We start from the raw sequence: 144,019 nt of genomic DNA on the forward strand, positions 1-144,019 counted from the left end.
CACTACCAGTGCGACTATAAACAAGCACTGGGAGAATACATCATTAACTTCTTCATCTGAAGCTTTTGTCGAAAGCAGGGAGCTAGAGGACGCAGTGTCTCGTTCCCTACTGAGGGAACCATGGTTACATTCGTAACCTGAAATGCTCCTTTTAAAGGGAACTTCAAATTGCGTCCTCTAGAGGGCGCTATGGGGAACAGTATACCCACGCCGCCATGCTGAGGGGAGTGCAGGCCAGAATCATGGCGAGCACTAAGTACCAGCTCTACCATTTCCACGGGAGTTGCCCCTGGGACGTTTAGTCGACTGTCTGTGACACCTTGTCTTGTGTACCCATTATGGCCAAAGGCCTAAGCTATATACCCAACTTAATTGTTAGGGCCTCGGCCCAGGGTAGAGTTGAAGGCTTGGAAACAAGAAAGATTCCTTTGAAGTGATACGGCTAAGAACCTATCATTTTACACCTAGTCCTTTTTTTTCAGACATTTCAAATGAGCCCCTTCCATAAAGTTATCAGGTCTGAAATGAACGCTAGGGCTGTAGTACTCGAGTCCGGTCTTGGACTCGAGTCCGGACTCGAGACATTTTTCTGTCGTCTCGGACTTGTCTCGGACTCGTTGAATTTGCACTCGGACTTGTCTCGGACTTGGCCATTGGACTCGCCAAGTCTTCTAGTTGGTCTCGACCGAGTCCAGCAAAAAAAAAAAAAAAAAACAAAAAAAAAATCTCCTTCAAAACAAAACCACATTTGCATGATGTCGTGACTGAAAACGTGTGGAAAACGCTAGGTGCGCTGCTCTCCTTATTTCCAAAGCACTCTGTAGCCTGCGCTTGGGCTCCAGTGGCGTCTGCTGTTGCTGGGCAACCATGACTCGCTCTTCATGATGACGCAGAAGTTTCAGCAAAGAATAAATGGATTTCCAGCACTAAACATCCCTTGTAGTAGCTCTGCTAATATATTCATTTACAAAATGGCTATCCTTGTACAGCTATGATCTTCTGTTTCTCCATCTTAGCTTTCAGTATTGTTCCGGGAAAGGATGTGCATGACAAACGGTGCACTTGCTGCGACCTGAAAAGTTTAGATGTTTCTAATTTAATCTTCTACCTGTTAGATTGTGTTTTATTTACGTCTACACCCAGATAGCCTTAAACGTACCCTTTACAATAATGAAATACTCATTATTGTTGTACAGTATAGGGGTTGCAAGACTACTGATTTCTACTAGTAGATTTTTTTAAGAAAAAAATGCTTGAGTTACTGGACTACTCGTGGTTCATGCTATTGTAAATGAAAACACATTAAGTAGTTTTTTTTATCAATCAACACATATTCATGTATAGCCTTATGCAACAATTACATATGTACATTTTAAAAACTTTACAATTATGACATTACATATTTAATTTTTCATGTAACAGCCAGTTTTTGTATCTTACAATCACAACACTTCGCTTATCTAGCGGGGTCAAGTTGGTTTTGTTTTCGATATTCGTGACACATTCAGCGGTAAACGCCAATAATTCCAAAACGAATTGCCCTAAAGAAATCTAAGCAGTGTGACCGCCAAAAGGGCAAAGCTGATCATGTTTCACATCCTTCTTTTTCTATATTTTCCCTCGATATAATAAGCACGGCCCCGTGCAAGCCGTGGCAATGTGCAAAAAGCCGGGAGAGAACGCTCTCAGCAGAGCCGTCAGTTAGGGACCGTGGGGAAAGTGCAAACTTTCTTCGTTTTTTGCTATAGCTCAGTAGGTGTTTTTGTAATAGCTTTTTAGATAAAGGGCATATAGACATGAAACCAGTGTCAATCAATAGTGGGGGACAGTGGACATTTTTAACAACCTTTCTTTTTAACACTACTGGTAGAAAAGGGAATTGCATGTCCAAAATTAACCTTCTTTTTGTAATAACTTTCTACAGAAGGAAGATAGAGAGATGAAACCAGTGTCAATCAATAGAGGGAAAGAGTGGACATTTTTCACATCCTTTCATTTTACCCCAAGTGGCTGATAAGGGAATTGCATGTCCAAATTTAACCAACTTTTTGTAATAACTTTCTACAGCAGGGACACAGAGACATGAAACCAGTGTCAATGAATAGAGGGCGACAGTTGTCATTTTTCACAACCTTTCATTTTACCCCTACTGGTAAAAACGGTAATTGCATGTCCAAAATTAACCTTCGTTTTGTAATAACTTTCTACAGCAAAGAGACAGATACATGAAACCAGTTTCAATCAATAGTGGGAGACAGTGGACATTTTTCACAACCTTTCTTTTTACCCCTACTGGTAAAAAAGGGAATTGCATGTCCAAAATGAACCTTCTTTTTGTAATAACTTTCTACAGCAGGGATACAGAGACATGAAACCAGTGTCAATCAATAGAGGGAGAGGGTGGACATTTTTCACAACCTTTAATTTTACCCCAAGTGGCTGATTAGGGAACTGCATGTCCAAAATTAACTTTCTATTTGTAATAACTTTCTACAGCAGTGAGACAGAGACATGAAACCAGTGTCAATCAATAGAGGGGGACAGTGGACATTTTTCACAACCTTTCTTTTTACCCCTACTGTTAGAAAAGGGAATTGCATGTCCAAAATTGACATTCTTTTTGTAATAACTTTCTACAGCGGGGAGATATAGACACGAAACCAGTGTCAATCAATAGAGGGGGAGAGTGGACATTTTTCACAACCTTTCGTTTTACCCCAAGTGGCTTATTAGGGAATTGCATGTCCAAAATTATTCTTATTTTTGTAATAACTTTCTACAGCAGGGAGACAGAGACATGAAACCACTGTCAATCAATAGAGGGAGAGAGTGGACATTTTTCACAACCTTTAATTTTACCCCTAGTGGCTGATTAAGGAATTGTATGTCCAAAATTAACCTTCTTTTTGTAATAACTTTCTACAGCAGTGAGACAGATACATAAAACCAGTGTCAATCAGAAGAGAGAGAGAGTGGACATTTTTCACAACCTTTCATTTTACCCCAAGTGGCTGATTAGGGAACTGCATGTCTAAAATTTACCTTTTTCTAATAACTTTCTAAAGCAGTGAGACAGAGACATGAAACCAGTGTCAATCAATAGAGAGGGACAGTGGACATCTTTCACAACCTTTCTTTTTACCCCTACTGGTAGAAAAGGGAATTGCATGTCCAAAATTGACTTTCTTTTTGTAATAACTTTCTACAGCAGCGAGACAGAGACATGAAACCAGTGTCAATCAGTAGAGAGAGAGAGTGGACATTTTTCAAAACCTTTCTTTTTACCCCTACTGGTAAAAAAGGGAATTGCATGTCCAAATTTAGCCTCCTTTTTGTAATAACTTTCTACAGCAGGGAGACAGAGACATGAAACCAGTGTCAATCAGTAGAGAGACAGAGTGGACATTTTTCACAACCTTTCATTTTACCCCAAGTGGCTGATTAGGGAACTGCATGTCTAAAATTTACCTTTTTCTAATAACTTTCTAAAGCAGTGAGACAGAGACATGAAACCATTGTCAATCAATATAGGGGGACAGTGGACATTTTTCACAACCTTTCTTTTTACCCCTACTGGTAAAAAAAGGAATTGCATGTCCGAAATGAACCTTCTTTTTGTAATAACTTTCTACAGCAGGGGGTCAGAGACATGAAACCACTGCCAATCAATAGAGGGTGAAAGTGGACATTTTTCACAACCTTTCTTTTTACCCCTACTGGTAAAAAAAAGGAATTGCATGTCCAAAATGAACCTTCTTTTTGTAATAACTTTCTACAGCAGGGAGACATAGACATGAAACCAGTGTCAATCAATAGAGGGAGAGAGTGGACATTTTTCACAACCTTTAATTTTACCCCTAGTGGCTGATTAGGGAATTGTATGTCCAAAATTTACCTTCTTTTTGTAATAACTTTCTAAAGCAGTGAGACAGATACACGAAACCAGTGTCAATCAGTAGAGAGAGAGAGTGGACATTTTTCACAACCTTTAATTTTACCCCTAGTGGCTGATTAGGGAATTGTATGTCCAAAATTTACCTTCTTTTTGTAATAACTTTCTACAGCAGTGAGACAGATACACGAAACCAGTGTCAATCAGTAGAGAGAGAGAGTGGACATTTTTCACAACCTTTAATTTTACCCCTACTGGTAGAAAAGGGAATTGCATGTCCAAAATTAACCTTCTATTTGTAATAACTTTCTACAGCAGGGAGACAGAGACATGAAACCAGTGTCAATCAGTAGAGAGAGAGAGTGGACATTTTTCACAACCTTTCTTTTTACCCCTACTGGTAAAAAAGGGAATTGCATGTCCAAAATTAGCCTCCTTTTTGTAATAACTTTCTACAGAAGTGAGACAGAGACATGAAACCAGTGTCAATCAATAGAGGGGGACAGTGGACATTTTTCACAACCTTTCTTTTTACCCCTACTGGTAGAAAAGGGAATTGCATGTCCAAAATTGACATTCTTTTTGTAATAACTTTCTACAGCAGGGAGACATAGACATGAAACCAGTGTCAATCAATAGAGGGAGAGGGTGGACATTTTTCACAACCTTTAATTTTACCCCAAGTGGCTGATTAGGGAACTGCATGTCCAAAATTAACCTTCTATTTGTAATAACTTTCTACAGCAGTGAGACAGAGACATGAAACCATTGTCAATCAATAGAGGGGGACAGTGGACATTTTTCACAACCTTTCTTTTTACCCCTACTGGTAGAAAAGGGAATTGCATGTCCAAAATTCACATTCTTTTTGTAATAACTTTCTACAGCGGGGAGATATAGACACGAAACCAGTGTCAATCAATAGAGGGGGAGAGTGGACATTTTTCACAACCTTTCGTTTTACCCCAAGTGGCTTATTAGGGAATTGCATGTCCAAAATTATTCTTATTTTTGTAATAACTTTCTACAGCAGGGAGACAGAGACATGAAACCACTGTCAATCAATAGAGGGAGAGAGTGGACATTTTTCACAACCTTTAATTTTACCCCTAGTGGCTGATTAGGGAATTGTATGTCCAAAATTAACCTTCTTTTTGTAATAACTTTCTACAGCAGTGAGACAGATACATGAAACCAGTGTCAATCAGTAGAGAGAGAGAGTGGACATTTTTCACAACCTTTCATTTTACCCCAAGTGGCTGATTAGGGAACTGCATGTCTAAAATTTACCTTTTTCTAATAACTTTCTAAAGCAGTGAGACAGAGACATGAAACCAGTGTCAATCAATAGAGAGGGACAGTGGACATCTTTCACAACCTTTCTTTTTACCCCTACTGGTAGAAAAGGGAATTGCATGTCCAAAATTGACTTTCTTTTTGTAATAACTTTCTACAGCAGCGAGACAGAGACATGAAACCAGTGTCAATCAGTAGAGAGAGAGAGTGTACATTTTTCAAAACCTTTCTTTTTACCCCTACTGGTAAAAAAGGGAATTGCATGTCCAAATTTAGCCTCCTTTTTGTAATAACTTTCTACAGCAGGGAGACAGAGACATGAAACCAGTGTCAATCAGTAGAGAGACCGAGTGGACATTTTTCACAACCTTTCATTTTACCCCAAGTGGCTGATTAGGGAACTGCATGTCTAAAATTTACCTTTTTCTAATAACTTTCTAAAGCAGTGAGACAGAGACATGAAACCATTGTCAATCAATATAGGGGGACAGTGGACATTTTTCACAACCTTTCTTTTTACCCCTACTGGTAAAAAAAGGAATTGCATGTCCGAAATGAACCTTCTTTTTGTAATAACTTTCTACAGCAGGGAGTCAGAGACATGAAACCACTGTCAATCAATAGAGTGGGAAAGTGGACATTTTTCACAACCTTTCTTTTTACCCCTACTGGTAAAAAAGGGAATTGCATGTCCAAAATAAACCTTCTTTTTGTAATAACTTTCTACAGCAGGGAGACATAGACATGAAACCAGTGTCAATCAATAGAGGGAGAGAGTGGACATTTTTCACAACCTTTAATTTTACCCCTAGTGGCTGATTAGGGAATTGTATGTCCAAAATTTACCTTCTTTTTGTAATAACTTTCTACAGCAGTGAGACAGATACACGAAACCAGTGTCAATCAGTAGAGAGAGAGAGTGGACATTTTTCACAACCTTTAATTTTACCCCTACTGGTAGAAAAGGGAATTGCATGTCCAAAATTAACCTTCTATTTGTAATAACTTTCTACAGCAGGGAGACAGAGACATGAAACCAGTGTCAATCAGTAGAGAGAGAGAGTGGACATTTTTCACAACCTTTCTTTTTACCCCTACTGGTAAAAAAGGGAATTGCATGTCCAAAATTAGCCTCCTTTTTGTAATAACTTTCTACAGAAGTGAGACAGAGACATGAAACCAGTGTCAATCAATAGAGGGGGACAGTGGACATTTTTCACAACCTTTCTTTTTACCCCTACTGGTAGAAAAGGGAATTGCATGTCCAAAATTGACATTCTTTTTGTAATAACTTTCTACAGCAGGGAGACATAGACATGAAACCAGTGTCAATCAATAGAGGGAGAGGGTGGACATTTTTCACAACCTTTAATTTTACCCCAAGTGGCTGATTAGGGAACTGCATGTCCAAAATTAACCTTCTATTTGTAATAACTTTCTACAGCAGTGAGACAGAGACATGAAACCATTGTCAATCAATAGAGGGGGACAGTGGACATTTTTCACAACCTTTCTTTTTACCCCTACTGGTAGAAAAGGGAATTGCATGTCCAAAATTCACATTCTTTTTGTAATAACTTTCTACAGCGGGGAGATATAGACACGAAACCAGTGTCAATCAATAGAGGGGGAGAGTGGACATTTTTCACAACCTTTCGTTTTACCCCAAGTGGCTTATTAGGGAATTGCATGTCCAAAATTATTCTTATTTTTGTAATAACTTTCTACAGCAGGGAGACAGAGACATGAAACCACTGTCAATCAATAGAGGGAGAGAGTGGACATTTTTCACAACCTTTAATTTTACCCCTAGTGGCTGATTAGGGAATTGTATGTCCAAAATTAACCTTCTTTTTGTAATAACTTTCTACAGCAGTGAGACAGATACATGAAACCAGTGTCAATCAGTAGAGAGAGAGAGTGGACATTTTTCACAACCTTTCATTTTACCCCAAGTGGCTGATTAGGGAACTGCATGTCTAAAATTTACCTTTTTCTAATAACTTTCTAAAGCAGTGAGACAGAGACATGAAACCAGTGTCAATCAATAGAGAGGGACAGTGGACATCTTTCACAACCTTTCTTTTTACCCCTACTGGTAGAAAAGGGAATTGCATGTCCAAAATTGACTTTCTTTTTGTAATAACTTTCTACAGCAGCGAGACAGAGACATGAAACCAGTGTCAATCAGTAGAGAGAGAGAGTGTACATTTTTCAAAACCTTTCTTTTTACCCCTACTGGTAAAAAAGGGAATTGCATGTCCAAATTTAGCCTCCTTTTTGTAATAACTTTCTACAGCAGGGAGACAGAGACATGAAACCAGTGTCAATCAGTAGAGAGACCGAGTGGACATTTTTCACAACCTTTCATTTTACCCCAAGTGGCTGATTAGGGAACTGCATGTCTAAAATTTACCTTTTTCTAATAACTTTCTAAAGCAGTGAGACAGAGACATGAAACCATTGTCAATCAATATAGGGGGACAGTGGACATTTTTCACAACCTTTCTTTTTACCCCTACTGGTAAAAAAAGGAATTGCATGTCCGAAATGAACCTTCTTTTTGTAATAACTTTCTACAGCAGGGAGTCAGAGACATGAAACCACTGTCAATCAATAGAGTGGGAAAGTGGACATTTTTCACAACCTTTCTTTTTACCCCTACTGGTAAAAAAGGGAATTGCATGTCCAAAATAAACCTTCTTTTTGTAATAACTTTCTACAGCAGGGAGACATAGACATGAAACCAGTGTCAATCAATAGAGGGAGAGAGTGGACATTTTTCACAACCTTTAATTTTACCCCTAGTGGCTGATTAGGGAATTGTATGTCCAAAATTTACCTTCTTTTTGTAATAACTTTCTACAGCAGTGAGACAGATACACGAAACCAGTGTCAATCAGTAGAGAGAGAGAGAGTGGACATTTTTCACAACCTTTAATTTTACCCCTAGTGGCTGATTAGGGAATTGTATGTCCAAAATTTACCTTCTTTTTGTAATAACTTTCTACAGCAGTGAGACAGATACACGAAACCAGTGTCAATCAGTAGAGAGAGAGAGTGGACATTTTTCACAACCTTTAATTTTACCCCTACTGGTAGAAAAGGGAATTGCATGTCCAAAATTAACCTTCTATTTGTATTAACTTTCTACAGCAGGGAGACAGAGACATGAAACCAGTGTCAATCAGTAGAGAGAGAGAGTGGACATTTTTCACAACCTTTCTTTTTACCCCTACTGGTAAAAAAGGGAATTGCATGTCCAAAATTAGCCTCCTTTTTGTAATAACTTTCTACAGCAGTGAGACAGAGACATGAAACCAGTGTCAATCAATAGAGGGGGACAGTGGACATTTTTCACAACCTTTCTTTTTACCCCTACTGGTAGAAAAGGGAATTGCATGTCCAAAATTGACATTCTTTTTGTAATAACTTTCTACAGCAGGGAGACATAGACATGAAACCAGTGTCAATCAATAGAGGGAGAGGGTGGACATTTTTCACAACCTTTAATTTTACCCCAAGTGGCTTATTAGGGAATTGCATGTCCAAAATTAACCTTCTTTTTGTAATAACTTTCTACAGCAGGGAGACATAGACACGAAACCAGTGTCAATCAATAGAGGGGGAGAGTGGACATTTTTCACAACCTTTCGTTTTACCCCAAGTGGCTTATTAGGGAATTGCATGTCCAAAATTAAACTTCTTTTTGTAATAACTTTCTACAGCAGGGAGACAGAGACATGAAACCAGTGTCAATCAATAGAAGGGGACAGTGGACATTTTTCACAACCTTTCGTTTTACCCCGAGTGGCTTATTAGGGAATTGCATGTCCAAAATTAACCTTCTTTTTGTAATAACTTTCTACAGCAGGGAGACATAGACACGAAACCAGTGTCAATCAATAGAGGGAGAGGGTGGACATTTTTCACAACCTTTAATTTTACCCCAAGTGGCTTATTAGGGAATTGCATGTCCAAAATTAACCTTCTTTTTGTAATAACTTTCTACAGCAGGGAGACATAGACACGAAACCAGTGTCAATCAATAGAGGGGGAGAGTGGACATTTTTCACAACCTTTCGTTTTACCCCAAGTGGCTTATTAGGGAATTGCATGTCCAAAATTAAACTTCTTTTTGTAATAACTTTCTACAGCAGGGAGACAGAGACATGAAACCAGTGTCAATCAATAGAAGGGGACAGTGGACATTTTTCACAACCTTTCGTTTTACCCCGAGTGGCTTATTAGGGAATTGCATGTCCAAAATTAACCTTCTTTTTGTAATAACTTTCTACAGCAGGGAGACATAGACACGAAACCAGTGTCAATCAATAGAGGGGGAGAGTGGACATTTTTCACAACCTTTCGTTTTACCCCAAGTGGCTTATTAGGGAATTGCATGTCCAAAATTAAACTTCTTTTTGTAATAACTTTCTACAGCACTGAGACAGATACATGAAACCAGTGTCAATTAGTAGAGAGAGAGAGTGGACATTTTTCACAACCTTTAATTTTACCCCAAGTGGCTGATTAGGGAACTGCATGTCCAAAATGAACCTTCTTTTTGTAATAACTTTATACAGCAGTGAGACAGAGACATGAAACCAGTGTCAAGCAATAGAGGGGGAGAGTGGACATTTTTCACAACCTTTCTTTTTACCCCTACTGGTAAAAAAGGGAATTGCATGTCCAAAATTAAACTTCTTTTTGTAATAACTTTCTCCAGCTGGGAGACAGAGACATGAAACCAGTGTCAATCAGTAGAGGGAGAGAGTGGACATTTTTCACAACCCTGAATTTTACCCCTACTGGTAGAAAAGGGAATTGCGTGTCCAAAATTATCATTCTTTTTGTAATAACTTTCTACAGCAGGGAGACAGAGACATGAAACCACTGTCAATCAATAGAGGGGGACAGTGGACATTTTTCACAACCTTTCTTTTTACCCCTACTGGTAGAAAAGGGAATTGCATGTCCAAAATTGACATTCTTTTTGTAATAACTTTCTACAGCAGGGAGACATAGACACGAAACCAGTGTCAATCAATAGAGGGGGAGAGTGGACATTTTTCACAACCTTTCATTTTACCCCAAGTGGCTAATTAGGGAATTGCATGTCCAAAATTATCCTTATTTTTGTAATAACTTTCTACAGCAGGGAGACAGGTACATGAAACCACTGTCAATCAATAGAGGGGGAGAGTGGACATTTTTCACAACCTTTCTTTTTACCCCTACTGGTAAAAAAGGAATTGCATGTCCAAAATAAACCTTCTTTTTGTAATAACTTTCTACAGCAGGGAGACAGAGACATGAAACCAGTATCAATCAATAGAGGGGGACAGTGGACATTTTTCACAACCTTTATTTTTACCCCTTAATGACTTTTCAACATACTGGTTGATCAAAACATACTTTAACATTACGACAGAAATTTTTATTTAGTTATATTCATTAACTTTCAGTAGTTTTTTTTTTTTTTTTTTTTTGCAACACATTATTTGCATTTATTAATTTATTATCTGGAAAATTGAATTTGTGTGTATGTGTGTGTGTGTGTGTGTATGTATATGATAAGATTTTTTTATGTATATGTTTTAAGATTTTCAAATCATGTGCCTCAAACTTATGGGACATATCTAATCAAAATGTAGCTATGTAAGAGAGAGGGACACATTAATATTTCCTGTTCATAAATGTAGGGGTGTAGTTCAAATCAATCTCGGCCAATACAGCAAAAATTTTGCAAATTTACAAATAAAATATAAAAGATAAACACACACGCACACACATGTTTATATATATTTGAACATCACTATTAAAAGAAAAAAATACACAATTTGTTTTTAAAATAAAACATTAATTAACATTTAACATTTATTTTATCACATGAAATTTAGAGGTAACGGTTCGGGGTAGCCACCAGCCATTGGAAAGTAACCAAAAAATTATAATTATGATACAGTTTTAAGCTTACTAATATTTTACATTTTATGGGGGGTTTAAATAAATAACACAAGGATCTTGGTAAATATCTAATGTTTGAATACTTAAATGCATTTTTCAATAGTTTTTTGGTTGTGGGACATTACTTGGCACCAATTCTGTACTGCTCATATTCATATCAGACATTTTAGTTGACAGATGAAGGCTGTGATACTGTAGGTGTTCACTAGATGGATAGGATAAGAAATGTGAGCAAGGTCCTGCTAAATTCAAGAAGATACAATGACCAACAAATACATAAATTATGTTAGTATGTACTGTAAGTATATTATTATTTCTGCACTACTAGATCATTAAATTAATTTAATAATGTTTTTACATAATTACAAGTTTTGGTAGTATTTTAAAAATAGGTCTAATTTGTTAACACTATTTAATGCATTACTATACATTAACTGAACATGAACAATATATATTTTTAGAGCATTTATCAATCTTTTAATGTTTTAATGTTACTTGATTTATTTTTGTTCATGTTGATTCACGGTACATTAACTTATGTTAACAGATACACAAATGAAAATTAATAATGTATTTTTAGTATGTAATTATATAATTAATACTATAAAACATATTGTTCAAGTTAACATGCCCAGTTAAGTACTGTTAACAATTTTTTGGTACTGTCCACTTTTTTGGAAATAGGCTTATTCTCAAACTCCCAGTTTATACCATTTTTGAATCCATTCAGCCAGTATCAGGTTTTGAGCATATTTCCAAAAAAGGGGAGTGTTCCTATAAACCTTATTGTAAACCATTATCAAAGGTTTATATTTTGTTGTCTGTGTGCATGGTGTTTAACCATTTCATTGTTGTAACCCTTAAAACCAGACTGCCAAACGTTTAATATCAATGCATGCACACCTCTTTCCCAATGACACTAGAGGATGGTGGTTGCACTAGTGACTTGGGCTCGTCATTGCAGCTTGAAGCATTTTGTACTTTAATTTAGTAATGGCATTTTCCACCAGGGAGATGTAAAAGCAGTGTCAGTTAATAGAGGGAGACAGTGATCAACTTACACAACCTCACATTTAATCCTTACTGTTGCACAAGGTAGTTGCATTTACAAATTGTACCTTATTTACATCCTGACAATTACGAAATTTATGTAATGCAGAATGATCCTGTTAATACTGTAAACTAATTTGAAACGACAACAGCCAACAGTACAATAGCCTTTTTGACTGAACTGGTATTTATACACTGATCAGAAATTTATACTGATTTTAAAATTCACTGATTTTAACATTTATAAGGAGCTGATCAAAACAAAAAACAACAACAACAAAAAAAAACATTCAAGAGTAAACAATATATTTTAACACCTACACTTGTAAAGTACTTTTTACTTATAGAAAACACACAATCACTTTCTCGTCTTCCATTTTTGTACCTCTTTTTTAATCATTCCGAGACAGACAGAGTGGTACCATTTTTCACAGTTGCTGCACTGAATCTAGTGGAAATAAAAATTGTCACAAGTAAACTTAATTTTTAATTATATTGAACATATGTTACGTTTGGGAACCCAGGGAAACACAGGAGACGAGAGATCCAAACGCACTGTGAGTTTAATGGGTAATCCAAATTCAGAATCCAACAAGCAGGGGTCAAAACCAAAAATCCATCCAAACAAACAAACAGGAATAGGAATAGGAACAGGAATAGAACTTGAAACTCGTAAGGCGAGGAAACTGGGTGACGGAAAGAAAGGACTCCATGAAAACAAACAGAAACAGACCGGTTAATATAGGCAGGGTAATGACTATCAAGTGAAGACACCTGAGTGCAATTAACAGGAGTGCAATTACTGTGATGAAGGGACAAGGCTTTGTGGGAATTGTAGAGCCTGCGGTGAGGTGCCTATGGGGAAGTGAGACCACTAGTGGAGACTCAAGGAAACAGAGACCAGACAGCCTGACAACATATTAAGTTAAAAATAAACTGTAATTCATTCTTTTATTACTCCATTATTAAGATATTAATAGTAATTTCAGCTTAAAATCATCAAATTGAAATATAGACAATTGGACAAACAGTAAAAAAAAATAAAACCTTTTGATCTGTATTGACCTAATACAAAATACTACTTAATATTTGATGTAAAGTCATTTCTGTATTAACTGCATACTAATTATCGGCATAATAATTATCTATTTAGTTGAAATAATTTAACATTTCAGCTCTACAGATTGTATAATACCTCATCTTCATGGGGAAGTTGTGGCCTAGTCCCAACTGCTCCCCGGGCGCTGCAGCATAAATGGCTGCCCACTGCTCCGGTGTGTGTTCATGGTTTGTGTGTGTGCACCTTGGATGGGTTAAATGCAGAGCACAAATTCTGAGTATGGGTCACCATACTTGGCTGAATGTCATGTCACTTTACTAATTACTAATTTCTCAATGAAGGAGCCATGCTTACAACTGGACACTCTTTTCCACACAGGGAGCAATGCTGTTCGGGTTGAATACTGAAAATACAATATCACAAATCAAAGTTTTATTTTAACCATTTGGTCAGACAGACAGACAGACCGACCAGTGTATCGACAAACAGATAGACAGACAGACAGACACTAACCTAAAGGATTATTAGGAACACCATACTAATAATGTGTTTGACCCCCTTTCATCTTCAGAACTGCCTTAATTCTATGTGGCATTGATTCAATAAGGTGCTGAAAGCTGAAATTCTGACTCTACCATCTGAATGTCTCAACAGAAATCGAGACTCATTAGATCAGGCAACATTTTTCCAGTCTTCAACTGTTTAATTTTGGTGAGCTCGTGCAAATTGTAGCCTATTTTTTCTATTTGTAGTGAACGTGAAAATCCCAGTAACTGAGCAGATTGTGAAATACTCAGACTGGCCCGTCTGACACCAACAACCATGCCACGCTCAAAATTGCTTAAATCACCATTCTTTCCCATTCTGACATTCAGTTTGGAGTTCAGGAGATTGTCTTGACCAGGACCACACCCCTAAATGCATTGAAGCAACTGCCATGTGTTTGGTGATTGGATTGTACGCTGAAATTTTCTACTGACAGCTACAGATAAAGACATACTGTAGATTACTGTCTTTAAACAATTTAAAGCTTCTGACAATTATAGTGTTCTAATAATTTTTTCCACCACTGTATAGATGAGCGTATGATTACAGTAAGAGAGGTAGATGGATAGGTTTACTAGCAGGAAGATCATAATTCATAAAAAAATGTGCACAGACAGTCAGGTGCAAAAATACATCTTTGATCTCAGACAAATACTTTTTTTTAGGTTCTTATAGACCGTTCATTCATTAATCTGTCATGAGAAAATAATTATTAAAACAATGTAGAATTTTAAGCATCAGGAAGTTGCTAGTTAATCAAATGGCGATGCGGGATTGCAAGTTGACCTATATGTGCGGAATGCAAAATCCAGGCTTTTAAACATACACCAAAAAACACCACAGTTCTGCCAAAAAGGGAGTGCTAAAAAAATAAATAAATAAATCACTGTAATTTTGCTTCAGTATGATCCATGAACTTTGCAATTATGTCCGCATGAATGCATCTTTTCATCAAACTGAAATGGCCATTAATGACAAGAATACAAAATTGTCATATCATGATCAAAATAATATCAATAATAAGCTATTTCTTGTCATATATTCTATACCCAGTACTTGAGGAAATAAAATTTAGTAAATAATTGTAATAAGACAATACAGTAATATAGTGATTCGAAATCAATTGCAATATTTAATTTATGATAAAATAGTATCTTAACTGTTTATACGTTAAAAGTGTTCATACAAATAGTGCACAGCAAATCAAAATAGTTCAATTAGGTGATATGTAAAGACAAAAACAATGTTTTGTTTACTTTAACAACTTTTATAATTACACATTTCCCTGTACATTAGGTCATGGAGAACTATAGAAATTACTTATAGTTTATATATATATATATATATATATATATATAAGTAGATATATCTTGACATACAGCACGATCTAAGTTAGGTTATGGTTAAGTAGTACTGTTATTTTTAATCTCTACATTGTTAATACATCAAATAAATGTATGCATATATACTTACAGTACAGACCAAAAGTTTGGACACACCTTCTCATTAGAAGAGTTTTCTTTATTTTCATGACTATGAAAATTGTAGAGTCACACTGAAGGCATCAAGGGCTATTTGACCAAGAAGGAGAGTGATGGGGTGCTGCTCCAGATGACCTGGCCCCCACAGTCACCGGACCTGAACCCAATCCAGATGGTTTAGGGGTGAGCTGGACCGCAGACAGAAGGCAAAAGGCCAACAAGTGCTAAGCATCTATCGGGGAACTCCTTCAAGACTGTTGGAAGACCATTTCAGGTGACTACCTCTTGAAGCTCATCAAGAGAATGCCAAGAGTGTGCAAAGCAGTAATCAAAGCAAAAGGTGGCTACTTTGAAGAACCTACAATATGACATATTTTCAGTTTTTTCACAATATTTTGTTATGTATATAATTCCATATATAATTCCACATTTGTTAATTCATAGTTTTGATGCCTTCAATGTAAATCTTCAATTATCATGAAAATAAAGAAAACTCTTTGAATGAGAAGGTGTGTCCAAACTTTTGGTCTGTACTGTACATTAAATAGATATAAAAATAAATATAAAATAGGTAAATATAAATAGTGTTCTTTATAAGTGGATAGCATGTTCTATCCACTAAATCAGAAAGACGTATTTTAATGTTGTCTCATAACATTTTTTTTTTCAGGTACCTTTATTTGTAATTGCATAGACATAAAACCATACATTGTTGACAAGGATTGTGCTATATGTAGTGAAGTGAAGTAAAGCAACATGATGGTGAAGTATAATAATAACAAATACTTGGAATTTGTGGAGTTTATCCCATCCACATGCACCTGGCATATACTTTGTATATTTACACATTACTCCTGTCATTGGGTCAACAGTGTATGGTTTATGTCTATCCTTTATGTTTTTGTAAGCATAATGAACTCTTAACTCTACTTATCACAATTTTGTTAGTTTGGACTTAGTCTGTCTTTCATACTTTGTCATTTGACCTATATTTTGTCTCACATTTTGATTACATAAGTTCACCTGTGGTGTTGCTAATTATTTCATTTGTTCTGTCTACGTTACGTTCTTGTCCTTTTAGTTTGACTTTGTCGGGAAATGTTTTAGACCTCATGACTGCTATCTGTGGATACCCTTTTCCTATTTCATGTGGAATAAATACCTTCTGAATCTTCTCCTATGTGCACCTTTTTCTACAACCTAGCTTCAGTGTGAAACTACAAAATATAAGGTTCTTTAAAAGTTTAAGATCTTAAGAACTACCATCACCATGTTTCAAGTAAAACACTTTATTAGTAATATGTAGTAACCAAACCACAATAAAATAAAATAACTATTCACTCATGCAAATTAAATACATGTAATTAATTAAAATAATTAGTAACACTATATTTCAGAGTCTATTAATTAACTAGTTGCTTATAAGTATGCATATTTATAGAATATTAGCCATTTATTAGTAGTAAGCACATATTAACAGAGGTGTAAAATACTTGAGTAATTTTACTTGAGGCAGCAAAAGTTGCGTTTCCCCCGCAAAAAAAAAAAAAAAGTTTATTCATTATTTTTTCTGTTTTGATAGAGCCATTAGCTATGATAAACTGAATGCACAAAATAGTGCAAATAAAATCTGTGATTAAAATTTAAATACTATTAATATTTTTGTGGGACTTTTTTCTCATGAATGTAATTAGTCACAAATAACAATTTATCAATATTTGCTAGGAAAAAACTATAAATGCCCAAAATAAAAATTGAAAAGATTAATTGTCCTTTTAGACAGTGACGCTGAATAGACAACACAAATAAAATGGACTTTAAAAACGTTAACATTGTTTGTATTAATTCTATGACTCTACTCATTAATTGAACACATTCTAGTATTCTGTTTCGAATATATTTCTAGCCTCTCCATCACATCTTGCTCATCTGTCACAGTCTTATGTCTTTCTGTCACTTTCTTCTGTGAGTGTTGTGTTTGTTTGGTGCCATGTGCTCTCTCCTGTCTTTTTCTGATCCCACCCACCTTGTTACCTCATTATTGTTTAGTTGCTCCACCTGTGTTTCTCAATTGCTCCCGGACTCATTACCTTCACTCCGCACAGCTGTTTCATCCACTCACACACTTACACACGCCCTGACATCTTCAAAGGGATAGTTCATCCATAAATGAAAATTCTATCACCATTTACTGACCTCTGTCATCCCAGATGCTTATGACTTTCTTTCTTCACATGAACACAAGCAAATCATTTTTATTTTTATTTTGGACATGCAATTCCCTAATAAGCCACTTGGGGTAAAACGAAAGGTTGTGAAAAATGTCCACTGTCCCCTTCTATTGATTGACAGTGGTTTCATGTCTCTGTCTCCCTGCTGTAGAAAGTTATTACAAAAAGAAGGTTTATTTTGGACATGCAATTCCCTTTTCTACCAGTAGGGATAAAAAGAAAGGTTGTGAAAAATGTCCACTGTCCCCTTCTATTGATTGACAGTGGTTTCATGTCTCTGTCTCCCTGCTGTAGAAAGTTATTACAAAAAGAAGGTTAATTTTGGACATGCAATTCCCTTTTCTACCAGTAGGGGTAAAATTCAGGGTTGTGAAAAATGTCCACTCTCTCCCTCTACTGATTGACAGTGGTTTCATGTCTCTGTCTCCCTGCTGTAGAAAGTTATTACAAAAAGAAGGTTAATTTTGGACATGCAATTCCCTTTTTTACCAGTAGGGGTAAAAAGAAAGGATGTGAAAAATGTCCACTGTCCCCCTCTATTGCTTGACACTGGTTTCATGTCTCTGTCTCACTGCTGTATAAAGTTATCACAAAAAGAAGGTTCATTTTGGACATGCAGTTCCCTAATCAGCCACTTGGGGTAAAATTAAAGCTTGTGAAAAATGTCCACTCTCTCTCTCTACTAATTGACACTGGTTTCATGTATCTGTCTCAGTGCTGTAGAAAGTTATTACAAAAAGAATGTCAATTTTGGACATGCAATTCCCTTTTCTACCAGTAGGGGTAAAAAGAAAGGTTGTGAAAAATGTCCACTGTCCCCTTCTATTGATTGACACTGGTTTCATGTCTCTGTCTCACTGCTGTAGAAAGTTATTACAAAAAGAATGATAATTTTGGACATGCAGTTCCCTAATCAGCCACTTGGGGTAAAATTAAAGGTTGTGAAAAATGTCCACTCTCTCCCTCTATTGATTGACACTGGTTTCATGTCTATGTCTCCCTGCTGTAGAAAGTTATTACAAAAAGAATGTCAATTTTGGACATGCAATTCCCTTTTCTACCAGTAGGGGTAAAAAGAAAGGTTGTGAAAAATGTCCACTCTCTCCCGCTATTGATTGACACTGGTTTCATGTCTCTGTCTCCCTGCTGTAGAAAGTTATTACAAAAATAAGGATAATTTTGGACATGCAATTCCCTAATAAGCCACTTGGGGTAAAACGAAAGGTTGTGAAAAATGTCCACTCTCCCCTCTATTGATTGACACTGGTTTCGTGTCTATGTCTCCCTGCTGTAGAAAGTTATTACAAAAAGAATGTCAATTTTGGACATGCAATTCCCTTTTCTACCAGTAGGGGTAAAAAGAAAGGTTGTGAAAAATGTCCACTGTCCCCCTCTATTGATTGACACTGGTTTCATGTCTCTGTCTCACTGCTGTAGAAAGTTATTACAAATACAAGGTTAATTTTGGACATGCAGTTCCCTAATCAGCCACTTGGGGTACAATTAAAGGTTGTGAAAAATGTCCACTCTCTCCCTCTATTGATTGACACTGGTTTCATGTGTCTGTCTCACTGCTGTAGAAAGTTATTACAAAAAGAAGGTTTATTTTGGACATGCAATTCCCTTTTTTACCAGTAGGGGTAAAAAGAAAGGTTGTGAAAAATGTCAACTCTCCCCCTCTATTGATTGACAGTGGTTTTATGTCTCTGTCTCCCAGCTGTAGAAAGTTATTACAAAAAGAATGATAATTTTGGACATGCAGTTCCCTAATCAGCCACTTGGGGTAAAATTAAAGGTTGTGAAAAATGTCCACTCTCTCCCTCTATTGATTGACAGTGGTGTCATGTCTCTGTCTCCCTGCTGTAGAAAGTTATTACAAAAAGAATGTCAATTTTGGACATGCAATTCCCTTTTCTACCAGTAGGGGTAAAAAGAAAGGTTGTGAAAAATGTCCACTCTCTCCCGCTATTGATTGACACTGGTTTCATGTCTCTGTCTCCCTGCTGTAGAAAGTTATTACAAAAATAAGGATAATTTTGGACATGCAATTCCCTAATAAGCCACTTGGGGTAAAACGAAAGGTTGTGAAAAATGTCCACTCTCCCCCTCTATTGATTGACACTGGTTTCGTGTCTATGTCTCCCTGCTGTAGAAAGTTATTACAAAAAGAATGTCAATTTTGGACATGCAATTCCCTTTTCTACCAGTAGGGGTAAAAAGAAAGGTTGTGAAAAATGTCCACTGTCCCCCTCTATTGATTGACACTGGTTTCATGTCTCTGTCTCACTGCTGTAGAAAGTTATTACAAATACAAGGTTAATTTTGGACATGCAGTTCCCTAATCAGCCACTTGGGGTAAAATTAAAGGTTGTGAAAAATGTCCACCATCTCCCTCTATTGATTGACACTGGTTTCATGTCTATGTCTCCCTGTTGTAGAAAGTTATTACAAAAAGAATGTCAATTTTGGACATGCAATTCCCTTTTCTACCAGTAGGGGTAAAAAGAAAGGTTGTGAAAAATGTCCACTGTCCCCTTCTATTGATTGACACTGGTTTCATGTCTCTGTCTCACTGCTGTAGAAAGTTATTACAAAAAGAATGATAATTTTGGACATGCAGTTCCCTAATCAGCCACTTGGGGTAAAATTAAAGGTTGTGAAAAATGTCCACTCTCTCCCTCTATTGATTGACACTGGTTTCATGTCTATGTCTCCCTGCTGTAGAAAGTTATTACAAAAAGAATGTCAATTTTGGACATGCAATTCCCTTTTCTACCAGTAGGGGTAAAAAGAAAGTTTGTGAAAAATGTCCACTCTCTCCCGCTATTGATTGACACTGGTTTCATGTCTCTGTCTCCCTGCTGTAGAAAGTTATTACAAAAATAAGGATAATTTTGGACATGCAATTCCCTAATAAGCCACTTGGGGTAAAACGAAAGGTTGTGAAAAATGTCCACTCTCCCCCTCTATTGATTGACACTGGTTTCGTGTCTATGTCTCCCTGCTGTAGAAAGTTATTACAAAAAGAATGTCAATTTTGGACATGCAATTCCCTTTTCTACCAGTAGGGGTAAAAAGAAAGGTTGTGAAAAATGTCCACTGTCCCCCTCTATTGATTGACACTGGTTTCATGTCTCTGTCTCACTGCTGTAGAAAGTTATTACAAATACAAGGTTAATTTTGGACATGCAGTTCCCTAATCAGCCACTTGGGGTAAAATTAAAGGTTGTGAAAAATGTCCACTCTCTCCCTCTATTGATTGACACTGGTTTCATGTGTCTGTCTCACTGCTGTAGAAAGTTATTACAAAAAGAAGGTTTATTTTGGACATGCAATTCCCTTTTTTACCAGTAGAGGTAAAAAGAAAGGTTGTGAAAAATGTCAACTCTCCCCCTCTATTGATTGACAGTGGTTTTATGTCTCTGTCTCCCAGCTGTAGAAAGTTATTACAAAAAGAATGATAATTTTGGACATGCAGTTCCCTAATCAGCCACTTGGGGTAAAATTAAAGGTTGTGAAAAATGTCCACTCTCTCCCTCTATTGATTGACACTGGTTTCATGTCTATGTCTCCCTGCTGTAGAAAGTTATTACAAAAAGAATGTCAATTTTGGACATGCAATTCCCTTTTTTACCAGTAGGGGGTAAAAGAAAAGGATGTGAAAAATGTCCACTGTCCCCCTCTATGGATAGACAGTGGTTTCATGTCTCTGTCTCCCTGCTGTAGAAAGTTATTACAAAAAGAAGGTTCGTTTTGGACATGCAATTCCCTTTTTTTACCAGTAGGGGTAAAAAGAAAGGTTGTGAAAAATGTCCACTGTCTCCCACTATTGATTGACACTGGTTTCATGTATCTGTCTCTTTGCTGTAGAAAGTTATTACAAAACGAAGGTTAATTTTGGACATGCAATTACCTTTTTTACCAGTAGGGGTAAAATGAAAGGTTGTGAAAAATGACAACTGTCGCCCTCTATTCATTGACACTGGTTTCATGTCTCTGTGTCCCTGCTGTAGAAAGTTATTACAAAAAGGTGGTTAAATTTGGACATGCAATTCCCTTATCAGCCACTTGGGGTAAAATGAAAGGATGTGAATAATGTCCACTCTCTCCCTCTATTGATTGACACTGGTTTCATCTCTCTATCTTCCTTCTGTAGAAAGTTATTACAAAAAGAAGGTACATTTTGGACATGCAATTCCCTTGTTTACCAGTAGGGGTAAAAAGAAAGGTTGTGAAAAGTGTCCACTCTCCCCCTCTATTGATTGACAGTGGTTTCATGTCTCTGTCTCCCTGCTGTAGAAAGTTATTACAAAAATAAGGTTAATTTTGGACATGCAGTTCCCTAATCAGCCACTTGGAGTCAAATGAAAGGTTTTGAAAAATCTCCACTCTCTCCCTCTATTGATTGACACTGATTTCATGTATCTGTCTCACTGCTGTAGAAAGTTATTACAAAAAGAAGGTTAATTTTGGACATGCAATTCCCTAATAAGCCACTTGGGGTAAAACGAAAGCTTGTGAAAAATGTCCACTGTCCCCCTCTATTGATTGACAGTGGTTTCATGTCTCTGTCTCCCTGCTGTAGAAAGTTATTACAAAAAGAAGGTTAATTTTGGACATGCAATTGCCTTTTTTACCAGTAGGGTAAAATGAAAGGTGAAAAATGTCCACTCTCCCCCTCTATTGATTGACACTGGTTTCATGTCTCTGTCTCCCTGCTGGAGAAAGTTATTACAAAAAGAAGGATAATTTTGGACATGCCGTTCCTTAATCAGCCACTTGGAGTAAAATGAAAGGTTGTGAAAAATGTCCACTCTCTCCCTCTGTTGATTGACACTGGTTTCATGTCTCTGTCTCCCTGCTGTAGAAAGTTATTACAAAAAGAAGGATAATTTTGGACATGCAGTTCCCTTATCAGCCACTTGGAGTATAATGAAAAGTTGTGAAAAATGTCCACTCTCTCCCTCTATTGATTGACACTGGTTTCATGTCTCTGTCTCCCTGCTGTAGAAAGTTATTACAAAAACAAGGTTCATTTTGGACATCCAATTCCCTTTTTTACCAGTAGGGGTAAATAGAAAGGTTGTGAAAAATGTCCACTGTCTCCCACTATTGATTGACACTAGTTTCATGTATCTGTCTCTTTGCTGTAGAAGTTATTACAAAACGAAGGTTAATTGTGGACATGCAAATACCTTTTCTACCAGTAGGGGTAAAAAGAAAGGTTGTGAAAAATGACAACTGTCGCCCTCTATTGATTGACACTGGTTTCATGTCTCTGTGTCCCTGCTGGAGAAAGTTATTACAAAAAGAAGGTTAAATTTGGACATGCAATTCCCTTATCAGCCACTTGGGGTAAAATGAAAGGATGTGAAAAATGTCCACTGTCCGCCATTATTGATTGACACTCGTTTCATGTCTCACTGCTGTATAAAGTTATTACAAAAAGAAGGTTAAATTTGGACATGCAATTCCCTCGTCAGCCACTTGGGGTAAAATGAAAGGATGTGAAAAATATCCACTCTCTCCCTCTATTGATTGAAATTGGTTTCATCTCTCTATCTTCCTTCTGTAGAAAGTTATTACAAAAAGAAGGTAAATTTTGGACATGCAATTCCCTTTTCTACCAGTAGTGGTAAAAAGAAAGGTTGTTAAAAATGTCCACTGTCGCCCACTATTGATTGACACTGGTTTCATGTGTATATGCCCTTTATCTAAAAAGCTATTACAAAAACACCTACTGAGCTATAGCAAAAAACGAAGAAAGTTTGCACTTTCCCCACGGTCCCTAACTGAAGGCTCTGCTGAGAGCGTTCTCACCCGGCTTTTTGCACATTGCGACGGCTTGCACGGGGCCGTGCTTATTATATCGAGGGAAAATATAGAAAAAGAAGGATGTGAAACATTATCAGCTTTGCCCTTTTGGCGGTCACACTGCTTAGATTTTTTTAGGGCAATTCGTTTTGGAGTTATTGGCGTTTACCGCTGAATGTGTCACGAATATCGAAAACAAAACCAACTTTACCCCGCTTCGTATCTGCATTCGGATACAACATTGTACAGTTACTTGATAAGACCCTTATGACTTTCTATATTTTTTTTCGTAGTTATCACTGAACAAGTATGTCGTGTTAAACTAAAATAATTATTAATTTCTAAAATAATATTTATCATGCAAGCAGAGAGATGTCATGACAAACGTTTAGTGATCATTTGAACACGACTGAATCCATTTAATGCACACATTTTCATTACGCAGAACACTTTAAGCGAGTCTTAATGTTAATGAACTTCACTAAACAGATGTGTGTGCCGCGCAAATCAGCAAAAGGTAAGATGCAATCATGTAGGACAAGTAGACAATGTATCAGTCTCTAAGCTGATTATTAACCTACTCTTGAACTGAATGGTTTTTGAGAGACTGAGACGCGCAACGCTGCTGTTTGATTGGTGAGCGCGCTGTGCTTATTCATTCGTTTCACATCGTAGCCTAAGCTTTAAATCATTGCCTTTTAAATATATACAAATACTATAATGTGTGTGATGTATTATTATAGTTAAAATTACTCTTGCAACGCTCTGATTTCTGAGAGATGCACAGAGAGGCGACAACAATACGGTGTTTGATTTGCGCTCTTTTCACTCATAAAGTTTACATTCATTCACTTCTGGCACTGATCCCCTGGCTCACCTGTTATCTAGCAAACACCAGACTGTGTCAGCTTCAGCCGAGTATTCAGGCAGAATTATTCCTGGTCCGTTTTTCGTTTTTTAAGCCATTAACCTTGCCATTCCGAATAAGGTATTCGGCTTCAGGCACAACCCTAATTATTACATTACATATTTTATTTTTACATGCAACATAGATAAGGTCATATAGTAACAGCTCCATGCAATATTGTAATTCTAAAATTCACGTCGTACTTGCAAACACTTTGTATGCATTATGGTTAATGCCTGCTGGAGTAGTTGATTGTTTCCAACAGCGCCGAGAAGTTTATGCAAGCACTAGTACAGTAAGACTGTACTATCCTAAAAATTCGCTGTATTTATGTTCGCATGCCCAGTATAGCCAAACGTATGCCTTCTAGCTTTACTGTGCGCATTTTTCATCCCCTGAGCTTTGCGTGTGTCTGTGCACTGTGCCAAGGCATCAGTCATATACATTTTTGACCACAGACATGTCACCAAATGCAGCATTATAAAGTAAATAAAATGAAAATAAAGTACATACAAATTATTTGACCTTACAGCTCCAAACTCTGTTCTAGAGGGCCAGTGTCCTTTATAGTTTAGCTCCCAGGGTCGGACTGGGGGTAAAACCAGTACTCATTACCAGGGCCCCAAAGGAAGAGAGGGCCCTTGAAAAGTATGAATCTGAAATATATTTTGTTTTACCTGGATATTTTCATGGGTGGGGGGCATGGGGGCCCATCAGGACTGCCTATGAATAGGGCCAGAGATCTTGTGTAACGCCCCTGTTAGCTTTAACCCTCATTATACACACTTGAACCATCTAATCAAGCTCTTACTAGACACACTAATCTTCCAGGTGTGTTAAGGCCAGTTGGAGCTAAACTTTTCAGGACATTGGCCCTCCAGGATGTAGTTTGGAGACCCATGTCCTACAGAGTTGTTACTTTGCACATGCTTTTTGATCATTACAAATAATAATGTCAAATTATTTTCTTAGAATAGGAGATATGCTGTCTCTCGCATCACAAACATTATCAGTAGTTAAGTATGTGGTCTTGAAGAGGACCCTTTCTACTCTTATTTGGACTCGGTCTTGACTTGGACTCGAAAATTTTGGACTTGACTTGGACTCGACCTCTTTGGACTCGGTCTTGACTCGGTCTCGACTAGTCCTGGACTTGGACTTGACTTGGACTCGACAAAGCTGGACTTGACTACAGCTCTAAACGCTACACAACTTTGTGTTTTTGTTGACTTAAAAGTCATCTCTCCTGATCTGAACAATCCACTTTTTTTCTGAGATCCTCTTCCACTGGAAATGAATGGAAACTCACAGTAAAGTTGTATCTTGCTGACACTATGTACAACAGCACACAACAATGTTCCGATCTAGGTCGCATTAGCTTTTGGGATCGGAAAACCTTTTTCTCTATGGTTAAGCTGCCAAAAACTAGATATAAGAACAACCAGAAATGTTTGTCGCTGTTAAGTTTCGCGCCAATCACAAGGTTATCGCATGGGTTAGCGTCAGATGTAAATACGGAACCGCAAACTGTTAGCCCAGTAGAGAGTGTAGTCAGAAACACGTCACAACCCCAACTGCATAGAGTATATATACACCCTATAACGTACACAAAAGATAGATAACACTTACGTTTTAAGATACTTGTATTTCTTCTCGTTTTTATTTACCCTCATGAGAGCCAAATAAAGTTTTGTAATTTTTTTTTATGTCGTTACATCGGTTGGAGCATATAAAAAATATAGAAAATGATTCATATTTTTTTCTATGTCCTTTGTAGAGGATGTCAATAAATAAATATATAGACATGAAAAGGCATGTATGGGCAAAAATAATGATTTATTTTTTTCATTCACCAATCAGTTTTTAATTTTCAGACTATTTTGAACCAAATTTTGTACAAAGATGATTCTCAACTATGTTATGAATGATATAACAGAATGATCTGATGTGCTATTTTAATTTATTTATTTATATGTGTGTGTAAAATATCCATAAACTGATATTCACATTTTATTCAATGTATCTATATACTGCACCTTATTTGCATATTAATGTATTCATGGGGCAAACCATAGTGGAAAAGAGAAGTGTTATAAAGGGAGTAATACCTTGGCAACATTTTCATAAGAATATCTCATATTTCAAAAAAGACAAAAGTCTATGGACTGGGCCTGAGTGGTTTCAAAAAAGCATTTAAAAATACATGTCAAATATGCAGGTTTAAAATAAAACTGAAATGAGTAAAATATTAACTTAATTTAAAATAATTTATAAAAAAAATATTTTCCAATCTGAATGTAAGTGGTGTGACATGTGCGTAACATGAAGTGTGATGGGTTTCATTTTTCACTGTCCCATAAACGCATGTCAACTCAAGTGACGTTAGTTCTGTTCTTCTCATGAACCCCATCACTCATCACTCCAGACGTGAAAATCCTCAAAATCACATTTTAAAGTGGATTAACAAATACCAAATCTCTTTTGGAGAGCTCAATAAATATTTAGGTTTTATTTGTTTTTGTTTTTCACAAGGGCGAACAAAATGTCCAAACAAAAGATTGACACCTGAAAAAATGTGAAAATTTGTATTCAGACTCTTAACATTTTTAAAGACAAAACACACATTATTCTCAACAAAAAAAGTGAAAAAGAAACTTCATTTGAATATTTGTGCTCATCTGCTGTCCTATAGTATCCCTGAGCTCAGATTAAGACTGTCCAGTCGGTCTGATCCATGCGGCTGGTACCCACTGCGGTTCATCCTGACCTCTCCTCACAGCGGTCAGCAGCTGCACACATGCAGCCTGCAGGCCATCGTTTACTATCACATGATCAAAGAACTGACAGTAATGCTGTTCCATATCGCATCCCGCATCCTCTATCTCCTGAAAATCTTCATCCTGATGCAAATATAGAGATTGATGGAAAAAAATGTACCTTTAAGACACAAATCATACCTTGAAAGGTGAAAAATTAATTGAGTGGACAGAGATAAAGATGCTAGCTCACCTTAAAACATCGGCTGGTGTAGTAATTTGTGATGATATGTGAGTTCATCCGTGTGCTTTTCATCTGCTCAACACTGGGAGGCTTTATAAAGATGACATAAGCCCTCAGCTCTGCAGTCCTCACAGACTCTAATGCCTGGAGGTCAAGAACATAGAAAGCAAAGTAAAGCATCAGAACAAGTCAAGCATAATCCAGATCAGACAACCATTTTTGCTTTACAGTAGCATAATAATAGCACACTCCTATTCCAGGGATATTATCAATGAAACTTTATAGATTAAAAATATTATAGATAAAAAAAATTATAAATATTATATATGAAATGTATATATATGAAATAAATATGTAATGTTATAATAATACAATAATAAAAAATAATACAATAACACAAAAATCCAAAAAAGTAACTAAAATTAAAATAAAAACTTAGAATATAAAAATAAAATAAATTAATAAAAACTATAATAGTATAGTTTAGTTTACTAATCATATATCTAAGCATAATTTATTTGTTAATATCTAGTATTTTTTCGGTTTTAGTTTTTATTTATTACTGGAAATAAATGAAAACTAAAACTGAAAAAAAAAAATAAACCTAAATAGTAAAACTATAAATAATAAAACCTAAATATTAACAAATAAATTAAGCCTAAAAATAAAAAAAAGTGCTACAGTTGTCATGGCAGGATTTCTAATTGCTGTTTAGTTTACATATTTTATTTTAGCTCTAGTTAACAATAATAACCCTAATAGTATATTAACAATACTAAAATAACACTGTTCCCTTCAACAGATCTGAACACGAGTTAATCGCCCACAGTAAGTTTAATATGCAAGTTAAAGTGTTGTTCACTTTCCTAACTTGAAAGATTTATAAGATTTATCACGAACACCACTTTTAACAACACAAAGCAATATATTCCCAAGAGAAACTCACATATGGCTCGATGTCAATCACACAGATCTTTCCACTGGCCAAGACATCTTTAACCGCATCTACACTAGTGCCATAGAGATGACCTCTCAACTCCCCAAACTCAATAAACCTGAGGAGGAAAGAGAGAAAAAGTCACTGGCCTATCTAGGGTTAATAAAAACATTTTGTTTGATTATACATTGCCTCTCTGAGTATAGCTGAGTATATTTGGGCCACCTGTGATTGCTGACCATGGTGTCAAACTGCTCTCGACTGATAAAGTGATATTCTCTGCCAGACTCCTCATGGCATTTGGGTGGCCGTGTGGTATCTGAATGGAAATGAAAGTCAACTTCAAAATTAGCACACGTGTCCACTTTTACATATGCATAGTTATATCACACAAAGTCATATCTATAATATGAAACTCACGGGGAACGGCTCCTTGGTAGACCTTTGGATTGATCTCAATTAGCTTCCTGCGTAATTCATTTACCCCGACCCCGGACGGACCTGATGGCAGAATTTCGGTTCAGGACACACATGATAATGTGCAGGCAGGGTTGGTTGTACAAGGTGGTATACAGGTGATTCTCAATAAATTAGAATGTCGAGGAAAAGTTCATTTATTTCAGTGATACAACTCAAATTGTGAAACTCATGTATTTAAAAAATTCAATGCACACTGACTGAAGTAGTGTAGTATTTGGTTCTTTTAATTGTGATGATTTTGGCTCACATTTAACAAAAACCCACCAATACACGATCTCAACAATTAGAAAATGTGGAATAAAAAGACCAACTGAGAGAACCCCAGCCTTATGAGGATTGTCAAGCAAACTGGATTAAAGAATTTTAGAGAACTTCACAAGGAAGGAATGGACTGAGGCTGGAGTCAAGGCATACAGATGTGAGAAGGAATTTGGCTACAGTTGTCATATTCCTATTGTTAAGCTCCTGAACCACAGACAACGTCAGAGGCGTCTTACCTGGGCTAAGGAGAAGAAGAACTGGACTGTTGCTCAGTGGTCCAAATCCTCTTTTCAGATGAGAGAAAGTTTTGTATTTCATTTGGAAACCAAGGTCATGGAGTCTGAAGGAAGGGTGGAGAAGCTCATAGCCCAAGTTGCTTGAAGTCCAGTGTTAAGTTTCCACAGTCTGTGATAATTTGGGGTGTAATAACATCTGCTGGTGTTGGTCCAATGTGTCTTTTGAAAACTAAAGTCACTGCACCTGTTCACCAAGAAATTTGGAGCACTTCGTGCTTCCTTGTGCTGACCAGCTTTTTGAAGCCCACACTGTCAAAAGCACCAAAAGTTGTTAAATGACCATGGTGTTGGTGTGCTTGACTGTCCAGCAAACTCACCAGACCTGAACCCCATAGAGAATCTGTGGGGTATTGTCAAGAGGAAAATGAGAAACAAGAGACCAAACAATCCAAATGAGCTGAAAGCCAATGTCAAATAAACCTGGGCTTTCATACTACATCAGCAGTGCCACAATCTGATCACCTCCATGCCACACCGAAGTGAGGCAGTAATTAAACCAAAAGGAGCCCCTATCAAGTATTGGACATTTACAGTAAACGAACATACTTTCCAGAAGGCCAACAATTCACTAAATGTTTTCTTTTCATTGTTTTCATGAAGTATTCTTATTTAATACTTTTTTTTTACTTTTTTGGGTTTTTGTTAAATGTGACCCAAAATCATCACAATCAAAAGAACCAAAGACTTAAACTACTTCCGTCTGTGTGCATTGAATTTATTAAATACATGAGTTTCACAATTTGAGTTGAATTAATGAAATAGATGAACTTTTCCTCGACACTCTAATTTATTGAGAAGCACCTGTAGGTGTATTTTTCTGGCTGATTGTAGCCCACTCAGACACACTCACCCAGCAGTGCTATGAGGCGGTGTGGGTGCTCTGGATGGTGCTGGTAACGCACCACCTCCTCATATGGGTTGTCTAGTGAACTGTAACAGCTCGCGGGGCAGCGTACGGTGCAGAACTGGGATGATCCAAAAGCCTGACCTCTCCGTTGGCGACAGAGACGCAGACTTCGTCGAAAACCAGCTGACATACACAGAGAATAAAAACACGATCAATAATGCACACAGTCATATGATGCTACAGAATAAGGAAACAGACAGTTAATGAATCGTATGCGTTGTATTGTTATTAATCTACTATAAACAATACACTTAATATTTTCCACCTGACTAGTCAATATGAAAAATTGTGACCTGCACTCCTTTGAATCACCAGTATGTGCAAAATGTTAGTTGCAGATAAACCTAAGTTTCCTTCATCTAGTATTTTTCAGTTGTCCTCATCTAGTGTTTGAATAAGCTATAATAAATATAAACCAGTAAATCTTGTAATATCTGAGAGTCACTCACTCAAATAAATCCCCTCAATGTTGGTGCTGAATTCACTCTCCTCTGAAAAATGACACAAGACACAGTTAATGCATCTACTGACGAATGCAGAATAATTATCAGTGACTTGAATAAAGTATATCATATTAGCACAAGCAGCTGCAATTAATATAAAATTGTATGATTTCTACACTTACCATCCTTTAGCTCTTCTGAAGAATCATCATGAAGGACACAGGAACATACGTTTTAAGAGACAATCATTTTAAAGTGTTTAAAGCTGCACTTTTCTCACAAATCTAGTTGTTGCTGTAGTTGTAAGAATGGCCCTAAATCTGAATTCACTACAGTTTACTCCTGATATATTCAGGACTTACCCACCAGATTCAAACGCCTCCTCATCTGTGCATGAAGAAGCAAAAACAAGTATAAAACACGTTACATAGATAAGGTTTTAATACTCATTTAAATCAGACAAGAAAACGTACCTGCTTCTACACATTTTTCATCAATGGCAATCAGTTCATCTTCTGTAAGAATAAAAAAGAGGAAAAAAGAAAGAGATCAGAGACGAGCCTAAGGTGTGTTACACACTGCACACACAAGCAGTGTTCACACAAAAATATTAAGCAGCACTACTTTTCTCAACCAATGTTTCTTGAGCAGCAAATCAGCATATTAGAATGATTAAAAGGATCATGTGATACTGAAGACTGGAGTAATGATGATCAAAATTCAGCTTGACCATCACAGGAACAAATCACAAATAAAATATAATAAAAAAGGAAGCAGTTATTTTAAAATGTAAAAATATTTCACAATTTTACTGTACTGCAGTTTGATCAAATAAATGCAGCCTTGGTGAGCATAATAGTCTTTATTCAAAACAATTACTTCTTTTAAAAACAAATCTTACTGGAATTAGAAATTCTAATAATTCTAATAACCTACAGGCTTGTGTTTTTCTAGACTCTTGACTGAATGCTCACCTTCGTCCACAGTGCTCACTGCAGGTTGGCATGAAAACAAAAAACAGCCAATAGATAATAGTTGAATTAAACACATATTGAGTAAATGCACATATAAAACAATAGCAGCATATGCTGTTTACTTACAAGTTTTGACACAAGTGTGAGGATGATAAGGCTGAGAACACCATAACTCTTTCTGCTTCCTACAAAGGGACACACAGTCACATTTTGGTTTTAAAAACGGGCCCGGCAATGATTATCAACATATTCGTATTCAAGTCAGCTGCCAAATCTCATCACATCATCACACAGTCTATGTGTGCAGATGTGTAATTATTCTGTCACTGACCTTTAACCCTTGACTACTTAGAACTGACCTTTTCAGCAAGCTGGTGGAAGGAATGAGGCCAGCGCAGGCAGAGATACTGGGTAGTTTTACAGCCTGCCACCAGAGAGTGTCTGACTGATCCACAATCTCCAGGATATCTCCCTTCTTGAACGCCATGCCAGCATCTGGGCAGGGAATGGAAGGGTCCACTTGGGGATTGTAGTCCACCATGGCACGCACATACAGCTTGTGAAGAGAGCAAAGCCATTAAAAACATCATACACATTCGCAGTTGATAGGCATACCGATAAATGCAATAAAACTTCCTTCACCTATTATAAAAAATAAAAAAAACTTAAACAATCAGCAACATTAATAAATATGTCAAGGAGTAGTATACCAGTTGTCACATGACCTCATTATTACATGCATAATAATTCTGAAAGTGGAATCTAACAATGTCCTTTGTTATTTTGTATTCCAATTTTGTATAAAATGTTTTCATTCTTCTTAGTCTTTCCAAATAATTATTGAAGATAAAGATGTTCTGGAATATTCATCATACTACAAATTGAAGGTCATGGCAAGTGCAATGCATTCTGGGATACAGTATACTGCACAGTGTGCTTTGTTTTGGGAAAATTAAGTAGTGTGTGTCACTGTTTCACTGGTTGTTGTGATACATGTGGTTGAATAAAAAGAGTAATATATAAGTAATATAAGTAAAATAGTAATATATAAGTAGCTAATTTGGGTATTCCATACTATAGACAAGTTATGATCTTGAGATAGATCTAGAATAGTATAGATTATAGACTAGTATAGATCTAGGGTTGATGTTTGGTAACGCACCATGGTTTGGTTGTTGACTGGCCTGTCAGTGTTGGGAACCACCTTAAACATTATGGTTCCATGGGAGTGGGCCTGTGGTAGGAAAAGAAGACACAAAACTTAAAACTGAATATGGTTGATTTATTATTATTTTCTTGTTGAAATAGAAGAATAGTCAGAATAGTTATTGTTTGGTACAGTAGAGCCTTGGTTTGTGATACAAAAAAGAGTCATTTATTCTACTTTGCTGTAGAATAAATAATGGCACTATAATTTTCTATAGAGCTGCTGTACAGCTGAATTGCATATTGCAACATTGACATTGGTATTGAACTGAATTGAATCGACACTGAACTAACTCAAAGTGAATAATGACATTTCTGCCTTTTATAGAACTGCTTATAGCTGAACTAAACTCATTTCAAATGGATGAACTTTACATTGTTATTGATCAACTGATCCAACACTGAACTAACTTGAGCTAAATAATGACACTTTGTCTCCATAGTTGAGTTTCCATAATTGATTCTAATAATTTCCTGTTTATTTCTTTGAAACTACTTTGGCACAGTGTGTATCAAGTTCTAAAGAAATAAAGGGCACTTGACTTTATCTGACATTGGTGCCGTGACCCGGATGGAAATGTGGGACATAAGTGTAACAGAATCCCATTTTGTGGACCAACATATAATAGGCGAGTAAATGTGTACTAACCAGAATTTGTATAATCTGTTTTGGTTCCAGTCCAAACACGGGTTGACCGTTTACCTCCACCAGCCTATCTCCAGCATGCAAGAGACCTTCAACAATCAACACACAGACAGGAGACAAGACTCCATGAGAAGTAATTCTGACATAGAGAGTACCGTATAAAATACGTGAGCATGGTATATCAGACACACATACAAAAACGAAGGATTCAGAAAAACAGTACAGCCAGGCAACCCTCACCACTGTGGTCAACCAGTCCTCCATGTATAACCCGAGCAATGTATATTTCCCCTGTCACATCATCTCTCCTGATTGTTGCTCCCTATACGTTAGAAGACAGCAGATATCAATCTAAATATCTACAAGGCTTCATTTTATATGAATCAAGCACAAAACATGCATTCATCAAACATCTGATGGAAGTGGTATGCCAGGAACAATATTTAATGAAAAACTGAACTGCAATGTTACATGATGATATGAGAACGGACAGTCATGGGGATCTTGAACCAATGAGAATGACCAATAAAATACCAAACAAAACAAAACATCACTTCCAAAAAGGTTAGACAGCCATTAATGTGACAATGGTAACATCAAGGACTGGTGGTAACAAATTAGATGAATACACATATATCAAAGATTTGAAGACCTGCATGCTTGAGACAACAAGAATATGAAAGGATGTTCATAAGCATGGAAACGTGTAATTGGCCTTATTCCTTTTTCTTGTTTTCTTTTTCTTCTGGCTTAAGAAACATCTAAATGCGCTGCTTTTCACTTTGTGGTTTTGGGCCGGGCTGGACGTCAAGGAGCCATTGGTCATCTGGTGCTGGACATCGAGCTGTCTCCGTTGAAGAGATTGTGATGGCTTTGTTTTGGGATTAAAGGATTTCCCCTTTGATAGCACTGGCTGCTCCAGAAAAGTGATGGCAGATGACGAAGAAGAGGAGGAGGAGCTGGAAGGACAATGAGATGTGCGAGAGGATGAGGCAATAGCTGGACTGGTGGGAACTCTGAGCAATCTGCTACCCATCCGGTTAACCACTATACTTGTAGTCTCTGTGCCATGTGGTGATTCCAAAATTGTGTTGCTTGTGGAGACTAACTCTTGAAGCTTCTCCACTACATGTGTTAAAATCACCAAAGCCTGAGAATTCTCTTGCACACTCTCAGATATGCGTTCAGTAGCAGCAGCCATCCTCTCTCCAAGCAGGCGGACGCATTCTGAACTGCGCTCCATGCAGCTGGTGGCTTGCTGCAATGTATTCCGCAATTCATTCAGATCTTCCTCCTTTGCCAGCCTTGTATGAGAGCATGTGATGGTCTCCCTTACCCGATGACATTGCCATGGGCTTGGGGGGGCAGTTCGGGAATGAGGGGGGGGGGGTGTTTTGGAGGAGGATTTGAAGAATGAAAGCAACAAGATGTTGATGAAATCCATGGGGATGTTTGGGGAAATTTATGTAGCATAGAACTGCCATCACTCTCATCCCCGCTGTCTAAATTCTCAATAAAATGTTCTTCAGTGAAAAAAATGAGAAATGAATGGTGAAATGGTTGAAGACAAGAAGACAAAGAACACTAATTACATAATGCTTTCAGCAGAGGCATTCAAGTCACAAATCTTGATGAATGTAATAATAGGAACCTCCAAATCTAGTTTTGGTCCTTACCAATCAAAACAGAGCTACAGACAGAAGGGGTGGAGGAACTGAGGCTCTGTTTCCATAATATACTGTTATGGCGGCAACTTCCCAAAGTGGTGCAGTGGTATATAGGGGTGGGAGCAATAACGCTTGGTGATGGTGATGTTGAACCACCCACCCAGGGACGCTTGGGGACAACGCTTGGGGACAACGTTTGGGGATGCAGGGTTGTTGCTGGAAGTTGAACCACCATCCCTGGGACCTTCCGACATGGCATCTATGCCTCCAGCCAGCTGTCCCCCAGCTGAGAAGGGTCCACAGGGGATTGCTTGCCTTAAAGTGACCCGGTGGCTTTGAAACTCTTTACCAGCTCCCGTCTATCCATGACAACACACACTTCATAATTACCAGAAACACTTTTACTAGATAAAAAAAATGAATGAACAAACATCTAAATGTAAATCTATTATTTAAGAAAATTAAGAAGAAAGAACCACATGGCTAAAACGCTTCCAAAGCAACAAGGTTTATAACCATTTTTTATCACTAAACCTTGTTGCTATGCTGATCTGAAAGATGGGCTCCAGTAAAGTACATTGAAAGAGTCAAAATAAATCACAGGTTAGTAAAAGCAAGCCTTAGATTTGCCTGCCACTCCTTTTTCTGGTCATGCTCACCAGAGGCTGATTGTTTTTGACCAAACAAACAATCCTCATGGCTTCTTCATCTTCAGGCAGGTCTTTAGGCAATGGTGGCAGATCTGGCTCATAGTCTCTTAAACTTACTGTGTCATGAGCAGAAAGGAGAGCCTGAAAAACACATGTGGTTTCTGTTATTTCTGTGGTTGACAACACATCCCACACAACTAATAGAATAATGGAAATGGTCAACTTGAAAACCTTCTAATTAACACAAATGTAATGCAACAGTCTCTACAATCATCTTCTGGTCCATAAAGTCTACCCCACATCACTGCAAAAATGTCTGGGATGAGACTTTAGAAAGGTTCATTCAAAAAGAGGGTAATCGCCGAGAAACTATGCCCCTCAAAACACCATGCTGTTTAAAAAACATGTATTTATATCCTTATATCCTTAGATTGCTCACCTGTACATGGGGATGGCTTAGGAGGGCATATAGTTCTCGAACTTCATTTGAGGGTTTTGGGACTGCCAACAGGTCAGACAGAATCTAGAGTGCCAAAACAAGAGTCAGGACTGTAGTAGGAATTGAAAATGTATTTCTACAAAAATTGGAGTCAAATCCAAGACCTCTAACAGACCCTCTAAGATAGGGGTAGTCAACTCTGCCCATCAAGATTTAATGTCCTGAAGTTTAGCTCAATAACACCAGCTTCTAATTTTCAAATAATCCTGAAGACTTTGGTTACATTATTAGAACAGTGGATCCCGAAGGCCAAAGTTGCCCAGCCCTGCTCTAAGACCTAGATCCAAACCAATATTAGACCCCCTACAGCCCAGACCAAGGGCAACAGTAAACCTCATGAGCCCCAGACCAATTCAGGCCAAAACCTATACCCAACAGAGTAATAACATCATGTCAGTCGGGTAATAACATTATGTTAATTTGATGTCATGAGGTCTAAAGACCAAGTACAATCAGTGGTTCAACCATAATTTTATGAAGCTATGATAATTTTTTTTATTGCAAAATAGAATACAAAAATAATGACTTTATTCAATTGAATTGTTGTCTATGGAGGGTCAGATGCTCTCAGGTTTTGTCGATAATATCTTCATCAAAAAACTAATTTGTGTTACGCAAATGAGTTATAGGTCTTACGGGTTTGGAACGACATGAGGGTGAGTAATTAATGACAGAATATTCATTTTTGTGTGAACTAACCCTTTTGGGACAGTTAGAGTGGAGCTGACCTGTAGAGAGATTCCAGATGAATAGGAAAGATATGGCCTTGCTGGACCCTTTAGGTGCCTCTGGAGACATTCATACACCTGCAGACATAGAAGGAGATGATGAACCCTGACTTTTAACTCACTGTTAATAAGTGTCTGAAGGATGGACTCTACCTTTAGTAGGGAATGCAACCAGGGGGTGTTGAGGCGATTGTACAATAGTTCAGCTCCATTTATATCTTTATTGACAGAGCGCCTCACTTCAGCAACCACATGCGCCAAGATCTGTGTCAGGCCTGGAACATGCAATGCAAGCACGTTCGGAACTGAAAGCTGGTTGAGTACATGGCAGTTATATGTGATGCTCACTGCTTTTTTAGCAGCCACAACAGTGCTTAATATTAGCATGTTGTTAAATAGCAGGTCAAAACTCAATTTAAGTAGATACTTGCAGCATTGTACCTTTTTCTCCCATCTCCAGTGGAGCTGACCCAGGATCAGTCTCCACGTCTGGTCTCATTGTCAATTCTGGAGTGTTTTAGGGTTCAGGGAATAAATAAATGATGCGCTGACCCTCCTCATATACAGCTGCAAGAAAAAGCACATGAACTCAAGAAAAAACTGCTGACTGTTACATGCAAGTAAACTGCAAATTCAATAGAAATGTTGTGTTTTTACTGTTACTTCCTCTTCACTGTTGTGAATAAGACCTTCTAGCTTAGGATGCATTTCACAAAAGCACCATAAGGTTAAGTACCGTTGAACCATTGACACTAATGGTCTCTGCAATCTACTTAGTCTTACAATGCTTTTGGGAAAGCATTCTAGAACTTCTATGGTTGTAAATACAATTCAAGTTTCCAGCCTTACCTAATATAAGTGGTTCATATCTGAGACATGATGATTTGGATATGCACTTAAAATCTTTACAAACAAAAACTAGTGGTAATTTAGGATGGTGTGGCATAAAGTTCAGCACTAGTAACCAAACGTTCGTAGGTCCCTAATAGATTATTGGTCTATAGGGACTGTCCATATTATTATTGTAAAATACATTACTTTGAATAAAAACGTCAAGGTTATGACAAATTTGGAAATGAAAGACAATTGATTGGTTAAAGTGTAAGGGTTGATAATGTTTAGGTTTTAAGTTAAATCCAGAAATCCCGGAATGGAGGTGGTCCGCCAATGCCCTTAAGCAAAACACATAAATACAGGTTACTCCAAGGGGCCTGTCCTGGTAATAAGTGCACCACAAGTAGCTTAAAAAAAAAAAAAAAAAAAAAAAAAAAAAACCTGTACATGACCAATAACAATATCAGAGGGAAGAGCGTGATTTACATTTCTCACCATGATTGGTAATAATGATCACTGCAGGTGAAGACACTGGAAATTAATCTGCAGATCTTTTGAACAAAGCAGGTGCACCTACTTTCAGACTTTATGACTTAATGGGTGTGATATAAAACTCTGGACATCATATCTTCAAATATTCTTTCTGAGAGTTACTGTCCTTTTAAAAGTGGTTTTACTTCAGTGTTTCTGCATTTGAGTCTATTTGCATAGCCAAATCTGATTTCAGACTACAGAATATGTCTAGAATTTGCACGTAACGATGCTGAATCCAAGTTGAGGAAGGGTTTAACAATCACAGTAAATAAACAGCACACTACATTTGTCGCAGAGGGAGCTTCCTCGTCATAAGTAAGAACTATAAACCCCATTCAGCCAGAGAAACTTATGTAGCAAATCCTGTCCACTCACCTCCCTCTTCCTTCACGTTCAGTTTGTCTTTCTGTTTGGATCCCAGTTTAGAACTTAACACACTGAAGAGCTTCTGAAGAGGGTTTGCATGATGATAGTCGGTTTTAACTCACTCAGATATAATGGTATAAACAGATGAATAAGGTGAATAGTATTCCATAAAGCACGCAGAAGTCCTCTTGGGGAAAAGAAGTGTAATCCCTCTCTATCCTGCTTAATCCTTCACAAGCAAATGAGTCAGTCGGAGAGAGAGAGTGTAGGAACGTAGGGAGGAAATCAGGAAGGGAGGGACTGGAGACAAGTCAGGATGTGTCTGTGAGTGAATGTGTGTCCTTTCATATTCTTTCAAATGTCATTCTATCACAAAACTCCTTTAGTCTTTCAATTATTAATTCCTCATAACACAATCTCACACAACACTTCTCTCTCTCGCTGATTCACTCACAAACACTTAACATCTGACGATCCCAGAGCTACTGAATACATTCTGCATCACATGTACATGGGATGTAATCTCCTTGATTAAAACAGTGGAGGCAATGGCACACTCACACTTGTTTTTTATTTTATTTTTTTTAAACCTCACTGCACTGTTTTCACATTATACCTTTTTTAGATAAAACTGCACGGCAGATCAGGGACACGGGGTTTATATCTCGTTTTCGGCAAAAATTTCAATTGCCTAAATGCTTGTTTTAGAAATTTTGATTTTTATTGGAAAATTCTATATTTGCTGATTTGAACAGTGTTAATTTATTCCTATTTTTGTAAGTAGCTAACCAATAATACTAATAATAATTCTGTCTTAATTTACTTTCCTGTGTTAAAAAAAATATGACTTTCTTGTTCTTCGTCTTGACCTTATAATGAAAGTAATTCAGGTTCAATGTTGTTGTGTGTTCTGCAGATGTGAGGAATTTATACAGTAATAAATACTTTATATAAGTTCCAATAAAACAAAAGTCTGTTTAACACAGCATGATCCAGAGCATTTTTATTATGATGCCGCATAAACTCTCTGTGTAAAATATATTGAAAAATAATGCAAAAAAAATATGTATACAGGCATTAGCTGATTTGGAAAAAAAATGTTTTCCAGTTTTCATAATTTGTTACTTAATCTCATCACACTATGGTGGCCGAGAGGGCTCAATGCGCTGCAACTTCAGAAAACACATGCAAATAGAAAAAGCACCAGCAAATCAAGAAAACATCTTCATCAATTTGACAACACACGCGCAGCAAATGCTCTCAACACAACCAAATAAAGAAACGCACTATAAATACCCAGAACACAGGAAAATAAAAAACGCACTGCAAATGCTCACAGCATAACACAAGTGCATTTTTCAGTGTCGTGAGCATTTGCAGTGTGTTTTGTCAAATTAATGAAGTTGTTTACCGGTAATTAATTTGTAGGTGCTTCATTTATTTGCACCGTGTTGAGCTCTTGTGGACACCGTACATCGCTCTATTTACTATCCAAAATTGGTTTAACATAAAAAGTACAAACAGATGTTGATACTAACCATTTAATGCCACAGCAGTCGCTCAAAAGATGCATCACAGATTTGTCCATTCTGACAAGCCTGCAAATATTATACACAAATACTAAAATGCAACAAACCATTTAATCATAGGATAGCTACTAAATAGGCTTCTGAACTTTTATAAGAAAGAAGAAACACTTTCCATTTCTTCTTCATTTGTTGTTGACATCAAAACATCCATCAAAATCTGTTCTAGTTTGTAATTAGAAAAAAGGGAGCTTTGCTTGCTGTCATAAAGGCCAAGTAAAAGAGTCAAGATGCCAATTTCAATTCCCAACCATTTTATTGTCATCCATTTGAATTATGAGTCAGTAAACGACTGGCACAAACAATATTCTTCAAAAATCACACATAAACCTCATACATACTTGCACACACAGACATTCAAACACAGGTTAATATGCACACCTTGGCTCAGCATAGAAAAACTGATGTGGAAGAACAAACCGTACCTTCTTGTACCCAAAGCACAACATGAACCATGATATTCATACAACATCTCAAGTGTCAATGGATGTAAACATCAACATTCCTTCATCATTACAGTTTTCACAATTACGTTTAGTAACACACAATCACACGCAAGCATCCCTGATACTTGGAAATGGGTTCTGTGACCATTTATTCAAACTCATCGTCCTTCTGGTGCTCTGTACGTGAAATACCCTACAACGCTCAGATGATCTGTTCTGTAGCCAGATCTCGCCATCAAATAAATAAAACAATGTCAATAAAAGAAAATAACAGATTAAGCTGTCGAGCTTTAAAACATGAGGCTCAACTCGAATCTATTGCTAGATATAGAGATGTAATGACACAAGTCCATAACACTGTCAGAGGCACTTTTCAGAATACTGCACTGATTTTAGCATTGAGTACTACAGTGCTTGCATGTGTCAAGTGACCTTTCTGATATAACAGCTTAATTTAACAATGCAGAAAATACATCTCATGACCAAAATAGTTCAGCATGCAAAGTGTTGTGGCTCATCAGAGAGCAAGATCTTCAACCTCTTGTTCAAATGTGTGCCAGTGACATCCACTACAAAACTCATATGTTGCCGATGGATACTCGGATATGCAGAGGAAATCAAACCATTTCACATATTTTCTGAAAAGCTTGAATATTTTCATAAAACTGACTGTAAAAATACTTAACTTCCCCGAAAGAAGTGCATCAAAACAAAACTGCGGTGCCTAGTGCATAGAGAAAGAACAAAATAAATATATATGTGTGTGTGTGTGTGTGTTGACCCACAAGCACTCGCTATCTCAGTTTAGTATCAACCGTTTCCATACTAAGTTCAATTTGGTTGAACAAAGAAGGTTGTAAACAAAGATTTATACATAAAGAAGCAATAAAAGTTTATTTTTTTAGTTTTTTTTTTTTTCGCTTGGAACATTCATTACTAAAACGCTCATCTTTTTGATTTATGTGAACAGATTCGTGATTTGGGTCCAAGGCAGTTTGCTGTTTGCACTGAATGATGTAATAAGACCAGGAAAATGAACGTGGTAGTTTACTTCAAAGACAGAGGTAGATGACCATTATTTCGGATGGCTTACAGTACATTAATGAACTTCATATGTCAGTGTGTGCTTGGAGGGAGAGGTGATCGTGACATGCTGTTCTTGAACGTCATTCAATCTGAGCCAACAAAGCACGGGCTCTTTAATAAAAGAACACTGAGCTGGAGAATATATCTGGAACATGATGGAATGCCAGCAGTTAAAACGTCTCGATAATGGCTTTCTCTGAGTGAGGAAGACACAAAAATAAAAAGAACACATGTTAATAAATGCAAAACCAAAGACAGCTCTTCTTGGCCGTGTGATCCAGTGATTGGCTCCTCACACATCATGGCGAGCGAACACTCTGATTGGCTGGTCTGTTTCTCAGTCATTCCACTGCCTTACCAGATGGGTTTGGAGAGATGCGTTCACTACGTGATCTTCTCATGCTGGATTTGATAGTAGCTTGCCTGAGTGAGGAAGAGGAAGAGTTACTGTCACACTGTGCTTATTTGCATATTCATGAGATGAATGGCAGAGTAGATGACAACAATATGTGTGTACCATCTGTCAAAATGTTATCACGTAATTCTTTATCATTCCAATTAATGCGTTAGACATTTGTAACCGTTTCTCTTAGTGGTAAACACATCACATAAAAGTTCCTGTGACTATACAAAACAAATAAATACTTAATACTGATATTTAAAGCAATTAATATTTAATAAGATTAGCACTGAGGCAGTTTATGTTTGGCTGTCTATTACTATCTTTTATATTCTAAACTGTGATCAAATTTACCAATGTCTGACAAATTTTTATATATTAAATTTTGCTAATTTGTCTGCATTTTAACACTGCATTGTTTCACATCTGCAGCAAGGTTTAAAAGAAAAAACCCTTATGAAAAACCCTTGAACTGTTGACTATACCTTGAGTGTGGTGAACATGATGCCATGCTCTCCGTGTTGTACACATGGATCCATTAGGTCTTCGATGAGGCTGACCTCTGACCCCAGATTCCTTATCCTGGAGAGAACAACAGCTATGTCAACTAAAACATGCCTTTTTAACAAAGTGTTATTTTCTGTGCTGAAGCGTATGCAGAAAAAAAGAAACTGGATGTCTAAAGGAACACGTCCTCTCTATCTAAGACTACATTTAAGCCTAGTATGTATATCTGACTTGGGAGATCTGATCATAATTAGTGAGCCAAGAAACATCTTCATGTTTCCACATAGTAGCACAACTGTTTTTAACATTATAATATTAAGAAATGTTTCTTCAGCACCAAATTAGTATATTAGAATGATTTCTGAAGGATCATGTGACACTGAAGACTGGAGTAATGATGCTGACAATTCAGCTTTGCATCACACAAATATGTTACTTTTTACTATATATTCAAATGAAAAATGGTCATTTTAAATTGTAATAATGTGGAATATCAGTACAGTTTTAACAATATTTTTTGATATAGTGATTTACAACATTTTTGAGATATATAAATACCAAACTTTTGAAAGGTAGTGTACAATCATGCTCCAAAAACCATGACCTTAGAAACCTTGTGATCTCATCCCTACCGTGCACGCAAAACAACGAAGAGGAAGACAGGAAAAAGGTCATCCATAGACCACAAGAAATCCTGTTTCAGAAGTGCGAGTACTTCCTGGGTAATCTCCTCGAAGGTCAGTTGGATGACCTGAAGCTTGTCTGAGGGGGTAAAAGTTGTGCTGCCAAAATAAAAAGAGAAACAACCTTAAAAACTATTTACCAGAGAAAAATGACAAACGTTATTAGCTAAAATTTTTTATAAATCTCTAACCTTATTTGCTGTAAAGTCTCAACTGCTGAGGCAAAACAGGCGTCCTTAGTGCTTGAGAGAACCTACACATCCCCAAAATACCTCCATGAGTATTGCTTCATTTTTCAAAGTCTTATTTCCGGTAACATAATGTAATATAATGAGAGCTTTAATAAACTTGGACTTTTTAAAAGAAACTTAAGGGCTGTTCACACAGAATGCATTTTTCAATTACAATGCACTACTTCTCATTGTTTATCTATCTAAATGTATACAAGTGCTACATTTTTAAGACACCGTGTTAAGTTAAAAGAATTTCAACATGCAGCACCGCTCATCAATGTCAGTTCCGAAGCTGTGGACCAATCAGAACCCTGGAGACGGGCAAACATTGTGAGCTTTTAATAACAGAAGCAAGCTGACATGGCGGATGAGGCATACTGTGTTTTTTAAAGACATTCCTGAGCGCGGCGTCTCATGTTTTTAGATGCATTCTGTGTGAACTGCCCTTTAGAGTCTCCCTAGAGTCACATATAACTACCTCTTGTTTTTCTCCATGTACTGTGACAGTCACAGGCCAGAATTTCCTATGAAAACAGGTATTAGTTGCAGTAGGATGCATGGATCCCTAGAGGATAATAAAATCTACTGTATGTATTTCTCTGTGTAGCTGTGTGTTTGACTCACTGTTGCACCCCGAGGAAGGCTAGCAGCGCCAGGTCTGGTTGTTTGTTGAGTCGGAGCACACACTCCCAGTACACATCATCCTCCTTCTCTTTCTCTAGAGCATAGAGAGTGAAGAGAGGAGGATAGAGACGAGGCAACAGCACCGGCAGGAGGAGAGCAGAGCTGCTAACCACACACCTGCCATGCACACACACACACACACACACACACACACACACACACACACACGAAGACAAAGCATCAGGTAACTGGTAAAAATTATGTGCTGAGGACGGCTGGAAAAAGCACAGGAAAATCAGTCTGAATTTATAAGAAAAATTTATAACAACAAAAAGTTGGTCACAATTTTGACGTTTTATCTCATCATTTTCTTTTTGTATTTCACAATTATGATTTAGTATTTCATTATTTCAACTTCTCATCATTACTTAAATTCATAATTTTGTCAATTTAAACCTTTTAGCCCATAATGTTGTGATTATGGTTTCTGAGATTTTTTTGTCGAATGTGCCAGAATTAGGCTTCTAAAGGTTTGCACCCATCAAGTTTCAATTAAAAAGCGAAAATAATCAAATCAGTAAAGTACTTTTAATTTGATAAATTCTCTAAAAAATAGGCATTACCTAATGGTGACTGAATATATAAACATATTTGTATTTAATTTCAAGTAACAACAACAATAAAAACTCTAAATACGATATAAACAATTACAGTTGTAGAAAATAAAATTACCGTATTTTTCGGACTATAAGTCGCACTTGAGTGTAAGTCGCATCAGTCCAAAAATACGTCATGACGAGGAAAAAAACATATATAAGTTGCACTGGACTATAAGTCGCATTTATTTAGAACCAAGAGAAAACATTACCGTCTACAACCGTGAGAGGGCGCTCTATGTTTTCAGTGGTAGACTACAGGAGCACTGAGCATAGATCGCCCTCTGGCGGCTGTAGACGGTAATGTTTTCTCTTGGTTCATGTTTCTTAGTTCATTTCTCTCGGTTCATGTCAAATTAATTTTGATAAGTCGCACCTGATTATAAGTCGCAGGACCAGCCAAACTATGAAAAAAAGTGCGACTTTTAAAAAGTGGTACTCGTTCTGTAATATCAGAGTTTGGTCAAACCAACCACCTCCGGTGTGCTATGTATTATTTTACTCGTTTACTCATCTTACGTACCCAGGTTTAGGAGACTCCAGCTGCTTCCCAGCAGGGTCTGAACTGCCCTTCTCTTTAGGAGGGTCAGCTAGTGAACCTCCTTCCTCTGGCAGATCAGGAAAGAGGAATCTAAACACAACCACATAAATCAATTTTCATGGAAACTTCTTTTAAAACAGAATTCGTCATCAGTCTGACTGACACATTTACCTGACAAGCTGGAAGATGCGGCTGAGATAGGACTTGATCTCATTGACAGCCTGGGGCAGTAATCTGCGGTTGGCCCCAACACCAACGTACGTCATACGGTACACCGAAACCAATGTCTCCACCAGCCGACCCAGAGGATGCAGTGGGGTATCACATGCCTGCGGTCAAACATCAGGGGTCAAGGACTTCTAGTGGAAAATCATCAGATAACTGAACTACCAGAAGGGGCAAATTATGACATCATGCAATGCATACCTTGACAAGGTAGCGGCGGATTTTGTGATGCACCTCTAACGTCACAGGACCCACATGCTGAGGAATGAACTCGAGACTCTCCAGCGTTTTGTGTTGAGAGCGACTCAGTAACTCTGGACTGAAACACACACATATAGATTCAGTTTATACTTCATACATTTAACAATACACACCTAATACTCATGTTCCATAGGTTTTCCTCCAAGAATATAAACATATTTTATTTACAGTTACATTAATTTGTTATAAATAATAAGGTTTGGTGTAAAAAAAAAAAAAAAATGTTTCGGTAAATCATTATTATTGCAGTAAAAGTCATAATTATAAGATTTAAAAAACTATGATTATGAGATAAAATACAAGTATAAATTGTAACAATTTTTTTTTTTACTGAATAAAAAACATGTTTTATATTTTATTTCTGTTAATTACTCTTATGTTAATTACTCTTATGTTGAGTTGTAAAAAGCATTTCACAGCATTAAGATTTTTTTTCTCGAAATTAGGACCTTTTATTTCATAATTTAGACCTTTTATCTCATACATTTTTATTTTTAGAATTATGACACTTTTTTTAAAGTAGAAATTCCAACAAAAAATTTGATTAATCATAATTATGACATTTCATAATTATAATTCAGTATTTCATAATTTTGACTTTATTTATTAATAATACAAAAAATATTTAGCCCAACTGGCCTTCCATATGTTTTAAAACCTATCAACTTACAAATAATTTTTTTTCTTCTTGATGAAGTACTACTATATCGGTTCACAAGATTATCAGAAACAGGCATTTGCTCATTGTGATTTAAAATATAAATGATTTGGGGTTTTTTCTGTGATATGAACAATTACAGTTGTATAACACTACTCATACTGTAATTTCAGAGTTTGGTCAAACCACCCAGCCCTAGTATGATATGTTATATTTTTCAGCTTACTAGAGCACCGAATTGTTGGCTAACTAATGTCAGACTCTGCTGGAATCATATGTTAGTGTCAGGGGAGTTTTTACATTTATTCATTTAGCTGACTTACAATTGCGATATATGTCAGAGGTCGCACACCTCTGGAGCAACTAGGGGTTAAGTGTCTTGCTCAGGGACACATTGGGGCCTAACAATGGATTCGAACCCAGGTCTCTCACACCAAAGGCATGTGTCTTATCCACTGCGCTAACACCACACCATTTTTCATGCAATAGTAAACAATGAGGCACAGTCAGGCTTTGTGTGTTTAAGTGTACCTGTCTCTCTGCTGTCTCATGTTAGCAGTGAGTGCTACGGCGATGTTGTCCCATGCTGTAGTGGTTTGTCCCTGTCCGGGAGAATCACACCCTAGCCTGTTCCAGCACTCCAAAAACACGGCCTTCCACTTTTCTTCAGAGTGAACTGCTAACCTGCCCAGCTTACTGCAATCGCACAAACACATCGGCTCCCCATCAACATTGATAATGCTGCTTCAAATTGAACTGTGCTACAGAGATCAACACACACTCTTACACTGCACGAGTCTTCTCCTTGTCTGAGTCGTAGAGGCTGGGTTTGTAGTAGGATCCTGACATCTTCAGTCCGCTTCCCCAGACGCCACTAAAAGAGCCTTCAATGTAGTCTCCATTCGGCATGGTCAACACACCCTGCAGAAAGAGAAAAACAAACATTACCATTTAAAAGTGTTGCTAAGATTGTTATTTTTTATATAATATTAGAGTTGTAATATTAGTTTTAATATTTATAATAACACTATTTTAATACAGCTGTATTAATATAATATTATTATAAGATTTTTAATATAAGATTTATAATATTATTACAATTTAAAATAGCATTTTTTTCCTTTTAATACATTTTAAAATATAATTTATTTCTGTGATGGTAAAGCTGATTTTTCATAGCCAGAAATTTTTAAAAAGCATTATTTGAAATAGACATTTTAAGTGTATTTATGGTCCGTACTGATCATTGTAATGTGCCCTTGCTGAAAGAAGTTGTAGCTTCTTTATAAAAAAATTAAAAAAACATTCACCTTTCCGTTTAGAGTCCAGTCTTCTGAAAACTCTCCTTCAAATGTGGTGTCATCCTCAGAGAGTAACAACCCATTTCCCTTTGAGAGAAACAATTAACAAGATCAAATTAAACATCTTTAGTACTATAGTATGTGTGTGTGTGTGTGTGTGTCAGGTTTAGTCATTTTTGTATAATCAAATGCACCTCAATACGTGTTGAGACAATAGGTAATAGTTTTTTTTTTTTCTTTTCTTTTTGTAGTAACTGTTTTATAAAAGCAATAAAGCACAAGAGGTCATGATATATCGTGAATAAAGTCATAATATGCATGGTGTCTCGTACCTTCACTTCTAAAATCAAGCCAAATGTGTGCATGTCAATCTCACCATCATTTTATTGTTGCTGAAAGCACCTTCATAGTACAGGCTGAACTGTGTAACAACAACTCCGTTCCCCTGACGCTGATCATCCAGCCACATGCCCATGTACTTCTCTCCTCTGACATAAAAAAAAAAACTTTATTATACTGCACACACACTTACAATATATTCAACACATTTCAACTCAAGGCATAGAAGTGCCACAATCACACCTGGTGATGTCATCAAACACTCCATAGCCGGATTTTTTGTCATTCTGCCACTGTCCGATGAAGACACTGGGAGAGGTGGAATTCAGCTTCCCACTACGCAACATCCCGTGACCATGACGCATGTTATCTTGGAAAAAACCCTCATATATTTCACCAGAGGCATAACTGAACACAAACACACACACACACACACACTTTCAGTTTTATGACATCGAATCACATCAACAAACAAAAGTTAAAAATGTTTGGGGTCAGTAAGATTTTTTTTTTTTTATTCCTCTTGCAATCTCAGTGAAAATTAGAGGTGTGCTGCCCGTTAAATAAGGTTTGTCATATAATTAAAGATATTAGTACCAGAACCGGAATAACACCAATAGCCTGGAGGTAGTGTATCTGTAGTGTTCTCTAATTCTGATTATTTTTCAAATATCTCATTTAAGTTTTTTATACTGTGCTTCAGATTTCAATTTATTTATGAAATATGCTTAAAAAACCTTAAAACCTTAAAATTGAGTTGACCTTAAAATTGAGTTGGTTATTTGGTTTTTACATTTTGTTCTCCACTCTACATACAAAAAAAATAATATGCCAAAGTGAAAACACTACCACAAACCTGAATGTTCCAAAGCCGTGCATCTTGCCATCCTTCCACTGCCCTTGGTAATGATCACAGCTGCTCAGGTTTTTGCTAGGCACAACGTAATCTCCAAAACTACAAATGAATTAAGAGACGTCAGCATAATAATCAAAAAATAAATAAAAAAGAGAGTTACCACTTACCCATCTTCAAGGCCGTTCTTGAATGTCCCTGTGTATATTCGTCCATCGGGCCATTTGACCACGCCCCTAGAACACAGACATAGCCAATCATCAACTCCCATTAGTTTTAAGAAGACTTACACACCCACAATTCCCTCTCTAATGACCTACCGCCCATTAGGTTTCCCTGAGACCCATCGGCCCTCATAAACGGCCTCCTTGAGCCGACTGTCTTTGTAGAATGTGTATGTTGCTGTCCGTGAAATGGGCGGATCTGCTCTCTGTGTCACCCCTGTAGAAGGAGGCATCCCATCATGCCCCAGTCCACTAAGCGCTTGCTCCACCGCTTGGTTTATAGAACGCAGCCACTTTGCCTTAGGATCAGAACATCACCGTTTAACCAACTATACAGGTTTCTGTAAATATTAATTTTGTAAATAATCAATTCAGGTCTACCTTTTCAGCTGGGGACGAGGCCAGCAGAGTGAAGCTCTCTTCAGGTGAAGTCACTTTCAAACCATATCTGCAGAGAACCACACAAACCTCATAACTTTTCATAACACTTGATAATTATATAAAGCTAATAAACATGACTGGCACACTCACATCCCGGTGTTTTCCTCAGATATAGGCTCCACCCACAATGTAGCCAATGGGAAGACGTGATGAGTGGAAAACTAAGAGGGGTTGAAAAAGAAATGCATCTAATGCAAGAATGGCATACGGAAAATAAATGCATGAGGATTGTACACAATTCTGTGCACTCCAGATTAATGATGCACAATATATCAGTACCATCAGTTATCTGCAGACAGGAGATGTATTGATGTATTTACTGCCAATTTTGATTCATTTGCTTAATTACAAAAATAAAAAACCTTACTGATTTCAAACACTGAATGGTAGTGTATGCTATGATGCCTAAAAGTACTGCATTTAGACTAAACAGAATTTAATTGATAACAATGATGGTGAAAATCTTGTTGCCATTCATTATTTGTCAAAAAGACACAAGCGCATCTCAAGCATGAACCAAATGTCAATTGGTTTACAGTTTTTGTAGGTATGTTTTTTTTTTCCTAAGAGCACATTAGGATGGGAAAGGGATAATGCTGATGAAAGAAAAGACAGACACATACACGCACTGTAAAAAATATCAAGGAAAAACAACAGGGAGGAAAACAATGATTTATCATCTCAAATACTCACTTGCACATTCACTACGACGAGACTCAGCATTAAACAGAACCACTACTGTTCAACATAAAACCATCCGGCACAACATGCCCCTCACTACAGCCAGGTACATTTATGCATATGTGCTATAACATTTCTTTTACAAAGGGTTTGCAAGCAGGAAGCCTTGGAATGTACCCAACCAGATGTACTGTCATCTTACTTCGGTTTTAAGAAACACTACATTTCGGAAAAGGTAGAGTCTAAAATTAAGCATTACAGGAATTTCTGCCAAAAACTAGAAGTTTAAAGTTCGAGCTATTACAGATATTATGTGATTTTAATTGATGACATTCTTTAAAGGAATATTCAGAGTTAAATACAACTTCAAATCTCTTGACAGCATCTGTGGCCACTGAAAATCACTTTGACACATCCATCAGTTTATCCACTAATGCATTTCAAATTAAAGCATATGCAGAGATTGCACAGCAAAACAAACAAATGAAAACATGAATGTCACACTGATGCAAAAGTATAATAACATCATGTAACTGATGTGACTATGAGTAAAGTACTTTTCAGGGAAGCAAACATTTACCCCGGAATTAATAAGGTAAGAAAAAAAATTAAAAACTTGCCAAGACAACTTTTTTTCAATTTAAATCAGTTTAACTTGATGTACTAAAACAGTTAAAATGGAAATTAAAAAAAAATAAACACAAAATTTATCTAAAATAAAATACAAATAAATATTCATAAAACCAATAATAGTATTTCAATTATACTGAATGTCACTGATTAGCATTAACATTTTGTCTTGGTTTTTACTGTAAGATGTGTCTAAATTATTTTCTGGATTAACCCTGTAGGGTCCGCTGTTGTATTACAACATCAGTTTTAGCACGACTAAAATAAAGCTGCTCCTGTGTGTGTTTTTTCTCTCGAAGACCACATTTACACAACTAACAGGACCTATTCTTCAGTCTTGCAATGCTATTAGATGCTGGATTTTAAACATAGGCCTGTTTACCTGTCTGTGAACTCACACAACCTGCAAACTTCCTTTGAAGCACATCATGGTGTTTTACTGGACTGGGTAAATCTAGATTCAAGTAAGCAAAATGCCTAAAATATTTATTTTTTCCATGATTGGTAATAAGTCTAGATTATAAAGATATTAAGGTATTGTTGAATGCATGTTAGATTTTGACCTTATTATGTCAGTGTAATTTTACAACACTGGGTTAAAGGGGTAGCTAAATTTTCCTGTGCACCTTGGATGAATTGTGCTTCTCACTTGTTCCATGGGGAAATTAATTTAACCACAGAATATTCCTTTAACAGCAGCACTGGACAAACAAAACACTACAGCTGTAGGGTGCATCCTTGGGCACTAGGGGACAGTATGCTATGGAGGAAACTCTTCAGTCAAACAGCCCATACTTACAAGATTCTTATAGGGGACCATGCCCTACCAAAACAAAGATAAACATCACTAAAACATCAGTCATTGGAAACAGATTGTTAGTTTGGCCCTGTAAGCAAATAACAAAAACTGAAATGATGCACTATGTAAAGAAAGAAGGATGAGATCAACAGAAAAGGCAGAGAAAAGGTGATACTGAAATTAAATGAAAAGTATATAGAAAAGAGCAAACCTGTGCATGAACCAGCGCGTCGTTGAAAAGCATAAACCAGTTGACGGAAAAACGTCCTGCGTTCTGAAGAGTCAAAGCCTTATTACTGCTCTCACAGATCAGCCGGCGAGACGGTTTACGAAGAGAGTCCTGAAAGAAGAGGAGAACTCTTGATTAACAGTCACCCACATTCTAGCTCTCCTCCACAAGTGCACCGAAATAAAATCATGTGCTCAGCAGGAAGAGCACCTGGCTGTCTGGACTGCATTAAACGGACTGGCATTTGACAGGTAAAGTGCTTTTAAGGGCCTGACCGCAACAAGGTAACTCACGGTCATCTTTCCAGGAAAGCTCTTCCAGAAGTGGAGCGTGTACTCAGCTTCCTTCCTCCTCCTCTTCAGATGAAGAGCCATGGATTCATATTTTGAGCTGGCATCTTGCAGTTTCTGATAATCCACAGAACTCTGTCACAAAGATACAAGTGTACTGAGTGAAAATCAGTGGGCAATACAGCCAATCCTGTTATTACAAAATTACAAACACACACACAGCAGCATAATTTGAAATCACGAGTTTAAAGGATTCAATTAACACGGACCGACCAACACACAGAGAACACGTGATCCCGTTGGATAAAATGCACAATTCACAAGATCTCACAGCTGGATTTGACTAAGTTTGCAAGGATTGTGAGATGAAATGTTTATTAGTCATTTAAAGATTTGTTTAAATTCTATAAATGCAAATTTGCTTAATGCTGGCGGCAAACAAGAAAGTATTATAATGCTTGCCTTTATATTACTTATAGGCCTAATATAATGCAATCGTTATGATACTTTTTGTACATTAATTCCTTTGTTTAACCGTTCTAATCTGATTATTAGACAGACTTCTATCCTCATTAGACAAAAGTTTCATGACGATGACAAGCAAGGGAGAGAGTGTGAGCACTGTGCGTGCTCAGTCTCTGCTGCTCTCAGCGCCGTCAAAATAAAAGTCCCGCATTGAACACTTCGGCCAAGCAGAAAAACTTATCGGCTAATGCCGATATTTTTCCAAATATCAGCCAATAAATCGGCCTTGGTGATACATTGGTCAACCACTAATCATTTTAAAAAGGTACATTGTGTTCTATAAAAATAAAAAATAAAAAAATGGACAAAACATGAAGTGTTGCTGTGTTTCTATTGAATACCCACCACCTCGTAGCAGGTAGCCAGTTTGAGCAGCAGTCGTCCGTATTCATGCAGGTGTTTTATGGGCAGGTAAAAGAGATGTGCCAGAACATCCGCCAAGGGCAAACCCTCTTCAGAACATTCAGACAACTTCTGTACAACCTCGGCCCCTTTGCCAAACACATCACTTCGAACAGATCAGACAGGGAGTCTCAATATACATGCTAATATAATTCAGTCTGTAATTATGTAAATATGAACACTGCATGAGCAATGGCAAATCATTTCCATTACTCTAGAGTTTTGCAGCAAGTGTGGCATCCTAGGACAGCAAAGTCCTAGGAAAGCATTTGGAACAGGGTCTAACACAGACATATACTACTTACTGACAAGGTTTGACAAGGGCTTGAAATCCTCCCATGACTAAGAGATCACCAACTGCAGAACAGTACCTTTATGACACAATTAGAAGAATAATTAGAAGGAAAATGAGTATGAGTAATATATATATATACACTTATTCTAAATGACTGCATAGAGATTGCAGCCACGAATAGAAATGTCCGGTTAATGAAATGAATGTATTGATAACACAGTTACAATAATCTGATTTTAAGATTAACTGTGTTCATCTAGTATCTGGCTCTTTCTATCAGTGGGCAAGTTGATGAACACTGAATAAGCATTGGTATTCAAACATGGCTGATTATTAAATCTGTTTATGACTGTGACATCGTAATCATAACCATTTTTAAATGACTCATTTTCCAGTTTTGTTCCAATAAATGGCCTAGATGGACTGGGTGGGAAAGTTTTGCATTGGTAACTTTAGAATACGTCTACACTGTAACTTAAAAACACTTCTTTTCAGCATGGAGTAAGGAACAACAACCAACATCTCTTAATCCATCCGCTGAGCTCATCACATAAATAACCACGTCATTCTTTAATTGTGCGTGTGCTGAATACTTACTCAGAATATGTGTCCAGGAACAGATGTGCATCATCTAGAATAACAAGACCTCGGATATCACGTGAACGCCGCAGGAAAGAGGTTAGAGAGGCCGAGGTTTGACCAGTGAGCTGAGACAGCCGGCCCAATCGTCTAATCAGATTCTGCAGAAGTCCTCCAGAGGACGGACCGAGGGCGGAGCTTAGGGAATCTAAAAGCCCCCCCCCAAAAAAAGAATTTAATAAAAAAAAAAAAAAATACTGATGATATGACAAATAAAAATCCTAAACAATGAATCAGACAAACAGGACAGTCATCATTATATTATATTATATTATATTATATTATATTATATATTTTGTTTAGATTTTTTGAGTATATATATATATATATATATATATATATATATATGAGTATATATATATATATATATATATATGAGTATATATATATATATATATATATATATATATATATATATATATATATATATATATATATATATATATATATATATATATATATATAAAATTTGTATAACTTGCATTCACTTTAATTTTAGTCACTATATTTTTTTTTTGTCAATTTTATATTTCTATATAGTATTGACTATGCTATATAAAGTGTGTGTGTGTGTGTGTGTGTGTGTGTACATGTACCTGTATATACACACACACACGTATGCATGCATATACGAGTATACTACATACTATATAGTATTTATTGATTTTTATTAATTAGGTTTTACTTTATTTAGTTTTAGTTATTTTATTATTTAAACTATAAAAAAAAATTAGAAATGTTACCTTGGCAACTAGGTAAAAATATTATTTTTTTTTAAAAAAATATTTATTTCTAATATTTATTTAATTGTAGTTAACATTCATTTTATTTCAATTAACAATTTTTTATGGTTTTAGTTTGTTTCAGTTAACGATAACCTAACATGTTGCATACATTAAGGAACTTTAATTGATTCAGCTGTTTCTCTTCCACTAGTCTTGCCACTGAATTACACCGTACTTGTGCAGCTGCGCAGGGCTATAATGGAGATATGCTAAAGTCTAAATCGTACCAAACAACAAATCATCACACACACTGGCATACCCAGTTTGAGCAGAGGCTGGAGCAGAAGACTACTGATATTGCTGAGTTTGCAGTAATATTTCCTCACTGCGGCCGCCAGCTCATGCAGACTGGCAATAAAACCCATTACATTACAATCCGTCAGCGCCGCACATCTCTGTCCTCCTGCGCACACACTGCTTACATAGCCCAACTACCACAAACACACACAATGAAAAGAGTCAGAACAAGTCATGTAAATAACAGCATCAGGATTCAGAGCACAGCAGAATTCAAACTGATTTATTCTATACAATCTAAAATGATGATGACAAAGTCTTGCTCACATTCATACAAAAGGGCAGAAGCACCGGTTGCTGTGTGTACTCTCCTGTCTGCTCCTCTTCCTCAGTCTGCTCCATCACTTCCTTCACCTGCTGGCCACTGTAGTACAGGATTGGCTGGATACAATCTCCATCAGCCAATAAGAGTGTGTGTTGTTGCCCCGCCCCAATATCCCACACACGAATCCCATCTGACAGCTGTGCAAAGACAAAAGAGGACAAACAAAGCAAACCTGTCATGAATTAGAATGTTGTCAACACTACTTTGGGCAATAGCTAGGGCCTTAACCCACTAAACACTGGAACACAAATGACTCGATTTACTTTTACATGATTCTGTGACTGCACATTAAATGTCACTGGTATATCAATAACATCACAAACAATATCCTATTGATATGAATCGTTTTGTTTATCATGCTTTTTCTTTGTAGATGATATAAGTGCCATCATAATTAAATTAAAATTTTCCTAAACTTTTTAAAAGATTTCAAAAGGCAGGGAATTTTATTCTCCCTCTTGTGATATTTTTTTCTGTTTTATGTGCATGTGTGCACACCTTGGCTAAGTGAGGAAGGGTGGTGGGGGATTCCATGTGTCCCAGCTGTCCAGAAGTGTTGCAGCCCCAGGAGAACACCTGCCAAACAAACACACACACACACACACAAATTACAGGAGGATTACACTAATACAGTGCTCAAGCCACGGGTATGCAGGTGAAGTGTGTCACCTGTGATTGGGCGGTCAGGGCGAGAGAGTGATGAGCACCTGCAGCCACTCTCAACACCTCTTTACCATTCAGACTCTTTACACAGACGGGCTGCGGTCTGAAAAGAAAGAGAAAGAAATCACAACATCACGTTCCTCTGTGATGCATCTAATGAGTCTGTCACGTTCCTCTGTGATGCATCTAATGAGTCTGTCCACATTTTAGCAGTGCACTTTATATTTTAAAGCCCTGGAATCTTATGTAATTTATGAGTTATTAGTTAAGACTGAGCTGCTCTCATGTCGCACTGCTGATGGGAGGATTCTGACCTGGGTAGGAGGTCTCCATGTCCAAGTTGCCCTTCCTGGCCATGTCCCCAGCTCCACACTTCTGTCTGCAAAGGTGGCAGGTGGGCATCGGCCTCAGGAATGCCTCCTGGAGTGAGCGGGATGGCCCGTGCACGGTGGCGGCTCGTTCTCCGCAAAAGACGTGGAGACACTGAGAGCGGCAACAAAAAGAAAACAAATTCTAAAACGTTTGGAACATCAATAACCAGAGGAAGAACACAATCCACATCCAAACTAACCAAAATGATAGATCATGAGAAACTGTGACTCAGGGCAGTTTGTCCCTCAGTGATTATGCATTAGTTCAGTTCTGCTATATAAACACAAACAGCATAGGGGAAATTCACATAAATCATTTAACGGCACAGACGCAGACCCAAAGATTTGGCCAACTCAAATTCTACTCCCCGCAAAACACACACACACACACACAAACATGTACAAACACAGTATGGCCGGGTGCACACACAAACAAAAAAAGACAGACTGCTGCCGTGCTGAGTTCTGTTCTAGCCCAACTGGGGTCCATCTGTTTCATAGGTGGTGCTGAGGAGATGAGAAAAGGTGTGTGTGTGTGTGTGTGTGTGTGTGTGTGTGCTGCAGGTAGCTGGTCACCATTGTCTTCTCTAGCATGTGCATCAGCCTTCAGCTGATTTATGAACTCAGACAAACACACCAGGCTGAGGTATCCTGGAGTCTCATGAGCAGAGACCTTAAAAAGTCCTTGCATTACAATTTCTAATTCAGCAAACTAAATGTAAATCACTTTAAACACATGCAAAGCACTAAAGCAGAAATTTTCTGACACCTCTGGATACTTGAAATTGTTTTAATTAGGGTTATTAAAAGGGTGGTAATGTAATCATGTATCATGTATCATGTATTAAATACAACCTGCTTTTTGACTTAAAACCAGAAGGACTACTATGAAACTCACAGTGTCAACACATGACTTACATTCATATTTCTCCCCAAACACAAGCAGAAAAATAAGAAATTGTATTTTGAATTCATAAAATGAAGCAGGATTTTTTTTTGGGGGGGGGGGATTTTTCATTGGGACATTATTTTCTTGACAAGTATGCACAAGTTCAATTACTGTCATATGAAAAAATACGATTTTCAAAAAAGTATATATATATATATATATATATATATATATATATATATATATATATATATATATATATATATATATATACATACACACACACACACACACATATATAATTATCCCAAAAAAAAAACACACACACACATATATATATATCGTATAAAAATTTTCCATTCAAAAAGTGAAACTTCTATATTATATTCATTCACTATACATAGACTCATATATTTCAGATGTTTGTTTCTTTTAATGTTGATGATTATAACTGACAACTAAGGAAAATCCCAAATTCAGTATCTCAGAAAATTAGAATATTGTGAAAAGGTTCAATATTGAAGACACCTGGTGACACTCTAATCAGCTAATTCACTCAAAACACCTGCAAAGACCTTTAAATTGTCTCTAATTCTAGTTCTGTAGGCTACACAATCATGGGGTAGACTGCTGATTTGACAGTTTCTAAAAGACGACCATTGACACCTTGCACAAGGAGAGCAAGACACAAAAGGTTATTGCAAAAGAGGCTGGCTGTTCACAGAGCTCTGTGTCCAAGCACATTAATAGAAAGGCGAAGGAAAGGAAAAGATGTGGTAGAAAAAAAAATGTACAAGCAATAGGGATAACCGCACCCTGGAGAGGATTGTGAAACAAAACCCATTCAAAAATGTGGGGGAGATTCACTAAGAGTGGACTGCAGCTGGAGTCAGTGCTTCAAGAACCACTATGTACAGACATATGCAAGACATGGGTTTCAGCTGTCGCATTCCTTGTGTCAAGACACTCTTGAACAACAGACAGCGTCAGAAGCATCTAAAGACAAAAAGGACTGGACTGCTGCTGAGTGGTCCAAAGTTATGTTCTCTGATGAAAGTAAATTTTGCATTTCCTTTGGAAATCAGGGTCCCAGTGTCTGGAGGAAAAGAGGAGAGGTACACAATCCACGTTGCTTGAGGTTCAGTGTAAAGTTTCAGTGATGGTTTGGGGTGCCATGTCATCTGCTGGTGTTGGTCCACTGTGTTTTCTGAAGTCCAAGGTCAACGCAGCCGTATACCAGAATGTTTTAGAGCACTTCATGCTTCCTGCTGCCGGCCAACTTTATGGAGATGCAGACTTCATTTTCCAACAGGACTTGGCCCTAGCACACAGTGCCAAAGCTACCAGTACCTGGTTTAAGGACCATGGTATCCCTGTTCTTAATTGGCCAGCAAACTCGCCTGACCTTAACCCCATAGAAAATCAATGGGGTATTGTGAAGAGGAAGATGCGATATGCCAGACCCAAGAATGCAGAAGAGCTGAAGGCCACTATCAGAGCAACCTTGGCTCTCATAACACCTGAGCAGTGCCACAGACTGATCGACTCCATGCCACGCCGCACTGCTGCAGTAATTCAGGCAAAAGGAGCCTCAACTAAGTATTGGGGCTCCTTTTGCCTAAGGTCATGCTCATACTTTTAATTTTAACTTTTTAGTTGGCCGAGATTTCTAAAAATCCTTTCTTTATATTGGTCTTAAGTTATATTCTAATTTTCTGAGATACTGAATTTGGGATTTTCCTTAGATGTCAGTTATAATCATCAAAATTAAAAGAAATAAACATCTGAAATATGTCAGTCTGTGTGTAATGAATGAATATCATATACAAGTTTCACTTTTTGAATGTAATTAGTGAAATAAATCAACTTTTTGATGATATTCTAATTATATGAACAGCACCTGTATATATATATATATATATATATACATATATATATATATATATATATATATATATATATATATATATATATATATATATATATATATATATATATACATACATATATATATATATATACATACATATATATATATATACACATACATATATATATATATACACATACATATATATATATATACACATACATATATATATATACATACATATATATATATATATATATATATATATATATATATATATATATATATATATATATATATATATATATATATATAAACATTTAGTAACATTTACTTTACCGTTAAAAATTTAGGTTGGTAAGATTTTATGTTTTTTGAAATTCCTTATTTTAAGTTGTCATTCTTACAGAGTTATTATACAATTAAGTGCTGAGTAATATTACTATACTTACTTTACTACACTTACTGTTAGGGTTAGGATGAGGGTTTGGTTTAGAGTTAGTTGCATGTAATTAGGCATAATTTACTGTTATTACAATGGTTAGTACATGTAACATGTAACAAGAACACCGTAAAATAATGTGTTGCCAAAATTTCTGTTTTTACTAACCAGACTTTAAATGGTAGTGTAAATCGAATTTCATTCAATTTCAAGTAAGTGCTGTGCTTCCTTTCATTTATTCTAATTTCAATTAAAATATTTTTGTATTATTTCTTACAGTATTACTGTTTTTAATATAATGACCACTGACAATGAGAATTACAGAAACTACTGCAAAAATAAAAAAACCTAAAGTGATAAAAAGTAACGTGCAGACACATTACAGTAAGCAAAATGTGCTTTAGTGTCAAGAAAATAATCACAACGCAATAAGATTAATTGTACAAAAATAAGCTTAATTTATTTTATGCAAATTGTTTTCAATTGATTTTGAGCTGAAGTTTAGACATGTGTCTGTGAGATTCACCCATGAAACTACTTCTAATGAAACATTTTTTAGAAATGCAACTACATAAAAATACCTTGAGTTTTTGCCTTGGACTCCAACGACTCCTCCAGCTCAAACTCTGCATTATCTGTAACCATGGCAACAGTAATATATTGGAAACCTATCCACAAGTGCCATGGGCAGAAATGTGAAGAGCAATGGCAAAACAACCTATGCCACTGAAAAACATATTACTGCAAGTTAAAATTGGTCAGGCAGCGATTTGCAGGGTATTTACTTTGAACTGAATGAACTAAGTCTTAACACACTGCACAGGATTATGATTAAACTTCCCATATTCAGCTAATAAAAGAATAGATTCATAGCAATCATTCCTCTGGTTCTTATGTGTCTAAATGGCAGAACAGACTCTCTACACTCAGACCATTTTCTTTAAATATTTATGAAATTTGTTACAAAAGGGAATGAAGTTGTTAGTTATTCATAGCCTCTGCAGGAGAAACACCAAGCGTGCAATGAGCTGATGAATGAGAGAGATGCTCATCGACATGCAGACTTACGGAGACGGCACACTGGGTGTAAGAGAAGGAAAGCGTGTGTACCCTGAGAGAGCAGGCCGGGCAGGGACAGGCGACGGCTGAGCTCCGCCTCCTCCTCTCGGATGTCCCCCAGGCTGGAGCTTTTCTTCCCCTGCATGGGCTCCTCCTGACGCAGTCGCTCCTCTACTCGGTCTCCTGGAACCTGGAGCACAAACAATTTAGTCCAACGCATCATAGCTAGATTACAATTTCACAGTTTCTTCCCAGTAAAAGTGGCAACACATCAAATAAAGGGTTGATGTTTAAGGAGATGGAACAAACTTGTAAACATACAGTATAAAAACTGGAAAACACACTTACCCAGTAACCAATCACCTTTCTCAGAGAAAGAGCTTCGTATGTGGATGCTACACGTTCCCCCACTGCAGAGGCACAGGACACCACCAAGTTGTTAAACGCGGAGCCCATTGGAGTCACAGACTGGGCGACTGGGATCAGGGGGTCAGAGGTGAAACAATCAGCACAGTCACTGGAGAGCTGTGATAGGAAAGATATGAGATCTTGAATTGTGCATTAGAAGCAATTAAACAGTTTGATTTATGATTGCTTGGAAGAGTCAACTAGTTAGATAGTGATGGCAGGTTAGTGATTTTAACTTAATAAAAATCTAGGTATTTTTAACTATAATATTTGTTACAAGTGAAATTAAATTAAATTAAATTAAATTAAATATAGACATATACATACACTTCTGTTCAAAAGCGTGGGGGTCAGTAAGGTTTTTTTTGTTTGGTTTTTTCATCATACTTTTATTTTGTGAAAATTTATTAAATATTTAGTATAAATAAATTTACCAAAAAATAACTAAATAAATAAATTAGTCCTGTAAATGCTATGAGTAAATTTATGCATCTTAGCAGCATACACTGTCATTTAGAGTTTGGGGTCAATAAGATTTTTATTTTTATTTTTTTTTGTTTATGCAAAAACGCATTCAATTGATTAAAATGAGAGTAAAGTCATTTTTAATGTTACAAAAGCTGTTGTTATTTTCCACAGTAAAAAAACTCATTTTAAATATATAGAAAGTTTTTGTATATAAATTCCCCCAAAATGGTGCTCATATATCAACTTAATGATGGTTGGAAGTTGTGTCAGAGACTAACCTGAGCCGGATGAAGTGTGCTGGGAGTCTTGGTGGTGTGCTCTGCCTGGGCATGATCACAAAGTCTTTTTAGGTAGGCCTTCACTGCCTGCTCATCAGGATATGGGGAGGACTTCCCTCCTGTGGCTCTACAGCTGCCCGGCTCAGAAATGCTGGTCTCTGAGGCTTCGACACAAACCTCTCCATTTGTGGGCGGAGCTTCAGGCTCCTCTGGGTGTTCTATGGCTGGTTCTACAGGTTCTTGGCTAGATGCAGGAACCTCATTTTGTGGTTCAGAGGCAGGTTTGCTCTCAGTAGGTGTTGTAGATTCAGGGTTAGCGAGAGAAGTGGGTGATTTTGGGATCTGAGTTGACATGGATGGAACAGGTTCTGTAGGTGAGCTCTTGCCTTGCTTACACCTTAAACTCTGATCTGGGCTGCCCTCAAATGCAGATGTGGTCTCACCACTGTCCAGCTCAACACCTACCGGACAGTGATGGCCATCAGAGATAATAACATGGTCCTCTTTGTCTGTCATAGTGTACAGCATCTGATGACACTGACCGCACTTGTCTTGAGGGGGTTTCCGAGGCTCCTGCGGAGGGGGGAGACAGCACACCACAGCCAGGCTGTGAGCGGCTCCACAGGCCACCTGCAACACGTGCCTTCCAGCCAGGTGCTCTACCTTCTGGGGTTTCCAGACGGGAAACGTTGAAGTGTTCAAGCCCAGCTGGCACCCGCTTCCCCAAGCCCAGACCTCATGCTTTCCTGAAAGAGCCAGGGTGTGCTGATCCCCACAAGCCACCTCCAGGATCTTCACCGTCTGAGGGGGCGTGGCCTCAGAGTCGAGCACACCCACAGGGGTGGGATTAGGGATAACAGAGAGTCCCGATAGGCCACACTGCCCGTGAGTGTTTTCTCCCCACATGTGCATGCCTCCATCTTCTGTCACGACTCCACTGTGGGCGGAGCCAGCAGCCACAAAAACAACACGTTGTTCACTAAGAGCCGCCTCCAAAACAGGCTCAGTCACTACTGATGATGTTTGGTTCTGTTTCCATGGCAGCTCGCCAAAGCTGTAGACTTGTCCCCCTAAATATAGTATATAAATGATTACATTTCTGGATTGCAATATTAATGAAAAATGTATGAGAATCAATAATCAATAGTCTTTTCACAACCTTCACAATTGGTGCCAGCTAGGAGAACTTCCAAGTGGGCCACAGGATGACTTAAAATTATTTCAATTAATTATATTAATTTAATATAACTTATTTAAATTCTAAAAACACACAAAATCCATCACTGGGTTTCAATTGATGACATGGATTTGTTTATTGCGAGCATACGCTGCAGTTTTGTAATCTACCATCTTAAATGCTTGAATGTTTCAAAGTCAGGTGGATTCTGATTGGCTGTCAAAATTTTAATCGTTCATCAACTGAAAAAATAATCAAACTGAAAGTCACTGCAACAATATCGTTCCTCTATGTAACTATTATTATAGTTGTGTTGATGAGTTCCTTATCTCACAGAATTAGAGCAATTATTAAAATTTTGTGGTAGTCATCGTTCTTGGTGTGAAGGGGCCTTTAGCCGATATGGGGCAGTCTTAAGAGTCATAAAGTTTGAAAATCACTGGGAACATGAAGCATTTTCAACAGTTCTCTTGTGAAACAAATATTCAACAACACAAAAGAAAAACGTTTTTTTTATCAGGACGTGGAGGCTGCAGGTCACATTCACCCTTGAGAACACCCCAAATTTTAATGATACCTTTATAAAAAAAAAAAAATTGTTAGGAAAGTTTGCCAAAAAATAAAATGCAAGCCTACAGTGTATGACTTCTGTATAACCCATACAAAGTCAATAGGGTCTAAAACAAACCTAGACACCAATGAATATCACTGCATGAGTAATCAATGAGTATTTATTTATGGGGTTAAACTATCGTGTTAAACTACTATTACTTAAAGATCATACTATTACATTTTGATAAAAGATCATTAAAAAAAACATTTGTTCTTTGCAATCCATGACTTGCTAACAATAAGACCACATAAATAGTCTATTTTGATGCTGACTTTAACCTGTTAAGAAAGTGCTCATCAAAAATATTTGCATTTTGCAGAGGGTTGGGCAGCCAAATTTGCATGTGTATCCAGTGTGAATAATAAATGTGTTACCCTCAACTAGTAGAACCCCATGTCTAGCTCCCAGGGCAGCCTGGAGAACCGGCCGCGAGAGAAGAATCCTCTCCGGTGTGGTGCTGTAGGAGTATCCCATCCACGTGTGGAGAAGTCCTCTCTCTCCAGAACCATCCTCCTCACCACAACTAGAAGCAAAGTGATGAATACACTTTCAGAAAAATCATAAGACAAAAAACTAAGAAGTGTACAAACGCTGCATTGTTCTAAACTGAACACCCTCACCTTATCTGCTTCTCCATCTCTAAGCATTGCCCATATCACAGCAGTTGTGTTTGTCACTGTGGACGATTGCCCTGTAAGAACACACAAGTGATGTATGATTTCACATGTTGGATGACAACAAAGTTTTCGACAATGACTTGTATGTTTAAACTAATTTTCTAATGTTTCATAAAATTAGTCAGAATGTGACTGAGCAAATTCTGAGCATTTCTGTACCTAGGCTATATTTCTTGTCAAATAAGTAAATGAAATATTTTTGAATCCAGAATTTGAGCCAAGCACAGAATCCTGAGAGTGTAAACACACATGTACACACACTGGTCAGGGTCAAAGGTGACGCAGAGCTGTGATGAAATCAGTTGAACTAGTAAACACACAACAGCAGATCAAGAACAGTTACTGTTTAATAAATACTCAAAACGAACATTAACAGTTTATTTTCTAAATTACTTAAAACACAAGCTGTCAAGCATGTTTATATAGTCATAAATAAAAGTCATGCATTTAAGCAAAAGGAAAACACAGCAAATATGGAATTAATGTTACATCCCCTCGGGATCATGTTAAATAACTCATGAATTAAAAATACCACTGTAAAGCCATAATACAGTCTCTAGAAGACATAAATATTTATATTTTTCATTCTATTCGCTGATTTAACATCACTCAAGCTAATAAATATGGTGCTTCGTTCATTCTTACCCCGATTTGTCAGATTGAAGATCTCTGATGGAAGCGAATGACTCTTGGCTTAATATAGCTTGTCAGCTTTTAAAACAGTTGACCAGAGAAGTAAAATAAGCCGGTGAGAAGAACAGACCCAGCAGAGCGAAGCTCGTGATGATTATGATGATGACAATCGGGTGTGTTGTTGTTGTGGTGCTGTTGCGAGTGCTTCAGCGGACGGAGAAGCAGCAGGGACAAACAGCTCCGAGTATTTAGGCTTTCGCTTTTTCTACTAGGTTCGGTGGCAGAAGAGGAGGGATGAGTTGGTTGCTTGAAATGTTAGCTAAATATATTAGCTCAGTAGTCGATAGAAACTGTAAATTGGATTGCAGATTAATAATAATAATAATACATTGACTGATGCTGCTCCTGCAATTAATTATTATTAATAATTTTTCTTAGCGAACCCAGTAAGCTAAATTACAAGTAAGATTTTATACTGTCGGGATTTATTCTGCCATCATGATAATTCACTTAAATAGTTAATAATGATAAATAAGAATAATTAACAGTATTTTTATGTTGATCAAATTGTGCAGCCGAAATTTGCTCTATATGCAAATAAAGTAGAATATACTATAAATCATACTTTAAAAATGTCACTGGGCGATAAGTTTACACTTTGGGAGGATATAAACAATAAAGCAGGTTATAGCATAGTTGTATATTTATTTTGCTGTGGTTAAAGCGTTTCATCGATCAGAAACCACTTATTTATTTATAATTTAATTCATTAATTCATGTATTGTTTCGTGTGTGTGCGTTTGGGGGGGCGTGTGGGGGTCAAGCTTCTCAGCTCTCTTTCTCACATACTCATACTGAGACACACACACTTGCACCCTTTAGATACAAACCTTGCCTGTCTTTATTTTTCAGCCAACTGGATGGTAGTTTGCAGAAGAATTCTGATTGGCCTGTACACAAGCGGCAGTGGCAGCTGCAGGAGGCAAGAGAGCAACAGAAAGAGGGAGACAGTGGTACAGAGAGACAGGAGCAGAGCTCAGAGTAATCGTAAGAGGACAGAGAAGGGAACTTGTGTCAGTGTGGGTGCTGAAGCAGGAGAATGACATGCTGGATAAAGGGGCAGTGATGATGGCCGATAAATGTCCAGGTCACAGTGAGAGCCTCCGGTCATAACAACACTAGTTCCATCAAGATCCATCAGAAGAAGCAGACAGCATGCAAAACCTCCGGCATGCAGCTTCTGAGGCTTTCCAACGTCTCGGTAAGTACATTTCAGCTGTATCTAAGAATCTACAATCAGTAGGGAAATCTGTCCTTAATAACGTGTTAATGTCTCATCATGTGGAAAGTAGGAATAGTACATAATTAAAGAGATAAAACAACAATCTTCTCCATCCCCAGCATCTCTCAAACTGTAAATAACTTGATTCATGTATGTACTCTGAGCTACATATAATGGCTACATTTACATTCTCGTTTGTGCCTCACATGAATATTAGATAATATTATTTGTATTTGTGCTAATTTGCATTTATTATATCACTTAATTCAATATACCTGTTGCTTATAGTAAATTTATTGTGATAAACCCCAATGGCTTATAAACCTAATAAACCAACCTGTCTCAAATTTGATGCTTTGATTGTCAGTGAAACAGCTCCTGACATCTATTAAAATTTCTAGAGACCATACCCTCCTGGGGGAAAAACAAACAAAACAAAAATAAGTTTCAACCCATCTAAGGCCATCTGAGCTGGTTTATCTGGTCTCCCATTTATCTCCCAGTTATTATTTACTAAAACTATTTTAAAAAATTTGGTTATTGAAATAAAGCTGAAATAAAAGTGAAGTGAGTGACGTGACGTGACATTCAGCCAAGTATGGTGACCCATACTCAGAATCCGTGCTCTGCATTTAACCCATTCGAAGAACATACACAGAGCAGTGAACACACACACACACACACACACTGTGAACACACACCCAGAGCAGTGGGCAGCCATTTATGCTGCGGCGCCCTGGGAGTAGTTGGGGGTTCGGTGCCATGCTCAAGTATATATATATATATATATATATATATATATATATATATATATATATATATATATATATATATATATATATATATATATATATATATACACAATATACAATATACTGGTATATATAAGTATATACTAAGTAACTAACTGAAATAAGTTAAGAACTTAATACTAAAATGTTATTAGGGTCTTAAACTTGACTCATTTACCTGAGTTTTTTGGACTACATCCAACCAATCACTGCACTTGTCTAATATGTGATTGATGGGTGGCTGGCAACATATTAAACAGCACTTACTGCTGTACACTGCTCACAGAATACTGATCAGCAACAAGAGAGACTGAAGGAGGGAAACATGGAGAGTTGGCAACAGGATGCAGAACAGTAAGCAAAGGACGTCAAGTGTTGATGAAGGAGAGAACAAACTTGATGGAATAAGGAAAGGTACTCGTGCAGAGACAGAAAGAGTGGAGTGTATAGATGGATGAGAGGATGAAAACAGAGAGCAGGAAGCCATGATGCTTCTGAGCATGAGTTATGAGTTCTCTTAGCCCTCCCTTTCCCTGGCTCATGAATATCTGTGCAGATCAAGAGAGAGAAGGGACTTAACTTTAAACAATTGATTCCTCTATCCATAATATTGCCTTTTCCAGTGAAAAGGTCATCTCATCTGAATCAGATGAGAAATATATACAGACATAGCACAGTTAACAGTAAAAAAAAAAACTCCAAAATGGTTCAATAAGTTGGTGGATTTTGAACTGAGGATGGACTTTTCCACTGGCTGAAGCGTTATTATGGATTATGAACTAATATTTTAGCCAGGAGCAGAGGTTTAATATTTAAATCCACAAATGAAGGATTTGTTTTTCACAAACTCGCATCTTTTCACTTCACAAGATGTTAATTGTTGGACTGGAGTCATTACTTGTGGATTATTGTGACGTTTTATCAGCTGTTTTGAACTCAAATTCTGACGGCAGCCATTCACTGCAGAGGATCCACTGGTGAGCTAGTGATGTAATGCTAAATTGATCTTTTCTGATGAAGAAACAAACTGATCTATATTTTGGATGGTTTGAGGGTAAGTACATTTTCTTTCATCAAGTAATTTTCTTTTTGAGTGAACTATTCCTTTTAATATTAGAAATAATATTTCATGCTTCTCTTGGCGTGTATTTCTGATAAATACATTTTGGAATAGATGCTTGATGTGAAATGGACTCCCTACAACCTCCTATTGCGTGTCATGGCAGTTGTTGGTTAATGGAGACTGCTCATTGCTGGATGATGACCTTTCTTCCCTGTCAAGGACGTCACTAATCTGATGTCAGCAGAGCTCCTCAGAGTCACACCTGCACCCGTGCCAAAAAGAGATTTTAGTCAATTAGATCTGAAACGATCCAACAGAGACATACAGTCTTCTGGGTCAACTAACGGCTTTTTAATTCAGTCATCTAACGGTGTGTAGTTATATGAAAGTTAATGCAGTCAACTATAAATGGAGCCTTTAATTAATAATCCTTCCTATATCACTAACATTTTTGAGCTAAAAAAAAAAAAAACTTTCTTCTTAACAGGGGTTCTCTATAGTATTTGACACTGTAAAATGTACTGGACAGTTTTAGGGCATAACTGTCTTCCTGGAGTCACATTGAGCCTTAAAACATACGAAGATGGGCTTATTTTTCTATCCCCTGTATCTTTTGCCTAAACAGAGTTCATTTCATTGTGACTGACTGTCAGAACATATCAAATCACACATTATAGCAGATGCATTCTGCCTCTTAGAGACACTTTTCAAATATACATCACCGAAATGAACGTTTTAAAAGCTGAGTGCTGTTTTACAGAGCACCCATCAGCTGAACTGTGATCATGGAGTCTTTCTCTTCCTCTCTTTGTCCATTCCTCTCTCTCTGATCCCGTTTAGTGTTGAATTTGCTGCTCAAATTTAAATGAAGGTGAAGGGTAAATCTCAGACCCCCTGTACACAGCCACCTGCTCCTGTTCGGCTCTCCTGTCAGGAGCTTAAACACGGAGCGTGACTCACCTTGTACCTGCTTTATCAAACCACACACACACACACACACACACAGTTACATACTGAGAATTCTGAAGTATTAAGTGTTCTTCCTCTATCCTCTTTCTGTAAAATGAAAGCTTTTTCATTTAATAAATGTACTAAAGCAAAGTGTGTATTCAATAAAATTAACTATATGATATTATACTATTATGCATTATATTTATGTTATAGGATATTAAATATTAAATACGCATTAAATATTTATGTTATAGGACCCAGTCTGAAAATACTATGAGCTATAGCATTAATCATTTGATACAGTGCACTTGTTTACATACATGTTTTTACATTTTTATATTTAAATATATTTGTGTTTTTAATTATTTATATATTTATTAATATAAATAATTGAAATGTAATTAAATCTGTAATTATACTGTTGACTTTGTTTGATATATGACTTGATAAGCACACACACGCTCTCTCTCTCTCTCTCATCTGACATAATAGTCGTAGGATTGCTTTCATATTTCACTGTATCAAAGCACTGTTCCTATAAAAAGTTCTTATAAATATCATTACAAATCCACTACAAACACACCAGAATTCATTCATCACAGATGAATGCTATATTTTATTTATCAGATGTATTAAATGGAAGTAATGCATGTAAATGTGTTTAATATAATTCAATATACAACATTATTATAATTTGTATTTAAATTATATTTAGGTTATGTATTTATGTGTTTTACGCATACATTACATTTGTTTAATTTTTGTATTGAAATTAGATTATATGTAATATATTTAATATATATAGTTATTAAATATATAAAATATTATATAAATATGTAAAGTACAAATTATATATCATTTGTGATTATATCATAAGATTATTATATATAATTATATTTAATACACTTACATGCATGAGAGAGTGAGTGTGTGTGTGTTTGTGTGTATAAAGGCCCTTTCCTTTGAAAAAGTCTTTAAATATCTTTATAAAACCATTACAAATAGCTAACTCATTTCTTACACATGATGTGTACTGCAGGGAACACTGTGTATCTGGACATTTAAAGTGTTGTGGTCCATCTAAATGGCTCTTTTATGTTTTTCAGGGTTAAAACAAAGACATCTGGGCTATGAAGAGGTAAGAACATTTGACATGACATTACACAACATATTATGAGCACAAACAAACTTCCCTCCACCCACAGAGAAAGGACAGAAGACAGCTGGAAATACAGCACTACCCCCTAATGGGGGAGAAAAAGAGGGAGAGATAGGAAAAACAAAATAACAAGCTGAGAAAAAAAAGCACTGCCCTCTACTGGGGGAATGAAAGAGAGGCTGTGTTTGGAATGGTACACTACTGTTCTGTTCTTACTTGTCCTGTACTGTATAGTATGTATGCGGTATGAAAATATTTTTTTTTTATGCTCAGAATACCCAGATAACCTATTATATTTACTAAAATATTCAGTATTCAACAATGCATATGCAATATACTGTACAGAATTCTGTAAGTAGTAATCTAGTATTTTCTAAGGGAGAGTGCACAACATTCTGTCTTCCTGTCAGTATTAGGTGCCTTAATCATTGCTCAGTCAAGCATGTCCCATATGGATACAGAGTCTAGATAGCCAAAGACAATAAAGAATTGAGAAAACATCCATCATGCTATGTCTCTTAACAATTATGACAATTACACTCAAGCAACCCCAGTAGCCTACAAGTAATGTCCAGAGCATGTGAAAACACACTGTATTTAATCAGGTATTTAAATGTGGCTTACATAAAACATCTAAAAGAGGTTCTATTTATACATATATATATATATATATATATATATATATATATATATATATATATATATATATATATATATATATATATATATATATATATATATATATATATATAAAAAAGCTGTTCTTTTAAAAAAAATTATTTGAACAAACTGAATAAATATTCTTTCTACGATTAAGCAGCACAACTGTTTTAATCATTTTTCTTTTTCACTAAATCAGCGTATTATAATGATTTCTGAAGGATCATGTGACACTAAAGACTGGATTTTCATAATGATGCTGGAATTTCAGCTTTGCATCACACACTCTAAAAAATCCTTGGTTGTTTCAACCCAACTTTGGGTCAAATATGGACTAACCCAACTTTTGGGTTAAAATTTGAATGAAAAGATTCTCTGTCTTGTTCTCTTATTCTCTCTTCTCTTTTTTCTCTCTCATACTCACTATTTCTTACTGTCTATCTCATCCTGCTTTTCTCTCCTGCGGTTGAATGGATGCATTTGTTCCCCTTTGCGAATATAACATGGCTGTTTGTGTATGGCTGTCATGGATTGAAGATGGAGTCATAAGACCAGGCCTGCAGGCAGACACACACACACACACACACACACACTTTCTCATGCAAGTCATATGAGTTGTACAGCTTAATCAGAGATAGCCAGAGAGAGTGAGAGAGGAGAAGATTTGGAGATGGAGGATTTCCTGTGGAGAATGCGGGTTTGGGCATCTGTGAGCTGGAGGAGATGTTGTTGGTGTTGTGGAGATAAATCAAATGAAGTCAGAAGGAAAGACAAAGAGGAAATGTTTGAGTTGAGAGTGGAAGAGATAAAAGAAGCAATGAAAATGGAAGAAAAACCATCAAAAACCTGGAGTGTGTCCTCCCTCCCAGTTGCTGAGGTCAGATGGGTTTGTGTGTGTGTTTGTGTGTGTGTGTGTGTGTGTGTGTGTGTGTGTGTGCGAGAGAGAGAGAGAGAGAGAGAGAGAGTGTGTGTGTGTTTGACATCAAATATGGCTATATGATTATGTCTTTTTGAACTACAATAACATTGAAATTTGAAACATTATAGTAGAATGTCTCCTAAAAATGTCATTAAAAAATAAGTCTGGTTTTGAATGTTGTAAAAAACATTCTTAAAAACACAATTTTAGTGTTCATGTGTCACTTCCAAGAAAATATTAAGTCGAAAGTAATGTATTTGATTGAAGGGAAGCCATTTTAGTTCCAAATGATCTGAAGATACAATTGTCTGGTTCCAGTACGTTCTGTACAGTGAACACTGAAGTCCATTCTGAGAATGTCAGCTGTTCCTGTGTGCGAAGAAATCGCTCGGATGAATAGAATATAGGCAAGGAGAGGAGAGAAATAGGGAACATTACAGCTAAAATAGACTTCTGTGTTAGGACATTCTGGCATCATTGGCTGTACAACTTTATGTGCTGGTGTTATCCTTACAGAAATAAAACATGATAATTAAGTTCCTGCCAAAATGTCATTACAATTAAACAAATTAAACTAAATGACACTGAATCTTACATTAATATATGGTTTGATAGTAAAACCAATAACTGTAGGCCCTTTCTTTCTTTTCTTTGTTAACACATAATCTGACTGCTTATAGAAAGTACAGCACCACACAAAATAAATCATATTGCACTCTATATGAATGTGCATATTCAGTCTGAATTGAATATTATAAGACTTATAATATAAAAAGTTGCATATAATATAAAAGTTGCATTTATTTGCTCAAAGACATCGTTAAAACAGGATTATTGTGAAATATTATTACAAATAAAAATAACTGATTTCTATTTTAATATATTTTAATATATTTCCTAGGTAAATTTACAGCAGCCATTTGAAAATCATTTCCGCTGCTTAATGTTTTTTGTGGAAACTGTGATAAAGATTAAATAACAGCATTTATTTAAAAGAGAAATCTTCTGTAAAGTTATAAATGTTTACTTTTGATCAGTGCATCTTACTGAAATGTAACAGTAGAACACCTACAATTAGTCAGCATGTAAAGCACTTTAGGATTCAGAGCTGGTAGAAATAAAAACCTGAAGCCACATAGGCATGAAAATGAGGACACGGTTCACACTTGTATGCACACAGACTGGTGTGATGAATACAGTAAGACAAGGTGTAATAACATCATATGCTGCATCTGATACAGATCGAGCTATCCCCATGTGTTGCTCTCTCTTTGTCTCTGCTTTCAGCTGGGAGAGCTGGACGGGGAGGAGAAACCACAGCCGCACTGGTTTCACACGCTGCAGGTGCGACGGCTCCGAGTTCAGAGGGGCCGCAGTAACAGCGATCCTATGGGAGGAAAGAGCTTCCAGCAAGACTTCCAGTGGGTGAGATACACAACAAAACACAACAAGGGATTTAAGCATCTTCACCGATAAATAACAGTATCTGCACTATATATGGCATATTCTTGCTCAGTTTGGGCCTCAGTATAAAACTCGTTTCTTCTTTAAGTATTTGCACCATATACTAAAGATATAAGCCATAATAACCTGATCTATCAAACATGATATAAAACAAAAAAGTTTGCATTGAATGATATGAAGGCTGTAATATAAAAAGGCGACTTGAGTGTATTTACACAGCAATCATTCACACATTTTTTACTTATTTATTGGCTCAGTTGTTTTTAGTTTAATATGTATGGCAGCTACACCAAGGGGGTCTATAAAAGCTTCCTGTCATTTATTTAAATGGCAGTTGCTTGGCTGGCGAAATAAATGCATGTGCATTTCATTCGCAGAAAACTGGCCTGCAGTTTGGGAATGCAACATCTTATCTGAATCTTGAAAAACTTGGAGAGGGCACATATGCCTCAGTGTACAAAGGAATTAGCAGGTTAGTAGACACTCTAGATCAGATGTTGCCAGTCGAGGGAAATGTATTCACTGGTGCAGATGAATGTTTTATGGCAGTATTCAGTTTGCAAGCACATTATTCAGATACACCACCCTGTGGCTTTGTTCTTCTGTATAATAGACAGCAAATTATTCTGTTCATTGCCTCCCTGTAGGCATTGTTGTCTTCTTCTATTTCAGCTTGTTTTACATGGATTCATTTTATAAGGTCAACCTGCAACATATGGATACCCACCTGAGGCTCACACTGATACGCAGTTTGATGTTGTTGTACAACAACCAATATTTTGTACTAAGAAACAGCCCCATACATCTCTTTGCAGCTGTTTTAGGATAGAGAGCTTAACATTTAGTACCATTTTTGCTTTTTAATGTGGTTAAAGGAACAATGTTACCTCACTTAAAGATGGTTTTGGAATAGTAGGTGGAATTTTTATCCATAAATGGCATCATGAACTTAGCTACTACTAAACCCCAACAGATGATTCAAATGACGAGACGAGAGGCTTTTAAAGACCCCATAACATTGCTGATTTCTTTTCTGTGTTGCAGTATTTCCTACTGAAACAGGAAGTTGTTTGTTATGTGCTGTTGCTAGACGTAGGCGGGTATTATTAGATCAAAGGCACATTCTCTTCACATTTAATTGGACAAAAAAATTTAATATAAACTTTTTTACATTTTCTACAAATGAAAGCCATTTGTTAAATTTGGCAACTTTTAAGAATTAATAAATTAAATAAATTACCTTATAGCTAATAGTAAAAAACTAATATATTTCATAAGGTCTTTAAAAGGGAGAGCATGGGATGTTGCTTATTCTAGAGAAAGTAGAGGCCAGGTAAACTGTTTGCAGATGCATGTTTGTGGATTAGGCAGAGTTTTTTTCTGTGTTTCTGACAGGATAAATGGTCATCTTGTGGCTTTAAAGGTGATTCACATGAAAACTGAGGAAGGAATTCCATTCACAGCTATTAGAGAAGGTACTGCAACAGCACAACACACACAGACAAGATACAAAAGTGCGTATACACACGCAAAGGGAAGTGGGGTGGGATGTACTAGTGTGTGTGTGTTTGTTGTACACAATCTAGAATACCACTTTATCTCAACAAATCATGTATTTATGAAGTGTCCATTATATAAAGATATATGTGATTAAATATATATATATATATATATATATATATATATATATATATATATATATATATATATATATATATATATACAAAATCAACATATTACAATGATTTCTGAAGGGTCATGTGACATTGACAACTGGCCACTTAAAAATAAATTGCATTTTAAACTGGATTAATTAAAATAGAAAACAATTTCTGATGGGGAAAAAAATGCAAGCTTGGTGATCAAGACTAGAAATGTGACTTGTTGCTGCTGTATGTCTGTTTTATTTGTGATTATTCCCAGCCTCCTTGTTAAAGGGCCTTAAACATGCTAACATAGTCTTGCTTCACGACATCATCCACACGCGAGACTCTCTCACCTTTGTCTTTGAGTATGTGGTGAGTCTAAGATTTTGGCAGTCGCCTTACAATATTATTTTGTTAATTTTGTCTATCCGCAGTCATATTTGACATCCTTTTCCCTCTCAGCAAACAGATTTGGCTCAATACATGATTCAGCATCCTGGCGGACTTCACTCGTACAACATCAGGGTAAACAGACACATGAATGCGTAAAAAATAAACAAAGGTCAGAAAGAATGAGCCGGCTTTCTCACGCTCAGTCTGTTTCTTCAGCTCTTCATGTTTCAGCTGCTGCGAGGATTGTCTTACATTCACAGCAGAAGAATTCTGCACCGAGACCTCAAACCTCAAAATTTGCTCATCAGTTATTTGGGGGAACTCAAATTAGCCGATTTTGGTAGGTTTCACGTATGCAAACACTAACATGCTTATAATATGCTCTGTCATACATTCTAAACTATGGTGGGTCTTATTTCGTCAGGTCTGGCCCGATCTAAGTCCATACCGTGCCAAACATACTCTTCCCAGGTTGTGACTTTATGGTACCGGCCGCCAGATGTTCTTATGGGCTCCACTGATTACTCCACAGCCCTAGACATCTGGTGAGTCTCTGTACACACCCACACATACACCGTATTTTCCGGACTATAAGTCACACTTTTTTTCATAGTTTGGCTGGTCCTGCGACTTATAGTCAGGTGTGACTTATTTATCAAAATTTATTTGACATGAACCAAGAGAAATGAACTAAGAGACATGAACCAAGAGAAAACATTACCATCTATAGCCGCCAGAGGGCGCTCTATGCTGCTCAGTGCTCCTGTAGTCTACACTGAAGACATAGAGCGCCCTCTCGCGGCTGTAGACGGTAATGTTTTCTCTTGGTTCTTGGGTTTAAATAAATGCGATTTATAGTCCAGTGCGACTTATAAATGTTTTTTTTCCTCATCATGACGTATTTTTGGACTGATGCGACTTAAACTCAGGTGTGACTTATAGTCCGAAAAATACGGTACTGTTAATTAAAAAAATATATAAAAAAATTCTAATCACTCTGCTCACATCTAATCTTGACTAAATAACTGGTTTAGCTTTAATAAGGATTCTGTATTAAATTTATACAATGTTTTATTTCGTACCTGAATAATACTGTTAGACCTATTTACCTGAAAAACATAAAGCATTGTTTATTTCATTGAAATCTTAGTTTTAGTGTATTTATATGTGCTATTGCTGTGTTCGTTTGTTCTTAAGTTTATTACTGACTGTTAACTTGTCTTTATCTAACATTATTTCTTAAGAAACAAGGTTACATTTGTCAAACACAATGAAAAACCAAATGTTGAACGTTCAGCCCTGTATATAAGGTTGTATTTTACATATTTGTCTACAGAACTTTTGGATTCATGTTTTTTCCATTTAAGATATGCAAATGAAATTCTTTACATAATTTCCTGAAAAAAGTCATATTCTTTGTGTTGTTTGATTTTGATAATCTATTGCATATTAAAATGGTATTTTGTATCTGAAATTAAAATCAGATATTACCCCCCACCCGACCAGTAAAAGCAGGACTGCAACCCTGGTCTGACATAGTTGATATATGTTGATGTTTAGGGGAGCCGGCTGCATTTTTATTGAGATGCTACAGGGGTCACCAGCGTTTCCTGGACTAGCTGACGTCTTTGAGCAGCTGCTGAAGATTTGGGCAGTGAGTCTGTTTGTGAGAATGTACTAGAATAGTGTGAAATGTCTCTTCTGTCCATTTATTTATCCTCCTTTCCTCCCGTTCTTCATCTCTCCTCTTCTTTCCGTCCGAGGTCCTCGGGGTCCCGACCGAGGAGGGCTGGCCAGGTGTCAGTGATCTACCGAACTATAAACCAGGTGTGTGCAAAATCCTTCTTTCATCTGTCTCTGTACTGTAATCTCACAGATGTGAAGTCAAAGAAATGTTTTAATATGACTGAATAAACTTGACTAAATTATGTTACTGCACTGAAAGTGATTTTAGGGCTTAGATCAAGAAGAAATATGTCTTTAAAGGGTGAGTACACCCAAAAATGAAATTCTGTCATCATTTACTCACTCTAATGTGGTTCCAAACCTGTATGACTTCCTTCTGTGGAATGGAAAATGTTTTTTGAATTATGTTGTTATTCATTAATAATCTTCCCTTAAATCATAGCTCTCAAATCTCATTCACACATGCACATATTTAGACTTGAACTACACATAGACACCGTCCTCTGTGTGCACTGCGTGTGTGCTTGGCGATGTGTAGGTGTAAACTTGTTGCCAAGGGCCTGTCGTTTTAATAACATGCAGTCATACAAATAGAAAATGGCTAGAGCAAATTCACAGAGTTGTGCTGAAGCTGTATTTCCAGTATAAATCATTTTGTGTGTATAGGTGTTCTGTTAGCGGTTGTGTTGGCCGTGAGTTGACTTGACACCTTTGAGTCAGACACAAACACACACCTTCACACACTCGTGCAGGAAAGGGGGTTGACGTCTTTCCATTGCAGTCCTGGAAATAAAGCGCAAACTTATTACACAGGTGCGCAGATGAGAAATGTGAGGTGGCTTTGGGAAACATGCCTCATTTAGAGTGTGTGGGTACTGATGGAGATGGTGTGTGTGTGGTAGGTAAACTGCTGGCAGGCCTTGTTTGCTGTGTTTCTCCAAGCCCCAGGCTGCTCTGCATGTGTGCATACTGTGTATTGGAGAAAAGCAACCTGAACCCGCTGTGGTCTCTCGGGTATATCCAGGTGTGCTGAAGCGTAAGTGTGGCCTCAGGTTTCAGCCAAGAATGACCGGGTGGCCTGTGACCACAGACCCTGACAGAAGGACACTCATAATAAAGCTTCCTCAAACCAGCTTTATAGCAAGAACCATTTTTACATTTATAGGGCTCTTAAAAGTGGTTAGAATTCTTCTGAGGATGTTAAAAAAAAAGTTTACTTAAAAATGGAAATTCTAGCTCACTGTCTCAAACTAAAAGCATATGTTTTAGCATTGTTTATATATTGTTATATAAGGGTGGGTAATATGACATTTCACAATATTTATTTTATGATAACAATATATATCACAATATTGTTCTTTTTTTGTACAAAAAAAATAAGACTGAAGATGAAAATTATAAATAATAGGACATATACAATATAAGAAACATATACACAGTACAGACCAAAAGTTTGTAAACATTACTATTTTTAATTTTGAAAGAAGCTTCTTCTGCTCATCAAGCCTGCATTTATTTGATCAAAAATACAGAAAAAACTTTAATATTGTGAAATATTATTACAACTTAAAATAATAGTTTTCTATTTGAATTTCTATTTGGTTAAAAAAAAAACTGCATTTATTCAAAATAAAATAAAAATTATAATAATATATATTCTGATAATATATTTTCTTTACTACCACTTTTTATCAATTTAACACATCCTTGCTGAATAAAAGTATTGATTTTATAAAAAAGAAGAAAGAAAAGAAATTACTGACCCCAAATTACTGACCAGTAGTGTATATTGTTATTACTAAATATTTATATTTTAAAAACATAGCTCTTTTTTCTTTTCTTTTTTTTTTTTTACTTTTTATTCATCAAAGTATCCTAAAAAAGTATCACATGTTCTGAAAAAATATTAAGCAGCAGAACTGTTTCCAACTTTGATAATGAATCATCATATCTAAAGGATCATGTGATAATGATCCTAAAAATTCAGCTTTGCATCACAGAAATAAATGATTAATTTATTTTAGACTAAATGTAAAAACTATTATTTTAAATTGTAATAATATATCACAATATTAGGTTTTTTTCTGTATTTTTGATCAAATAAATGCAGGCTTGATGAGCAGAAGAAAATTCTTTCAAAAACATAAAAAAATAGTAATGTTTCCAAACTTTTGGTCTGTACTGTATGTATTGTGATACTGCTTAGCCCTACTATTATTATGAATTTATTAATATTATTAGCTTTTTTATTTGTTATATTTTCATTTTAATGTTGTCATTGTATTAGTCAAGGGTTTAAGCAGACTAAATTATAAGTTTTCACTGAAAGACCAATTTATATGATTTCAAAAAAAGTAAAATGAAGCAGGTACGGGAATGTATAGTTCACAGAATAGATATTACATTTTCATCTCATGCCTACTTTAATAATGCTCCTTTTTGAAGCTTGGCAGCCCCCATCATCACTCACTGTCTTTAAATGCAAAAGAGCAGCGTGAACATTCTGCTAAACAACTCTTTTCATGCTCCACAGAAGATACGAGTTTGGAACAACACGAAGAATAGTAAATAATGAAGGCTTTCATAGATTGTCTTGTGGCTCATTGTCTTAACGTGCTCTGAGTGAAGATACCTGATCAGAGCTGGATGTTCTGGTGGTCTGCTAACTAAAAAAGGTCTCTTTGTTTTCCTGTAGAGTGGTTCCTGCCCTGCAAGCCCAAGCAATTTCGAGATGTCTGGAAAAGGTAAGACCAGTTTATGCGAGCATGCTCGTGCACGTATACGTGTGTGCTTTGGTTTCCAAGTGGGAACAGAAGGGTTTTTGTATAGCGGTCTTCATCTCCCTTCCTCCACCCCCATCTCTAATGGATGTCTGACCCATAGCTCTCTTTACGTGTGTGTGTGTGTGTGTGTGTGTGTGTGTGTGTGCATTGGCTCAGACTCGCTCAGCTACCTTATAAGACGGAGGATCTGGCCCAGCAGATGCTGATGATGAATCCAAAGGACAGGATTTCAGCCCAGGATGCATTGCTACATCCATATTTCAACACACTTCCACCTCCGTTAATGCATCTAAGGGACAGTAAGTGCTGAAGAATTTTACTATATGAGCGGAATGCACGCAATTCCAGCTTCAAAGGTTGATCCGGTCCCATTACACACAAGATCAAAGTTAAATCCCTCGTAGTTACTGTCAAAACTGGCAACCTTTTCAACGCCGACTGAAGATTATGCAATCTTAGAAACGTCTCATTTCTCATTCTCTAATCTTTCTTCCTTTCCGTCAGCTGTGTCAGTCTTTAAGGTGCCGGGCGTGAGGTTAGAGACGGAAGCGAGGGATATCTTCAGCCCCAGCAGACGAATGAAATCGCCTCTTGCTCCGCTGGCCAAGTGCTGGTGAAAATCTCTCCATTGTAAATAGTTGGTGTGCTTGTAAAACCAAAAACACACCAGCATGAGTAAACGTGACACTGTTGCAGCATGACGGTTAAGTTTGTATGTTGTTTATTCAGAACATAATCACCTTTTTCAAATAATATCAGATTCTCTTTCAAAAGATTCATGTTTTTACATTTTGGACCAGTATTAACTAAAAATGTTTTGCAGTCGATCTTGGTGATCCAAGTCAAAGCTGATTTCATCAGGATCCACTTCATTTCAAACACATTCTATATTTTGAGATCAATATCCACCTTATTTTTTAACTTAAGAAGGGTGCGGCATTTTGAAACTTGAATGTGCGAGGCTTCCAGTTTCAATTTAGCTGTACAAAAATAATCCTTTATGCTGCTTGATATTGCAAACTGGTATTTGTTATCATATTATTTGAATTCATTATTGTAAACATAAACTGACTAGTTTGCTTAACCATTTACAGATTTTTCTTATTCTTCTAGTTATTTACCTGGAGCAGTTAATGAATTGGAAGTCTTGCATATTCACAGAAAATAGCTTACTTTTACGTATTCCTGCCCCTTTTTGCAAACTGATGTCCAGAGACTGCTTACAGCATACTTCCATTGTGAATAAGTTTCAGTTAAATGCACTTCATTTTTATATGTAATTTAGTTTTTGTATATATTGCACAGAAAAGAGAATGAGTGTGCGAGAGATGATTTTGAAATATGATATGAAAATATGTGGAAGAATATTCCAAAGCTCTATTGTGTAGTGTTCAGGTAAAAAAAAAAATGACTTGTATGCATTCATAAAACACACCTGGAGAGAATCTCACCCGAAATTACCTGTTTTTGTACAGCACATACTCATATTTCTCCTGTACGCTGATGGCCACTGTCGGGACATGTTCAGAACAGTTTTTTTTAGCTGTGTTTGTATCAAGTTGATAATAAATAGTTTTAGTATCTTTACTTTTTTTTTTTTTTTTACATATTTGCAATGTATGTATATGATGCTGAGATTCAAATGATTGCTGCTTCTTAGTCAACATTTTAAAGTAGTGGTGTACTTCAATGTTGGTCACCAGCAACAACAGTTTGAATCACATTTCCAGTCACTCAGTGTGCCGAAGTATATTCACACACTTCAACATCATGCAATACTGTGAAAACTGCATGTGTTCATACAATTGTATACAATTCCACTGTCTTGATTTCTGAATAAATATGGGAAAAAATACTTGTATGTGCTTTAGTTTCAGTGGAGTGGGGTAATGAAATAATGCATAAATAAAAAAGTTTTATTTATATATATATATATATATATATATATATATTTATATATATATATATATATATATATATATATATATATATATATATATATATATATATATATATATATATATATATATATATATATATACACACAAACACATACATTTTTTGTTGATTGCAGTATGTTTGTCTTCATGTTTATACATGGATCAGTCAATGATGGGACAAATATTTAGGTCACAATCTTAAAATAACATTTTAATATATTTTACAGTTTATTTAGTATTTTACAGTGTAAATGGATCATAAATCTACACTTATTACATGGAAATGTCCGTTCCAATCAACCCAGCGGCATTTTTTTATTTAACATTTTTTGGACTAGCATGGTCTATTAATTCTGGCCAATTACCACCCATTTAGACAACAAGATATCTCCTACCAACCGCAGTTTTTGTTTTGTTTTTATGACTTTATCTGAAATAAATGATGCAACAAATAATGAACATTCCGGTTCTTCTACTATTAGTAGTTGTATGCTAACCATCCATAAAACACAATCCAGATGGAGGGAGGGACTACAACGAAATGGATGGAAAACACGTGACAAGATAAAAACAGATAAGAGAGAGAGAGAGAGAGAGAGAGAGAGAGAATGAATTGGGCTGGATCTGGTGAGTTGTGCAACTTCTGGAATTTTTGTGTGAAGATGGTGAGGAGGATAGAACTTCCTGTCTCGTTATGAAACCATTAAATGGGAAACACGATATACCAACAAGCTCTCGAGAGACTGAATTTCATTTAAACCTGAAGGGCTTCACACACGTATACAGGAAGATGCAACCTCTGTCTTTCTTCCCTTCTTCCAGTCTTTTCTTTTCTAGTTTCCATCTGGCTGTTAAATGCAGCGCTCCTGCAGTTTCTATAGCAGCCATGAGAGGTCGCTCTTTTTCGCACGACCATCCAACCAAAGAAGACGGGGCTAGTTGTCACTAGTTTTAATAACTAAAAGGTTTTGATATAAAAGTCCGCATACACGCTGATTTTGTATGTTGGTTGCAAACATCTCATAGAAATAATAATATTCTCTAAATTGACAAAATTGTAATGTATAGGCTGCTCCAAAATGTAAAGAAATGAACATAATAACTCCACACTGGATAAATGCAGGCAAATGACCACTATTTAATATAATTTTTACTTCTAATTTGTTTTTAGATTTACATTTAGTCATTTAGCAGATGCTTTCATCCAAAGCGACGTACAAATGAGGACCGTGGAAGCAATCAAAATCAACAAAAAAAGCAATGACACAAGTGCTATAACAAGTCTCAGTTAGCTTAAATGCAATACACATAGTAAGGGCTTTTAAATAATATAATAAATAAAAAGAAAACAGATAGAACAGAAAAAGAATAGAGCAAGCTAGTGTTTTTGCTAATGGTTTTGCTAATTTAGTACTGTTTGTTCATGTTTACATTTTGCTGCATAGCCTATAAATTATTTGTTGGTGAAAATGTGCCTTTAGCATGGCATGTTGGTGTAAAAGGTCAAATGTTAATATGTTTTTAGTTAACTGTACCTGTTTTAGAATAGAGACAGAACTTTTTATATTCAATTGCTTTTTAAGTCTAGCCTCAGACTTAGATCTGCAGACATTTTAGCGTCCTACACCTTCTCCCTGAAGCTGATTTCAGCAAGTCTGTGAAATGTGTGTTGGTTTCCGTCACGGGAGTCAGTGGGTGGAGAGAGTTTTGATGGAGTGACTCAAGGCCATGAAATGAAAAGCTGAAAGCTCAGATGGTCTCTCTCAGTGTGTATTTTCCAAGGCTTAACTCGCTCTGATGTGGTCTTGTTACCGTTTCTGCAGCGCCAGCCAGGTTTTATATGGATTTATGATATTAATTAATGTCAAAGCACAAGGTCATAAGACCATCGTTAGGTAAAGTAGAAACTATAAAGTGCTTACTGACGTTGGTAAAGCTCTGACAGATATAAAATGGTAAAGGCCTGTACAAACACATGTACAAGCCAAAAAATGTCACACAAGCCAGAACTCACTCATAAAGTGCAAAATACCGTGATGGAGATCCATTACTCACTGCTGAATTAAAGCAATCTCCGACGGTGTACTTGCTCGTTTCTTTTTACACATGAGTATATTCAATTCGAGGAGAGTCTGTTCAGGCGTTTTCCTACAGAACTATAGGTCACGATCCCTAAAGAACTGAGCAAAATGAACAAAATTAAACCTGTCCACTGTCTCCAGTGTTCAGGCATCTCATCTGATATCCTGAAGATTTAAGAATGCATGAAGACATTCCATTAAACCATTCATCTGTCATCACCCACTATAGGATACTTTGGCCTGAATAACTACAGTATCTCCAACACCCTGAGATCTCCTCTTAGCTTCTTCTAACACCCCCTCCACTTAAAAATGATTTGTCAGAAGTGAAAAGAAAACTTGAGTCACACTTCTCAGTAGATGTGTACAGTCCAGTCCTTACTGGAAATCTTATCAGCGTAACATCAGAGTGATTAGTTAGAATTATTCTAAGGCAAATTATTCCCAGAACTTTCTAACAAATGACTTTCAAACTCGCAAAACACTGTGCCATAGCAACCACTCAGAGCACCCTAACAACTAACATCTATATAAACCGATAAGAAGACATTTAGCAACTAGCAATGCCTCAGCAACCAATAATAGCTTTTACTATTCCGATGAAGTGAAAAATTCTAAAAAAAACAAAACAGTCAAAAATTACCAAAGAGCACCAGAGAGTTATGCATGAACTGAAAACGTGCTGCTTAAATGCAAGTTGCTTTGAAAAAAAGTCTACTATCTACTTTAATTCATTAATAACAGATTTATGTTACTGTGTTGACTGTACATGAAGAAAGGAAGAAACAAATGGCATATGACACTATATGAAATGACACAGGCACTAAATCATGAATGCGATGTGACAGGATTTTGCATTAGCCTTTCACATGGAGGATAAACATGAGGAAGGCATGTGGCCTGTTGGGTAACATTTCAAGGCTGCAGTAGCATTTGTTTGGCAGCATATGTAGCTGAGCAAGGCGACTGTGAAGTGTGAGAAAGTGTTTTGGGTTCGGTGTGTGTGTGTGTGTGTGTGTGGTCTCGGGCTTTCTCAGCTTTTGTGGCGCTCTCTGTTTATTCATGGTTTCTCAAACACATGCAAGAGACAGCTGTTACGCCCAAACTCCATGCAGGCCTCACAAGCCTGGGGCTGGATTTACACACACCAGCCAGATAGGTGTCACTGTATCTGGGTTGGAGTGTGAGGATTTGTGGGTTCTGGGGAGGTGCGTGGAAGGTGAAAGATAGTGTGTTTTTGGAGCACGGAGTGAATTAAAACAGTACAGCTATGTGTGGCATCTTCCATTAAAACTGTTGTGAATTTTTCCTTCTTTCATTAACATGGCCTTGAATCAATTCAAAAGTCTCTTTTTTTCTGTCTGAGGAACTTTTAGACACACAATCTCTACTTAATTACATTGTGCAACAATCTGGAATCTCATGAAACACTGGCTTTTTTCCCTTTGAGAATATTTTCCTCACACCCTCCTCCCGATCCCTCTCTGCTCTTTCTTTCCTGCCTTTCTCTCCTCCCTCCTGCCTTCTCCGTGTGAGATGAAGTCTTCAAACAATAGGTAGATCCCCCTGCCTGCTCATTTAATCTGCATATCACTCTTCCATTGACCATTATCAACAAAATAGCCACCCGTACTTAGCATGCAAATTATCTAGTTATTTGGAGAAAGAGAGAGAAAGAGTGAGGCCAAGTGGGGGGTCTGCTGGAGGACTGTGGGTTACCTTTAACATAATGGGATTTTAACTGGGGGAAGGGGCTTATTGTCTTTTGGCGGCTCATTGAAACCCTTCAGTTTTTTGGTTTTGTTGATAAGATATACCTGTTAAACTGCCTCAACTTTTGTCTCCAGAAAGTTTTAAGCACATGTTGCTTTCTATCAGTTGTTCACATAGCAAAACCACCTCTGACAACAGTTAAGCAGAGCTCACTGACTATTAATTCAAAAGGCATTATTTATTGAAGAGGTTGCCTTTATTAACAGCTATATATATTGTATAGCAACCCAACACTTTGTTACACACCAATCAGCACATAATGTCTTTCTGTCTTTCAGAGTGTTACATCAGCTTTGCCAAGCAATGCTGCCCCATCTTCCAGTTCTCCTTTACACTGACCCATCAAGCATCTGACTGTGTAGTTTGATATACTATCGTTTACATTACATGGAAGTAGGGCAGCTCATGGGGGACCAGGCCAGCCACTGCAGCCATCAAATGCAGGTATTAGCCAGGATTTCCTGCTATATAAAGAACACAGACACTGGACTCAGAGGAATGACACAAGAGAGGCCCGAACATCACTTTTGGTGTCTCCATTCAAGACATTACTTGAACAAAATCAGAGAAACGTGAAAAAAGAGGTATAAATGCCCATGGAGGAGACTTTGGCCTGGTTTTTGTAAGCTGAACTTTGTCCCAGGTGGAATGTCAAAATATGTATTGTAGAGCAAGAAAGAAAGATATCATAGAGGAGCTGACAAATCTGAAATATGTTCCATGTCTGAAACAGATGATATAGTAACTGCATGGCAAAGACTGGAAGAAGTTCAGCAACACAAGATGCCAACACACATTAGTGGCATGCAATTTAATATGCCATAACCCGAGTATAAATATAAAAAGCAGCACAAAAACAGAAAAGAAAATGATTTCAGAATATTACATTAATTTTCAAAACCGATTATATCTAACCATTTGAAAGAATAAATAGGCCAGCATAGGGTCAAAAATGCCCCTGAAAATCAACTCCATGAGGAAAATATTACCCCTTGATAATATATACAGGTGCTGGTCATATAATTAGAATATCATCAAAAAGTTGATTTATTTCACTAATTCCATCCAAAAATTAAAACTTTTATATTATATTCATTAATTAAAAACAGACTTATATATTTCAAATGTTTATTTTTTTATCTATCTTTTAATTTATCTTTTAATTTTGATATTTATAACTGACAAGTGACAACTAAGGAAAATCTCAAATTCAGCATCTCAGAAAGTAAATTTTGCATTTCCTTTGGAAATCAGGGTCCCAGAGTCTGTAGGAAAAGGGGAGAGGCACACAATCCACGTTGCTTGAGGTCCAGTGTAAAGTTTCCACAGTCAGTGATGGTTTGCGGTGCCATGTCATCTGCTGGTGTTGGTCCACTGTGTTTTCTGAAGTCCAAGGTCAACACAGCCGTATAGCAGGAGGTTTTAGAGCACTTCATGCCTCATGCTGCTGACCAACTTTATGGAGATGCAGATTTCACTTTCCAACAGGACTTGGCACCTGCACACAGTGCCAAAGCTTCCAGTACCTGGTTTAAGGACCATGGTATCCCTGTTCTTAATTGGCCAGCAAACTCGCCTGACCTTAACCCCGTAGAAAATCAATGGGGTATTGTGAAGAGGAAGATGCAATATGCCAGACCGAACAATGCAGAAGAGCTGAAGGCCACTGTCAGAGCAACCTGGGCTCTCATAACACCTGAGCAGTGCCACAGACTGATCGACTCCATGCCACGCCGCACTGCTGCAGTAATTCAGGCAAAAAGAGCTTCAACTAAGTATTGAGTGCTGTACATGCTCATACTTTTAATTTTTATACTTTTTAGTAGGCCAAGATTTCTAAAAATCCTTTCTTTGTATTGGTCTTAAGTTATATTCTAATTTTCTGAGATACTGAATTCGGGATTTTCCTTAGATGTCAGTTATAATCATCAAAATTAAAAGAAATAAAACATTTGAATATATATATATATATATATATATATATATATATATATATATATATATATATATATATATATATATATATATATATATATATATATATATATATATATATATATATATATATATATTTAGGGGTGAGCTGGACCACAGACAGAAGGCAAAAGGGCCAACAAGTGCTAAGCATCTCTCGGGGAACTCCTTCAAGACTGTTGGAAGACCATTTCAGGTGACTACCTCTTGAAGCTCATCAAGAGAATGCCAAGAGTGTGCAAAGGAGGAATCAAAGCAAAAGGTGGCTACTTTGAAGATCCTAGAATATGACATATTTAAGTTGTTTTACACTTTTTTGTTATGTATATAATTCCATATATAATTCCACATGTGTTAATTCATAGTTTTGATGCCTTCAGTGTGAATCTAAAATTTTCATAGTCATGAAAATAAAGAAAACTCTTTGAATGAGAAGGTGTGTCCTAACTTTTGGTCTGTACTGTGTGTATGTATATATATATATATATATATATATATATATATATGTCTGTGTTTAGATTTGGGCCAATTGGAGTGCTACTCTTTCCTGCATTACTTCTTGTGCTCACTCCTGCTCTGCTCTAAGCCAGATTTTAACACAACCACCCATTTAGAATGAACTTTCCCTGTGTTCGGTTAGCAGAGAGCTGTTGGTGAAGTGTGTAAATGTACTTTTCCTCCATTTGAGAGATGATTACCATTTAAGAGCAGACCAAGTCAAATATATACCAGCCCATTAGCGCTGCTGTACACAGAAACAATGTTGCATGAAGTGTTTTTCCTAAAATGGAGCTGCCTGGATATCTGTGTTTGACTTTCCTGGTCTGTTATCACTCGAACTTGTGCACCGCAAGTGAGGAAATGAATTAAAGGGCTTACCAATTACAAAAAAAGCACCCAAGAAACAGCTGCACATTATGAAACACCTATTAACATTCTTTTGTTAAGTAAGTGAGTATCTGAGACAGATAGAGAGATTGAGAGAGAGAGACAGTCACATGGATAGACAGGCATGCACTGAAGTATTATTCTGTTGAACATTTTCCCCATGTTAGTTCAGTCACAGGGTGCACATATATTGCTGTACAGCAATGAAATCTGGGATTATTGAGGATCAGGTGATAATTTGATCTTTAAATGACTTTGAGACTTTTCCATGACCACTTTTCTAAGCAATCTGACTTTTGAACCCAATTTAGAGAGGGAGAAAAATACAGTTAAATTCTTGAAAAAAAAAAAAAAACATACAAAAAAACCCTGGTAGGTGTGGTTGCCAGACATTAATCATAAAATACTTTAATAGTGTATTATGGGAGGCCTGGGTACAACTTCTCATTTTAAGGCGTTACAACTTATAAGTATATTATGTACATATATACCAATTTACCTGAACTACTAAACCTAAAACCTTAAAATCTAACCTCCACCATAAGAATAATTGAAGTTCCCAACACAGGTTCAGGAGGAGCCTAGTAATCCAGTCGCTACGACCCTATATAAACAGCAGTCATTGCTCTATTCCAGCGACAATTCTTCCAGCATCCCTCCTCCTCTAATTCCTTCTCTTTTTTCCTATTTTTTATTTGCAAAAAATAAAATAAAAATGATACTATTTTACAGTAAAATTACACATAATGCGATTAAACCAATTACAATTTTTCAATATATCTAGGAAGGTCATTTACAGTAAACAAATTAACATGTTTTTACTTTTAGCTTCTTTGAAAAAAACAAACATTTTATTTTTAGTGCAGATTAAAAATGATAAAGAGACCCAAGATCCCTTAGAGACCAGAATATCATAGAAACTTGGGTGGGGCTCTTTAGATTTTGGTCAGTTAATCACTACTCTAATTAACCACTTAGAAACAAGTGTTAAACACCCCGATCGAGTTTTGCAATGACAAATACTCTTGCTTCAGAAAATGTAAATATCTAGTTCCATTGTTCTCACCTTTATCTAATGTGACCCCCATGGAAATACAGTGAACACTCAACCTATAATCTGGAGTCAGACTAGGTTAATGTTAAACCCATTTCACACTGGACACATAAGTAGCATTGAAGTGGAGTGTAAGCAGCATAAGCTCAATGTGATTTCACACTAGCAGCATTTCTTAGTGTGCAACTGATTTTCTGCCTACATGTCTACTAGGGTGAACATATGTCCTCTTTTTTTCCTGAACGGGATTTTTAAATTGCTTAAAATGGTTTTGGCTTTGTTTTCCTATTGTTTTCATACTAACTAAAGGTAATGACTAAAAAGTGGTTTGACCAATATCATGCAAAAATTAGACATAATCGATCAATCATAGTGTGCAAGAAGGTGGGAAATACAGAGAACAGTCAAAGCAATGCAAATACACATACATACACTATAATGTATGAGAACCAAAAAAGAGGAGGTGTTGTGTCATGTGTGAAACAGGGGCTACTCTACACAGCTGCTTTTGATCTTCAGCATGACAAATCATTTTTTCAAAGCCTGGATTTGCTTTTTGTTAAAGATACTTATTTCACTGTTCATTAAATTTCATTAGTTGTTATTTGAGGCTAAACAGATGTATCTCACCTCTCTCTTACACAACAAAAGAAAACCAAATGCTTCTTTGGCACCACGAAAGCCACAATACAGTGTTAGGAACGGCAAATTGTTGTCAGAGAGTGTGTGTGAGAGGAAAGAATTGAGAAAGAAAGGAGACAAACATTGAAGTAATCAGGTGTCAGATTTAGAGTCTTTTCGACCTGTGATTCTGATATAGCGCTTCTTATGACCTGGGGTTATATCACAAACAGTTACTTTAGCTTCACATCAATGTATTCTTAAAGACTAAAAATGTCATCTTTTATTAAAAGATCTGCCCAAAAGCATTTGCTCCCCTCTGTTTAAACACAAAGAGTGCATTCTGCTCTGTTCTGTTCTCACATAATCTGATTTCTCTGGGCAACTTTCTTTCAGATGTGAGCCCATCCTGAGTTCAAACTGCTGCTAGCAAGATCCATGAATCAATCTGAAGTCATATTGAAGGCCTGGTCAAATACTGTATGTTTGTTTAATTAATTCATGGGAAAGCAAGAGATAAAGACTGCTGACAGATGAATAAAATATTCTAGAGAATGTGAAAGAGAGAGACAAATGTTTGTACAATAGACACTGGATCCAGATATCTTTGCGAAAGATCAAACATAATGATAACCATATATTTAAAATCATTGATTAGGTTTATTTACACTTAGATTGCTAGATTCATTTTGATTTTGAGAACAGGCACATGACTGTGCTATTCAATTAAAGGTGCACCAAAAAAAAAAAAAGGAAAAATTTGAAGATGGAGCTTTTTTTATTGGAATAATACTCTCTTAACAGCATCTGTTAGATGCTTTGCTTTTGGCTTAGACATTTTTAGAGGTTAATAAAAAAGCGCTTTGAAGTGAGTCTTCATATTATGCATTTTTCCTGGTTTCATCATCAGATGTGTTTCTGGCTGTATAAATCCACAAGACTGAAATACCATTGAGATTTATCAACATCTCTGAGCTCAAACATCCCTATAAATATGGCCACCACAGAGGGAATCTGTCACTTGTTTGGCCTTTGGTTTCTAATACTTGGCCAGCGATTTCTCATAAACAGATTTATCATTCATCACAAATACACCCGTACAGGCTTTCTGCCCATTTTCAGGTCACAATTCAGCAGACTTAACTTTTCACAAGTTGAATGTCCTGAATATTTTTTTCGAGAGTAATAATTCAGTCCAGCTCCTACTTCATCACCAAATGGCTTTATGATCTATGTGGCAGAAATCACATTCAGTTGAGGAGTCACTGCTATAAATCCATTAGTTTTACTACACAAACATCTCTTTCTAAAGCTCTTGCACCCGAAACTCAGATCAATAAAAAAAAGATTGTCCCTCCAAATATGACCAAACTCTGAACACATTTTAAATCACCCCAAGCATTCACTTTGCACTGGCGAATTATAACACTCGTTCAGACTGAGCCCCAAAATTCCAATACATTCTCACAAATTAAAAAATGTATTAGAATATTAGTTTAGGAGAAGAAGACACTACAAATCCCACACTTTTCTAAAATATTCCTTCCGATCCAATAAGGAACACTGCGCTAAGAAAAACACATCTTCCCATTGGTCGGAAGGCAGGGGGTTTCAAGGCGCCCCGCCGAGAATCGCCAGGGTCTGTTAATGAAGGGCTGCTTGAAACCGTTTATCGTTACTGTGGTGCAATGTGGAGTTCGCGTATCAACTTTACAGAGATAGAGCTGCAGATTCAACAGGAGTGGCGGAGAAAGTTTTTTTTTTACAGTGTTTTGTAAGGGAGAGGAGGGCCGAGCTCAAAGGGAGGCTGATATTTGGGAATTCTGATGATGAAATATGTGGAGTCGTATCGAAAAAGGGGTCATGAATACCTGAACGCAAAAAAACTCTGAGCTGGAGAATAGTTTGTGATTCGCCGTGAAGCCTACGAGTGATCGGACACGTCTGGAGGAGTAACGTTAACTTAGCACAAGCCGAAGTTTCGCTAAACACTCAAATTCTAGTAAGTTTACGTTAGTCTGTGTTCGGTTTCCATGCGATAATGAATTTAATATAAGTTTCTGTATAGAGCTTTATGTGTGTAGATAGATTTAATCGCACGAGTTTAGTCTGTGAAACATTCCTTTGTTTAAAAGTTTCCCGAATCTCGTTTTTGCATTTCTCTTGAAACTTAACTTACAGCTAACGTTACTACACATTTTGTTTTGTATTAATTTCTTGCATGTAATGCGATAGTGACTTACAAGTTAATTGTTCATTAGATACTACTTAGTAGTGTGACTAAGTTAGTGTTTATCAAAAAAAAAAAAAAAGCACCCTAGTGTTTATCCAGTTATGCACTAGTACTTAATTATTACATACTAGTTGTATAACTTTCCTGCTAGTCATTTACCTTATACTGATAATTAAATTTTCCCATTTGCTTCTGGAAACAAATTGCTAATTTTGGCATAAAATTGTCTCAATTTAACCAGTAACTAGCTTTTCTCACTAGTAACAATTGCTTTGTACTCGTCATGTGTAAAAACTAGAATGTCTACTTTAATAATTACAATAAAAAAATTGTACTTGTAAGATTAGTTACTAGAAAGGTGTGTCTGTTCAGTTGTACAAAGAAAACTGAAATCGATTCTAATAACTATTTGAATGGTTACAAGTACTAAAAAAAGTATTAGTAAGTAATGAAGTGTTGCTAGTAAAACTAGAATAGGTACTACAAACAAATTTACTTGTTTGAAGTGAACAGTTGGTATATATTAGTTGTTGATACGTTTCCAGGAACAAAAGATCAGTTGCTTGCCACTACTTGGATAGTGACTAATTCAATAGATAATTTAGTATCTCATGATTTGTTGGTAAAATTGTTAAAGATACTAGTCACTACTTACTTATAGTTAAAATTAGGCTGTAAGGAATATACGGTAAAATGGTCTATATTTCTGTGTTTTCCAGGCAATCAATGATGGCAGTATGGAAAGTCAGTCCATGCCTCTTATTCATCACAACACTTCTGCTTGGACTGTCTTCCGCCCAGAATCACGGAGAGATGGGTATCTCAGTCCCAGAGCACGGGTTTTGCCAACCCATATCCATCCCCCTGTGCACTGACATCCAATATAACCAAACTATCATGCCAAACCTCCTGGGACACACCAACCAGGAGGACGCAGGATTGGAGGTGCACCAGTTCTACCCCCTGGTCAAAGTTCAGTGTTCTCAAGATCTGAAGTTTTTCCTCTGTTCCATGTATGCGCCAGTGTGTACAGTTCTAGAACAGGCAATACCCCCCTGTCGCTCTTTGTGTGAGCGTGCAAGACTAGGGTGCGAGGCCCTCATGAACAAGTTCGGTTTCCAGTGGCCCGAACGACTCCGCTGTGAGAACTTTCCCGTACATGGAGCTGGAGAGATCTGTGTAGGACAGAACAAATCAGACCCCGACATCCCAACGACGGACCCCACGCCATATATACCAGAGCCGTTCTCTCCACGCATGCATCAGCCACGCCAAAGTCAGGCTTTCACTTGCCCTCTCCAACTCACAGTCCCTTCCTACCTCAATTACCAGTTCTTGGGGGCAAAAAACTGTGGCGCCCCTTGTGAACACAAACAGCCGCATGGTGTGATGTACTTTAAAGAGGAAGAGATCCGATTTGGTCGGCTCTGGGTGGGAATCTGGTCTATCCTGTGCTGTGTGAGTACCCTGTTCACGGTCCTCACATACCTTGTGGATATGCGCCGGTTCCGTTACCCGGAACGCCCCATCATCTTCCTCTCTGGTTGTTACTTTATGGTGGCGGTGGCTTATGCAGCCGGGTTTTTGCTGGAGGATAAAGTGGTCTGCATTGACAAGTTCAGGGATGATGCTTATAGAACTGTGGCTCAAGGGACTAAAAAGGAGGGCTGCACCATTCTCTTCATGATCCTGTATTTCTTCGGCATGGCCAGCTCAATCTGGTGGGTGATCCTGTCTCTCACGTGGTTCCTTTCTGCTGGAATGAAATGGGGCCATGAAGCTATCGAAGCCAACTCTCAATATTTCCACCTGGCAGCATGGGCCGTCCCCGCTGTGAAGACCATCACCATCCTCGCCTTGGGACATGTGGATGGCGACCTTCTGACCGGCGTATGCTACGTCGGCATCTACAGCACAGATGCCCTTCGTGGATTCGTCCTTGGCCCCCTCTTCGTTTACCTCTTCATTGGAACGTCTTTCCTTCTGGCAGGATTTGTCTCACTGTTCCGCATCCGCACCATTATGAAGCATGACGGCACCAAGACGGAAAAGCTGGAGAAGCTGATGGTGCGTATCGGCGTATTCAGCGTCCTCTACACTGTTCCAGCTACCATCGTAATCGCGTGTTACTTCTACGAACAAGCGTTCCGTGAACAGTGGGAAAAAACCTGGCACATGCAGACGTGCAAGCGCTTTGCCGTGCCATGCCCGGCCAACAACTTTGCGCCAATGACACCAGATTTCACTGTGTTTATGATTAAGTACCTCATGACAATGATCGTAGGAATCACGTCAGGATTCTGGATCTGGTCTGGAAAAACTCTACAGTCATGGCGCAGGTTTTACAAGAGGCTGGGCAACAACCAGGGCGAGACGACGGTGTAAACTGAACTTTGTGGACCGTATGTGAGAAATACAGGTCAATATTGAAAGGAAATGTGAACTCCAGTCAGGTCACACATACTATGCTGAACCATGCTCATGGTAGAAGACACTGCTGTGTGTGCCCAGCATGATGCTTTCCCAACACTTTTGAAAGCACAACTCCAAAGAACATGCATTTTTCCAATTGACAATCTCAAAATGCCTTTTAAACGTTAAGCCTTGGAAACCCTACTAATGATTTCATTGGAAAAGATGGCAGAACTCTCATCTTCCATACTGATGTGTGGACTTGAATGATGACTTTTGTTATCAGGAGCATACGCTACCATGGCAGCCAAAAATGTCTGCAATTTAGTCTTGTGCCTTGCAGTACTGATAAATTCCCATTGTTGGATGAATGTCTCTTTTGTTTTTTTTTAACAACATTTTTGGTCATTTTCTCATAAATTACATATTTTAGTATTTTAGTTGCACATGGCCATTTATTTAGATTTTAGGAACCAGTTCAGTTTAATGTTCAAGTCAGGTCTCATCAAGTAATTTAATATTCTGCCATTTTAAAGGCCTTAGCGATGTGAAAGAGACTCGCAGGATTATTAATGTTTAGCGGAGAAGTCTGTATAGGAGGAAATGTCACCATGTTTCATAATTTGTAAATATCACATTTCTGTCAAAAGATGTATGATGTATTTAAGCAGATTCATTTTGTTTAAGGGCTTTTTCAGTTTCACTTAATAAAGTGATTTGATTTTTTAAAGCTGCTTTGGCTTGATTTCGTTTGCACAAATGGTGACTCGTGTCGATGCCCTGACGAGCCTTTGATATTTCCCCCAAAACAGTTGTTAGCAAGTAGTTGAAACTGATAGCCGCATAATTTACTACAACAACAGACCTCAAGTGAGTCCCCCTTCATGTGTCCTGAGTCCATTAATGCTTTCAGTCTGTAGAATGAATCTAAGAGGGGAGAAGCTAGGGTGAACAAACGAATCAAGGGGGACTAAAAGTAAACATTTCTCTTAAAACAGAAAGAAACTTAAAAGTGGCCTACAAAAACAGGATATAATCACGAAAGGTGTGAAGTTTGCCACCCTGCCTCTGGTACAACAGGAAGCCCTGAGATGCACCAAAGCATAAGATCTCTTCCCTTCCTCACCAGATGAAACTGGATACCACTTTATTCTTTAGGGTGAGGGAAACGCCCCATCCCATGTCCCCTTCTCCCCTAGAGAGTTGGGGGATGTTTCTCTGTAAGGGCATTTGGAGGGTGGAGGGGGTTGGTGGGTTACAGTATCTTCGAGTATAGGTTCCTCACTAATGATCAAGAAGAATCCAGAATTCTTGTTGGTGTCTGGAGTACCATGTTTAATCCGTGTCAGAATTGCACAGGATTATGATTACATGGCAGAGAGCCATAATGCTACAAAAGGCTTCTGTAAAACATGTTTTTAATTTGTATTTTAAACAATAATGTTCACAAAAGATTCAAAAAGGAACTAGATCATGCAGGTGTTTTTCCAGTGTAACGTGATGATTTGTGTGGGTACATGCACCCCAGTGTCTGATTGTGATTGGGTGTGTTGGCACTCATTGCCTTTGGGCATGTGAAGTGTGTAAAACTCACAGCGTGTGCAGCCAAGACACGTCCATCACTTGGATTGACGGTTAGGTTTCTGGAATTTTTTTCCCGATTTGCTCCCAGCCCATAAACACACACACACACACACACATACAGTGGGGATCGAAAGTTTGGGCACCCCTTGCAGAATCTGTGAAAATATGAGTAATTTTAAAAAAATAAGAGAGATCATACTAAATGCATGTTATTTTTTATTTAGTACTGTCCTGAGTAAGATATTTTACATAAAAGATATTAACATTTAGTCCACAAGACAAAAAAAATGCTGAAATTATTAAAATAACCCCACTCAAAAGTTTGGGAACCCTTGGTTCTTAATACTGTGTTCTGTTACCTGATGATCCTCGACTGTCTTTCTGTTTTGTGATGGTTGTGCATGAGTCCCTTGTTTGTTCTGAACAGTTAAACTGAGCAGCGTTCTTCAGAAAAATCTTTAAGGTCCTGCAGATTCTTCAGTTTTCCAGCATTTTTGCATATTTGAACCCTTTCCAGCAGTGACTTTATGATTCTGAGTTACATCTTACCACACTGAGGACATTGGAGGGACTCAAACACAACTATTAAAAAAGGTTCAAACATTCACTGATGCTCCAGAAGGAAACAAGATGCATTAAGAGCTGGGGGGTGAAAACTTGAAAACAGAGCCACGCCGCTCTGCTCGCATCTAAGTTAGAAATTGGTGAATTTTAATAAATAAAAAAAAAATGCAGAAACCGCAAGGAACATGTTGAATTAAACATGAAACTAGAAATAGAAAAACTAAATAGTATTTTCTTGCAAAATATGCCGTAATAATCTTTTTTTCTTTTTTTCTGGTGCTCAACCTGCTGTGACATTTCTCCTTTTAAAGTACATTTTTATTTGATCTTTGTGACTTCATTTGGGGAACCTTTAAAAAAAGAAATGACTACATAGTTCAAACAGAGTTACATTTCTCACAAGTCTTTATCAATAGTTCATTATGTGTACACATTACCTTTTCAAGCTCAATAGTTCAGCTCTTTTATTGGAAGAAATAGTGTTCTTGGCACAAAAATACACATTTTTAAATGATGTGTTTCACACTGATATTTGCTAGTTAAGACTGTTAATAGACAGTTTTTGAACTGATCTTAAATTCCTGTAACATTCAACCCCAAGACATTTACAAGGGTTGACATATTTTATAGGCTAATGTCACGGGCTATTTAAATGATAATGTGTGATTTCATACAAAGCACACCAAAACTGAGTGATAGTATCAAAATTTACTCTTACTTAAGTAATTCAGCACTTTAGGGTTGGCTATAAAGCTAGTAATGATAAATACTGACACTTTAAAAGACTATAACCATATTTTAGTTTAAGAAATGTCCATTAAAGTCAACATGAAATGCATTTTAAAAATATTGTTTTAAATGCATTGAGATTGATTTATCCATGTCTCACTTAAATTTTTTTTAATTCAAGTTCATCCGTTTTACATGGATGTTCGTCACAATACAGTAAACAAATCTATTGCTGTTTCTTCACAACTTTCAAGGTAGTATTCAGTAATATTTTGTCGACCACTAATCTAAATATCTTTATCTATAATATTTTTTGTATGTCTACGGCTGGTTAGGGCAATGATACTTTGGCCCCCAAGTGAAAAAAATGATTTATTGAAAGTTCAACAGTAACAGTGAAGCAACAAATGCCTCTGGTTCCTGAGAATAACCCATGTATGAGTGCAAAAGTCATCCTAAGGTCAAATTCAAATGTATTTTTCGTGAACTAATGCGTGCAATTCAACACAAGAAGCATGTCTGAATTTATATTGTACAAAATGAACAAGATGCTAAACCAAGATGCTAACCCAAGCTCTGTTTACATACATACACAAGCTAACAAAAGAAGCCTCAGGTTCTCTGAATATGGCCACGCATTGACAATTTATGGCTGCCCACAGTTCAAGCCTGTTGGGTTAACAAGTACATCTGTGATGAGCATTTAAACACATTCTTGTGGAAATCTATTGTGTGTCCCAGGTGCTTTCCACCTCTTGAAAGAAACAGGTAACTGCACACCCTTTATAAGAACAGTCTTTCAATCCCTTAAGATACAATTACATGAATTTGTTTCGATACTCAGCCCACAAACAAAGCTTTGACCGATGTTTTTCAAGGTGTTAACATGTTTACCTGTGTAAAGAGCTGTCTCAGCTGATAGTTCAGGTATCTGATTTCTATTCTGTGCTCTCTCTTTAATAGAAATATGAAAAGGAAGTTGACGGCGGGGTTGCCCAGGGAAACATTCCTTCTTGATACATAATCTCTCCACCAGTTTAAGTTTCCCACAGTACAGATCAGCAAGTATTTGTGCCAGAAATATTGGATCGAGTCATTACACTTTCTTTCTGTGTATCAGGGCTGTAATCTGCAACCTTGAAGGGCACCAGAGTTATCATTTTATTATGTCCAATTATAGTCTTAGGCAGGGTTTTTGTGCCAAAACAGTCAAAACAGAAGTGATTTCTTCATCCTGTGACCCTTCACGGTTTCTGTTATTGTTGAAATGTCTGATAAAAATGTACATGAAATGATTAGAGGCTGTGTTAAAATAACCATGAGCCATTTTCTAATGCAGGCTCAAGCACAATGTTTAGTAGAATTTTATATAATTTTCTCTTATTAGTAGTTTTCTGGGGTTAGGAACATTATGTAACCTTCCTAAGGGGTTGGACCAAGTTTCTGAACCCCAGATAGGTATTGCATGTAAACATGCATGAATGTACTCATCTTTCTGACTTTCAGAGGTACAAAATGAGATGTTTTTGCAGTTTAGTTGAATGTATGACCTTTAAGGAGTTCTAAACGTTACATTATGCTTTCAAGGTACAACTCCATTAATTAAAAAGCCCAAGAAAATAATGATTCCCCATGATATGATCCTTTTAAAATGTACATATGCAACAGAGACACATGCATCCTTCAAATGCAAGCTAAATTTGAATGAAAATGTGAGCTGATAGGTGATCTGCACCCTTCCCCCCGAATAAACACACGCCAGCCCTCCTCCAGCGTTTGCGAGGCCTCATCTGGTAGTGTTTAGGGTTTCGGAGGTGCTCTATCCCAGGCACAGAAACTGGATCATCCCATTGGGTTTCGGCTATAGTGGAGCCCCCCGCGGCAACACTTTGTGCCTTACCACCAGCACACACATTATTCATGAAATTTCATTGCATTATGTTTGAACACTAGGACGCATGTAACAATAAGACACGTGTAACAATGATAAAAGAAGACTCTTTGATCCAAAGGTCAATTTTTCTGAAAAAAAAAAAAAACACTTTAATCTCTGAGGAAAACACAACCTTGTTTATAAAAGACCCCTATGACATTTTTATGTAGCATCACATGGACATTATTTCCTAGTTTTCCCTTACTTTCCAAGAACCTCATTCCATCCCTCTCACTTTTTTATCATTCTCTTTCTCATCACTTTATCCACCCGTTGCTGTTTTTCCAACACCATTTTTAACTCCCAGATGCTTCCATTTTAACACACACACACACACACACACACACAAAACTCACTTTCTTTTACTCCTGCCTTAATATCTGGCCTTTCCTGGAAGCAGACACTTCAAATAAACAACCTCTCTGTACAACACAGTAAGGCCCTCTCTCCCACCACACTGACATGCAGCAGAGCACCACCCTCAAACACTGGATCCTTAAATGTAACACTGGAAACACACCGAAAGACAGGTCATATTGTTACTTTTACAAAACAAGAAATTAGCTGCAGTCTATGGAAGATGTAAACCGTTCTGTAGAATTAACATTAAAATGATCCCACAAAGGTGATAAGTAGTTCCAGACAGTTTTTCATCTGCGTCCAGGTCAGGATCGGATACTTGATGACGTCAGCCAAACTGGATCAGTCACACAATAACACTCAAATCCTTAGAGTAATCACTTTACAGATTGACATTGCATATTATTTGAGTTTTGTAATATTCATTTTTTTTTTTTTTGTATTTTACTTTAATGAAGTTGTGGGAGACAGCACACTTATTTAATTGTAAATAATTGAATTATAAATATTTTTTTTTTATTTAATTGTAATTTAATGCAATTCAATTGCATATTTTTGTGAACTAACAAAACATATCAAAAAGAACATGTTGAGTTGAAAAAAAAAAAATGCAAAGCAAAACAAGAGATGTTGTTTTTCCTAATAGGGAGTGTTAATACATTTTGGTACATAACAATCTTTTATGTATTACTCTTTTTGTTTTAATTATAATTTTTTTTAAATTACTCTAAATATAACTTTGCACATGTATTATCCATAAATTGGTCTTGGTCCGATATATAAATTAGAAAGTGGGGAAAGAGAATTCACATGGGCATATTGCATTTTAGATCTTATTTGTATATTATTATACGATTTATATATATATATATATATATATATATATATAAATCGTATAATAACATACAAATAAGATATATATATAACTTGCTGCCATCTAGTGTTCATAAATGGAAAATACACAAGGCCAAGATTTGAAAGACCAAGTTACCACAAACTGTTTTATGACACATTTTATTTAAAAAAAACAAGACAAAGCAAAGTCATAATTCTCCAATATCCACAAAACCATCTGGACCAAATATCCCTCCCACCTCACATATAATTAAAAAGTATAAAAGTGTAGGAAAAGAAATATGAGTACAGTGACATGGTTCGTGTATTTATTGTGTGTATGAGAATGATGCCCCTGAGTACTAATCAAACAACATAGTTACCTATTATTTTCAGGTTTTGAAATCAATTATTGTGGCTAAAAGGGAGCCAAATATCCAAAACCTGGCAGAAGAGTAGGTGACAACACAAATTCAGACAGGGGTACAAATTCTAATACATTAGACAAAACCATGCCAAAAAAAAAAACACCTTGTCACTTATAAAGTGACCTCCCTCTTGCAATTCATAGTGTGCCAATATAGGCTACAGTACAACTGTACACAGCTGCTGCAGACACATGCATGAAGAGCAAACAAATATTTTACAGTTTTCTAACACCAGTTGTACATAAATAAGCATCCCAGAATGTAAATGTTTTACTATTACATTAAGGCAGATGTGTTCACTAGTATAAAATGAGTCAAAAACCACTGAATGAACAAGTGTTTTATGAAAGCTAAGGATTGACGGAACATACAATGATGGCCAACTAAATGAACAATGCCTTAATTACTTATAAAAGTTAAAACACCAAAGCAGTCATCAAATATTCATCTTGATTTGTTGATTGGATTTAATAGCATAATTAAAGATTTGGAGCAGTACTCTACAGCTAAACAAGACTGTTTTCAATCAGCTCAGGGCACAACACAACATTACACGTGTCATTGCAGAACATGACCAGAATCCTTTAAAAGATGTGTATGAAGGCAGGGATGGGTTAGCACGAGACAGACAGAGGATAGTGAACGTGGGATATGGCTAGAAAAACAGTTTCTATTGTAATTCCGCCCGACTCCTTCAGACACAGCAGCCCTGACAGATTATGATCCAGATGGTTTTTCTGCTTCCTTTTGAGGTGACAGCAAAAGGAAACAGATGAAATACATGTCATACATACAAAATTAAGATAAAAAGCATGAAAATAAAGGTCTAGTCATTTCGACAGCCACCGGTCTGTTCCTGATACACCTCAATCACATCCTCATCTTCCATTCCCAGCTGAAACAGAGAGAGAGACATGGTGAGCAGGAGCATTTATGCTCTTGTGCAGCTAAATGTAGCTTCACATGTTAGCCTCAAGCAGCAGATCGATTCTGCTGTAATGCGTTTATGCTGTAATCTTGTAGCACTGATTTGTAGAAATTTTGCATTACATCACTTGCTCGCCAATGGATCCTCAGCAATGAAAGGGTGCCGTCAGCATGAGTGTCCAAACAGCTGATAAAAACATCACGCAGCTTTTGGTTCTTAAGATGTTAATTCAGGGTTTTTATCAGCTGTTTGGACTCTCATTCTGACGGCACCCATTCACTGCAGAGCAAGTTATCCTAATCTGTTTCGAGTGAAACAAATTTTCATTTTGGAGTGAACTATTCCTATAACAATTTGAAAAAATAGAAGCATTTTGAGTTTGTTTTTATCCAGTTACAGAACAGAAATTAGCTACTTTTACATAGAGTATAATAACCAGTTAAAAATGATTAGCTCAATCAAAAAAGCTTTCATGAGAAAAATCAACAGGGAAAAAAAAAAGTCGTCTGAGCGCAATCCGAATAAAATTTCTATTCAATTGAAAGAGATGTTGCAGATCTTATATACCTATAAATATAACACAAAAAAATGCCTCGTTTAGATATTTTAGAACGTCATCCCACCAATTTCTGCTAGATATTATTATTGAGAAAATGTTTATTTACTACGGTTCAAAAGTTTGGGGTTGGTAACATTTAATTTATTTTATATCTTATGCTCAACAAAGGCAGCATTTATTTGTATACAGTAAAACATAGTTATTGTGAGATATCATTACAATTTAAAATAATTTGTCTATTTCATTATATTTTAAAATGTAATTTATATCTGTGATGGTGAAGCTGAATTTTCAGCAGACATTATTCCAGTCGATCCTGAACCGTGTTGATTTGTTGCTCAGTAAAACATTTCTTCTTATTATAAATGTTGAATACAGTTGTGCTGTTCTAAATTGTTGTGGAAACCTCTTCCCTTTACCTGTTGCAGTTTTACTCAAGGAAGTATGTAATGTACCTCTTTGGGGGTCTGGTTGTCTGCAATTCTCTGTCCCTCGAAAAGAAACCTTAGAGAGTTCATGGGTACTCCCTGCATAAAACAGAAAAACAATGTCAAAACCGGAAATTGCACCTGCAAGAGGCTGAAAAAAATAAAAAATAAAAAACAGTTTCTGACAAATAAATTTATGTCAGAGCTTAGGGTTTTTACATTTCATTTCAAAATTCCATACTTTTCCAGCCTGTTAATTGCAACTACCAATATGTATGCATCACCCAGAGTATGCATGCTTTCTGTTGCCAAATCACTGCGGAAATATTGTAGCTAGGTTAAGTAGTTCATGCAAATCAATTAACTCCAACAACAGATACATTCAATCAATGTTCGGCATGCTACTAAAACTGCATTGCTAGCTTACAATATTAAGTTTTATATACTTTTACACTTTCACTGACCGCATACATTTTAAATACTTTAAATTCATAACTTACAAAACAATATTGGCACTGATTACAGGACATTTATTCAGAAAATATAAGTTCCAAAATTGTGGCAGGATATGCCATCCAGTGTAATAATGTTGGCTATACTATGAATTTATTGATAAAAACATTTATTATAAGGCATTATCATTTTATTCAAGTCCTCAACCATGAAGTATTAATGAAGTTCAATAAATGGTAAAGAAACACATATTATTCCATACTTATCCAGAGCTGTAAATCAATAATAATCAAAATCCATACAATGTAGGAACCCTGAGTGCTTTGATTTAGACATTAACATTAATGTTAATGAATGGACGCATTAAATTGATCAACACTGAAGACTGGTGTAATGGCTGCTGAAAAATCAACTTCGAAACAAATAATAGGAATAAGTTAAATTTCAATAAATAAATTGATTTTTTAAATCCCTGATCAGGAAAAAACTAAGCATATGTGTGCTAGTGTTGACTCACCTGTCTCTGACTATAGGATTCCTTCAGCTTCTTTAAATGTGTCGTCATCTTCACTTTGAAGTGAATTTCACTGTTGTCCTACAGAAGGGAATGAAATCAGACATTTTGGGAAGATGACCAAATTGGGATCTGATAACCTGAACGAAATATGCCTCTCTTTACCTGGCCGATCACTTTCAGTTTAATATATTCTCCATCTTTCTTCTCGCCTCCATCACTTGAGGGCTTGGTCTCCTAATAAAGCAAAGTGAGAGCCATTAGATTCTGTATGACATGTTGTTTTGTATCCTGTGCAAGGTAATGAATGTAATACTTATTTTTAATATGGGTTCAGTATAACAAGTATTGGATATATTATATTATTAAATGTTAATTTGGTCAGACTGATGCAGTTTGTTTACTCGGTGTTTTATTGACATCTTCATTTCTATAGCGGAAGAAACTGATGAGCTGAGGTCGTGTTCTTTGATGGTAAACACACAACCAAACCTAACTTACTACAGTAAAGCATCGCTGACTGATAATGCGACCACAAGACCAAACATAACATTTTTTCATAATTAAAGTATATACAATGAATGCATAAACAGTGCCTCAAATGTTCCGCATTTTCCATCAGCTCAAGCCAGTTTGAACTTTGCTTTCACGGCCCATAGCAGCAGCTAACTAGCACCCAGGCTAAGGGAAGGGATTGAGAAAGAAATTCGCCTCTTTTTTAAGTTTATAAACATAGTAAACGGAACTAATGTACGTAATTCCTGAAACAAAGACAATATAGTGATTAAACCGCTATAGCTGTTTATTCAGTGTGACTTTCCCAACCACACAGCCAGCTAGCCATGAAAACACAGACATGGCTAAAAGATGGGCCCACTTAGTTTCAATTTCGACAAGTCCGTCTTTCTGTTTTCTTCTCACAAACAAGTCGATACTATAAAACAGGTTTAAACTCACCGTGTCTGACATGATATTCCGCTATATACAGCCCTTCTTAAGATCACGATTGCTTGATTAAAATAACGAACTGTAATGTGCAGTAATGTGAGGTTTTGCTACCAAGCAAACTCACATCACAGCGCCGTTGGCGTCATTGGAAAAGGGGCGGGACTTCCTATCACGCTGAGTCGTTGACCTAAATAGTGTTGTTTTTCTCATCACGCTGCTTCTGATTGGCTCCATTTGCCCTCGGTGAGGTTTGTGTTGGTACTTCGATGAAACGTGGAAAAATACCATATTTTTACGAGAGTTTTAAATGGGATACAAAATATTAAAATAACACATAAACAATATGCTTTATTTTGGATTGTTCAACATTAAGCCATAATAATTCAAATACAATATAAAATACAGAGCTGAAAATCTAAACATGAACAGTAAGGAGTTGGTGTTTTAAGTGTATATGTGGTCTTGTAATTACAATGAAAACAACATGAGATTCCTCTAGTTCAGACGAGAGTGTACATGCGCACATTTCATTGGTAGTTCTGTACTGCGCATGCGCACATTGTCCTCATGTGCACCGCGTGGACGAGCGAGCGACTTGCTGTTAGCGGAAGACTCTCAATGTGGCGAGTACGGGAGTGAACTTTATTTAGTGCAAGAAAAAAAAAAATCAGAATGTTAGTGTTATTTGAAACAGCCGCTGGCTTTGCCATCTTCAAGGTAAGCGCATTTGTTATGTTGTTAAAGTTGATATCATGATGTTTTTGCAGAAGTAACTATTCATAGTTTTGGGGTTTACTATTAGCTAGCAGTGCTATCGGACCCAAACCTTTTGGAAAGGCACAAGTTAAAACTTTGAAGTACTAAGTTCGTGAATGTACGTGCTGAACTTCTTGTAATTATGTATTTAACCAGATTTTTAAGTGAGGTCAGTAAGTTACGGGTCAGACTGTGTCATGTGGCCCAGCCACGTTGTGTCTTCTGGGCTTCTCATCAGAGCTCTTCACTGCCTGTTCTTCGCGTTGGGACGATTTTTAAATCAGTCAGTCGTAGAAAATATAATTTAGTCTTCAGAAATGTTTAAATAGTCGAGAAATGCTGTTTTACATAGACGAGCTAGTATTAAAGAAGCTCTGTAAGTTACAGTGTTACTACTGATACGAGGGTCCACATGGTAATCAGCAGCCATTATTAGATGGTAACTTTAGGCATCTCTATCACGAAAAATCGATTTAACGATCAGCTTTTTGTTTTGTGCAGGTCCTGGATGAACAGAAACTCCAGCAGGTGGACAGCCTGTGGAAGGAGTTTGAGACTCCAGAAAAAGCCAACAAAATGTGGGTTGTACTTTTCTGAATGTAATTTTTCTACTGTGTTTTGTCTCACGAATGTCCATGATAAAAAATAATATTGTAATATATTGCAGAGCTACGAATTTTAAGCATTCACACTTTCACGGGAAACACATAATGGTGCTGTCCATGACTAGACAAGTCATTGGACTGAATAAAATGTCAATTTCTGGTGGATATTTTCCTTTTTGCTTGCAATAAGATAACATGATTACAAACAACTAGGAATCTCACAGCATTTCCCTGGTTGAAATGTGTAGGATTTTTTTTTTTTTTTTTTTTTTTTTTTTTTTTTTTTACAAATCTTGGTAATCTGTCACAATGTCCTAGTCTGTGAATAATTGTTTATTGTCAGTAACACACTCTTTTCTCTCTCTCTCTCTCTCTCTCTCTCTCTCTCTCTCTCTCTCTCTCTTTTGTTCAGTGTAAAACTGAAGCACTTTGAGAAGTTCCAGGATACAACAGAAGCTCTTGCAGGTGCTGAATTGAAATATCAACATCTGTTATCCTTTATTTGTGCTTTATTAATGAATGTGAAGCATGAGGTCACCAAACAGTAATTCATCTCTACCACTTAGACTACAGATTTCACTTCATTTATCTGATTCTAAATATAAGATTTAAATGTAAAACAAAATTAATATATATATATATATATATATATATATATATATATATATATATAAAAAATTTTTTGTTTTTCTTGTGTCCTTATCAGCGGCCACAGCGATGGTGGAGGGGAAATTGGGGAAAAGTCTGAAAAAAGTCCTCAAGAAAGTTGTGGCCAAAGAGGCTCATGAGCAGCTGGCCATCACTGATGCTAAACTAGGAGGAGTCATTAAGGTAAATGGTGGATTTTCGAAATATTGGGGGAAATGTGACTACAGGCCAGTGCAGTTTGCTATATGCATTTCGTATAAAGTCATATTATAGATATTTGCACTATGGAACCCTTCAAGCTGTGATGATGACGACCATTGTGTCATGTTGCTGAAAAATCATGAGGCCTTTTTTGTCACTACCTCATCTGAGCTTGTGTTTACCTCCCGAAGAATCATTTGGTAGTGGTTGATATATGGTTAAGCATCAGGGCTGGTTATATGCAAATATTGTAGTTCAGTTCTAGGACTGTTATTATAATTCTCTGCTGTTTTTGCTCTGTAAGTTGCTTGAGCTGAGACTCCTTGTCACCCTCCGCAGGAGAAGCTGAGTCTGAGCTGTGTCCACAGCCCTGCTGTAGCTGAGCTCATGAGAGGCATCAGAAACCAGATGGAGGGGCTTATCACAGGTCTTCCTGCCAGAGAGATCAGTGCCATGTCTCTCGGATTGGCCCACAGGTTAGTTTACAGTTAAAACGATAAATCTCAAGATTTTGGCTCTTGTCAATGATTAATCTTGCTGACTGATTTCTCTTGAGGATACTAATCAGCATTCGTCACTACCACTGAGACTTCTCATCCACATTACTCTCAACATTCATGGTTTTGCGCAGCGATTGACTGTTTTTTTTTGTCATGTTTCCTCCCAGTCTTTCACGGTACAAGCTAAAGTTCAGCCCAGACAAGGTGGACACCATGATTGTTCAAGCCATTTGTAAGAAATATTTGTATTAATTTGTGCATTCTTGAGACTGTCTATAGATTGGAAGTGTTTTAAAAGGCTATACACCTGGTTCAGTGTCTTACTCTGCTGCCCGTCCGCAGCTCTGCTGGATGATCTGGATAAGGAGCTCAATAACTACATCATGCGCTGCAGGGAATGGTACGGCTGGCATTTCCCAGAGCTTGGCAAGATCATCACAGATAACCTGGCATACTGCAAGAGTGTCCGCAAGATTGGTTTGTACATGCATTTTATGAAGATGTCTAGATCAGATCTGTAAGATGCGTTTCCCTTTTGTTGGAAAGAAAAACTTTTCATTTCAGTTTTCCTCCCAAAAAGTGAGGTCTAAAAGTCGCAGATTAAGTAGATATAAACCAGGTAGATCAACCAAAAATTAAAATTTATCTGCTTTCAGACCATCCAAGATGTAGATGGGTTTTTATTCATCAGAACAGATTTGGAGAACAGATTTAGCATCACATCTGCAGTGAATGGGTGCCGTCAGTCCAAACAGCTGATATAAACATCACATTATTCCACAAGTAATCTATGTGACTGCAGTCCATCAGTTAATATCTTGTAAAGTAAAAAGCTTCATAATTTTCTAATCTATATTACAAAATGATAATAATAAAAATACCTCATCATTGAGACTTTAACTTAAGGCTGTAAATTTGCCTGAGTAAATGTTAAGGTTTTCATTTGATTTTATTTTTTGGATGAACCATTTAAAATAATACGATTAAATAAGTAATACATTTTTAGGATTCTTTTTATTTATTATTATTACAATTTTGGTAATAATAGGAATATTTGAATAGTATGCACAAATATTTAAAATGCAATGTTGAAATGTATATTTCTTCTTTCAAATGTCTAGGTGATCGCACCAATGTGGCATCGATGGAGTTGTCTGACATTCTGCCTGAGGACATTGAGGCAGAGGTTAAACTAGCTGCAGAGATCTCCATGGGAACAGAGGTGTCCGAGGAGGACATCGCCAACATCATGCACCTGTGTGACCAGGTGTGCTAAACATAAAAACACAAAGTTTAGTTTTACATATTTCAGCACCTTGTTGCTTTTAATTGGTTTACTTTAATTAGTTTTAACAATAATTCTCACCCTTATCAACTCTAGTATATTTATGCAGTTTCTTTTCTCTTTCTCATTCTCTAGGTGATTGAAATTACAGAGTATCGCACACAGCTGTATGATTATCTGAAGAATCGTATGATGGCGATTGCTCCCAACCTGACAGTCATGGTGGGAGAACTAGTGGGAGCCCGTCTCATTTCACATGCGGGTGAGCATGATTTGGTGGAGTGGGGATAGTACAGGATTGTGATTGGAAGTGTTCATTTATTTGGGATGAAACGTCAACCCAGTGTCTAATATTGAATTTTTTCCCCTTCAGGATCTCTGCTGAATTTGGCCAAGCATCCTGCGTCCACTGTACAGATTCTCGGGGCAGAAAAAGCTCTGTTCCGCGCTCTGAAAACCCGCCGGGATACACCCAAATACGGCCTTATCTATCACGCCTCTCTGGTGGGGCAAACCACAGCCAAGAATAAGGGTAAAATCTCCAGAATGCTGGCTGCTAAATCAGCCCTTGCCATCCGCTACGATGCGCTGGGAGAAGACACCAATGCGGAGATGGGAGTGGAAAACCGAGCCAAGCTGGAGGCGCGATTACGTTACCTGGAGGAGAAAGGGGTTAGTTGATATGGGGTACCTTTTATCTGTTATCATGTGTCGCAAGCAGTGATGAAGATGGCTTCATGTCACAGTCCTGAAAAACCATGTGGGTCATTAAGTCACTATCTCTTCTGAGCTTGGTTTTGTCTGCTCTTTATATGCAGTTGTTGTATACAGAACTTCTTTCAGAGGAAAGCATGCTAAAGTAAAGCAACACTTCTGTGCTTCTGCATTTGCAGTCAGAATGATAAATCCTGGATAAATAGTTTTGTCTCTTTTCTGTCCTAGATCAGACGCATCAGCGGATCAGGAAAAGCTCTGGCAAGGGCTGATAAATATCAACACAAGAGGTGAGTGTTTCTTTATCCACGCTGTTTAGATCTTCACAACAACACTTCTGACTAACTATCATTAGTTTTGGGACATAAGATTTTTTTTTTTTTTATGGAAGATATTAGCTTTTATTTCGCAAGGATGCATTAAATTAATCAAAGGTCATAGTAATAAAGCGTTAATTTTTTTTTTTTCTTTATCATCTCAGTTAGCATATTGTGCATTATGAATGTAACACTGTGATTTCACTTTTGGCTGCTACAGAAATTTGTTACAGAAATACTTTTTAAAACGAATTAAATTATTAAAGTTTATATTCGTTGACTTTCTGCCTGTAAGATCTGTAAATGATACAGGAAAATTTTATTGCAATTATTTAAATAACTTTGAATAACTTGCCAAACTTGAATTGTGACCGTATTAGATTTTCATTTGTTCTTTTTACTTCCTACAAGTGATGTAAAGGTATACGACCCATCTGGAGACTCCACACTCCCCACGGTGTCAAAGAAGAGGAAGATTGAAGAGGTAGAGGAGGGCGAGGAGGAAGAGAAGCCAGTAGAGGCTAAAGCCAAGAAAGTAAAGAGGGAAGCCCCCACAGAAGGTAAACATCCATACAGCATAACACTATGGCTTAACTGGTTTTGCAGGCGCACATTCAATACAGATGAACATTAAATAAATATTAATCACAGAAGGAGCAGAAACGGAGACACCAAAGAAGAAGAAGAAAAAGGAGAAGAAAGCGGAGGAGGAATCCAAACAAGAAGAGGAGGAGAGAGCCATCAGCCCAGCAGAGAAGGTGAGAGGGGTGGAAGGATAAATTCATCTCTGGTTGATGGTGCATTTAATTCTGGAGTCATTAATATGCTGACATGGAACTGTTCTTTAAAGGGATAGTTCACCCCAAAAAATGAAAGTTACCCCATGATTTACTCATCCTAGGTGTATATGACTTTCTTCTTTCAGACAAATCCAATCGGAGTTATATAAAAAATGTCCTGGCTCTTCCAAGCTTTATAATGGCAGTGAATGGGTGTTATTTATCAATAGTCCAAAATAAGTCCAATAAAGTGCATCCATCCATCATAAAAAGTGTCTGGGAGTGAATAAAGGCCCAAAGCGAATCGATGTGTTTTTGTTAGAAAACATTTTTAAAACTTTACAAAACTTTATAAACCATAATGTCTCCCCATGTTCACAATAGAAGTGACGAACACAGATGAAAGAGCAAAACACGAGGCATGAATTAGAAGTATAAAATGAGGATTTGTAAAGAAAAGTTTCAGAGGATTTCAATTTCATTTCTTTGCTAAACCAAGGAAACTTTTTGCTCCTTTACACAACTTGATATTTTCACCGAACCTTGTGCTATGCCTGGGTCATCCGCTGGACGCCACTCTCTCGTGTAACACGCTCGTGACAGTTAGCTGAAGCTAGAGATAATAAAGTTTTAATATGGGGACACTCTTTGATAGATGGATGGGCTTGAATTACTTTTGGACTATTGATAAATAACACCCATTCACTGCCATTTATAAAGCTTGGAAAATCCAGGACTTTTTTTTTCTCTGATTGGATTTGTCTGAAAGAAGAAAGTCATATAAACCAAGGATTTTACATTGAAACACTTCTTTGAACACTTACCGGTATATGATGTGTTAGAAGTGTGTCATGCAATTTCTACATGTTACTACTCATGCTTTATAGATGACAAAAAAGAAAAAGAAGGAAAAGAAACGAGCGGCTGAGGAAGAGCCAAAGGAAGAGGAGGAAGAAGCGCCAGTCAGTCCAGCAGAAGAGGTGAGGACCATGATGCCAAACACAATCATATTTCGTTTTATAAATCCTAACGTTTTTCTATTTTGGTTTTACAGACAACAGAAAAGAAAAAGAAAAAGAAGAAAAAGGTTAAAGAGGACGAATAGATGAATTGGACTTCTTTTTTCCCCCATGAACTTTGTTGTATATAAAATGACATTTTTATGGTTTTTATTTTGACATCATATGATGGTCACATCCACTCTTTGTGTGTCTGGCCCAGCTCACAACAAACCGTTCCAGTGGACTGTTGTCATTCTTTTAATAAAAATATATATTTTAATTATAGGACATTTTTCTCTCCATATTGCTTGATTGCTAGAGAAAAGTCCCTAAGATTTATATAATTTGATGCTTCTCCTGTTTGAGTTGTACTGGATCATACAGTTTAGTTAGTCTTTTTTTTTTTTAAGTGAATGTTTCCATTTTAAAGTGAGTGAGTGGGATCACATTAGAAATATCTGTGAGGAGAATGTTTTTGTGTCTCAGGATTATTAAATACTGTATGTTTCTAGCATGTGGGCTCATTTTTTGTGTCCTTTTTCATGGTTAGTGCATTATTCAAAGTGTAACATTGAGTTGTAGTTTAGAAAAATATTGGCCGTTGAACTTCAGCCACAGGGCTGCTCGCCCAAATCTGTAGTGCTGCACTTGACCTGTTTTAATTAAAATCTTTTAGATTCAAATCCAAAGCGCTTTGTTCCAGATGATCTCAGTCCCAAAGAGGAAATAAGATGCTGCTTACAAATTTAGTGGAGATTAAACTCTGGACCGTGAGGACATTTAGCCAAACCTAAGGATGGAGTACTTCATGTTTTATTTGTGCGTGTGTGTGTTTTACATTCCTCTCTGGTTCCTCCTCTATCCTTGTTCCAGTAAGATCAGGCCGAGTCAAGAAACTTGGCCAAAACACTGCATAAATTTAGCCAGCCATCAGTATGTTCTAGGTCTAATGAGCAGAAGATAGAGCAGCTATTTTGATTATCTCTCTAACATGAGAGGAAGTGACAGAATCTGGAAATCACTGGGCCTCTGAGCCAAGCTACAGTAAATCACTTCTTAAGGAGAAAGCAGATCATTTTTAATATTTGTAAGCAATAAGAAATAGAACTTAATAATCAGTTTGCATTTAAGTTTTGTTACACCACGTTCAGTTCACCAGCAAATTCAATGGATTTTCCTTTTTTTTTTTTACTCAAAAACCTACAAAATGTTTTTAATGTAAGTAGAAAATTGTATATTTGTTATAAAAATGGCTGTGGAATTAAAGGAGTTATTATGAATTAGTTATTATAGATGTATTTACATCTGTAGTAGTCAGATTTTTTTTTTTTAAATGGAGTGAATGAAATTATTTTTTTTTTTGTTTTGTCTTATTTTTACATCTAAAATCAAGATAATTTTATTTAAAAACATTTTTAAAAATCATTTATATTAATGTTTTTATGGAACTTAAATAGGCGTAAAAATTGTGTCAGACTGTTAATAAAAAAAAATCACTCCTAACCGGTGTCCTTATTCTGACATACATCCCAGAATTTCCTCAATTAATTACAGTATTATTATCATTAAACCCAGATCCATTCATCTCCAGCTTAACGTGACTTGGTGAGAACACTCCTTAAATGGTGAGAATGAGTTGTGGTGGCAGAGATTCTAACGCAGCAAACATTTGCCCTTGTTCTCTGACTCCATAACCCTTGCCTTAGTAGTGCAGTTCTCTCTGGTCCATTTTGGCTATTAACATGAGAAAATGGTTTTATCAGGAACTGAGACAGATTTACGGAGCTGGCCTTGACCATTTCTTATGGATGGGAGCCCTTGTTTTGCAAAGCTCTGGATATGAATAATTGAGAATGGTCATGTTGCTCTCAACACAAACACGACACAAATTTAGCCACGTTTATGGTGGTTGAACCAGTGTCTTTCTAGAAAGAGCATTAATTTTATAAAATAACTGATGCAAGTAGCAAAGTATAATACAAGTAAAATAAAAAATCTAGATTTAGAGTGCTGAAAAATTATTTCCATGGTCTTTTACATCAATGTAAAGTCAGACTTTGTTAAATAATATAGATGACATAGGTGATGATCTTTGACCTTTAGCATTATGCTTTGACCTTGCTTATTAGTATGACATTCAAGGTGAGAAGCAAAGAAACTGATTGATAAAATGGGATTAAATAAAGGATATTTGCATTATTTAACATTGAATTATTTCAGACTTGCATCATATTCTGAGTTTCCTTTATTCATTTTAAGGAATACTGATTCTGTTTTTGTGTGAGTGAGATGAGTAAGTGCACGTTCACATTTGGTCTAACTACAGTAAGCATCATGTTTACATTAATTTATCTCAAAATGAAGATAGGAGAGCTGTCAGTCAATAAATGGGGAAAAAGTAACTTGCATCATCATTTGAAAAAGTAACATTTTCTTGTGAATTAAAAAGTAATGCTTTAGTTATTATTAAAAAATAAGTAATCTGATTATGCATCTTGAGTTAATTGTAACGCTTTACCCCCAAGACTGGTGTTTTTTATTCATAACAATACAAATTCAATCAACGTGCTTGATGAAAGTGGTAAAGTACCTCTGGAATATTTTCTATTGCAATGTAATCTCTGTAAAAACACATTATTTTGATGAAATAATCATTATTTTGTGCTAAGTACATGAAGTTTTTCTCATTTGAGATTTAATTATTCATGCTTTTTTTTTTTAATAATGAAAAAACATAAAATCAGCCATTGACTAGAAGTGTGCATTGCAAGAATTTAGACCATGTCACAAATTTTCATGCTCAACAGAAAAACAAAGCAAAAAAACAGCTAAAGTACATCATAGAGTCATATAAATCTCACAGACGTGTGTTTGGTTGAAAGTTAATTAAATGTAATTATCTATGAAGATTCGGGAGGAGCGCGTCAGATACTTAGCCTAATCATCACAGGTGGACCACAATCAAGTAATCAATCCCACAGTATAAATATCGCTGACTTACCTCTATCCATTGACGGTTTATCAGCATCCCTCCTCCACCCCATCTCCTCACTTCAAGTTCACTTTACAATATACGGGGAAGGGGGGGTACTCTAGCTTCGGGCAATTCCCGAGCTCGGAGCCCTTCCCCGGACAGCACGCCAAATACGCATACCATACCTCAGCTAATTATATGTAAGCGTGAACTAGTGAAACAATGCAAAATATGGCAGCACACTTCCAAGCAAATACTGTAAAGAACACTGTCACTTTTGACAGGGGAATTATTCGTTTTTTACTGCCTCTTATAATTTGTAATGATATGGGATTTGTGCAGTTAAATAAATAAGAAAAGCTGTGTTTTTAGTGTGGATCTGCTAAGCTACCCATGATTGAGAGGACATGGGGGTTCTCCACTCATGTGTGGTTGCCAAGTGTTCCTTATAATAATCCTCCCTTCCCACTAATCAAGACATTCATTTTATTACTATCAAGTACAAAACCGGCACATTAAACCCAAATACTCAAGATACGGCCAGTAGAGATAAAGTGACCTGTTAATTAAGTTATGCTCTAAATGGGTAAGAACATAAACGAATATTCTAGATTAAAAGGTATCTATTCTAGAATGTATCCAAGTACGTCAAAAATCTAACATATTTGAATATGTCATTAAAAAAAAAAGTAAGTTTTTTTTACATGCATGTTCACTTGAAATATCATCCTTTCTTTTTACTAAACCATTTTTAAATAGTAACATTAATTACCAAAAAAAAAAAAAAAAGCTTCAGTCCGTAACTTTTTGCACGTTAGCGGTCAATAAACAGAACTGTGTGCGTCCTGCGGAAGAACACACAATTTTGAACACAAGAAAAAGTTACAGAACGCAGCTTTAATTACAGAATTTATGGAATGCAAATGAATAGACAACTTCATGTGACAATACAATATACTTAAAAAAGTGAATGCTCTGTGTTTTTGTCCCACATATGCATTTTATGGTTAAAAAACACAGTTTAATATTCTATTGACTGTCTCTGTGTCATGATGTCTATTACCACAGCCAATATTTTCTCTCACAACCGACTACAGTATAAATGTGGAATGGTATATGAACACAATTATATACTAGTGTTTCATCAAAATAAAAGAAAAATTATGCGGAAATATCTAGTATTTGTATGTTCACGACATAACCAAAAAAGGAATCATATTTACAAAAAAAAAGTGCTCAGAACAATTTCTAACATGCATCAGAGTTATCCAACTATTACTGGGTAGCCGAAATGTCTTCTGAGTTTATTAGTCTGCTTTCACCTCAGGCAGACGAGATGCCTCCCGACTGATCTGTGCTCCTGTCAGTCGCTCTCCCATGTTCCCACAGTACAGAAGAGAACGCATGGGCCATTTCTGCGAAAGAAGACACACGTCCATCACTTTAATCTTTCTCCATGTATATACTAAATACACAAGATACTGAATCCATTAAAAAAACTAGAAAGAATGGTACAATAATGTAAATTTTATAAATCAATTTTTATGTTATCATATTGATCTAATATTAACAAGCATTCACCTTCACGGGATGCAGGTACTCTGCTCTTTGCAGGACGGTATGGTCACCCAACATCCCACCCTGGTCCAGGGTTTCGGTCAGGTGGGCGATATAGTTGGTGGCCAGTACCAGGACGTCCAGCTTGGAGAGTTTTGTGTCGGGAGGGACGGAGGGTAAAGCAGCCTGCAGGCTGTGGAAGGCTTGTCTAAGGTTCCGAACACGACTCCTCTCTCTCGCTGCATTCTCGGGAGAGTTTTGGGTCTTACATGCCCTGGATGGAGTTGACGGTCCAGACCTTACCTAAGAAGTCAGTCAAAAAGGAATGAGGGAATACTTCTTATGTCTTGTGAGTCTTTAAAGGTGGTTCCCAATTTATATAAGGTATCTTTAATTAGTTGTATCAAACTACTAGTACTTCCTTACACAAGAAAGTATTGTAGTATAAGGTAGCTGGGTTAAGTTCAAGTTCAGGGTTAGTACCTAGTTATTATAAAGTTATTGTAATTGCTAAAATAAGTACATAGTATGTACACAAAGAAAATGTTAAATAAATGCTATCCAAAAAAGAATAATTGTTAGGTACGATGTGTTTATTGTGTTCATGTGTTTTTCATGTATGCAAAACACTTTTGCTGCTACTGATACTGTTGAGTACGGGTAGTTTAGGGACAGGTTTAGCGTTAAGGGTAAGATTAAGGGTGGTTATGGGGTCAACAGTGTAATTACAGATGCATTTACTTTAAATACAGCCGTAATTATTTGAATGTATTTTTAAAATATAAGTACAACCTTTGTCTATACAATAAATGCATTGTACACTTTGAAAAATGTTCTATCAAAGTAAATAATTTAGTTTTTGTTTTGAATTAGTTTACTTAGTTAAACTTTATTTATGTTACTTGGAGTTTCTTTGTAATTTTTGTGTGAAATTAAGCTATTTCTAAGACAAAATTGCTTCTACACATTTTTTGTGTATCAAATGATTAATTTCAACATTAGGATCTAAATATAATCTAAAGTGAGTTTAAAAATCTGTTATGGACAGCTGATGAAAAGGCTTTAATTTGGCCTTTTTCATTGTAATACATACTTTTCATTATATATGATATAATCAGCAAAGAAGTGAAAAGTTAAAATTAAATATTTCTGAATTCTATAAAAAAACAAAGATTTTTTAAAATTGTCATATAGTTTTAGAAGTCAAATTGGAACTAACTTGTGAAAAGCCATGATATTCACTTTTGATGCGCATGTTGATTCACAATAAAACCCAACTCATGATGTCTTATTTCTCTTCGTAATCACCGTTTTATCCACTTCGTCCACTTCTTCCTTCACTCACCCAGTTCTTTGGCTCTCGATGCGTTCCCTGTTTCATGCATGGTTGTGTCCATCTCTGTGTCCGCACACTCTTTCTTCCCATCTCTCTCCTCTCCTGTGCCACATCCTCTTCCAGCGCTCGCTCTGCCATGTGAACCACCGGCCAGACCACCGAAACAGTGTGTAAATGACAGCATTTGAGCGTTTCCTTCGAAATGCTTGAAGGGGTTCGGCCCTCTCCTCCACCCAAAGGCCCAATGTCCACCCCGCTCGGCTCCATCCCCTCCCTCTGCCTTATCTGGTGAGGTAATGTGGGGATCTTTAAGCGGTACGTTATCTCTCAAACTGCCTCCCACGGGTGCTCACTGCCAAGGGAGCGGACTCAGGAGAGTTGCATGGTGTCCCCAGACAGGTCGGCAACATCGGAGAGTCTTGGGAAAAACAGAGAGGCCTTTTGCAGCTGCAGACCCACACCAGACACAACCTTGACCCCTCGGCCCGCTGGGACGACGTGACCTAAACAATGCAAAGTTACTCTGGCGGCTGTCAGCTTGATGGGTGTTGATCAGACTGCTTGGGACGTGTTTGTCAAGGATGTCTGGATAAAAAGATGTGATGTTGTGTGTAAACATGAAATATCGCTGTTCGTTCAGAACTGTGGTGTATACAAAAGCACAACAACATTAAGTAGAAGGACATGGCTCTTTTAAAAAGACAAAGTATGAAATACATATCACATCTGCTGTTTAACTGCCACTGGCTGACAGTACATCACATATTTGAAAAGAACGCAGGATCATGGAACAAAGTTCCTCTGTACTTGCACAATTTATTGACCAAAAAATAGTATTGTCTCTGTTTTATAATATAAAAATACTAAAATACTATTTCCCAAGAGGAAACATTATTGATCAGTGGTTGTTCTATTAAAGCTCGAGATATATACAAAAATTTTTACATATAAAGGTATTCATATTGCGATATTATTTTCTTCTGTAGAGAAAATAACAATAGAATTGAATAAGAAAAAACTGTTAACATATAGTCAGAGCATGAGGGAAACCATGGCAGAGTATGCCCAGGTTGCATTTCACCCAAAAATCTAAAGAAAATATATTTTGCTCACAGAAAAGTATAATTTAGAACCATATTATATAAACTTAAACTCTTCTGTCAAAAAATAAATAAATACATTCAGTGTCTATAAACTATCAAGAAAAAGATATCCTATAATAGAATTCCATTTATTATATTTTTACTTGTATAATTACTTTTGTATAATAATTTATAAAAATGTATATTATTATAAAGTTATAATAAAAATGGTCTAATATGAACTTGTATACAAATCAGTTGTTACTTTTAACCTTAACAATAGGGATCCCTGTTAAGTTAAGAAAAACTAAGAGAAAAAGAATAACATAATTAATCGCAAGCTTGTTAATTATTCCTAAATAATTCTCACTCCAGGGTGAACTCAAAAGTTGGAAGCCCTGTTTGAAGTAAGCTGAAGTTTCATGAACAACATTTACAAAATTCACTGTATAAGTTAATTTATGTTAGACCATTTGCTTCAACTGCTGGTTAATCAGATGATAGAAATAAAAGCAATAAGTTCAAATCGACAACAATGTGGAGTTATGGTAGGAATGTATAGCTAATGTGGGGTAATGTGAAGTAATCAGCAATTGTAGGATTAATTCAAGGTTTTTATGTCAGGTTGGAGCTATACACTGAATTTCTGTCATGGTCTATGGACCCCCTGAATTAGCCAGCCACTCTAAAGTTCAGACTCAGTGTGATACATGGTTAAGATCTATTTTGTAACTCTACAAAAATTTTATTTTTATTTTTTGACACTAGATTTTTTCAGGAAAATATCTGAGATGCATGGGAGAACAGTAAAATGTTTCCATTGTGCAGCATCTCGTTGTATCATTTTATATGTATTTAAATTGACTCAAACATACTTTACAACATTTAAACCGTCTTCTCAAAGAAAGTCCACAGAAACTTCAGTTGCTTTGTATTTTCGTTCTGCGTGGTTCTCAAATCAGACATGAACAGTTGCAAGCGCGCTTGTCGACCATCGATGGCTCTGTGATCGACTCTCATGTCTTCCACCCGCACGCTTTGGAGAACCACGTGGTGGCTAAGTGTCTACAGTGAAGTTCGTCACGGAATTGATGTGTTTTCTGAATCGTTACAGTCTAACAAGATAAAATGTCGCAGGTACAGGCCCGGTTCTTCACCGAAAACAAAAAGTGAGTATATTTGGTGTGAATATTACAAATAGCTGAAACGTTTAGCTTAGCTAGGTAAGATTTTTGTTTGGTAGTAACGTTACTCATAGCAGTGCTGTTCATATAGTGACAATTCCTCTTTATAAGCTGTGCTCAGAATTATCTGTTGAACAGTGAAATAGATGTAGGCTGTGTTTGGAAGATGTTGTCCTCTTCTTCTCTGCAGGTATCTGATAGATGATGTTCCCTTCTCCATCCCTGCTGCCTCGGAGGTGGCGGATCTCAGTGGAGTCATCAATAAGCTGCTGGAAGCCAAGAATGGTCAGCTAGTTTATTTGAATCAACTGTTTTCACATTGTTATGCTGCAGGACCTCCTAAAAATCATTTTCCAAAAACTGTGTGGAATCTCTTAATAAGATCACCGATTTAAGAATCATGGACTGTAATACAGAAACTTCCTGTCATAATTATTGAAAATTTAAAAAAGTGAAATAGAATGATTCTGTAATGCAGCTCCTGACTTTCAGAGTGGCAGTGCTTGGTTATATTTTCCTTGTATTTTTCTTTGATTAGATTCACTTCGCTCATGTCTTTTTACAGATGGACACAAACATGTTGAGTTTGATTTCCTGGTTCGAGGTCAGTTTCTCCGCACTTCACTGGCCAATCACATGGAGAGCGAGAACATCTCAACGGTATGGCAGTGCACACATCTATACAGTCTGTTCACTGACCATGTGATGCATAGTTTGTGCAGAAAAATGACAAACTCAAATCATATTGCTTGACTGGAAAGTATAATTTCATTCAAACTATTTGAGACTGAATTTAAATGGACAGTTAAACCAAAAATTTAAATTCTTTCATCATTTAGTCACTCTCATATTATTAAAACATACAAGACTTCTGTTTATCTATGGAACCCAAATTAAGATTTATTTTTTTATTTATATTTTTTTTTTACAAAAAACAAAAAAAAAAACTGTCTCTTCATCAAAAATCCTGGAAAAATATGTAAAAAGGATATAAAATATTAAGCAGGACAGTCGTTTTCAATAAAAATCTTAATATTTCTTGAGCGTCAAATCAGCATATTAGAATGATTTCAGTATGAAGATGTGATGACTGAATAAATGGCATTTTATAATGTATTACAACAGAAAACAGTTATTTTAGATTGTAGTATTACCGTTTTAATATTCGCTCATAATTTTTATCTATCCATTGAAAGTCCATGCAAACGAAATCTTCAAAAGTAAAAAAAAAATGACACTGTAAGAGTAATCAATGTGAATTGGTGTAATTGTTTAGCCTTTTTCAAGCTGTTTAAACTGCTATGAAAACTTGCAAAAATATATTAGCTGTTAGATTACATGCTCATGTGTGTGTATGTGTGTGTGTTAACAGGAAGAAGTGGTGGAAATAGAGTACGTTGAGAAGTTCACAGCCCCACAGCCGGAGGAGTGTATCATGCATGATGACTGGATCAGCTCGGTGGAGGCAGATTCTGAATGGTGCGCTTCATGCAGAGCTCAGCAGACGCCAATAATTTGATTTGCTTAGACAGAATTGTGGCTGATCTATTAAACTCGCTCCTCTGCCCGAATCCCAGGATCCTCACAGGCTCTTATGATAAGACTGCACGGATTTGGTCTATGGAAGGGAAGGCTGTGATGACTGTGGCTGGACACACCGATGTTGTGAAGGATGTAGCCTGGGTGAAGAGAGGTGAGAATCTTCAAACTGGCTCATTCGTGCATTTATTTGATAGGTTCCAAGTATGAGATTCATAACGTGTATTTAAATGTATGAATCTGAGAGTTAATGATGCATGAGGTTTCTGTCAATTATATCTGTGTTTGATGCTTCTGTGCCTCCTAGATGGTCTGAGCTCTCTGCTCCTGAGCGCATCTCTGGATCAAACAATCATGTTGTGGGAGTGGAATTCCGAACGGAATGAAGTGAAGGCCCGGCACTGTTGCCGTGGACACGCTGGGAGTGTAGACACAGTTGCCGTTGACCCCACCAGGACGAAGGTTTGTGTGTGTTTGCTAATTTTGTTTGCCTTAACTGTATTATGTACTAGTACTCACTTTTGAAAGAAATTAATATTCAGCAAGGATGCATTATTTACAAAGCTATACAGAAGTTATTACAAAATATTTATTTTTTAAATAAATGCAGTTTATTTACATTTTCAATCAATTAAAGACTCCTGAAAGAATATGTAGAACTGTTACCACAGAAATATTAAGCAGCAACTGTTTTCAACATTCGTACTAATGAGAAATGTTTCTTGAGCACAAAATCAGCATAATTAGAATCATTTCTGAAGGATCATGTGACTGAAGAGTAATGGTTGCATTGCTATCACAGGAATAAATTACATTTTAAAATATGTTTAATAAAACAGTTATTTTTTTTATATTTCACAATATTACTGTTTTCACTGTATTTTTGATTAAATAAATGCAGCCTTGGTGAGCATAAGAGACTTCTTTCAGAAACATAAAAAATAATTCTTACCAACACAAAACTTTTGAACAGTAGTGCATACATTTTAGAATAATATAATAATAATATTAACCAAAATTTGATTTACTCTACATGTGTGTATCATGTTTTGTTTCCTCCTCAGTTTTGCAGTGGCTCATGGGACAAAATGCTAAAGATATGGTCAGCAGGTATGTTTTCTTGGGAACATGCATTCTGTGAGATGTTAAATTCAAAAAGACAAGATAAATATCTAAGTTCAAAAAAGATAATACATAAAAAAAAAACCTGACTCGTATTGTTGTTGTCCTCAGTGCCAACAGTGGAAGAGGATGAGATGGAGGAGCCCAACAGGCCACGCAAAAAACAGAAAACCGAACAGATGGGGCTCACACGGGTTAGTGTCTGTACATCCTCATGACACAAAGACTGGTTATTAATTAATGCTTTGCAGTTTTATAAATGCTTGTTATTCTGCTTTAGACTCCCCTCATGACTTTCTCTGGTCATAATGAGGCAGTGTCCTCTGTGCTCTGGGTGGATGCTGAGGAGCTGTGCAGTGCATCATGGGATCACACCATCCGTCTATGGGATGCAGAGACTGGCGGGCAGAAGAGTACGCTTGTGAGTGACAACTGTTTGATCCGTTTGTTTTTTTATTTGAAAGCGATCATAATTATGCTTTTGCTTTTCTTATAAACTTTCTTAAAAAACAACCTTAACCCTTTTAACACTCTTCTCTGTTTTTTTTTTAATTCTTTTGACATGTTTTAAATGTATTTTAAAAAAAGACCCTCTAACTCTAGCGTTCCCTCTTCTTCTTTCTATTCTATCTACTTGTTTTTCTTTTTATTTCTTTTTATTTTTTTTAAACTTGCTTTGTGTACCGTGTTAGGCTAACCAAGACTTGTAACAGCACTTGCATATTATTGCCCTTTTGTTGGTTTTGATTTTTTTTCAATGTGCTCATATTTGTAAGTCGCTTTGCATAAATGCATCTGCTAAATGAATTAATGTAAATGTAAAACATAACAATACAATTTTTTGTTCTCTAGTGTTTTACATAGATATGGACAGGAGAGCACAACATGTTAAAGTTATATAAAGTTTATAAATTGCTATTTGTAAAATAATGATAATACATGCTAATGTTTATAAATAAAAATTTATAAAAAAAGTTATGTATTTTATAATTTATGTATTATTAATTATTATTTATAAATAGCAGTTTATAATTATTTTTTTACCTATAAATATTTTTTTTTAACTTATTTATAATCAATGCAATAATAATAATTTTTTTTTTTTTTTTTTTTTTTTTTTTATTATTATGATGGATGAGGGATTCTGGAAAGTGAAGTGTTTAATTTTGCACCACTTGTGTCACCAAGCATAAAATAACGTCTGTTTTGAGACTTGTTTCCCAAACAGACAAACAGAAATTGGTCTTTTGGGCTGATCAGGATGCTCAAAGATACAGCAATTTGTTTAAAGCACCACCATGTTTTCAGTTTGCTACTACTAGTCTTGCCTAATAAGTTGGGTCAGGCGAAAGTATTTTAAGAAATAAATATGTACACATCACATTTAAGGACTGTTGGATTTACAGACTGATGTTCTTGTATTGCAGACAGGGAATAAGGTCTTCAGCTGTGTCTCATACTCTCCACTGTGTCACCGTCTGGCCTCGGGCAGCACTGACAGACATGTGCGTCTATGGGACCCAAGATCTAAAGGTAACTATCAGAGATCCCATATAATGATGCCCTCTCCCCTAACAGTTATTTGAATTGCTTATATCTCTGTTTTTTCCAGATGGCTCTCTAGTCCTTCTGTCTCTGACATCCCATAACGGTTGGGTGACAGCGGTCAGGTGGTCTCCATCGCACGAGCATCAGCTTGTGTCAGGATCTCTAGATAATGTGGTCAAGCTGTGGGACACGAGAAGGTGTGTGTCTTACAGATATATTATAGCCCAAAACCATCCTGTTCCCACATATCTGTCCCTAACAGTCCTGGTTTCTTCATTACAGCTGTAAAGCTCCACTCTATGATCTTGCTGCCCATGAAGACAAAGTTCTTTGTGTTGACTGGACAGAGAATGGGGTACGACAAACCATCCAAATATTTGTTTTATTAGCACTGTTAAACACCCCAAGAAATCACATGGCTTGTTCAAACCATATTCTCTGTGTGATAAACATTTTATTTTGAACTAGATAGTAAAGTTTGTAGACAAACCTTGATGTTGGCTTGGAAAAGCCCAGCCTGACAGTTTAAAATAGTTCCAAAAATGTGAAAAAGATTGGACGATAGCATGATTTATCACACTGCTAACATGTTTTATCTCATAGGTAGCATGATTTATCACACTGGTAGCATGGCAGGTTGCTATCATGTTTCTAGCATGATTTAACACTGCTGACATGTTTTAGCACGTTGCTAATATGAAACAAATTAATGTTTGTGTGAACAGGCTTTTAGTTTACATATGTTAGCATTGAGGCTATCAAAGTGCTAGCATGCTTAGACATTTTTTTTATATATATATATATTTGGGAAATAAAAACCGTATTGATGACTGAAGTTAGCCAGTCGGTCAGTCTAGAATGGCAATGTCTCTTCTCTCTAAAATATGAATAGCGCTTGCTTCTGACTATCAATCTCTATAGTCACAATAAATGAGTTGTTGGTTTGCACGAATAACAATTGTTTATGGTGAAATGCTCATTTTGAAAGTGTTTAATTATCCGTAGTACACAGCACTGGTTCTCAACCAGGGGCCCTCAACAAATTACATCAGAAACTGTTAACATTTACTCATACTAACAATTTTAATTAAAATGGTAAAACCCCTAATTATAAAGATGTATAACAGATCTAACATTAAACATATTTTTCGTTTATTTGTTTTTTATTACAACCAGAGGTACTTATCAGCTTAGATATGACAGCCTTCAAATATTGTCTTGGAAAAAGAGGGTCAAAAAGTTTGTCCTCTACCTGTTTCAAAAGAAAATGCATTAACATGAGAAAGAAAGCTGTATTTGAAACCATTTCATGTCTTTAACAGTGAGCTAACTTGTAGTATATTTCTATGTGGATTTACCCATTTCTTTTCTCTGTCTGCTTTTCTTTCTAGTTGATTTTGAGTGGAGGAGCAGATAACAAACTCTACACATACAGATACTCGACATACGTCTCGGATGCAGGGGCATAGATTACTCTTCTCTGTCGCCAGTTGTCTTTTTACCTCAAGATCATCATGGGAACAAAAGAAACATCAACTTTGACTTCATAACCCACAAAAATCTTACTTACAAGATAAATATTTGCCTTGCAAGAGACAAACACATAGTTCATGAACACATTTCTGTGTAAATCATGTTTAAAACTATTCTTATGTAAACTGTCACATTCAATTCAGTGGGATGCTCTACATGAGAATGGTTTAAAGAATAATTTGCACTAATTTGATGAGCTTCTGTTCAAAGAATTAGGCTTTTTGACTCATCCAGCCTCATTCAATTAAATGTGACAGTTTACATAATGGGTTTAGCAGTGATTTGCACACAAATTAATATGTTTTCCTCATGTCTTATGAGTGAGACACATGGTCTTATGTTTTTGTTTGCGTTTATATTCAGTGTTTAATTCTGTGATGCTCAATACAGCGTCTGAAACCAGTCATGTGTCAGGTTTTACTCTGTTGCCTTTTCATTCATAAAAAATATTAAATGATATATTTGTTGGTTAGCTGTGTGGTAAATTGGTAAACTGAAGTATTCTGTAGTTTTAATACACATAATGCCCTGTCATTCAATATTACACTTTTCCAAATTATGCTGATCTTTGGACTGTATTGAAGTGAAATAAATTCTAAATGACAGTTAAAAGGGTCACGGCGTTTTATTTCAACCGAGTTCGAATTTTTTAGTCATTTGTTATTGGACAGTTTCTTGACAGCGCAGTCAGTGACGTTTGCGCGCGTGCACGTCCAACCGGCAGGTGGAGCTACTGGTGTATGTTGCTTTAAATTTCTCAAGCGCTTTATCCGTAGAGAAAGCGCGTTATGTTTTGATAGACATGACAGCGCTACCTGTGACGACTCAATGAATTCTCCTGCGTTTTTGTTGTTAAATTGTGTTTAACCATTACTGAATTCACAATAGGTTGTGTTTACAAGGCCTGACACCATGGGAAAGAAAGATAAGAGTGATCGAGGTAAGATGGATGAAATATGCATTTTTAAATAGAAATGACTTTACGTAATTATGAAATTACGTAAAAAGATATACTTAATTCCCACTCAAGAAAGCACTGATATATAAACACCTAAGCATTCTAGGCATTAAGTAAGAGTCACTCTTTTTAAAAGCATGGTCAAATGTACATTTTTCACAAAAGTTGAGTGTAGATTCAGACATTGGTTCTGAATGATGTTAACTCACACTATCAATAAAGACCCCTGCACCAGCGAGGTCTTCGTCTGTGTGTTACAAAACGAACTTGATGTTTAAACTAAAACCTGATCTCCAGTAGCAGGATTGACCATCATCACTAGTCTACATGGCTGAAATGGTTGTTTGTTCACTTTAGATAAAAAGTCGAAGAAACGTTATTATGATGAGGAAGAGGATGATGAAGAGGTGATGGGCAGTGAGTCTCAGGAGGCTGTTCCAGCCGCTGCTGGGAAGCATGTGGATGAATCCAGCACTAAACTGGATGAGTATGGAGCCAAAGACTACAGACTACAGATGCTTCTCAAGAATGATTACACTTCTCGGCCCCTATGGGTGGTAAGACTCAAGATCCATGATCCTTGACATGGGAACGAAAAGGGAGAATTAGAGTTCTTTTTTTTTTATTATTATTATTGCATAAATAAAAAAATTACCACTTTGTATAGAGATGTCTCAAGACCTATATATTTGCTTCAAATATACTGTCTTTAGTGCTGTACAGAAAGCTATATTTGTTAGAATCTTAACTTGCCTAGATCTAAAGTTGACACACTTTTTTTTTTTGTGTTAAACTATCATTATCCGTGTGTTTGACTCTTTTGTTTGACTCTCTAGGCTCCAGATGGTCACATCTTCCTAGAGGGTTTCTCTCCTGTGTATAAATATGCTCAGGACTTCCTGGTGGCCATATCAGAGCCGGTGTGCAGACCTACTCATGTGCACGAGTACAAGCTGACAGCCTATTCTCTATACGCCGCTGTGAGTGTCGGCCTGCAGACCTCTGACATCATAGAGTACCTGCAGAAACTCAGCAAGACCTCTGTGCCAGACGGCATAGTGCAGTTTATTAAGGTGTGTGTTAGCTGGCAGTGAAGTCTGTTTGAACCATGAGCATATGCCAATGCATGACCACGGACCAATGCATGACTATTATTACGACTACTGTATTGTTGGCTCTAATAGCTTTGCCGCCCTTTTGTAAGTTGCTTAGGATAAATGCATAAATATAAGAATTCTATTTTATATTCAATTTCTGTGGAACAAAGCCAATAATTTGCTCTCTGTCTTCTCCTGCAGTTGTGCACAGTGAGCTACGGGAAAGTCAAACTAGTCCTGAAGCATAACAGGTTGGTCCATTTTGCTAAAATGGCTCATTCTTAACTTCTTACTAAAGAAGGTTAGAAAATCAGATATGTAAGAGAATGTTTTATATTGAATATTATATTTTTCTGGAAATGGAAAGTTTTTCTGAATGGAAAGTTTTGTTTTGTGACATTGTAGATGTCGTTCCTTTTTGATCGATTTAATGCTTCCTTGGCTTGTATGTAAATGTATTCATTTCTGATATTATATATATATATATATATATATATATATATATATATATATATATATATATATATATATATATATATATATATATATATATATATATATATATATTTATTATTATTATTATTATTATTATTATTATTATTATATTTTTTTTTTTTTTTTTTTTTTTTATTGATCACAAACTTTTGGTTGCCACATGTGAGTCCTTAAAAGCTTAACTGAGGAACAAACACATGCCATTGATAGTGCAGAAGGTAAAGTTTTTGTGTGTGTGTGTGTTGAGAACAGGTACTTCGTGGAGAGTGCGTTCCCTGATGTCATTCAGAGGCTCTTACAGGACTCTGTGATTCGAGACTGTCGTCTTCGTTCTGCTGAGGGTGAGGAGACTGAGCTCATCACCGAGACCATCTCTAGCAAATCAGCAGTGAGTGTGGGCACAAAACATGTTGTTTGGGTGTAAACATTCTGACTTTTAACATTCCCAGTGGAGCAATGGCTCATACCTGTTACCAAAACCTGTTGTGTCATCCTGTCAAGATCTCAAAGTCTCAGCAGGACAGTGGTGGTCCATCCACCTCCCAACCTTCAGATGGGCAGCACACAGGAAATCAGGTGCCAGAGGACATCTATAATTACTACGAACAGATGGATAAAGAGGAGGAGGAGGAGGAAGAGACACAAACAGTGTCATTCGAGATCCGTCAGGTGTGTGTCTGTGCTTGGATGAGAATGTTTCTTCATTGTGAATTAAAGGTTAATTTATCTTTGACTGTACTTCTGACAGGCCTGATTGAGGTGTAACTTTTTCATGTTGGCTATCCTTTAGATTAGAGCATTCAGTGAAGACTTCATGCATATTCATTCTTCTTTGTGCTGGCCCTTATTAGGAAATGATAGAGGAGCTTCAGAAACGTTGCATTCAGTTGGAGTATCCCCTTCTGGCCGAGTATGACTTCCGTAACGACACGGTGAACCCGGACATCAACATGGACCTGAAGCCCACCGCTGTGCTGAGACCATATCAGGAAAAGAGTCTGAGGAAGATGTTTGGGAACGGCAGAGCGCGGTCTGGAGTCATCGTCCTGCCTTGTGGTAAACAGTCTCTTAACTTATGTACAGTGTTTAAACCCTTTCTTTCCCAGAAGATGTTGATTGATATATATAATGGTATTATTGGGGTAAAACCAAAAAAGTCTATATTATGGTCTTTTGTTGTTGTATTGTTCTGTCCTACAGGTGCTGGGAAGTCACTGGTGGGCGTCACGGCTGCCTGCACAGTGCGTAAGCGCTGTCTGGTCTTGGGAAACTCCTCTGTGTCAGTGGAACAGTGGAAGGCTCAGTTTAAGATGTGGTCCACCATTGATGACTCCCAGATTTGCCGTTTCACTTCAGACGCAAAAGACAAACCCATCGGTTGCGCAGTGGCCATTAGCACCTATTCTATGCTAGGGCACACCACCAAACGCTCATGGGAGGCTGAGAGGGTCATGGAGTGGATGAGAAGTCAGGAGTGGGGGCTCATTATCCTAGATGAGGTGCACACAATCCCAGGTAGGTTTAGTGTGTAAAGGTCACACACCATGACTGCTACTTGATAAAATATCAAGTGAGAATTTATGTCATCAGTGCAATTATTTATTTATTTATTTTAATTTGTTTTCTTGAATTCTGTTGTCTGCATTTCACATCAGTTGGCTCACCCACTGTGAAATTTCAGTAATATCAAGTAGTGGTCGACCGATATGTGTTTTTTGACAGCCGATGCCGATATCTTGGAAAGCTGGGGTGCCGATAGCCGATATAAATTATTATTTTTTTAATTATTATTATTAATATTTAAGAAATTTGAAATCATTTGACAATGGATTAAAAAATAAATGTGTAAAATAAACATACAAGGTATTTTTCACAAATATTTAATAAATATATAAAAATGAAGTAAACCGTAATAAACGGGGCACTCAGTATTCTGGAAAGTTTGTGTGCACTGGGAATAATATTTTTCAAATAGCCAGGGCGACCCTCATTTTACATACAGCACACAGTGGAAATTACATGAATATGACAGTGGGCAAATGCATAAAGCGCAGCATAATTTGAAATCACGAGTTTAAAGTTTAAAGCATTTAATTCAAATGGACCGACCATCACACAGAGATCTATATGGACCTCTGACATATAGAGCAATTGTAAGTCACTTTGGATAAAAGCGTCTGCTAAATGAGTAAATGTAAGTGTTCATTAGTCATTCAAAGATTTGTTTAAATGATATAAACGCCCTCAAAATAAAAGTCCCCCTATAACACATCGGCCAAGCAGAAAAATGTATTGGCCGATGCCTATATTTAAAAAATGCCAAATATGGGCAGATATATTGGTAGACCACTAATTTCAAGACAGACAACCTATCATAATTCAGATTGCAAATATTAAAAAGGCATCACTGCTGTCTTTTGTTTTGAACATTTTCTTATTGCAGTCTTAAAGGAATAGTTCACCCAAAAATGAATGTTTTTTTTTAACATTTTTAACTTCAAATAGTTCATGAAGACATTATGAAAGTAATCTTTATGAATGGACATTTAATGGAATTAATATATATTTGATTTAATCCAATTCTTCTGAAGAGCCGAAATCATTTTATATCATAAAGAGAATTAATTTAGGCTTTTATTCAGAGTTGAACAAACATGCATGCATCATGCACATCAAATATGGTAAAGGGTTTTTGCGGTCCTTAACAATTCTTAAATGTAGTTGTATCCAATTTAAGGCCAAAAAAAGACTTAAATTGTACAAGAAAGTCAAAATTATGATTTCAAGAGGTTTCAAATTTGGGGATGGAAAGAAAAAAATCACGATATGGTTTAGTGTGATGATTAAACTTCATTGAGTAAACTTGACCACTGCTTTGTTCTGCTGTTACCAGGGAAACCGCTGTATCTTCTGTTCCAAAAGCGCCTCATGCTGGCAGAGAATGAATCCGCATTTTCAATCAGCTATCTGCTGTTTTTGATCATACCAATGCGAAAATCGAATATTTGTACACTGAAAACACGTAAATGTGGACTGGTGGATCGACAAGACAAAAATGCATTATAAAAATTAAAAAGTAAAATATTGAATGTATTTAATTTTATTACTTAATGCTATTTGATAAGTATAATAACTGTTTAATAAAAGTTTATCAAATTTATAAAACTTTGTTTTTGTGGAAATCGTTGAAATTGTGGAGAAGCAAAATTAAATTAAATATCTGAGGAATATTTTCTGATTGGCTGGAATTTTGTCACTTAGCTCAGCATTTCACTTTCATTGAGAACAGAAATTATTTCAACACAAATAACATAATTATATAAATGAAAACCAGACAGATTTCTGACTGTTTTGTGTTTGTCTTTCAGCAAGGATGTTCCGTCGGGTTCTGACCATAGTCCAGGCTCACTGTAAACTGGGTCTCACTGCCACACTAGTGAGAGAGGATGATAAGATTGTCGATCTTAACTTCCTGATTGGGCCGAAGCTCTATGAGGCGAACTGGATGGAACTACAGAACAATGGTTACATTGCTAAAGTCCAGTGTGCTGAGGTGAGGTTTTAAAAATATAATCATCTTGCTATAACAAATATGTAACAGGAAAGAAAGTGAACATTTCCCCCAATGTTACAACAAAAGACCTTTTCACGTGCATATTTCATAATGTGAACTTAGATTGATGTCTGAACCTTGTCGAGGGTCAACAATGCATGTGAAGTTGTGGAACACCGTGATGGGAGGCTTTGGAGCCTGGTGTACAAACAAATTCAATACTGTTCTGCATTGCCTCTAATTTTTGATCTTTCTAAACAATAAGCCCAGCAGGCCCTTTAGCCACATGAGCAGAAAACCACATTTGCCGATCCATGTATTGTTCACTGTGCTCAAAACACCATCTTTAAAAAAAAGCTCTGTAGATATGCAAAGCATTGTAGGTTATTCTAAAGAGAAAAACAAAACATTTACTTCCCTTTTATAACCCTTAAAGGAATCGTTCACTCCAGAAATAAAATTTGCTGCTAATTTTCTCACCCCCATGTCGTCCAAGATGTCTTTGTTTCTTCAGTTTTTGTATATTTACAGATGTATAGATAAGGTTTACATGTGTATATAATAACTTCCATATATGTTTTTAATTAAATGGCAGCTTCATTAGTGACTACGAGAGTTTGTTGGAGTTTGCCCTTTTGAGGAGCTAATCCCTGTAGTTAATTAAACTAATTGGAGGGGTGCAGTAATCCAATGGGTTTTGCTTTAAGCTTACAGTACATTTCCCTCTTGCTCTATGTGTGTCTAGGTATGGTGTCCCATGTCTCCTGAGTTTTATCGTGAATATGTGGCCATAAAGACGAAGAAGAGAATTCTGTTCTACACCATGAATCCCAACAAGTTCCGTGCATGTCAGTTCCTGATCCGCTTCCACGAGCGGAGAAATGACAAGATCATCGTTTTTGCAGACAACGTCTTTGCTCTGAAAGAATATGCCATCCGCCTGAACAAGTAATGCCTTGTTTTATTCGTGCGCAATCACTTATGCATACACTAGTGCTTTACCCCAACAACATTATGCATGCCAATTCTTTCTGGAAGGTTTTTTGTATAGCTCAACAATCACAATCAGTGGCCTCTTATATTTAAGGCGGATTTGTCCCTTTAATCTGCTTTATAGACATTTAATATTTTTCAGATAAATCAAGCCAACCAGCTTCATGAAGCATAACTGTAAAAACGGATTCAATGTGAAAAGTATTTGAAAATCTGAAAAAAATACAAAAATGTAATACAGTTGCTTTATACATGAACAAACTACTCTTTAGCCTCTTTCAAACATAAAATTTAGTCGATTGATTGATTGTTCCAGAAAAAAACACTATGTCTGCTGTTCACACAATTCACGATAAGAAATCATGATTTCTTAATCTAGGAGTGTACTGTTGGCATTACTTTTTTTTGTTTTTGCATTTAAATAATTTCAACTGGCTCTGTTAGTTTGTGTGTGTGTGTGTGTGTGTGTGTGAGGAAAAGCTTTGCCACTTATAATGTGCTTTCGAAAAACGAATGGGATTTTTCTTCATGGCTTTTCTTTAGGGTCTTTTGAGGACTGTAGTGATTTTTTTTCTTTTAATCATTTTAATGTTTCTCAGAACCTTGTTCAGAGTTCCAGAAACGTGCAGTATCACCAAAGTCATAAACTTTCTAAAAGCTGGTACTGAGCAGCTTACACAAAAGAGCTTAGCACACCGCATGAGCTCAAATGATCCACAAAAAACGTACTTAACAGAACTGTGTATGTTGTAAGGCCATGATGCAAACCCGTCTTTGTGTCTGGGTTTTCTAGAAGGCAGTTATATGCGACTGGCCCTGGTGCAACCTGTAATCAGCTTTCCTTTGCTGTTAATCACCTTTAACTTTGCCAAATGAATGGGCTTAATGTGTGCAAAGTGTGTTTGAAAGACTATACTCTAAATCTCATTCTGTATGGAGACACTGAAGGACTCTGAGGGTTTGTGAGGTGAAGCTTGCAACTTCAAGTGGTTTCTTTATAAAATTAATTTATATATAGGTATGTATATTTAGGCTATATAAAGGTCTACATAGATAAGTATGTTTAATAATGTGAATATACAGTATGATTCTGCTAGAAATATGCTTTTTCTAAGTTGATACCTTGATTTTATATTATATTGGTCACTAATAAAATTGTACCTAATTTGTAGGCGTGTGAACTCCCTTGTACGAAGGGTTGACGTACGATGGGAAGTCGTGGCCTAATGGTTAGAGAGTCGGACTCCCAATCGAAAGGTTGTGAGTTTGAGTCCCGGGCCGGCAGGAATTGTGTGTGGGGGGAGTGCATGTACAGTTCTCTCTCCACCTTCAATACCATGACTTAGGTGCCCTTGAGCAAGGCATCGAACCCAACTGCTCCCCGGACGCCGCAGCATAAATGGCTGCCCACTGCTCCGGGTGTGTGTTCACAGTGTGTGTGTGTGTGTGTGTGTGTGTGTGTGTTCACTGCTCTGTGTGTGTGCACTTCGGATGGGTTAAATGCAGAGCACAAATTCTGAGTATGGGTCACGTCACTTTTTTTTTTTTTTTTTTTTGATGCGTTCTTGAACATGCACAAGATGGTATATATGTACAAATACATTCAGTTACACTCTGTTTTAAGGTGTCCTTGTTACAGTGTAATTATACATATAAATTACTGAGTAATATTAATTAACTACATGTACTTGTACAAAACCGATTCCAAAAAAGTTGGGACACTGTACAAATTGTGATTAAAAACAGAATGCAATGATGTGGAAGTTGCAAATTTCAATATTTTATTCAGAATATATCATAGATTACATATCAAGTGTTTAAACTGAGAAAATGTATCGTTTTAAGGTAAAAATAAGTTGATTTCTAAATTTCATGGCATCAACACATCTCAAAAAAGTTGGGACAAGGCCATGTTTACCACTGTGTGGCATCCCCTCTTCTATTTATTACAGTCTGCAAACTTCTGGGGACTGAGGAGACAAGTTGCTCAAGTTTAGGAATAGGAATGTTGTCCCATTCTTGTCTAATACAGGCTTCTAGTCTTCTTTGTTGCATCTTCCTTTTTATGATGCGGTAAATGTTTTCTATGGTTGAAAGATCTGGACTGCAGGATGGCCATTTCAGTACCCGGATCCTCCTTCTATGCAGCCATGATGTTGTAATTGATGCAGTATGTGGTCTGGCATTGTCATGTTGGACAATGCAAAGTCTTCCCTGAAAGAGACAACGTCTGAATGGGAGCATATGTTGTTCCAGAACTTGGATACACCTTTCAGCATTGATGGTGCCTTTCCAGATGTGTAAGCTGCCCATGCCACACACACTCATGCAACCCCATACCATCAGAGATGCAGGCTTCTGAACTGAGCGCTGATAACATCTTGGGTTGTCCTTGTCCTCTTTAGTCCGGATGACATGGCGTCCCAGTTTTCCAAAAAGCACTTCAACTTTTGATATGTCTGACCACAGAATAGTTTTCCACTTTGCCACAGTCCATTTTAAATGAGCCTTGTCCCAGAGAAAAGGCCTGCACTTCTGGATCATGTTTAGATATGGCTTCTTTTATGACCTATAGAGTTTTAGTCGGCAGTGACAAATGGCACGGTGGATTGTTCACCGACAATGTTTTCTGGAAGTATTCCTGAGCCCATGTTGTGATTTCCATTACAGTAGCATTCCTGTAAGTGATGCTGTGCCATCTAAGGGCCCGAAGATCACGGGCATCCAGTATGGTTTTCCGGCCTTGACCCTTACGCACAGAGATTTTTCCAGTTTCTCTGAATCTTTGGATGATATTATGCACTGTAGATGATGATAACTTCAAACTCTTAGCAATTTTTCTCTGAGAAACTCCTTTCTCATATTGCTCCACTATTTTTCGCCACCGCATTGGGGGAAATTGGTGATCCTCTGCCCATCTTGACTTCTGAGAGACACTGCCACTCTGAGAGGCTCTTTTTATACCAATCATGTTGCCAATTGACCTAATAAGTTTCAAATTGGTCCTCCAGCTGTTCCTTATATGTACATTTAACTTTTCCGGCCTCTTATTGCTACCTCTCCCAACTTTTTTGGAATGTGTAATTCTAATGAAATCCAAAATGAGCCAATATTTGGCATGACATTTCAAAATGTCTCACTTTTTAACATATGATATGTTATCTATATTCTATTTTGAATAAAATATTAATTTATGAGATTTGTAAATTATTCCATTCCTTTTTTACTCACAATTTGTACAGTGTCCTAACTTTTTTGGAATATGTTTTGTACATATACGTAAGACTTAGGGTTACTTACATGTAATTTTGCATAATTATTTGTTATTATAATAGTTAGTACCTGTAACATGTGTAACAAGGACACGTTACATAGTAAGGACTTAAAATAGTGTTCCCATACATTCTCTTTTGATCTCTCTCATCAGACCGTATATTTATGGACCCACATCTCAAGGAGAACGTATGCAGATCCTTCAAAACTTCAAACACAATCCCAAAATCAATACCATCTTCATCTCCAAGGTAAATGGCTTTCTTTTGTCCACTTTCCTGTGAAAGTGTAAATTTTAACATTTTCATTTAGAATTCGTCCCCTTGGAATTATAAGGTTCTGAGTTCTGCGTTCTGAGTAGTTTTGAGATATTGAGCTTTAAAGTTTTTGTGTTCCATAGATTTCTATAGATAGAAAATTTTCAATAAAAAATCCCAAAATGTACACAACTTAAAATAAAACATGACATAATGTAAATAAATTGTCACAGAATAAGAATATGTAAATAACTCAATTTTGACAAAAATGTCAGATAGAACCTTACAATTCCAAGGGGACGAAATTGTTAACTTTTCATTTTTGAGGTGTTATTCTTAGCCTCTTTCACACTAATGAAAAAGTCGGCAACTTATAATAAATAAATCTATTCTATGTAAATAGCATTTAACTGAATCTCAAAATGATTTTAACAGTCAGAAGCTGGTGTGTTGCAGTAAATGCAAGTTCAGCAGAAGTGATACACTGATGTGAGCCTTTTAATTCCTTTCAGAACTTGACGTTCCAGCCATATTTCAAGATAAACACACAGTTTTACAGTTTAGGTGATTAAGAAAAGCTAATAACATTCATGTGTCTAAGATGTATTATGACCTGAAAAAAAAAAACCCTTTTCACCATAATCTTTAAAAAAAAACATTTTTTTTTGTTTGTTACATAAATCATTTAACAAAACAATCACTCTGCTGCTGTTTAAAACGCCATACATCTATGTATCTTTAAAATCCTAGCAGACTAAACAATACCTTTCTGAATGTTGTCATGAGTAAACCATAGAGTAAACCCTTGTGTTCACAAGTCATGGTAAGTAAATCAAACAATAAATAACTTGGGCTGGTAAGCGATTTAACATTTTTTAATCAAATTTATTACACGATGTGATGATTGATTAACCTAATTAATCGCACATAAATTTTGGATAAATTACTCTGAAAAGATTATTTAAAGTCATTGTTGTGTAAAGCATCAAACAGAGATTACATCAAGTAGGTTCAGCGAGAAATATTTTGTTTGATAAAATTTATTACATATACTCTTCTGGACCATGTGAGTAAATGATGACAGAATTGTCATTTTTGGTTGGGTGAACTATAACTTTTATAATTAATTTTCTTAATTTTATTATTATTACTATGAAAATATACAATTATTTCTTGAATGAAATGATACTCTAAATAATAAACTAAAATTGCCAGTAGGTGGTGGTAGGTGATTAAGTCATCGAGTCATTTATTAATTCATTTGATTCTTTCAAATGGCTGATTCAGTCAGGAGTGAAGTAAAAGGTTCTTTATGAATGGTTCATTGAATCATTAGGCTTTTTCGACTTGAAGCGGATCATCACCATCAGATCGATCGGTGTGTGACATCAAAGTACTGCGAGAGCTTAGAGAGCAGACGACTCCTTGTGCTTATGAATCACTCTCGCGGTAATGTCATACACCGAGAGGTCTGATTTGTTCAAAACGTGGATAAAGAAATGAAATGCCGCTGTGGGTTGCTCGGGGATGATATGTCTTAATATTTTGGTTGGCAAAATTGTGCAAAACAGCTTCTGCAAAGCATTTCATAACTCCAGGATTTATTAGTATGTTTACTAAACAAACTTAAAGGCTTCAAATCATATTTTTACAGTGCGTTACATTCTGAAATGTTACAATATGCCAAAGCGATCGTATGTTTCTGGCATTCTCATATGTTCAATTTATCTGGTTTACCATTAAAGATTTAGGCATTTCGTTTTTTTAAAGTCCTATTTAGCAGGTTTGATTGAGACTGCTTCAGAATGGCTGTCTTCCGCTTCTATTCTCATGCTTTCTCTTGTTTTCTTCTTCTGTCAGGTAGGAGATACGTCATTTGACCTGCCAGAGGCAAACGTGCTAATCCAGATCTCTTCTCACGGTGGTTCCCGTCGCCAGGAAGCTCAGAGACTGGGCAGAGTCCTGCGAGCCAAGAAAGGTAACCAGCCATTGGAAGTCAACACGTTGAACATCATTATGGGATATCTGCAAAGAACATTTTAGTTTTATTCGATATTGTAAATTGATATAATACATGATTTCTGAGGTCATCTAGAACTTCTAGTGAAGAAATTACAATGCAATATTTTTTGACTAATTCAACAAAATGTCAAATCTGTATATAAAACTGACCTGTCATTCTTTATTTTTTTTTTGCACAGGTATGGTTGCAGAGGAATACAATGCTTACTTCTACTCCCTCGTCTCCCAGGACACACAGGAAATGGCTTATTCCACCAAGAGACAGCGATTCCTGGTGGACCAGGGATACAGTTTCAAGGTATCAAGGCCATACTTGAGCTGCCAACCCCTAAATTTGATTATGCTGACTGGAAATTGTAGCCAAACTGGATGGTAATACCAGGTATGCTGAGTCTCAGTCTGTCACATTCTTGTCGTTTCTTTTTAGGTGATCACAAAGTTGGCTGGGATGGAGGAGGAAGACCTGATGTTTTCCTCTCGTGAGGAACAGCAGCAGCTCTTGCAGAAGGTTCTGGCAGCATCTGATCTTGACGCAGAAGAGGAAGTTGTGATAGGAGACGTGGGAGGGAAGCCGCAGGTATCTCCACTCGTTTTTGTTCCTCTCTGCTGCCTCATTTGTTTGCTAGGTGTAAGTTTCTGTATGATCTTGATTATGGGTAATTAAGGGTAACTACATATGAGAAATTACAATACATAGGTAAAATGGATTCTGATTGGTCAGTCTGCAGAAAAACAAGTGTCTTAACAGATGTACATGAGGTTAATAAAGCATTTCTCCAAAGGTTATTTAGGTGACAAGTGATTAAAGGTCACACGCAACGTTCTTCTCCTAAGACGTATATCTGCCACCCAGACACCAGGGCGACCGAAGATACCCATATGTGACCCTGGACCACAAAACCAGTATTTAAGTCGCTGGGGTATATTTTTAGCAATAGCCAGAAAAATCATTGTATGGGTCAAAATTATCGATTTTTCTTTTATGCCAAAAATCATTAGGATATTAAGTAAAGATCATGTTCCATGAATATATTTAGTAAATTTCCTACTGTAAATAATATCAAAACTTAATTTGTGATTAGTAGTATGCATTGCTAAGAATGAATTTGTACAACTTTAAAGGAGATTTTCTCAGTATCTAGATTTTTCCTCAGATTCCAGATTTTCAAACAGTTGTATCTCGGCCAATTATTGTCCGATCCTAATAAACCATACATCAATGGAAAGCTTATTTATTCAGCTTTCAGTTTGTGTATAAATCTCAATTTCAGAAAATTGACACTTAAGACTGGTTTTGTGGTCCCGGGTCACATATGGTTTGCACTCATGAGTGAATCCCTCTGAAGACGGGTAGCAACTGGTCCTGCACAGACAGATAACAACACACATACATAGAGAAACACTGATCTCTGGAAAGGTCGGGTAGCTACGTTATTACTCTTCATAGGTAATCCTCCCAAAACAACAACTCAGGGAGTGAAAAACATGAAAGTAATCAGTATAACTTGCATGCTATATCTTATGAAGCAATACGTGAGGAACAGACCAAATGAACCAGTTATTCACTGTTCACTGAAAATCTCTTCTCTGCAGCTGCTGTGTTATTTTAGTATTATTTATTTACTTCTACAGTTTTTAATGAACATTTTGAATGATTTAAAATTACTTTCATGTTTCCAGTTGTCATTTTTAATTTTGGTTATATTGTTAGTAATTTTAAGCGTTATTGTAATTTTTATTCTTTAATATAAAAAAATATAAAAAATAAATTTTTTTATTATTATTTCTGTTAGTAATTGTAGAAATTACCTTTCTGCTTCTGGTTTATAGTATTGACGTGCATTTAAGCTTTCCAAGGAGTGGGTTAATCTGTATTTGCGTCAAAATGTTTTTTGTTAACCTGCTTAACATGTATAAGTAAGGATTGTCTTTTTTTCTTTTTTAATTGACCCATTTCTATAGTTCTCTCGCCGAATGGGAACTATGAGCTCCATGTCTGGTGCAGACGATACCGTCTACATGGAATACCAGGCATCCCGCGGTAGCAAGTCTTCAGCAATCAAGAATGTCCATCCTCTGTTTAAACGCTTCCGCAAGTGAACTCCCTCACGGCCCGTTGATGCACCGTCAGCATCTGGAGACAGCAGGCCCAGACATCACACTTTCTGGGATGGCCTGAATCTGAATAAAAGACAATTCATGGATCCTTGTCTCAGACAGAGCCATTCAAAGACAAAACTGCTATCGTTTCAGAAAGATTCAAGAATCTTATATGTATAGTATTACGAACAGGATGAATTATAAGGACGATTATTTTTGAATTTGTTGTGAGAAACTGAACTGTAAAGAATTACGTTTGTACAGTATGTAAAAGCCAAAACAGAACCTGATTTGAAATGTACTGCAAAACTTTTTTTCAAATAAAACTGTTTGGCAACTAACAAGACTACAAGTGCATTACATATCTTAAAGGGGTCAAATGATGCAATTTAAATTATTCCTTTCTCTTTGGAGTGTTACAAGCTGATTGTGCATAGACAAGATCTATAAAGTTGCAAAGAATAATCTTCTTTATATATGTTAAGACTCGTTCACCCCTTGACAGCACTCTTGTGTGTAGCTATTTTCTCCAATTAACAAAATAACACTTTACTATTCTTAAAAGGATAGTCCACCCAAAAAATTAACACTCTGCAACCATTTACTCCAACTCAAATTGTCCAAAACCTGTGTGAATCTGTGGAACATAAAAGAAGATAGTTAGAAGAATTTCTGTAACCAAACTGTTGCTGGTAGCCACACGGATAACATTTAATGCTCCAAAGAAGGAAGAAACGTGAGGATGAGTAAAAGATGAAAGAATGTCAATTTTTTGTATGAACTATCCCTTTAAAAATAATTTTGGGGTATCTATACTTCTAGTTCTTAGTCTAAATAGTGAGGAAGCTTTTTTTTTTTTTTTTAAAGAAGCTTTAGTCCTACAGTTTTGGAGATTTTTCTGAGGGTGGAAGTAAATAATTTGTCTGTTGTTTGTCTCGCTGCGCATCTACTGAATGCAGTTTTTTTTCATAGTGAACTTAGATGATCTCTTGTGCCTCCAAATGTAATCCTCTTCTCAGAACGGTCCTGAAGGAAACCCACTTCATGTGATTTGCTCAATCATATAATCCAATAGTCTCTCGCACTAGGAGAAATCCGGGATCCCCATTCACCTTAAGACCTGAATTTGTAATCTTGTTATAGATGGATATTAAAGGAACAAGCCTCATATTATTCAGTCTGCAAACCAGTGAAAGGCAGAGTTGTGTTTTTAGTTTGTGTCCAAGGTAATTTAAAGCGACTTCCAGCTCATTCAAACTTTATCTGGGAATTAAAACCTATTGTTTTGGAGTTTTTACCACCAGTTGAGCTACGCAAACATACAGATAATCCATTTTATATTGATGCTCTTGATTCATTACTTCATATATGCAGCTTGGCACATTACATACTCCTGCCAGTAGATGTTTCAGGTGCTTTTCCTTTGGTTTTCCCTCAAAACAAAGAAGTTATTTGTTCAGCAGCTACCTCAACAAATTGATTCAATAACTGATGCTGTACAGACTCATGGGTAGTATATATAGCAGTTATTGGCATGTATTAACTGAGACTACATTAAATATTAAAAAAAAAAAAAAAATTAAGATGGTCATTACCAATTAGCATGTTATGGAGCGTTTGTCTTGTCTTTTCTTCAGATGTTAAAAGCTTGTTGCATTTTAAACCTACCCCAAAAAACCCTGAGGCTGTAATTGCTGCCAAAATGTGCTTCGACAAAGTACAAAGTTAATACTCTGAATACTTTTGTCAGTGTGATATTTCAGTTTTTTCTCTTTTATCAGTTTTTTAAAATATCAAAGTTATCAAATCAGTTTTTTTGTTTTGTTATAAGGGTATGGAGTGTGTATTGATAATATTAAAAAAAATGAAGCATTTTGGCACAGGCTGCAGAATAACAAACTATGGCAAAAATGTATTTACACATTTTATACATGCACTATATATGCCATTTTGTATGGGTTTAACAATTAATAATCTCATATCTGGGTACAGCCTTTTGTCACTTTATTTTTAGTTAATTTGCCTTACCAGCTCCATTCTTTACCCTTCACTGCCTGTTTTTGTGACAGCTTGTAGTAGTCCCCATGAGTCCTTTCTGCTCTTTGCACATGCGCCCCAAAAAACAAACAAAAAACCCCGGCTACATGACAATGATTGGAGATTGTGAATATGAATATGATTGTAGTTATGTTTTGAGAAGTCTGATGCACCTTGACAAACACTGATATAAGAACCTAAACGCAAAACAATCTTTCACAACTCTTTTGGCAAAAGTGAGACGTCTAGTTTTTAGGGCTTTTCTTTTTTTAAGTATTTATATCCGCTTGGCTCGGAGTCATCATTTTTGATACCAAGAAAACAAGTGAATTCTTTTAGAAAGGATAATCAGTGGGCTTTTCTTATGTGCATGTGCAGTTAAAGTGATCGATGTGAAGGATAAAGAAAGATTTATATAAAGGCAGGCGATGGAACACAAAAGTTCTTTTCTGAAACATAAATTGAATCAGTGATTTCGTATTTAATTCTTAAAATGAGAATCTGGCAAAAACACACATCTTCTGAGCTTGTTTCTTTCTTTCTTTTCGAAAAGAAACAAAAAGATGGTCTAAATTGCGTCCTACCCAGAGCTGAGGAATGTTCAGACGTGATTTGCATTCGTGTTAAATAGAGGTTCTTACCTCAGGTGCCCCCAAAACCACGCACTTGATTCAAAGTGCCTGATGGGACACACACTCAGAAAAAGAAAAAAAAACTGTTCTGGGACAAAGGTACAACTTTATACCTTATTTACCCCTAAATGGAACATCAGCATCTAAAGGTACATATTCGTGCTTTAAAAGTTTTCTGAAAGTAGACGGTGAACTAAAAAAAACACATTTGCACTAATGCAGAGACATAAAACTTGGCAGAGACAGATTACCATTCTATGATGTCCAAATAATAAACACATGCAGAGATATGAAATCCAAATCATATTTTTAAAGGGCCAACCACCAGAGGGGAACGAGTCCCCCCAATATTAAGAAACATAGCCAATTGACCCCCCAATATTATTTTCTGATATCTTGTATTCTAGTTTGATTAGGCACATATCTTGTAATAATCTTGTAATATCTGCTGCAATGCATTACAGACCGCTTTGTTTGTTGTTAGGATGACAAAAAATTGTAAAAGTTGAATTTTAACAGCACTCGTCATGTTTTTACAGTGCAGTGGCAGAAAACTGCTTATCAGAGTGAATGACAGAGACAGAGAAACATAACTATTTTGTTCTCATGATCCAACAGCTTAGAGTTAACGCTTAACCTTATGATAAAGACATTTGTGGTTTTTGATTACACTTTGAATTATAGAAGTGCCAATTTGATAGA

The 144,019-nt window shown here is 36.6% G+C and overlaps 9 protein-coding genes and 1 non-coding gene across 17 annotated transcripts; 6 read left to right on the forward strand and 4 right to left on the reverse strand.

The window, feature by feature from the left end:
• Nucleotides 1–26,559: 26,559 nt before the first annotated feature.
• Nucleotides 26,560–38,949, reverse strand: LOC113050862 (MAGUK p55 subfamily member 4). The gene is made up of 22 exons (XM_026214271.1): nt 38,685–38,949; nt 37,383–37,508; nt 37,095–37,216; nt 36,942–37,019; nt 36,154–36,237; nt 35,724–35,855; nt 33,638–33,719; nt 33,401–33,486; nt 32,708–32,779; nt 31,905–32,101; nt 31,672–31,730; nt 31,546–31,563; nt 31,045–31,086; nt 30,938–30,958; nt 30,754–30,768; nt 30,578–30,619; nt 30,072–30,251; nt 28,605–28,685; nt 28,410–28,503; nt 28,194–28,302; nt 27,257–27,391; nt 26,560–27,147 (listed from the first exon to the last, which is right to left on the reverse strand). The coding sequence occupies exons 2-22, from the start codon at nt 37,438–37,440 to the stop codon at nt 26,956–26,958; spliced, it is 1,899 nt and encodes a 632-aa protein (XP_026070056.1). The 5' UTR covers nt 37,441–37,508; nt 38,685–38,949; the 3' UTR covers nt 26,560–26,955.
• A 1,545-nt stretch (nt 38,950–40,494) lies between these two features.
• als2b (alsin Rho guanine nucleotide exchange factor ALS2 b) lies at nt 40,495–65,412 on the reverse strand. 6 transcript variants are annotated; one of them, XM_026214266.1, is made up of 38 exons: nt 65,197–65,412; nt 64,495–64,565; nt 64,249–64,397; nt 62,085–63,154; nt 61,279–61,455; nt 60,940–61,120; nt 60,453–60,506; nt 56,614–56,782; nt 56,306–56,402; nt 56,135–56,212; nt 55,579–55,773; nt 55,274–55,445; nt 54,188–54,377; nt 53,601–53,666; nt 53,239–53,401; nt 52,372–52,503; nt 52,061–52,189; nt 51,850–51,873; nt 49,830–49,900; nt 49,680–49,746; nt 49,395–49,597; nt 49,245–49,310; nt 49,078–49,176; nt 48,465–48,629; nt 48,259–48,370; nt 47,892–47,969; nt 47,369–47,502; nt 47,113–47,277; nt 45,864–45,981; nt 45,609–45,766; nt 45,420–45,527; nt 44,241–44,417; nt 44,095–44,140; nt 43,575–43,636; nt 43,333–43,482; nt 42,679–42,775; nt 42,152–42,216; nt 40,495–41,989 (listed from the first exon to the last, which is right to left on the reverse strand). In XM_026214266.1, the coding sequence occupies exons 2-37, from the start codon at nt 64,509–64,511 to the stop codon at nt 42,178–42,180; spliced, it is 5,178 nt and encodes a 1,725-aa protein (XP_026070051.1). In that variant the 5' UTR covers nt 64,512–64,565; nt 65,197–65,412; the 3' UTR covers nt 40,495–41,989; nt 42,152–42,177. The 6 variants fall into 6 exon arrangements, with proteins under 6 accessions (XP_026070051.1, XP_026070053.1, XP_026070050.1 ...); XM_026214268.1 differs by having other exon boundaries at nt 40,495–42,216; nt 60,982–61,120; nt 65,197–65,411; XM_026214265.1 differs by having other exon boundaries at nt 40,495–42,216; nt 65,197–65,411.
• A 583-nt stretch (nt 65,413–65,995) lies between these two features.
• Nucleotides 65,996–81,463, forward strand: LOC113050863 (cyclin-dependent kinase 15-like). Of its 2 annotated transcripts, XM_026214273.1 has the most exons (14): nt 65,996–66,445; nt 70,378–70,409; nt 73,297–73,434; nt 73,851–73,945; nt 74,869–74,948; nt 75,397–75,491; nt 75,582–75,644; nt 75,729–75,852; nt 75,937–76,057; nt 77,073–77,166; nt 77,276–77,339; nt 79,894–79,942; nt 80,138–80,280; nt 80,486–81,463. In XM_026214273.1, the coding sequence occupies exons 1-14, from the start codon at nt 66,400–66,402 to the stop codon at nt 80,596–80,598; spliced, it is 1,257 nt and encodes a 418-aa protein (XP_026070058.1). In that variant the 5' UTR covers nt 65,996–66,399; the 3' UTR covers nt 80,599–81,463. The 2 variants fall into 2 exon arrangements, with proteins under 2 accessions (XP_026070058.1, XP_026070057.1); XM_026214272.1 differs by lacking the exons at nt 65,996–66,445; nt 70,378–70,409 and adding an exon at nt 71,573–71,967.
• A 10,516-nt stretch (nt 81,464–91,979) lies between these two features.
• LOC113050864 (frizzled-7-A-like) lies at nt 91,980–95,687 on the forward strand. The gene is made up of 2 exons (XM_026214275.1): nt 91,980–92,314; nt 93,265–95,687. Exon 2 carries the CDS (start codon nt 93,272–93,274, stop codon nt 94,928–94,930), a length of 1,659 nt encoding a protein of 552 aa, XP_026070060.1. The 5' UTR covers nt 91,980–92,314; nt 93,265–93,271; the 3' UTR covers nt 94,931–95,687.
• A 5,438-nt stretch (nt 95,688–101,125) lies between these two features.
• On the reverse strand, nt 101,126–105,373 carry LOC113050865 (small ubiquitin-related modifier 1). The gene is made up of 5 exons (XM_026214276.1): nt 105,229–105,373; nt 104,437–104,508; nt 104,275–104,352; nt 103,332–103,403; nt 101,126–102,284 (listed from the first exon to the last, which is right to left on the reverse strand). The coding sequence occupies exons 1-5, from the start codon at nt 105,238–105,240 to the stop codon at nt 102,216–102,218; spliced, it is 303 nt and encodes a 100-aa protein (XP_026070061.1). The 5' UTR covers nt 105,241–105,373; the 3' UTR covers nt 101,126–102,215.
• Nucleotides 105,374–105,764: 391 nt separating this feature from the next.
• On the forward strand, nt 105,765–112,539 carry LOC113050866 (nucleolar protein 58-like). The gene is made up of 15 exons (XM_026214277.1): nt 105,765–105,936; nt 106,477–106,553; nt 106,993–107,045; nt 107,287–107,411; nt 107,769–107,905; nt 108,097–108,161; nt 108,272–108,406; nt 109,051–109,196; nt 109,350–109,476; nt 109,588–109,886; nt 110,157–110,218; nt 110,657–110,805; nt 110,897–111,003; nt 111,912–112,004; nt 112,079–112,539. Exons 1-15 carry the CDS (start codon nt 105,892–105,894, stop codon nt 112,127–112,129), a joined length of 1,671 nt encoding a protein of 556 aa, XP_026070062.1. The 5' UTR covers nt 105,765–105,891; the 3' UTR covers nt 112,130–112,539.
• On the forward strand, nt 107,522–107,606 carry LOC113051213 (small nucleolar RNA SNORD11B). The gene has a single exon (XR_003276879.1). It is a non-coding gene; the product is annotated as a small nucleolar RNA SNORD11B (small nucleolar RNA).
• A 2,683-nt stretch (nt 112,540–115,222) lies between the features above and the next one.
• LOC113051135 (transcription factor 24-like) lies at nt 115,223–118,452 on the reverse strand. Its single transcript, XM_026214735.1, has 3 exons — nt 117,902–118,452; nt 116,581–116,859; nt 115,223–116,414 (listed from the first exon to the last, which is right to left on the reverse strand). Exons 1-3 carry the CDS (start codon nt 118,157–118,159, stop codon nt 116,307–116,309), a joined length of 645 nt encoding a protein of 214 aa, XP_026070520.1. The 5' UTR covers nt 118,160–118,452; the 3' UTR covers nt 115,223–116,306.
• Nucleotides 118,453–119,982: 1,530 nt separating this feature from the next.
• LOC113050869 (ribosome biogenesis protein wdr12) lies at nt 119,983–126,505 on the forward strand. The gene is made up of 13 exons (XM_026214281.1): nt 119,983–120,143; nt 120,349–120,443; nt 120,724–120,818; nt 121,531–121,637; nt 121,736–121,851; nt 122,005–122,159; nt 122,762–122,807; nt 122,931–123,013; nt 123,100–123,240; nt 124,247–124,352; nt 124,432–124,564; nt 124,650–124,722; nt 125,759–126,505. The coding sequence occupies exons 1-13, from the start codon at nt 120,103–120,105 to the stop codon at nt 125,834–125,836; spliced, it is 1,269 nt and encodes a 422-aa protein (XP_026070066.1). The 5' UTR covers nt 119,983–120,102; the 3' UTR covers nt 125,837–126,505.
• Nucleotides 126,506–126,656: 151 nt separating this feature from the next.
• LOC113050867 (general transcription and DNA repair factor IIH helicase subunit XPB-like) lies at nt 126,657–140,989 on the forward strand. 2 transcript variants are annotated; one of them, XM_026214278.1, is made up of 15 exons: nt 126,657–126,840; nt 127,216–127,415; nt 127,695–127,931; nt 128,157–128,206; nt 128,703–128,844; nt 128,952–129,119; nt 129,302–129,506; nt 129,651–129,965; nt 131,819–132,003; nt 132,749–132,951; nt 136,424–136,520; nt 138,387–138,504; nt 138,728–138,846; nt 138,976–139,125; nt 140,511–140,989. In XM_026214278.1, exons 1-15 carry the CDS (start codon nt 126,813–126,815, stop codon nt 140,646–140,648), a joined length of 2,355 nt encoding a protein of 784 aa, XP_026070063.1. In that variant the 5' UTR covers nt 126,657–126,812; the 3' UTR covers nt 140,649–140,989. The 2 variants fall into 2 exon arrangements, with proteins under 2 accessions (XP_026070063.1, XP_026070064.1); XM_026214279.1 differs by having other exon boundaries at nt 126,658–126,840; nt 128,703–128,838.
• Nucleotides 140,990–144,019: the final 3,030 nt, after the last annotated feature.

The sequence above is a fragment of the Carassius auratus genome, chromosome 31, assembly GCF_003368295.1.
Source record: "Carassius auratus strain Wakin chromosome 31, ASM336829v1, whole genome shotgun sequence".
Lineage (NCBI taxonomy): Eukaryota > Metazoa > Chordata > Actinopteri > Cypriniformes > Cyprinidae > Carassius > Carassius auratus.

Coding starts and splice junctions, on each gene's coding strand:
- LOC113050864 (XM_026214275.1), top strand. CDS start 93,272: ATGATGGCAGTATGGAAAGTCAGTCCATGCCTCTTATTCATCACAACA.
- LOC113050863 (XM_026214272.1), top strand. CDS start 71,761: ATGGAGGATTTCCTGTGGAGAATGCGGGTTTGGGCATCTGTGAGCTGG. Junction 75,492..75,581: donor CCTTTGTCTTTGAGTATGTG/GTGAGTCTAAGA, acceptor TTTCCCTCTCAG/CAAACAGATTTGGCTCAATA. Junction 75,853..75,936: donor ACTCAAATTAGCCGATTTTG/GTAGGTTTCACG, acceptor TTATTTCGTCAG/GTCTGGCCCGATCTAAGTCC.
- LOC113050867 (XM_026214278.1), top strand. CDS start 126,813: ATGGGAAAGAAAGATAAGAGTGATCGAG. Junction 136,521..138,386: donor ATACCATCTTCATCTCCAAG/GTAAATGGCTTT, acceptor TTCTTCTGTCAG/GTAGGAGATACGTCATTTGA. Junction 138,505..138,727: donor AGTCCTGCGAGCCAAGAAAG/GTAACCAGCCAT, acceptor TTTTTTGCACAG/GTATGGTTGCAGAGGAATAC.
- LOC113050866 (XM_026214277.1), top strand. CDS start 105,892: ATGTTAGTGTTATTTGAAACAGCCGCTGGCTTTGCCATCTTCAAG. Junction 107,046..107,286: donor TACAACAGAAGCTCTTGCAG/GTGCTGAATTGA, acceptor TGTCCTTATCAG/CGGCCACAGCGATGGTGGAG. Junction 109,887..110,156: donor GTTACCTGGAGGAGAAAGGG/GTTAGTTGATAT, acceptor TTTCTGTCCTAG/ATCAGACGCATCAGCGGATC.
- als2b (XM_026214266.1), bottom strand. Junction 45,982..47,112: donor ATGAGACAGCAGAGAGACAG/GTACACTTAAAC, acceptor TGTGTGTTTCAG/TCCAGAGTTACTGAGTCGCT. Junction 43,637..44,094: donor TACATGGAGAAAAACAAGAG/GTAGTTATATGT, acceptor GGGGATGTGTAG/GTTCTCTCAAGCACTAAGGA.
- LOC113050869 (XM_026214281.1), top strand. CDS start 120,103: ATGTCGCAGGTACAGGCCCGGTTCTTCACCGAAAACAAAAA. Junction 121,852..122,004: donor TGTAGCCTGGGTGAAGAGAG/GTGAGAATCTTC, acceptor TGTGCCTCCTAG/ATGGTCTGAGCTCTCTGCTC. Junction 122,808..122,930: donor GCTAAAGATATGGTCAGCAG/GTATGTTTTCTT, acceptor TGTTGTCCTCAG/TGCCAACAGTGGAAGAGGAT.
- LOC113050865 (XM_026214276.1), bottom strand. Junction 103,404..104,274: donor AATCCTATAGTCAGAGACAG/GTGAGTCAACAC, acceptor TGTTTTATGCAG/GGAGTACCCATGAACTCTCT. Junction 102,285..103,331: donor ACAACCAGACCCCCAAAGAG/GTACATTACATA, acceptor TCTCTGTTTCAG/CTGGGAATGGAAGATGAGGA.
- LOC113051135 (XM_026214735.1), bottom strand. CDS start 118,159: ATGGAGCCGAGCGGGGTGGACATTGGGCCTTTGGGTGGAGGAGAGGGC. Junction 116,860..117,901: donor ATCGAGAGCCAAAGAACTGG/GTGAGTGAAGGA, acceptor CTGACTTCTTAG/GTAAGGTCTGGACCGTCAAC. Junction 116,415..116,580: donor AGTACCTGCATCCCGTGAAG/GTGAATGCTTGT, acceptor CTTCTTTCGCAG/AAATGGCCCATGCGTTCTCT.
- LOC113050862 (XM_026214271.1), bottom strand. CDS start 37,440: ATGAGACCAGACGTGGAGACTGATCCTGGGTCAGCTCCACTGGAGATG. Junction 36,238..36,941: donor CATCTGGAATCTCTCTACAG/GTCAGCTCCACT, acceptor TTGGCACTCTAG/ATTCTGTCTGACCTGTTGGC. Junction 32,780..33,400: donor AACAGATTATACAAATTCTG/GTTAGTACACAT, acceptor TTCCTACCACAG/GCCCACTCCCATGGAACCAT.